At 58.5% G+C, this 122,119-nt stretch overlaps 12 protein-coding genes across 23 annotated transcripts; 3 read left to right on the forward strand and 9 right to left on the reverse strand.

Annotated features, from left to right (window-relative positions):
- Positions 1–451: 451 nt before the first annotated feature.
- On the reverse strand, positions 452–14,747 carry HM13 (histocompatibility minor 13). Of its 2 annotated transcripts, XM_054845227.1 has the most exons (13): positions 14,510–14,747; positions 12,828–12,926; positions 10,879–10,961; positions 9,820–9,908; positions 8,928–9,013; positions 8,666–8,791; positions 6,706–6,763; positions 6,077–6,160; positions 5,740–5,776; positions 4,560–4,662; positions 3,921–4,006; positions 1,516–1,705; positions 452–834 (listed from the first exon to the last, which is right to left on the reverse strand). In XM_054845227.1, the coding sequence occupies exons 1-12, from the start codon at positions 14,687–14,689 to the stop codon at positions 1,555–1,557; spliced, it is 1,182 nt and encodes a 393-aa protein (XP_054701202.1). In that variant the 5' UTR covers positions 14,690–14,747; the 3' UTR covers positions 452–834; positions 1,516–1,554. The 2 variants fall into 2 exon arrangements, with proteins under 2 accessions (XP_054701202.1, XP_054701203.1); XM_054845228.1 differs by lacking the exon at positions 1,516–1,705 and having other exon boundaries at positions 14,510–14,745.
- Positions 14,748–17,684: 2,937 nt separating this feature from the next.
- Positions 17,685–21,368, reverse strand: REM1 (RRAD and GEM like GTPase 1). The gene is made up of 4 exons (XM_054845267.1): positions 20,907–21,368; positions 20,606–20,688; positions 19,235–19,439; positions 17,685–19,056 (listed from the first exon to the last, which is right to left on the reverse strand). The coding sequence occupies exons 1-4, from the start codon at positions 21,220–21,222 to the stop codon at positions 18,779–18,781; spliced, it is 882 nt and encodes a 293-aa protein (XP_054701242.1). The 5' UTR covers positions 21,223–21,368; the 3' UTR covers positions 17,685–18,778.
- Positions 21,369–21,932: 564 nt separating this feature from the next.
- On the reverse strand, positions 21,933–30,654 carry C17H20orf96 (chromosome 17 C20orf96 homolog). Of its 4 annotated transcripts, XM_054845221.1 has the most exons (11): positions 30,411–30,654; positions 29,563–29,626; positions 29,209–29,329; positions 28,711–28,856; positions 27,965–28,123; positions 27,397–27,496; positions 26,788–26,945; positions 26,578–26,679; positions 25,599–25,682; positions 25,186–25,304; positions 21,933–22,159 (listed from the first exon to the last, which is right to left on the reverse strand). In XM_054845221.1, exons 1-11 carry the CDS (start codon positions 30,524–30,526, stop codon positions 22,099–22,101), a joined length of 1,230 nt encoding a protein of 409 aa, XP_054701196.1. In that variant the 5' UTR covers positions 30,527–30,654; the 3' UTR covers positions 21,933–22,098. The 4 variants fall into 4 exon arrangements, with proteins under 4 accessions (XP_054701196.1, XP_054701194.1, XP_054701197.1 ...); XM_054845219.1 differs by having other exon boundaries at positions 26,578–26,945; XM_054845222.1 differs by lacking the exon at positions 30,411–30,654 and adding an exon at positions 29,917–29,990 and having other exon boundaries at positions 26,578–26,945.
- A 1,777-nt stretch (positions 30,655–32,431) lies between these two features.
- On the forward strand, positions 32,432–36,522 carry SOX12 (SRY-box transcription factor 12). Its single transcript, XM_054845262.1, has one exon. The coding sequence runs from the start codon at positions 32,437–32,439 to the stop codon at positions 33,334–33,336; it is 900 nt and encodes a 299-aa protein (XP_054701237.1). The 5' UTR covers positions 32,432–32,436; the 3' UTR covers positions 33,337–36,522.
- A 2,408-nt stretch (positions 36,523–38,930) lies between these two features.
- Positions 38,931–40,362, forward strand: NRSN2 (neurensin 2). Its single transcript, XM_054845967.1, is given in 3 exon segments — positions 38,931–38,989; positions 39,211–39,409; positions 39,512–40,362. Coding segments are annotated over 3 exon segments (714 nt in total). The 3' UTR covers positions 39,968–40,362.
- Positions 40,363–42,361: 1,999 nt separating this feature from the next.
- Positions 42,362–53,479, reverse strand: TBC1D20 (TBC1 domain family member 20). Of its 3 annotated transcripts, none has more exons than XM_054845224.1 (8): positions 53,326–53,479; positions 50,507–50,692; positions 49,206–49,286; positions 47,536–47,722; positions 46,653–46,754; positions 45,628–45,769; positions 44,930–45,114; positions 42,362–44,784 (listed from the first exon to the last, which is right to left on the reverse strand). In XM_054845224.1, the coding sequence occupies exons 1-8, from the start codon at positions 53,366–53,368 to the stop codon at positions 44,529–44,531; spliced, it is 1,182 nt and encodes a 393-aa protein (XP_054701199.1). In that variant the 5' UTR covers positions 53,369–53,479; the 3' UTR covers positions 42,362–44,528. The 3 variants fall into 3 exon arrangements, with proteins under 3 accessions (XP_054701199.1, XP_054701198.1, XP_054701201.1); XM_054845223.1 differs by having other exon boundaries at positions 49,206–49,289; positions 53,326–53,478; XM_054845226.1 differs by lacking the exon at positions 53,326–53,479 and adding an exon at positions 50,782–50,921 and having other exon boundaries at positions 49,206–49,289.
- Positions 53,480–54,894: 1,415 nt separating this feature from the next.
- Positions 54,895–79,810, reverse strand: CSNK2A1 (casein kinase 2 alpha 1). Of its 3 annotated transcripts, XM_054845231.1 has the most exons (14): positions 79,680–79,769; positions 67,308–67,371; positions 66,186–66,382; positions 65,015–65,126; positions 64,011–64,112; positions 63,534–63,584; positions 62,689–62,748; positions 61,932–62,015; positions 61,414–61,524; positions 60,486–60,587; positions 59,510–59,610; positions 58,658–58,806; positions 56,718–56,804; positions 54,895–56,215 (listed from the first exon to the last, which is right to left on the reverse strand). In XM_054845231.1, the coding sequence occupies exons 3-14, from the start codon at positions 66,284–66,286 to the stop codon at positions 56,100–56,102; spliced, it is 1,176 nt and encodes a 391-aa protein (XP_054701206.1). In that variant the 5' UTR covers positions 66,287–66,382; positions 67,308–67,371; positions 79,680–79,769; the 3' UTR covers positions 54,895–56,099. The 3 variants fall into 3 exon arrangements, with proteins under 3 accessions (XP_054701206.1, XP_054701204.1, XP_054701205.1); XM_054845229.1 differs by lacking the exon at positions 67,308–67,371 and having other exon boundaries at positions 79,680–79,810; XM_054845230.1 differs by lacking the exon at positions 79,680–79,769 and having other exon boundaries at positions 67,308–76,096.
- Positions 79,811–86,495: 6,685 nt separating this feature from the next.
- Positions 86,496–89,357, reverse strand: TCF15 (transcription factor 15). Its single transcript, XM_054845283.1, has 2 exons — positions 88,741–89,357; positions 86,496–86,909 (listed from the first exon to the last, which is right to left on the reverse strand). The coding sequence occupies exons 1-2, from the start codon at positions 89,215–89,217 to the stop codon at positions 86,835–86,837; spliced, it is 552 nt and encodes a 183-aa protein (XP_054701258.1). The 5' UTR covers positions 89,218–89,357; the 3' UTR covers positions 86,496–86,834.
- Positions 89,358–95,568: 6,211 nt separating this feature from the next.
- On the reverse strand, positions 95,569–97,259 carry SRXN1 (sulfiredoxin 1). Its single transcript, XM_054845282.1, has 2 exons — positions 96,801–97,259; positions 95,569–96,631 (listed from the first exon to the last, which is right to left on the reverse strand). Exons 1-2 carry the CDS (start codon positions 97,242–97,244, stop codon positions 96,428–96,430), a joined length of 648 nt encoding a protein of 215 aa, XP_054701257.1. The 5' UTR covers positions 97,245–97,259; the 3' UTR covers positions 95,569–96,427.
- Positions 97,260–98,563: 1,304 nt separating this feature from the next.
- Positions 98,564–103,769, reverse strand: SCRT2 (scratch family transcriptional repressor 2). Its single transcript, XM_054845275.1, has 2 exons — positions 103,478–103,769; positions 98,564–101,319 (listed from the first exon to the last, which is right to left on the reverse strand). The coding sequence occupies exons 1-2, from the start codon at positions 103,599–103,601 to the stop codon at positions 100,613–100,615; spliced, it is 831 nt and encodes a 276-aa protein (XP_054701250.1). The 5' UTR covers positions 103,602–103,769; the 3' UTR covers positions 98,564–100,612.
- Positions 103,770–107,209: 3,440 nt separating this feature from the next.
- SLC52A3 (solute carrier family 52 member 3) lies at positions 107,210–110,398 on the reverse strand. 2 transcript variants are annotated; one of them, XM_054845218.1, is made up of 5 exons: positions 110,343–110,398; positions 109,839–109,984; positions 108,364–109,429; positions 107,978–108,101; positions 107,210–107,841 (listed from the first exon to the last, which is right to left on the reverse strand). In XM_054845218.1, exons 3-5 carry the CDS (start codon positions 109,389–109,391, stop codon positions 107,629–107,631), a joined length of 1,365 nt encoding a protein of 454 aa, XP_054701193.1. In that variant the 5' UTR covers positions 109,392–109,429; positions 109,839–109,984; positions 110,343–110,398; the 3' UTR covers positions 107,210–107,628. The 2 variants fall into 2 exon arrangements, with proteins under 2 accessions (XP_054701193.1, XP_054701192.1); XM_054845217.1 differs by having other exon boundaries at positions 107,211–107,841; positions 108,364–109,434.
- A 5,084-nt stretch (positions 110,399–115,482) lies between these two features.
- On the forward strand, positions 115,483–120,165 carry FAM110A (family with sequence similarity 110 member A). 3 transcript variants are annotated; one of them, XM_054845237.1, is made up of 2 exons: positions 115,483–115,612; positions 118,232–120,165. In XM_054845237.1, exon 2 carries the CDS (start codon positions 118,301–118,303, stop codon positions 119,315–119,317), a length of 1,017 nt encoding a protein of 338 aa, XP_054701212.1. In that variant the 5' UTR covers positions 115,483–115,612; positions 118,232–118,300; the 3' UTR covers positions 119,318–120,165. The 3 variants fall into 3 exon arrangements, with proteins under 3 accessions (XP_054701212.1, XP_054701211.1, XP_054701210.1); XM_054845236.1 differs by lacking the exon at positions 115,483–115,612 and adding an exon at positions 117,068–117,140; XM_054845235.1 differs by lacking the exon at positions 115,483–115,612 and adding an exon at positions 117,496–117,681.
- The last annotated feature ends 1,954 nt before the right edge of the window (positions 120,166–122,119 follow it).

A 122,119-nucleotide genomic window follows, 5' to 3' on the forward strand; every position in this document is an offset into this window, starting at 1 on the left:
TCCCATGCCTGCTCCAGGCTGTGGGGGCTCAGCCCCAGCTCGCTGAGTCCCCCCTGCACAGCTGAGGCAGAGCACGTCCCCATCCCGCTGTGTTCCAACACCCCGATCCCCACTCACCCACCCCGCTCCAGGGCCAGACCCTGGCTCGAACCCACCTGGGCACAGGCCAGGGGGTCAGTGACCGCAGCCCTAAATCTGGGTGTTGCAGAGGGGGATCTGGGCTGAGGCCGGCCAGGGGAAGGCCGAGCGCCAAAGGAACGGGAGGGGGAAGGGGATGGTCACTTGGAAACAGCCAGACAACAGCCACGGGCCCCACAGGGAGAACAAGGCTGCCGGTGAGCCAGGATGCCGATCCTGGTGCTGGCCAGGCGGCCGAGCAGGGGCTACGACTGGAGCAGCAGCCGAGGCAAGGGCTGCCAGCACGGCCCCAGCACTGCCAGACCAGCACTCCTTCCTTCGACATGGTTTAATATGAGAAAGCAAATGCACAATACAAAATTTAAAAACCGGCCTGTGGTTTGCCCCCCACCTGCCTTGCACCCCCGTAGGAGATAAACAGGCAGGGGGGTGGCGGTGCGGCCCCGGGGGGCCGGCGGGGGGGTGGCTATGCGGCATACATCGATAGCCCACCTGGGTGGCTGCTCCGACACACACAACACGATGCTCTTGCACAATTGTTTCGTCGTCTGTCACTTGCAGAGGGTCTGGAAGGGCCCCAGCCCAGCAGTGCCGGGGATGGCCCATGGGCAAGGTCACTTCTCCTTCTTGGCGGCTTCTGTCGTCTCTTCTTTGGAGGCCCCCGGCACCTCCTTGGGGGTTGAGCTCTCCTCGTAGCTGGGGACGAGAAGGACAAGAGGGAGGAGTGAGTGGGGCCAGACATTCTCTAGGGAGAGAGACCTGTGCCAGGCAGGGATAGCGGAGCCTGGGACCACAGGCTCAGGGTCTGCCCTGCCACAGCAGCCGTGCTGTGCTGAGGAGGGGCTGGGCTCCAGCCATCAGCCCCCCAAGTATAGAAAACCCAACAAGGCAGTGCCCAGGCAGGGAGATGAGCACTGCAACACCCCCCCCGGACACCTCCAGTGATGGGGTGCACAGAGCCAGGGGCTTGGGCTTCCCCCAGCCAAGCCCTCAGGCCAGCTGTGTGCCCGGGGGTCTGTCCTCACTCCCGAGAGCACCGTCAGATATCCTGGATAGCACCATGCTTCCCCCCGCTGCCATGCGAGGGGCCAAGCGCTGGTGCCTGTGGGACTGGTTGGCTGGGGGAGCCACAGCAAGACCAACAGCAGTGATCCCCCCCAGGGACTCACTCCTCTGGCTGCAAATTCCCCCAGCACCATTCCCGGGGCCCTGCAAAGGAAGCCGGGAGTGCTGCCTTCCAGCAGGAAACACGACGAGGGCAGAGATGTCAAATCCTCTCCTCCTCCACAGTCTCCCCTCAAAGACAGGGAGAGAAGCTGGCCTGCGACAGCTACTGCCTCTGTCTGAGGAAAAGGGAGAGCCAGGACCAGCCCCTACCTGGCCAGAGCGACAGAGAAGGGGCACCGCGTGCGATTGCTACATGGCACTAGGGCTTTGCTGCCGGCGTCGGCGGGGACAGGACAGTTTCTGCTGCATGGAATCAGCAAGGCTGGCCGGCGAGCCGGACACGGTGGGGAAGTGGGTAAGTCTTGGTGTGTGTGGCAAGATTTCAGCAGAGGATTCATAGCTGCAGGAGAGAGAGGAAGCAGGAGGGGACAGGGGGAAGATGAGGACAGAAAGGAAAAGGAGGGAGAGAGAGAAAAAGCAGAAGTTTTGGAGTGAGACTGCTGCAAACCCACCACGCTGCGCAAGCAGCCTGCTGTCCCCCTGCTAGCTCAGGCTGGGGTGGTCCTGGGGCCATGCTGACAGGCTCCTGCCTGCACTCCCCTTGCCTGCAGGCCCCAGGGCAGGGCTGCAGCATGGAAGAGGAAGGGCTGAGACCTGGGGAGAAGGCAGCTCCCGCTGGCACAGGTAGAGCCAGGCAGCTGGAGCCCATGGGAGAACAAGCCTGGGCACTGGGAAGGCAGCAGAGTGGCCCAGGTGGTGTGCAGGCAGCGGACCGACGCATCAGGCCCTTTCCTGCCACTCGAGGACAAGCGTGCCTGCAGCACGTGTGAGCAGCAGGATGAGCTTCCCACTGCTGACAGCTGACGGAGGTAAAGCGAAAGTATCTGTCGGCCCAGAGAGGCTCAGCAAGGCTGAGAGCCTCAAAACTGATTCTGATGTCGCCCACCTCTGCTCCATTGGCACCCCTTCCCCAGGCCCGCAGCACAGATCTGCCCACTCCCACACTCCCCGTACTCGCCGCTGCATCAGACCCTCACTGCCTTCTCCCAGGGCAGCCGATGGCCCCTGCGAGACACCATGAGCAGGCAGCTCACTGCGTGCAGGCAGCTGGCTGGCAGAGACCACAGAGGAGCTGCCAGCTCCGGGCTGCCACCAGCGCAGGGAGGAACAGGGTGCACTGGAGCCACGCAGGGGAGCTGCACCTGGTGGGATTCCTGCAGTGGGAGCCACTGCCCTCCAGGCACAAGCCCCATCTGGTCCCACTTCCTCTGCCTGCAAGTGGAGTGACTTCAGGGGAGTCCACCCCCAGGGTCCATCAAAATCGCAACCGCCCAGCCTCCTGCACGCTTGCCCTGGCAGTGCTTGGCAAACAGCAGTGGGCAGCGATTTGATGCTGGAGCAGCTTGTGCTAATGCTCTGCGGGGGCATTAGCCCCCCGTGTCCAGCTGCCAGGGTCCCTGGCCGCCTTGCTGCCAGGCGGGCCAGACTCACAGCTCATCTCTCCCCAGTTTCCTGGCGCAGGAGGTGTTGCTGCTGTCAGCTGGTGAGTCACGGCACTGGGGAGAGCGGCTGCAGGATCCCAGGTGCACAGGAAGGACGATCCCAGGACACTCAGTGCCTGCAGCAGCGATCGTCAGAAGCAAACATCAAAGGACGGGCAGGTGCGGCAGGGCTGGGGAGCCAGCCCAGCTGACAGCCCGGTGGGAACACGCATACCTGCATCTCCCAGGGGAGGGGAAGGAGGCAAGGGCAGCGGCTCCCCGCTGCACCCCAGTGGGGTGCTGTATTCTCTCTGAGCAGGCTGGGGGCTCAGGCAGGCCCCCTCGGGCAGGGGCACCCCCAGAACAGGGAGGCTGGGGGGTGCACGGCCCTGTTTTGGGACGGATGTTCCTTTCCCTCCTCTGCTTCAGCCATCCTCAAACAAGCAACTGCACTGGACCACCACTGAGCCTCAAGTACAACCGGCCAAGCACAGTGGAGAAACAGCTGCCAGGCGAGCCAGGCCATGCTCCATGAAGCTCAGAGGGGACAGTCCAGGCAGGAGACCAAAGCTACCCATTGGCAGCAAACAGGCAAATGCCTGGAGCATGGCAGGATGATGGGCCGGAGCGCAACAGCACAGCATGGACCCCTTTGCACCTAGAGTCCCCAGGGCAGGGAAGACGGCTGCAAACCAGGATGCTTTACTGAGCAAGGAGGCTGGGATGTGCTAGAACCAGCCCTGGCTGCTCTTGCAGCCAGATCCGGCTCTGTTCTCCCCCACCCACGGGCCCTGGGACACAATGACCAAGTATCTCAGCACCAGGTGTGCGGTCCCGCCCTCCCCTGCCTGCCAGCGCATGGGAAGAGTTTGTCACCAGGGTGTAAAGCAATACCAGATGCTGCCTGCATGTTGGTACCGCACCAAAGCTCCCACCCGGCTACGAGGAGGTGGCTGGAGCCAGGGCCAGCGTGTACAAACACAGACCCGCTCCACCCATGCACGTGCACTCGCACACCCAGAGCATGCCCAGATGAACCTGGCCCTCCAGCTGTGCCTAGGCATGGGAACATCTGCACGCTTCATGCGCTCCAGCGCCACGGGCAAAACAGCTCCATCCCCAGCTGACGCTCACCTGAACATTTCAGTTACTTCTCCCTTTGCCAAGGCCACAAGAAGTGGGAATCCGATGCACGCAGGGACTAGGTACAGAAGAGCAGGCTGTTGGGATGAAAAACAACTATTAAACCAAACCACACATCGCCCCTCGAGCGAAGCAGAAGGTGAGCTGGCCCTGTCCCCTCTGCACCCGTGGTGTCTGTCACAGTGCTGCGCAGAGGATTAATGCCCCAGAAAGTGGCTTCAAGAGCTAAGTTACAGCTGCAGCAGCACAAAACCCTCACCGTGAGGTCCCAGTGGGCCACGAACACACCGAGGGGCCCCGTGCAGACCAGCAACAGCACCCACGGTGTGTGGGCTCCCAGAGCCTTCAGCGGCAGCATTGTTGCAAAATGCCACAAAACAACAGGGCAGCCCGGCCAAGGTGCTGTTGTTGGAAACGCAGCTGCCTGAACCAGCCTTGCCCCAAACAGGACTCTGATCAAGCCAGGCACACAAGCTTTGGGCAGGGAAAGGTACAAGCAGGCACTGGAAAAGCAAAGCCAAGAAAAGGAATGCATCCACTTTTTGCTGGCATGATGCAGGAACCTCGTGGCCAAGCTGGCGTGTCCCGCTTGGGACATGCATCTGCGGGAGGCAGCACGGCACAGCTCACCTGGGCGTGCTTGAAGATGTGCATGATGAATATGGTCAGGCCCAGCCCGAAGATGTAGGCCACAAAGCTGGTGTAGAAATACGTATGCGTGTTCTTCTTCAAGCTGTAGGGAAAGGGAGCAGAGCCCAGTGACCTCGGGTCTGGGATGCCAGTGACCGAAACGGAGCCAGCCCAGCACTCATAGACATCTCCCACTGTGCTGGGAGCTCTGCTCTGCCTGTGCTCTTGGGCTGGCACAGAGACTGCCACCAGCACAGCCCCCAGTCCCATGGGAACAGTGCAGGACTGGGTGGGGTGACACCCAGGTGAGGGGCTGGGAAAGGGAAGGAGACACATGATTCTGCTGCTGGATGGCTACTGGGGGGGAAGAATCGGTGCTGGGACCCAGGGAGAGGGTCCCACCTTCTTGGGGGAGGCATGGCCAGTCCCTGGCACCCCACTCTCGGCACGTGCTGCTTTATCACAGGGCAGGCTGTGGGAACTGGGATTCTCAGCAGGTGCAGGAGGATGTGGGTGGAAACACCTGGAAGAGCTGGCAAAGACTGGAGGGTCTGTGCAAGAGCAGCGGGAGTGGGGCCACACCACCACCATCGCACGAAGCGTCCCATTCCCGGCAGCTCCCCAGCTGGAGACTTTCGGTATGGGGCAACAGGTGAAAGCTACACCCTGGCGGTAGGTGCACCTTCCCTGTGTAGGAAGGAGTGGCTTCCTCCAACGTTAATGGCAACCCAGAGGCAGTCAGCACAGCCAGGCACTGATTTGCATCCACACAAGCACTTCCCAGGTGCCAGCACCCCCGGCTCTTTCCCACACTGTTTCTGTTTCCCCTCACTGCCGTAGCATAGCTGCCCTCTCTTCAGTGCCAGGGAGCCAGTGAGGCTCTGTGGGGCCATTACATGCTGCCTGCCCTGCTGTGTGTACAGCAACACCCGTGAGCTCGAACAACTCAACAGCGCTCAGGATTTACCCACAAAGCCAGCCCTGCTCACATCTTCTCTTCCAAGAGCCTCCCCTTGCACCACCCCTGTCCCAGCCCCTCTCCCGGGTCCCCACACCAAGCCCCGGAGGGGAACACACAACTGCGCTCCTGATTTCCCCTTCCCCTTTTTCCTCTACAAAAGCAGCTCAAATATGTTGCAAGATCCAACCTGCCAGAGCCCCTTCCCTGCCGCCCACTCACCTGATGTCAAACCGCAGCAGCAAGGCAATGAAAATCCCTGCGGGGAGAAGGGGACAGTGAGGGGATGGAGGTTGCAGGGAAGGCTGAGGGAGGCAGGGCAGGACCTGCAGCGGCTCCGGGTGCTGTGCCTGGGCTGACAGTGCCCTCTCGCGGCACAATGCACTGGGACAGCACTTGGACTTGGTGGGGGGAGACCCCCAGTCCACGCAGCCCCTAGACCCAGCAGGAGGCTTGCAGGGCTCCAGCACGGCCAAAGGCAGAGCAAGGCACCCGCTCAGCTCCTCGCAGCCCGTCCAGACAGGCGACCCCGGTCATGTCCCCCCTCTTCTGTCCTTACCTGGAATGACAATGTCTCCCAGACCCAGCATGGCAAAGTTGTCCGCCTCCAGCCCCTTCTCCAGCAGGTCCTGAGGGAAAACCACTACGAGGAGCAGAGAGAGGAACAGTGAGGGGGGAGTGTCTGTGCCGAGCAGAACTCAGCACCACTGTGCCTGGTGAAAAGGCACTGGAGCAGGGCAAGGCCCCTGTCCCTGCCCTCGGCCCCTCCTCTCCTGCAGCTCCCCCACCCCCTTCTCCTTCCTGGGACAACTCGGGGACTGGAAACTGAGGGGCTTGGGGCCAGCCTCATGTGAAGGCTTCAGCCCCAGCTTGCAGGACCCAAATCACTGCGTGCTCCACAACAGCAGAAATTCACCCCTCCTGCTGGTTTTTTTGGAGGTTTTGATTTTTTTTTTCTTTTTTTACGAGCCGGTGAAATTACTCGCTCTGGGGGTGCAGACCAACCCAGCCAGCTCAGGGCTCTCCAAACCATTCTGCTCCAGAGACCTGGCCCAGCTCCCTGCAGGTTAATCTAAGGGGTCTCTAGCAGGAAACCTTCCTGCACACATCCCACCTTCTGAGCCATCTCTAGAAGGTGGACAGTACATAGACAGCCCCTCCTCCAGCACACGGGGAAGATCTACTCACGTTTTATTGGGGCCTCAAATGATTTGGCAACTGTCACCATCACATTGGTGCCAAAGACCTAGGGGCAAACAGAGGAGTTCAGGGTGACCACAGCTGCACAGGGACACACGCATACTCAGCTACAGCCTCACCTCAGGGCTTGGAGCAGCCTCAGTGGCAGAAAACAGCCAAAGAGCCACCAAACTGTGGGCAGAGGAGTCCTGCAAGTGAGCCCACCACTCAGGGGAGAAGGCGCAGGACAGCACTCGAGGAGGTGAGCACGTCACAGCCGTCCTGCTTTCACAGCAGTGCCAGTGAGACCGCTCACATCAGAGTCACGGTGCTGCCTACCACCTGGCCATCCCCAGCACCTACCCCTGTGGGTCAGTTCAGCTCTGATTAGTCAACTCAGTGAAAAGCCTGACCACTGTCCAGAATGTTATCTGAGGGCAGGAGCTCCCAGCAGACAGCCCCAGCCAGCGCCAGGCTGCTGCCCGTAAGCTTCCAACAGGGACCAGAGCAATTGTCAGATCAGCTGCATTTTGCTCTGAGGTCATTTATTTGTACTGCACTATCAGCTGTAAATACTGGTATCGTTTGGGGGGTGGACTGTAAACACACAGGTCAACCACTCTTTATTTCTGTTCCATCTCTGAGCCTCCAGTCTTGGCTGTACCAGCAGCAGGCACATAAACCAGGTGCTGGTTAGCACCAGGTGAGCAACATCCTCAAGCTAGCGATTAAAGAGAAACCTTAAAGCAAGCACTGGGCATCAGATTAACTCCCATGAAGTGCAGCAAGCTCTGGGCATCGCCACGGAGTAACAGGACTCCGCACTGGGACCAGGGAAAAGCATCACATGCAAATTCAACCCAAGACTACACAGGGGGCAATATCATCGATCCACTGAGCAGTTCTCCCTCCTTGGATCTCACTGTGATTAAATCCATGCTAAGATCCAAGCAACCAGTCCCTGCAGAGGGGCACAGTAAGAGGGTCTCCAATACGCCCCTTCCGTGAGGCTCCAGCAACACACTGACCTGCTGGGGAAGCTGGGGCGGGAGACAGCAGGCAAGCGGAGAGCAGCGAAGTACCAGGAATACACTCACACCCCAAGCAGGGCACAAGGCACTGGGTGCACTAAGCCAGAAGGCTGAATCCTCTACAGCTGAGAGCAGCAGAGGAAGTGGCACACAGGGTAACGAACCACAGAGCTGAGACTGTTAACGAGCCTATGAAACAGGGGTAGCACCAGCCAAGTACAAAATAACACAGTAGCCAGACTTAAATAGGGAAGGATTACTCAGGCAGCTGCAGAGCTGCTGGACAGACCTCAAGGTATACAAGGCTCTCAGACATTTGGAAACACAGTAATTCAGAAGGTGGAGGCAGCAGGAATACGGACATTACAAGGAGAAATGTGCATCCAGGCCCACTGCAGATAGATAAGGAACACCTCAAAATGAAGATGTCAGGGCACTGCACTGGCTGAGGGAAAGAGACTGGAGGCATTCCAGTGTTTGGTCCTCTGTGCAACACAACAGGACACTAACGAAGCCAGCAGATGACAGAGCCGAGGCATAGCCCATACAAGCAGGATCAGTGTACCCCAGAGCAGCCTTGTCCTCCAGTCCACCCAGCAGTTCTGTCAGGCATTGGGAAGACCTTACTGGGGAATACCAGTCACCAGAACTGGATATGCCACGCACTCAGGTACCCCACAACAGTCCTGATGAGATCTCTGCCAGCCTTGGGCTCTCTAAGCCAGAGATTAAAAGAAAATCCATATGCTGAGCCACGTTCTGCCACTGTTTGATTCTGTTGTCATCCCCACCACACCCCTTTGGGCTGAGAAAGTGGAAATCCTGACTGCAAATGTGTGTCCAGCCAGCGTGCTGCCTCCAAAGAGGCATAACGCCACGCACATGCCTTCCGCCAACGGCTGCAACTCGCGTCCGCCCCGGGGAATGCTCCCGTTTACCCAGAAGACGTCGTAGATGAAGAGGCCCCCAAGCAAGATGCAGCCAGTGCTGACGTTGTTCAAATGCAGCAGCTCCACCCCGTTGAGGGAGAATGCCAGCCCAAAGAGATTGTTGGCAATCCAGTGCTGAGAACAACAGGAAAAGGAGATTTGGGTCTCACCGCACGTGCCGAGCCACAGCCTCAGCCTGCAGAGGTTTTGCGTGGAAAGGGGCCTGGGTCTGATCCAGCCTGATCCCGCAACAGGGCTGCGGCTCACTTACCTTTCTCAGCAGGTACCAGACCCCCACAACGCTGCTCAGGGCCAGGCATACAAGATCCTTGGTGTCAAACTCGTAATTTACTATTTCTGCAATAAAACAGAGAAGTCAGATTTGTGGGCAGCCTGGGCAGCTCCCCTTCCCACGCAGGGCAGAGATGAGTGACTTTTCAGCTGGGGAGCAACACGGACTGCAGGGCTCACGTCCCAAACGAGGGGACTGTACCCACAGAAGTGTCCGTGCCCACGGTAAACACATGCAAACTGCATGCAAACGAGCAGCTGGTCCTGGCAAGCCCGGACCTTCACCTTCAGCCAGACTCTGCCACATGGACAGCATCTGCGATCCTTCTGTCAATAAGGAAATTGGATTCAGGCACTGTCTAAGGCACGGAGAGGCAGATCTCCCTCTTCCTGCACCAGTTAACTCCTGGTGGTATCACTAGAATAAGTATTCCCTTACCACTAAAGCTACTGGGCAGGATACTTACCAAAGTATCTTCTAACAGTGCAAAGATTTGAATCAGATAAGTTAAGGCAGCACAAAAAAGTCAGTACTGTGCTACCCAAGCTTAAATAAAGGCAGTGCATTTAACAACAGCGGCCACAGCTCCATTCCTATAGCGCTCCGGGATCTGTTTCTGGGGTTTCACTGCCAGCCAGAGGCAGCACAGAGGGAGAGCACCAGCCGGTGCAAGAAGATGCACGTGGCAGCCCCGGCTCTGCAGGGACACACAGGGCGCCCACTGCCTACAGAAGCGCAGTGGGGAGCAAGAGGTCAGTCTTTGAGAAGGTTGTTTCAATGGGCTGAAAGTCAAAACACCAAGTGAGCAAGAAACAAAACAGTAAAGGCAGAAAACATTCTGGCCCCCAGAGAGACCAGCAAGCCAACATACCCTCCTTGCTCTCCCCGGAGCCCTGGGTGAAGAGGAGCTGGTACTGTTTGTTGGGGAAATTTGCAGGGAAGAATCTGTTCATCATGGGGCTGAAACGAGAGGTGTAGAGAATGGCAGTTCGGCAGAAACCCCACAGGATGCGCTGCCCAGCACCTCTGTGTGACAGCGTCACAGCACGAACGTCGGCCCACACCCCCTCACGAGATGGGGAAACCCCAGGTTTCGCCACATCAAGGACTGGCAGGAGCCCCAACTTCAGTCACCAAGCCATAGACACGAGACCTCGACCTCCCCAGAGGTCTGATCTGCCCATGTGTGACAGCACCCCAAAATGCTCAAGGGCAAGAGGCACAGAGCATTGCCCGCGAGAAGGAAGGACCCACCCCAGATCCCAGCATGAGCCCTGTGCTCCCCAGCAGCACCCTGGGCACCCAGAACTGGCTGGGCCACCACCAAACGGCTCTCCTACAGAGCTGGGAGAGGAGGCAAAGCCCCTGCCCAGCGCCAGTCTAGGGAAAGCATCTGGTCCCCAATGCCCCAGAGCTCAGGAAACAGGAAACCAGTTTTACTTTTTCAGTTACTGAAACAGCCTGAGCTTTCAACACCTCACGCCAAGCATCAGCACAAAAGGATGGGGACGTTATTGTGAGCTCCAGCTGCCTGTTTCAGCTGTCCCAATAAGGGGAACATGGGTGCTGAGAAGCTCTTCCCTCCACAGGGCAGCGAGGACTGTGCCAAGCCACAGCAGCTCTTCCGGGCGAGCTGGCCTTGTCCCATGATGGTGGCCACTCACACCTCCACAAGCTCTTCCCAGTGATGCTATATGGGGTACTGGATCACCAGGACCTCCGAGACTTTGGTTCCCCCACACGGAAGGGTTCACAGCATGCTCTGGGCCCTTCACACCATCAAGGGACAACACCCTAAGAACTGGGACTTGGCTCTGCTGCAAGGCAATGGTGCTCCAGAAACCCCCAAGTAAACTCAATACCCCACTGCGTCACAGAGTGGACAGCCTCGGACACCCCTGCCCCAGTAACACCCTTCCCTCTGCCATACCTGATGGTGTGGGACAGGGCTAGGATCCCCAGCACGAAGAAATACATGGAAAGCAGAAGATTGATGTACTCTTGAGAGAATATCTGCAAGAGAAATCCAGAGAGGGGTTAGTTACCACAGTGTCCTCCCCATCTATAGCACTTCACATTTCTATTGGCAACTGCTGTGTCAGTGCTCCAGGGAGATGAGAAGAATAGCTGGAATAACCCAAATTCTTGCACCACTGATGGGAAATACGTTGGAAATAGTCGTGCACTCACAGAACAAGCACAACGGGCCTGCGAGTTGTCGTGCATCTACGAGCTGCTCGGGTCAAAAAATAACTCCTGTGCTGCAGAAAGGACAGAGCTTCCCCTGCATATCCCCTGTAGAGCAAGCTGGAGCAGGGAGCAAGGCACCGTGCCACTCCTGGGGGCTGCCCCAGCAGAGAAGAGCAGCAGCATCCCCACCTCACTACTGCAGCGCCCTGCCCTAATTAAATGGGGTATTATTAGAACTCCTGCCCTCCAATGCACAGGCTGCCTTACTGCTAAATCACACCCCTATGGGCCAGCATGTGGGGACCCTGGGGTCCTCTCTGCTCTCCTGGAAGGGGGATGCTGGAATACAAAAGCTCATGGCATGTTGCAGATATCAAAAGGAAGAGCTTGCAGCAACTTCAGCGAGGCCATGATGCACGTTCAGTACTTCTTTTCCCAACGTCTCCATCCCAGCCAGGAGCAAGAGGCAGAAAAGGCACCTGAGGAGGTGGAGGAGGACCCCAAGAAACGGGTCACAGGGAAGGGGTAGGATGCAGGGGGTCCTTTCAGCACCAGAGGGGCCCGGTGGCAGGATCTGGCAGCTAGTCTGTAGCCCACCATCAGGAGAGGCTCAGCAGATGCTCGGCTTTACTACTCCTGACCTACAAGAGGAGCTGCAGCCCCAGTGAGCACACAGGCTAAACTTCACCACTGGGACAGCAGGGCATATTGCTTAGAGAGGCCTGATCCTGCCTGCTGCTGCAGAGCTGACCTCTGTGACTGCGCAGGCTGCAGCACACATTTGCCTTCCCAGTGCACCTGCAGCACTGGCCAGCACCCAGGGCCGTGCCAGGGTAAGGACCTACACAGTGCGGCTGTCAGCCCGTGTGGCCCCTCGAGCCAGGGTAGGAGCCCGCAGCATCAGTCAGCTGCTGCACTGTAACTGCGATCAGCGGAGAAGGGACTGCAAACTGCAATATTCCCAACTTTGCACCTTAAACCTGACCTCCTGGCCAGCCAGGAGCACCTCGCAGGCAGCCCAGGCAGCGGGGCTGGAAGCTGCCGTGCCGAGAGGCCCTCTCTGTGCTGGCAGCCCCACGGCTTGTCAGGCCCTGCCAGGAGCTCAGCCGCACACCAGACGTGTGTGGGCAGCCAAAGGTGCTTTAAGCCAAGACCCCTTCTCCACACAGCCAGAACCACCTGCTGCTGGGATCTCCTATCTGTGACTCAAGAATGGTCATCTAACTCTGCTTGTTGGCTCTGCGTGTCTTAAAGACTTCACCTGAACACACAGGGGCTCACCCATGAGCTAGCGATCCCCCAGGCCTGCAGCGTGGAGCACAACGCAGAGACAGCAGCATTTGCAACTCAGCAGTCCCCGGCACCCTCTGGTTTCAGTCCATGCAACGTCAGGTCGGCCCACGGAGGCAGGCAGAGCTCAGGGGTGAACTCACCCCTTGGCAGATCTCCAGAACTAACTTGTGCACAAACAGGCTACAATTTCCTCCAAACTGTGACAATTCAGGCAAGAAGTGATGTCCTCCTGCGTGGTGACACTGAAGGGCTCAAGCTGTGCAGCCTTGCACACTTTCTGTCCCAATGCTAAGGGCCCCCAGCTACGGTAAACTAAAAATCGAGTCAGTCCCACTTTGGCAGCTCCTGACAGGCAGGGAGGATGGCAGGCACCGGCGTCTCGTGTCGCTCACTTACTTTAAAGAAGAGGTAGAGCCCCAGAAGGGTGCAACTGGCCACGATGGGAAAACGAGCAGCGTCTCGGCTGGTAATGGTCTCTGGCATCTCCGAGGAGTTCTGGGGAGGGAAAGAGAGGACAGAAGTGGATCAGGCCCTGCTCTGGCTTCGTACCTGAGCAGGAGGTGAACAGACACAATGATAAAGGGTTCACGGTGGCTTTGAGAGGGGCAGGGCACCTGCTGCCCCCACCCCCCACCCCAGTCGTTCCCAGAGGTAGGGCTGTGTCACAGGCAGAGCCTGAGATGGAAAAAGCAAACCTTGCCCTCATCTTTCCAAGGGCTGCCACAATTTACTGCTTTTTTCCTCTCAGAAAAGGGAAAAAACCCAAACCCTGTAGTGGTGTTGCTCCTTTCTCCCCGTGCCCAGAGGGGAGCTGGGCTCCCTTGCTGCTCATGCTCGGCTGTCCCCATCAGCCTCCCCATCTGTGCGCACCATATGTCGATCACCCTCTGAATGACATTTCTCTCCAATCACCTTTCTATCCCAAACCTTGCTCCTGGGATGCTCCTTATGCTCAAAAGCCCCAGATTTATAAACCCCTTTCACCTTCTGAGACATCTTTGCACCAGCTGAACCAGCCCCCTTTTCAAGCCATTTCCCATGAGAGACCTTTAGCTTTCAGAGGAGAGACAGAGGGCTGCCTGCTCCCCTGCCCAGCTGGCTGCTGCTCGGAGATCTAATCTCACGCAGGCAAACACCTGCGGCCAGCGCAAGACGAGAGTGCACGTTGGCGGAAGCCCTTATGCAAAGCAATCCTACGAAGGAACAACAGCTTATCCCGGGCACAGCTGCTGCCACACAGCACTCAGCGGCACAGAAGTAAGTGCCCAAAGAGCCACTGGCTCCCTGCGGTGTGAGCAAAAAGAAATCCCTCCCAGAACCATGGCCAGGCCCTGCTTGCCTGGGCTGCAGGAACCCCACTAAAATCAGCTGAAACCCCTGATGTAAGACTTAAGGGCAGGCGAGGGGATTTAAAAAATAGTCATAAATCAGACTGTGTAAAACAGTCCCTTCTCCTGAGCTTCAGGAGCCGAAGTGTTGGAATTTAAGTCCGAGCTCCTACTGAGGCCAAGTAGGAGATGCAGGAAGCAGCATGATGGGCTGCAGGGACAGCACAGGGTGTGCAGGCAGGGCATGCAGGCAGGGCGTGCAGGCAGGAGAGCGCGACAACACCCCGGGACCAGCCCCAGTGCTGTGGGGCAGGGGAGCAAAGCCACATAGGAGCCCCCCAACACAGCATCTCTTGTGGGGGTGCGGGGGGGGGGTCACGAGTTTTGCAGCACTTGAATTTATCGGGACAGTGAGGACGGGGCTGGAGGAGACCCCGGGGGAAGGCAGAGCTCTCCCTGGGACCCTCCGTTGCCACCGGGGCACAGGTCTCTGCCTTTCCAGGCCCGGGACAGGGCAGCGCGGTCCGGGGCGGGGGGGGCCGTGCAGCTGTGGGACGGGGCACCCGGGGGGACCCCGGGGGGGGGGGGAAGGGGGCGAGGCCTAAGAACCCACGGAGGGTCTCCCGGCAGAGGCGGGGGTAATCCCCGCTGCCGGGCACGGGAGGCCTGAACAGCCCGGCGCCCCCGGGTGCAGAGGGGGCGGCTGTCCCGGCGGGGGAAGGCCGGGCTGCCCCGGAGCCGCGGGGGTACCTTGCTCTTGGCGCAGCTGACGGAGCGCAGCGCCCCGAAGAAGATGGGCAGCAGCGCCATGAGGACGAGGCTGCCGTAGGCCAGCGCCATGCCCTCGGGGGTGGCGGGCGGCCGGGCGGCCGCGGGGGGTCCGGCCCCGGCCCCAGCGGCGCTGCCGTTGTGCGCCGCGGCCTCCTCCATGGCGGCTGCTCCCACCGCGGTCCGCTTCCGGCCCGCGCGCGCCAGGGACACGTCCTCTTACCGACCGGAAGTGCGTCACGCGTCACCGTCGCCGACGCTAACCACGCCCCCGGCAAACACGGGCCGCGTTGCTAGGAGACCGACAGCGCCTGAGCGCGGCTGGGCCCGATCCCGGCCCCGGGGCTCTCCAGGGCCCGCATCCCCCAGAACCGGCCGGGGGCTCGGGCCGGGGGCCCGCCCCACCTCCCTCCCCCCCCCGCAGGGCACGGCGGCTGTGGAAGGCCCCGGTGTGGGCAGGCCGTGCCTCGGGCGAGGATGGACCGGGAGCCCTGAGGGCAGCCCGGGGGGATCCCTGCGGGTAGGGGGGGGCCCGGCTCCCCGCAGCCCCTGGCCATGAGGGCTGCGAGTGGGAAGGTGCCGGCTTCAGCCACCGTCAGCCCGAGCAAGTCGGGTCGGGAGCTCCCGGGCGTCCCCTCCATCCAGCCCTGGGTTTTCCTGCCCTTCGCCATTTCCTGAGGACCCTTCTGTGCCGCTGGGCCTCCTCCGCCGCTCCCAGCCTACCCGTGGCCGCGCTTGGCAAACACCCCCTCCATAAAAACGCCTGATAAATGGCAGCAAACTCTCCCTGCCGCTGGACCGGGGCCAGGGCTCTGCCAGAAAATTGGCTGAAATGTGTGTTTTCCTCACAAAGATTCCCTCCCCTCCCAAGCCGCTGGCAGCCTGGCTGTGCCACCGAGCCGCTGCCTCCTGCGCGTCCCTCTTGCCCTTGCTGGAGCAAGAGTCTGCTCAGAAGCAAAGACACCAGTGAAGACTAAAGATTGAGCAAAGTTAAACTGGTTTAGATCAGAGCCATGGGCAGGGAGCACAGCAGGGATTAAAAAGCAAGTTTTAAGTTTTTTTTAAAATGTTTTTCTCTTTTTTTTTTTTTTTAAAAAGAGGAATCTATTTCAGGACCGGGGATGATTCATAGTTTTGTGTTTCAGGCAGAAGGCAGATGGAGAGGCCTCCCGGGAGCACTGATGTGCCTCTCTGCGGGGCTGGCCTCCTGCCCGGGACGCTGTCCTCTCCCTGCCACCAATTCTCCCACAAAGGAGAAGGACGGGCACCAAGGGCAGCAGCACGCAGCCACACAGGCAGCATACCGCTGCTTCCCAGCCCGCTGCCTGCCATGGCCCAGCATGTCACAGCGCTACTGACCCCCTTACTGACTCCCTCACCCAGCCCCTTACAGACCCCTTTGGGTGCCCACCCACCCCCAAACTCCACCTTGGCTCAGGAACCCTTGACAAAGGGTGATGCTTCCCCTCCCTGCCTCACCCCCGCTGCTCAGCACCCTGCACCACAGCCCTACAGCACTATAGTCCCATTTTGGGCTTTGAGATGCGACACCCCCAAAGCCCCCTTGGGTGGAGATTGCAAAGTCCCTCTCCAGGAATCCCCCAAAGCTTCTCCTTTGGTTTTGGTTTCTGCCCAAGGAACAAGACCACCAGCTCTGCTTGCTTTCCCCCATGCCCTCCAGGAAGCAGAAACCTGCAACCCCTCCGCCGAGGGCAGGCGGGAGCAGAGGGGAGAGCAGGGAGTCCAGGTGTCCAATTCAGCTCTTCTTGCACCTGGTTAATCCTGGTTAACTGGGGCAGGAGCATCATCCTGAGCCAGGGTGGGGAGCCCAAAGTGAAGGCTGGCAAGGAGTGAGCTGGTCCTTGTGTTTCGGTGGTGTGGTATGTCCTTGTGCACAGGCTGAGGAAATCAAGCAAAAAATAGTTGTGTCTCCACAGCCCGTTTGAGCCAGGCTGGTGTTCGGGGAGGGCCAGGGCAGCCCGCGGGGCTGGTGTCCCAGCACTGCCACGTGCCAGCCAGGAGCCAGCGGGGTCCCTTGTCCCAGGGAGAGGTGAGCAGAGAGGCACATGCTGGGACCGATGGCACTGGGGGGGTGGCATGGGAGAAAATGTCACCGGGGAGCAGGTGGGACTGGGGGGAGATTGCACTGGGGCCAAAAGCCATCCAGGGGTGGAGGGCACTGGGGCAGCCCTGAGAGCACTTGCCGGAGGGACTGGGGACACCAAGCCCTGGCACTCACTACCTGCTCCAGGTGTGGGCCCAGCTGGGGCCGCAGGCAGCCCCCGGCCCCCCGTCAGCGCCTCCTCCTTCCTTCCGCCCTTCATTTCCCAGCACCTCGCCGTGGCCCCCCTTGGCCTCTCCTCCCACCCTTCAGTGCAGCCGCATTTTTCTGGGTTTGAGCTCATTCTTTCCACTCCCCTCTCTGCCGGCTGCCAACTTTCCATCCCACGGCCGCCCCCCCGCCTCCTGCTGCAGGGAATGCCGGCTGCAGCTGTGGGAGGGACCGGCGGCAGCCTGGAGCCCCTGTCCCTGGTGTGCAGCCCCCAGCCCCGCTGACGGGCACCGTGTGAACCACAGCATCACATCCAGCAGCGCCAGGAACTGGGGTGCGGGGAGCTCCAGGGCAGGGCTCCGGCAGAGCAGCTGGAGCCAGAGCAGCAGCAAGGAGAGAGCAGCAACACTGTGGTCACCAACGGGTCGGGGAGGCACGGATCAACAGGGAGGAAAGTCCAAGCAGGCTTCCCTGCTCCTGGGGACAGAGCCAGCAGGGAGAGGCCCTCGCTGGGGTTTGCACCTGTGGAAACACTGTTTTCCCACAGGGAGAGGGTGCTGCCCCATCCCAGTGTCCCCCTTGTGCCAGTGACCTCTCTCTGGCTGCACTGTGCCGGCCACAGCCAACAGCTCCCCATGCTTGAGCCGCAGAGCGAGCGGAAACTCCCGACCTGACCCGAGGAGGGAGGGCACCACTGATCCTCTCTGGCGCCGGGCCCAGAGCTGCTGAGCAGGCTACCACGCGGCATCCCAGCTTCTTGCCTGCAGTGCAGCCTAAAAACAACCAGCTGAACCCACGCAGCTCCAGCATCGCCTCCATGGGTGCCCGGGGTCACTCGCTGCTTGCTGCAGCTAAGCACGTCCCTTCCTGGCTGTGCCACGCTGCAGCCAGTGCCACGCTGCTCAGCCCCTGCCTCGCTGCCCCTTCCTGGGGTGCTGGGAGGCACCGAGCGCCTGGCTCCCTGCCCAGGCTGCGGTTCCCACGGTGCTCAGGGGCTTGAAACCTGCACCGCAGCAGAGCTCAGCCCTTCCCGGAGGCTTTTCCAGAGCTGACCGGGATCTGGGAGGTGCAGGGGGGCTGGGGGCTTCTGCCATCACAGGGGACAACACTGCGACAGCTGGGTGAGGTATCAGGACTTCCACCAAGGGCGGTCAAAGAAAGCTCTGGGCAGAGGCTCTCCCTGCCCCAAGATGTTTCAGCTGGTGAAGATGGAGCCCACCAAGGCCTGGCTGGAGCAGGAGATGGGTCCTCTGCCCCAGCTGTGGGCAAGGAACTGGCCTTGAATCCAGCCACGCGGCTCCGGGACACAGCTCCCCACGGCAGGAACCCAGCAGAGACTGGCACCTCCCTGACGCGGTTTATTCTGCAGATCAAGGGGTTTCCCCATTGCACCAGTAGAGAGACAGCAGAAAAACTCAGTCCAAGAAACACTGGTGCCAGGGACATGTGGCACAAAGCCCTGGCATGGAGGGGTCGGGGGTGCCAGGTGATGCTGCCGGTGCTCTCCCTGCCCCTCTCCCTGGCCAGGCTCCTGGATGTCCTCAAGATGGACACTGCTATGGTGCCCTCACCAGTCGCTGCTGCCCTGCAAAGGACAGGCACCACAAGCGGGACCTGCCACGCTCCCGGCAGCCTCCAGCCCTGCAGGCAGCCCTGCACCGGGGCACAGCCACCCCTCACCTCCAGCTCCCCGGGAGCCTCTATAATCCAGGATCCCACCACCCCAAGTGCCGGTGCCCATCCCACCCTCTGGTCCAGGGGTGCAGCCCAGGGGACCCAGCCCCACTTGTCCCCCCTCTTGGAGGGGAAGCGTCCAGATCCAGAGCACTCCGGGCATCCTTCATCACCGGTTAAAACAGCTCCACATCCTCAGCAGCGCTCCAGCCTTGTCTGGGCTCTCCGTGTTGCTGCAGGCCACGCTGCTGGCAGAGAGGACAGTCCCAGCCTGCGTGTGCAGAGGGACGGGAAGGTGGTGGATCTCAGAGCACAGACAGGTCGTGGCAGGACTTGGAGCGGACCTTGAGGGCTACTTTACTGCTGTTCCTGGCCACCAGCCTGTCGAGGAAGCGCCGGGCTCTCTTGGTGAGGCTCTCCTTGCGCTTCTGGCTGGGCGTGGGGTGCGCACGGGCCTCCTTGCCCCCACGGCGCAGGCGGATCTGCCGCACCACCCCCTCGAAGAGCTCAGCCACGTTATGCTGCAGAGCTGCTGACGTCTCGATGAACTTGCAGTCGAACACCACGGCGCAGGCACGGCCCTCTGCAAGGGAAGGGCAGGGAGGGGGCACAGCCCCGCTGGCACCCTGGGCGCTGGGGGACAGGCGCTACCACATGTGGGGCAGCAGATACACATCCAGGGACAAGGGGACAGATGGGGAAGCAGCTGGGCAGGGAGCCCAGGTGCAGGGTCCCCCCTGAGGGTCCCCACCACCACTCACCTTCGACAGAGACCTCACGGCACCGCACCAGGTCGGTTTTGTTTCCCACCAGGATGATGGGGATGTCCTCAGCCTGCCGTGCGCGGCGCAGCTGGATGCGCAGCTCCGAGGCGCTCTCAAAGCTGCCACGGTCAGTGATGGAGTAGACGATGACATAGGCGTTTCCCACCTGCAGGCACTGGCTGCGGTGCCAGCTCTCCTCGCCCTGCCACCACGTGAGGAATGAGATGTCACTGCTGTGCAGGGGCTGCTGGGATCCCTGACTACTGCTGGGGGACAGCAGAGCAGCTCGGTACTGATGGGACCTGCCAGCACACCCCACCAGCCCCCACATCATGGGGAACAGACATGTGGTCACGTTAATAAAATGCAGATTAAAAGCTCCTGATTTGGGGGGGGTGCTTGAAAGTTTCCTCCTCTGTCAGCAACAAACTGGGGCTGTGGGCTCAGCTTGACCCCGGGACCCCAGGGGCTGAGGCTGCACCTCCCAGAGCTGCCCACGGCATCATGGGCGCAGCACCCTGTGCGAACCAAGCACTGGTCCCTGCCAGGCAGGGTGGGATTAAGCAATAGTGGAAATAAAGGACCGTTGTTGGGGCATTGTGGTGCTGGGGCATCTCTGGACAGTGCAGCCACACGTGCAAAATGCAGCCACAGCCCACGCGAGTGCTGTGCCCACGTGCACAGCCTGGGCATTTGCTCCATCCGCACTCCCAGGGACTGGTCGCTGCCTAGTGTCACCCGCAGGAACACAGGGCCCCAGTGTGGAGGGAGGCAAAGGGGTGTTTTGATGGAGGCAGTGACAGCAATGCTGGCATTTCTGCCCAGGAGATGCCTCCATGTGCTGGGCAGAAGGAATGTCCCGTGCCAGGCTCTCAGGAACACCGCTGCGTCTGTTAAAGCACGTGTCCTGGCTGGCAGCACCACGTCATGTGGATTTGCCCAGTTGGTTCCTTCAGCCCTTTTCCCAAACTATTTCTATGCATTTCAAAGTGGGCTGGCACCACACTCCTTCCCCTCAGCCCCTCCTTCCCCCTGCACCTCCTGCGAGGGACACTGTGCTCACGGTACCTCGCCACGAGAGCCCCCACTGCCGAGAACACAGTGGGCAGCCTCCCACGCCAGGGGAAGGTGGGAAAAGAGCCGGTCAGAGACGTGACCCCAGTCCCTGTCTTGCCTACCGTGTGTGTCCTGCTCTCTGTTGAGGGCAGCCGTGAGCCCTGGACACGGCTGGGAAAGCTCTAGGGAGCTTCAGGGAGCTCAGGGGCCCTGAAGCAGCGGCTGTGCCCGTACAATGTCCCCTGGGCACATCCCAGCAAACCTGGCCCCGCTGGCAGCACAGGCTCCCCGCAGCGCCCAGCCCTGCCGTACCCGCTGCTCCGGCTCCCAGGTGTCCATCACCAGCAGCGTGGTCTCCTCGCCATCCACGGACAGCGTGCGCTCGTATGCAGCCACTGCAAGATGCCAGGAGAGCCCAGTTGGCATGGCACTGCCCAGGCACCAAGACTCAGCCCCAGCACTGGCTCCTCTCCTCCTTGCACATGGGTTTTTCCCGTCACGGGGCCACGCACAGAGCCCAGACACACGCTAACTTCCCACCACCTCCTCTGGGCCCCGTGGTGGGTGACCCTGCTGCAGAGGGGCCCCGACCAGTCCCCCACCGGGCACCCACCTCCGTGCTGCTCCAGCAGGTCCCGCTCCTGGATGCCGGCGAAGAGGTTGACCAGACTGGTCTTGCCCACGCCGGGGTCGCCCAGCAGCACCACACGGTACAGGGGCTCCCAGGAGCCGGAGGAGCCCGAGGAGTCGGAGGACCAACTGCCCCGGGGTGCCGCAGCCCTGCCACCTGGCTCGGACGCGGAGTGGCCGAGCTGGGGGTGGCAGGGCTCGGCCCGCGGCGTGGCACCCGGCACCCCCGGCCGTGGCAAAGGGGTGCTGGCCCTCCTCCGCAGGGGGCTCTTGCTCCCGCGCTGCGTGTTCAGGGTCATCTGCGGCACCGAGGGCAGCGGGGCTGGCAGGGGACGCCCCGAGAGGCCGGCGGTATAGATCCCGGTGCCCGTCCGAGCCGGCGGTAACTCGGGCACAACTTTCCCCGGGACAGGCTCGCCACCGCCCGGCCCGGGCTTTAAACCCCGGGAGGTGGAGCCCCTCGCTGCGCCCGGTCCCTCCCCCGCCGGACACACCCCCGCCCGCACCGGCACCGGTCTCGGCCGCCCTGTCCGGTCCCCGAGGTCCCCGCGGGGCTCCCGGTGCCGGAGCACGGCGAGATCGCCGGGGCGCGAGCCCTCAGTCCCGGGGAGCAGCGCGGGGGACGGCGGTCGCAGCGGGACGCCCCGGCCACGCCGCTGCGGGATGCGCTGCCGCGGGCGGGGACTCCGCCACGCTCCCCTCCTGCGTGGGGCAGGGTGCTCCCGGTCCCCCGAGCCCCACAGCCGTGCTCCCCGCGGCCCCGACCCCGGCCCGGCTCCATCTCGCGGCGGCGCAGGGCAGCGCAGGGCTCTGCCGCTTCGCCAAGTAAGGAGCGAGACGAGCCCAGGCCGGTCCTGCCCGGTGCCCGGTGGGGCTGTGCTCTGCCGGGACCTCACTGCCCTGCTGGGCCCCTGCTCCTTCCAAGGGACCGTGATGACGGGGCTCGCCCCGTGGCCCTTCCAGGGGACTGCAGGCCGTGAGCGCAGCACAGCCCACGCGGGTCAGGAATGACGGCAACACCTTTACTGCACCGTATAACCACATCAGTGAGTCCCCAAGGCGGCTGAGCAGAGCTGGGCTGGAGAAGTGCCGACGGGAAAGGAGGGCTCTGCAGCTCAGCACCTCACCTGAGCCCAGCCGAGCTGCGTGCTGGGTGAGTGGAGCCTGACCGAGCATCAGATGAGCGGCATCCCCTTGGCGGGGATGCTGAGGACCACCTCCGTGTCCGGCGTGCACCTGAGAGACAGAGAGGAGAGTTAGGAGGGGCAAAGCAAAGAGCGGGAGTAAGCCGCCATGCTTCGGCTGGTTCAGTGTGAGGAGGAGAAGCTCCTGGTGCAGCCAGGGCAGGAGGTGGGTGACTGCTTGGATGATCTGTGCAGCCCACCCAGAGTTCAGAGCTATCCTATCACCTGCATGGCAGCCCCGTTATCAGAGGGCACGAGGCGGGTGGAGGGAAGCCTGCCTTGTGACTGCTGTGACACCTTCTTTCTCTGTGTCCCCAGGATCCGGGACTGGATTTTGGTCGGGAGAGCCCACACACTTGTTCTGGGACACAGGACAAAGCAAGCAGATGGGGGAGCAGGGGGAAAAACCCTTTAAACCCCGATGCGGGTTGCCGGGCACAGCCCCTGTGCAGCACGAACCAGAGCCCAGCCCGACCTCCAGCTCACCCCAGCACTATTTTGCTTTTTGGCTTGCCCTTCATGGTCTACCCTGGCCACTAACCATTCTGACTACAAAAGAAACCAGCGCCAAGCCTGAGCCCTGCTCATGGCCCTTTCTTAGACCATGCTTGTGACTGAACCCTCTGCAAGGCAGGCTCGGTTGCTCACTGGCTTTCCCAGAGGCAGAGCCAGATGTAACCCCTGGGGCTCTGAGAGGGAGAAGGAATGAAATTAGCCACCCCTTGCTGTCAATCCTGAAAGACAAACAGAAGCAGAGAAAGCCCGTCAGAGGAGCCAGGTACATCTGCTTTCTCGCAGAGACAGGACAAGCACAGCGAGCTGGGCTTGCTCAGAGCTGCACTCATCCATCTCCGTCTCAGTCCAGGACAAACTGTGCATCCAGAGTGCCCCCAGCACAGGGCTTGGAGCTGCTGGTGAAATCCACCCGGGGCCCCTTGAAGCAAGAGGATTTTTAATGAGGGGAAACTGAAATGCAGATGGGAATGGATACACAGGGGGTTACAGCTCCTCCAGGCTCCACACGCTGCCAGCAGCATGCAGGGACCCACGGAGGGCCAGCAAGAGTCCTAGGCGCCTACACACCCTTATGCTTCCAGGCTGAACGCAGCTCCTATCTGATTTCGCTCTTTCAAGAAGAAAATCCAGTGTCTGGAACCAAAGGGTTAATTAGAAAAAAATGAAGGGCTGGTGAAGTCGTGTGAAAAGTTGCAGGGAGGTCAGTGGGAAAGGGCTGAGGGATGGGGGAGATGGCGGAGAGGGCTCTGGCACAGGCTCCCGCCTGTCAGGGCGGGTAAGCACCAAATGCCTGACTTGTGATGTTACAGAAACTTTCCACTTGGGCCTTCCTGCTATTTTTAACTCTTCTCCCAGTCACCCTCAGTAACTCCAGCCCTACCAGCTGTTGAGGCTAATTAATTCCCTTTTTTATCATTTTTTTATCGCAAAAAAATTAAGTTGCACTAATCCATCATGCAGTCGCTCGCCTCCCCCTGCGGTCTCCTGACACGTTCCAGGCTTTCCTTCTGCTTCGGCTCATGCCTCCACAGTGCTGCAGCCATACCTGGCTTCCAGCTAAAACCTAGGCCCTGGAGCGGAAGATCCAGCCCCTCTTGTCACCTGCACTGCCACCGGTTTGCTTGGCAAGCATCTGCTCACCCCAAGGGATGACATTTTCATACAAAATGGGGCCTACAAGCAAGCTGGGGAGGGACTGTTTACAAAGGCATGGAGTGACAGGACAAGGGGGAATGGCTTTAAGCTGAAGGAGGGGAGATTTAGATCAGATGTTAGGAAGAAATTCCTCCCTGTGAGGGTGGTGAGGCACTGGCACAGGTTGCTCAGAGAAGCTGTGGCTGCCCCTGGATCCCTGGAAATGTTCAAGGCCAGGTTGGATGGGGCTTTGGGCAGCCTGGTCTAGTGGAGGGTGTCCCTGCCCATGGCAGGGGGTTGGAACCAGATGGGCTTTAAGGTCCCTTCCAACCCAAACCATTCTAATCTATTCTATACTTGCAAACTAACCCGTGTGTGCATGAAGTGTGGAGGAGCTGAGGGGCTGGCCTGCACCTGCAGCAGCGGGAGCTGCTGGAAAGGAATGACTCTGTTAAGACATGTCTCTGCGCCAAGAACAATTTGTATAGGCAGTTGCTGTAAATAAACGTGCATATGCACGCTGTTCTGCACACAACTTACGAGTTTCAGGCTGCATCATACTCAAGATTTAAACACATTTGACCCATTCTTTCTCAGCTTTGTACCCCTGGTCAGTGGACAGCACAGAAAGCTGAGGCACCTCAGCAGCTCTAAATCACTTGTGAGTTGTCCTGTCCTGTGCAGAACCCCGCTGCCACGGAACAAGGGGCAGCTTTATGCCTTCAGCATATCATGGGTATGGCAGAAAATAGCTTGTCACAGCTGGCTGTTGGTATGCTTCAGCCCACAGACTTGGCCCATCTGGTCTGTCCCTGGAGAGGAGAGCCCAGTATTCCTGTGATCGAGCTGCCAAGGACCTTCTCCCCATCAACGCTAAGTGAGGATTCACCTTACGGTTTGTAATTCTTATATCCAGTATCAGCACAGCGCACAGCAGTAAGTGGGAGTGGGGATTACCCACAACATCCAGTCAGGAAGTAATTAGTTACCAGAGAACTGGGGCAGGGGAAAAAGCAGTGAGAAAGATAACAAAGTTTTGCCTTTTTGCTGCCAGTCAATGCCACCAACACATTTTTTTTTTTTTTACGTATTAGGGAAATGGCTGCCCGTCTTTGCTCTCACAGACTGCTGGTGCTATTTCACACGACCAGCAAGGTGGCTCTAGATGGGCAAGACCTGCCTCACCAGGGATGCTCCTCACGAGCCTGCCCCCTTCCCTCAGTTTTGTTTCCCAACCACAAAGTGAAAACAACAATAAAGTAAGAGTCAGTGTAGGCACTGTGGGTTTATACCCCGGGCTAGGTGTAGATTTAACAGTGATGCCTGTGGAAATGATGGGGTAAGGTTTCGCTTTGGCACTCAGTGGCAAAGACTCTGCAACCCAAGGCCGCAGGGAAAGGGCTGTGCATACCCACTGACCAGCCTTACTTTGGTCTGCGGAGAAGAACATCAGCAAAGATCAGCTCTTTTGGGTCTCTTGCTCTCTGGCGGAGTGTCTGGATGCTTCTCTTCAGCTCACCAATCTCTTCCTCCAGGTCCTTAATAATCTGAATGAATGACATTTCCAAGAGTTCTTTACTTTGCGAGAAAAGCAGGAATTAAAGTATAAAGATTTTGCAAACAGCAGAGCCAGAAAACATCCCTCGTGCAAGCAAGCCCCTAACAGCCTTCCTAAAATACCTGCCGGACTTCTCGTTCTCAGGGTGTCCTAACAGCCCACTGACTCCAGTGGAAATGGAAGGCAACATGCCTCACTAAGGCAGACAAAATCCTCATGAAGGGCAAGGGCTGAGGGTGGCTGGCTCTGCTGCACTGCACTGGTTCTTCCCCAGCTCGCTCACCTCCCTTTGCCTCAGTATTTCACGTTGCAGAATGTGATTGTTTATCACCATCTGCTTCAGGCCATCCTGGTGCAGCAGCATCTCCTGTGTGGGTGAAGAGATGAAAACCAGCTGAAGAAACTCCCCAGTAACCACCAGCACAAAACCCTGCCACTGCTGGGTGCCAGTGCTAGCCATGTCCAGATGTGTCACTCTTCAAGGAAATAATTTCTGCTCGAATAAGGTTTGGGTTCCAGCTCTAGAAAGAACCTGTCATTGAGATCACATTGTGCTGATCATGGAACAAGACCGAGGAACTCAAGAGATACAGTTCAGCTTCCCAGGGAAAGCTTATTAATATTGCTTGGGTTACTTGTATCACCTGTCCTTACAAATTCACCTGTAAGAGGGCACAGCAGCTCTATGCAAAGCTGGCTGTAAATCGAGTCAGTAACTATTATTTTCTTAGTGCTCTCAAGCTGCTAACCCAGGAAAAGCGCTAAGCACGTGTGAGCAGGAACCATGCGACAGCAGTTCCTCTTATTTTGGGAAGAATGACAGCAGTCCCTGCTCTGTAGCGCTGCGTATAGTTTAATCTCCTCATGAATTTATTACAAACATATGTGCACTGCCACAGCACTGTCACAGCCAATTAGTGAAGCAGCTACCTAAATAATGTAATAAAACAGGGACCATGAAAGCAGGGTGAATGTTGGGTCACAGTGCACTCACCTCCATGCGGCAAACCCTCAGGAGCGAGCCTGAGAATATTTCAACACATCAGACTACAGCAACAACTCAGAATACTTCCCATGTACCCTCCCAGCCTGACAAACAGCTCTGGTACGGCATCAGGAGGGGAGCAGCAATGGTCTGTTACTCTTTGGGTGCTGGCTGCACTGTACTATTCCTAATGGGCTATGTGTGGCAGCCCCTGCCTTGTCTCCCAGCTCCCAGAAACTGATCCCCCTTGCTGGGATGTCACATCGACTCCACAAACCTCCACGACTTTCTGTAATAGCGCCTCTTCTTCTGCCCGTGTTTTCTCTTCCAGTTCCTCCAAGATGGCCTTCCCCGTTTCTTCTGTCTTCTTTATCTCTTCCTGAGAATGGCAGGAAGCAGTGCACAGAAACAACAGGAGTGCTAGGCAAGATAACCATTGTATTCCTTCCTCCCTGGCAATGCTGTAGGGAAGGAGAGGTCTCAGCACCTGCTGTTGCTCCTTTAGGTTCTGGATGCTGTGCTGCAGAAGGACTATCTGGACAGCTTGTTCTGGATACTGCTCATCAATGTAGGTCCGCAGGATGCCGAGCTTGTCCTGGAGAACCTGTACCTTTGATGTGACTTCATCCAGCTGCTGCTGTAGCTCTAATTGAAAGTCAAAACAGAAAATCTCAGCCCAGGGGTTCCAGAGCTTCACTTCTTCACTGTGCTAAGGAGTCTGTCTTGCATTTACCTGAGCCCTTCTCTCGACAGAGATTACACACCCTGAGGGACATGGGAATGGCCACCCCAAGTCAGACCACCTTGACCAGATCCTGCCCCAAGGGGATGGTGCAAACCACTGCCAAGGAGGTAATTCTTCTGACCCCCTTCCCCCTCCCCGCCCCCCGAGCACAGGCTGCCGGATGTCACAGGGCTCTCTCCCTCCTGGCAGGTGAACGGGAAGATCATCCCCATAGAGCAAACGGGATTCATTTTCAGAAATGGAATTGTTTGACATTTATAAGATCAACACAGTGTCTTTAACCTAATAAGATGGAAAGCAAAGGTAACACGATTGTACAGACTGCATTTCATAGTAATGTGAGCAACTCACTTCCCAGATTCTTTTCCATTGTTTTTTCCATTTCCTGGAGCTCTGCCCTTGCTGTATCCAGCTGGTTCTGATTGAAGGTCTGCACCATTGCCTTCACTCTCTGCACAGGGAGAAATCCAGTCACTGCTCATTCCACAGAGCTCTGAAACATCCCCCTGCGCCATCCCTGACCTTCCTCTCACGTGCTGTTGTTTGCATTAGCAGCACAGAGGAATCCATTGCTGTGGCTGGTGCCAGCTCATGCATGGGAGCTGCTCTGGGGAGGGGTATGGTGTTTCAGGAGCCAGCTGGAGCCAAGGACATTATGGAGGGATGTATTTGGGGTGTTACAGGGGTGACTATTGTTGCCTGGGACAGTTACAGTCAGGGTGCTCTCTTGGCTTTAAAACACAGGCACAAAACAAAAGCACGTCACAGGATCTTTGGGCATCAGGACTGGGGATGCTCCAGTCACGTTCGGTGCAGTGGAAGGGGCCGGGCAGCACCTGACCCTTCTCCAGTACTAATGAGTAATAGGAAGTTCTGCATTCTACTGAATTGGGTCTGTTGGTCAACCCTAAAGCCTCACCTGAAGTACTTCATACTGCCGCAGCAGGGCCCTGGCTTGCTTGGCAGTGATGTCATCGGTGTGCTGGATGTCCTTAATCAGCTGGCAGTTGGTCTCTGCCAGGCGGGCACTGCACTGCTTCAACTCCTCAATAGCATTTTTCTTCAGACTGGTCAGATTCTACATGAATATGTGGATTAAAGCATTGTGGATTCCACCAGTCCCACTTGCCCCAAGTTTTCTCACCATCGTCTGCCATTCCTGTGACATTCCTGTCCCATGGTAATAGCACCAACAAGGCCCTGGCCATCCTGGCATCACACAATGAACCTCAGCCTCATTGCTGAGGCGGTCTGAATTCCCCCATACAGCACACCCCTGCTCCCACATTCCTTTTCACCTTCTCTTTTATAACCATCTTTCACCTACTAAAAGCTGTAGTCATGTCCTCCACCTCAACCTTTTCTTTGCCACACTGAGAAAATCTGATACTGACCATCTTTCCTAACACGAGTTCCTAAATCTCATCCCTCCTACTGCTACAGTCTGGATTCTTGGTTTCTCTTCATTTTTCTTGATAAACAATATCAAGGTTAGATATCACCAGCATTAAGCGGACCAGCATAATTACCTCCAACGTATTAATAAATAAACGTGCCATTGTGCAAGAGTGAGTCAGACCGCTAGAATTTCCTCCATAAAGGCAGCCAGGGTAACTGTATAGATTTGCTACTTACATCCCAGCACTGGATATTTGTTGCACGTACCGTGGCAATTTTGATCTCTTCCAAGGTATTAGCTAATTCAGCCTTCCTGAGTGCTAATTTCCTCTGAGCAAAACTTCTGTATTTCTCCTGGGATGATGATGTCTCCGAAGGCAAGGGTGTTTTTTTACTCAGCATAAATGCAACTACTGAAACAAAAAAAAAGGCCCGTGCTTATTTCACAGCCCAGTTTCAATGCCTTATATCTACTCTCTCCTGTCATTTGTGGCTGAGGGAAATATAAAGAATAACTGAGAGACTGAATTTAAACCTTCTGCATCCCCAGCAAAAGTTGCTTGCAATTACAGCCCAGGAGCTGAGCCTGCAAAGCACTCCCTGGTCTTTTCTAGTTCTCCCTCTTTATTCTCAGCATTTCCCCTTGGGTGATTTTCTTTTTGTGGCTTTTGCTGAACGTTTCCCAGCAGAAAGCACTAGGTTAATGCAAAAGTGGCACCAGCAGGCAGGGATAGCAGGATAGTGTGTAAAGGAATCTCTCCCAACCTGGTTTGTTCTTCTCCCCTTTCTTCTTCTTCTTGTCCTCATCAGTGAGTGGTGGCAAAGTCAACCTGTGGGCTGGAGATTTTCTCTCCTCTGCTGCTGTCTTCTGCCATTTGCTGTAATCCTAAACTCAGCATAACAGCAGCACAGAAAAGATGAGGAGTCAGAGGAGGTTTGTGAGCAGAAACCTCTCTGACTTGACCCACAGTTCTGACTCCCCTCCGCAACTCCTCTGGGGCTTCCAGGTGTCCCTTTGAGCCCATTACCAGCAGCAAATCTCAGGTCCATTTGAGAGATGCTGCATTTACAACCACAGTGCTGTAAGTGCCATAAACCCCATGGGAACAAGAGGCTTACTATTCTCTTGAACTCTTCCATGATGCTCAGGACCAGGCCCTGTGTATCCATCTCTGCGCAGGTTCTGGAAGGAAAAAGCGTAACCCCAACAAGGGGGCTGAGCCCCACAGCTCTGCCTGTCCCCACGGATAAGCCTCTGTGGGTCCAAAGTCAGAGCAGAGAGTCAGCAACAACCACCGGGCTATGGTACCCTTAGTGAACCCCATCTTCACCTACCTCTCCTGCCCCACGGGGAGCCCCCTCCCCATCCTCCTTGCCCCACGGGGAGTCCTATCCCCAACGGGGAGACACCCCCCCCGCACCTGCTCCTTTGTCCCATTGGGACCCCCCCTGCACCCCGGGGATCTCCTATACCCCATGGCCCCCCGCCGTCCTCCTGCTCCCCGGGGATCCCCCGTACTCCGCGTCCCCGTCTCCCGGCCCCGGGCCGGTCTCCATGGAGACAGCAGGCGGGTACGGAGGCTGGGCGGGGCCCGCCATCACGGGAAGGGCGGGAGGGGCGCCCCCTGCTGGCTCCGCCCCGGCGCCGCACGGCAGGAGCCCGGGGACTGAGGGGCGGGATCCACCGGGGGCAGGATCCACCGGGCTGGGGTCTGGGCCGGACCGGACAGCCCTGCGGGACGGGTCCCGTTGGAAGGGGAATCGGCTGCTTGTGGGGCCGTCGGGGCTGGGAGGGAGCAGAGCCCGCGGCGGCCCGGGGCGGAGAGCTCGGAGCAAGGCGGCCCCGGCACACGGCGCCAGCGGGCACGGGGCAGCCTCAGGGCTCCACAGAGCTGTTATGCGCTACGGGCATTGCCGTGCCAATGCCGTGCCAATGCCGTGCCGATGCCGTGCCAATGCGCACTCACCCGGGCCCGCCCGCGGGGCCGGGCGCGAAGCCTTGTGGGTCGGGGGAAATGGTCGGGCAGGTGCACGGTACCGGGGTCAAACGGGCGCCGCGTGGCGGGTGCCCTGGGCCGGGCATGGCCTCCGGCCACACCGGGCAGGAAGAGCTCGGGCAGGCGCCACCCGCAGGCCCCGGGCTGCCAGGCCCCGTGCAAGACTCAAGGCGATAGGGAAGCCGCGGTGGAGGGTTGTGTGGTGTTCCGCGGGCAGCGGGGCTCCGGGAGGGCGTGGGCAGGGCCCAGGGACGCAGACCGGGCTCGCCGGGCCCGTGGGAGGGCAGGCCCCGGGGCAGGCCGTAGTGCCCGGGGTAGGCCGCGGGCGGCGGCACGGCCCTAGGCCCCGCACGGCCCCCTGTTACCACAGCAACTGGCGGCGGCGGCGCAGCCAATGGGCGCGCACCCTGCGGCGGGCCGGCGCGCCGCGGCGGCAACCAATGGGCGCGGCCCCTGGCGGGCAGCCCGCGGTGTCCGGGGCAACAGGGCCGCCGCCGCCGCGCCATTGGTGCCGCCCGCAGCCCCGCGGAGGGGGCGGGGCCTGGCGGGGCCGGGCCGCGCCGCGGAGGAACAAGGCCCCACTCGTGGTACCGGGGGAGCCGCGTGGTCGCCCCCTGGGCAGCGCGTTCTCCGCCCGGCAACCCCCGTTCCCGCTCCCTGCCCTGACCCGAGCCCCGGGGAGACGCCGCTGGGGCGGTCGGGGGGGACGCGTTCACGAAGGCACCGGCCTTCCCACGCCGCGGGGGGGGAGGAGGGGGAGGCCGAGCGCGGCACGTGCCAGAGGGACGGCGCGTGGGCTGTCCCGGGCCAGGGCTCTGCCGGGAGGAGCGGGGAGAGTGGGCGCCCCGGGAGCCCGGTGGACCGACAGGGGCGGGGTCCGGGAGCATCGTCGCGGCCGTGCAGAGCCGTGCCCGGGCCGCGGTGCCGCTGCCAGGGGGCCGTGCGGGGTGTGGGGGCTCCTGGGGGTGCCCACGTGCGGGTGTAGGGGGTGCCGGGGACACCGGGGTGCCCAGACCGGGGGGAGCAGTGGGTACTGGCAGTCGTTGGAGCATGCCCGGTTGGGTACCGGAGTGCCCAGGCCGGGGTATCGGGACGCTCGTGTGAAGGTACCGGGGGTCACTGGGGATGCTCTGTCGCTCAGGTGGGGGCACCGGGAGCTACCGGGGTACCGTGGCGGCGGTACAGGGGCGTGCCGCCCTGCCATTCTCTCCAGCAACCCCTCTCGGGATGGCGCCCATTGGCGGAGCTGGATATTCACCCCCGCCCCGCGGCCAATGGGCCGGGGGGGGCGGCGTCTCCCATTGACAGAACCGGCGCGGCGGTGTTTACCGGGGGCGGCACGGGGGCGGGGCGGCGGCGGCTATAAGAGCGGCACCGGGGGGGCGTGCGGCTCTTGGGCTGCCCGCACCGCCCCCGCGCACCCCCGACCCGCCGCAGCCTCCCCGCACCCGACCGGAGCATCCGCCGACTCAAGGGGAAGCATCCCCGGGTCGGTGCGGAGCCCCCCGCGGCGCGCAGCATCCCCGGGTCGGTGCGGAGCATCCTCGGACCGGTGCAGAGAATCCCCCGGCCGGCGCGGAGCGTCCCCGGGCCGGTACAGAGCATCCCGAAGCATTCCCCGGACCGGCGCGGAGCGTCCCTGGGCCGCTGCAGGGCATCCCCGGGCCGGTGCAGAGCATCCCCGAGCATCCCCGGGCCCGTGCGGAGCATTCCCCGGCCGGACCGCTGGGCAGCATCCCCGAGCCAGAGACCGCCGGGCCGGCCCGGGGCCCCTCCCGAGCATCGTAGCGGCCGCCGCCCCGGCGGAGCCACCCCCGCCGTGCGCCCCCGGGCCCCGGCGCGGCCCCCTGCGCCCCGCCCCGCTGCCGCCGCCCGCTCCGCACAATGGGGGCGGCGCGGCGCGGCGCGTAGCGGCGGGCGGGGAGGCGGCGGCGGGCGGGGAGGAGGAGGAGGAGGCGGCGGCGGCGGCGGCGGGGGTGGGGTCCCGGGCCCCGGCATGGTGCAGCGCGGCACACGGGGCCGGGGCGCGGAGGCTCGGCGGGAGCCCTGCGCCCCGTTGCCCACCCGCGATGCCGAACCCGCCTGGTGCAAGACGCCGAGCGGGCACATCAAGCGGCCGATGAACGCCTTCATGGTGTGGTCGCAGCACGAGCGCCGCAAGATCATGGACCAGTGGCCCGACATGCACAACGCCGAGATCTCCAAGCGCCTGGGCCGGCGCTGGCAGCTCCTCCACGACTCCGAGAAGATCCCCTTTGTCAAGGAGGCTGAGCGCCTGCGCCTCAAGCACATGGCTGACTACCCCGACTACAAGTACCGGCCTCGGAAAAAGGGCAAGGTGGGCACCGGCACGTCCCGCCCGCGGCTCCCGGTGAAGATCAAGCCTTCCGTGCTTGGCCGTGTCTCCGCTGGCCGCAGGCAGCCCGCCAAGCCGCCCGCCAGCCCTGACACCCCTCAGGAGCCCACGCCGGAGGTGCCCGCTGAGGACTGCCCCACGGCGCCCGGCATGGCTGCCTGGCACACGGCACCCGACGGGGAATGTGGCCCCCAGGAGCCCCCCAGGCCCCCGAGCCCTGCTGCTGCCTGCCCCGAACCAGGGAGGTCCCCAGAGAGCGGGTCCCCCTCTCCCATGTCAGCCGGGTCCCCTCCCTCCTCCTTCAGCTCCTCTGATGAGGAGCTGGAGGAAGAGCTGCTGGGGGTCCTGCCCGGGCGGGCCCCCACCGGTGCCCCCTGCGGTGCCCTGGACTGGTCTGTCTTCGACAAGGACCACGACCTCTTCCCGCGGGGAGGCTCCTCACACTTCGAATTCCCGGACTATTGCACGCCCGAGGTGACGGAGATGATAGCAGGGGACTGGCTCATGTCCAGCATCTCAGACTTGGTCTTTACCTACTGAGTCCCGCGCTCTGCAGGTAACGCTCCTTTTTTTTTCCACAATCAGGTCGTATCAAAAAAAAAAAAAATCTCTGAAAAAAAAAAGAAAAGAACCGAAACCAGCTGTTTACATGCAGGAATCAGGTATTTTGCCTTGAAGCCGCTGGAAGGCAGAGCTCCCTGCTCACCCCATCCCCCTAGCACACACCCACTCCTCATCCGTCCGTCTGTCCTGCTCCGCCTCGCAACCGCGGGATGCGTGGCTGGCCGCCGCGGTTATTTGCCCGTGAAATGTGAGCGTCTAATCGGGTTTTTATTGTCAGCAGCACCCGGCCCCTTCCCCTGCGGCTCCAGCTACCGCAGCGCTGCTGGCCGTGGCTGCTCCCAGCCACTCCTATCCCCACTGGCCGCTGCCCCATGTTCCCTCCCGCTCTCTGGGCAGTGGAAGCACCCACACCAGCCCCAGCTCTCAGTGCCCATTCTGCCCTCCCTGTTCCTTGGGGAATGGCTGATTCCTTTTGCTTTTTGACTGCATTTAAAGCACGTCTTCAATTTTCTCCTCTTCCTTGTTGCAGCCCTTGGGGAGGGGTCCCCAGCCAGCTGCACCACATCTGGGGGCGGCAGAGCAATGCAGAGCCCTTCCTGCCCGATGCCCCATTTCATGGTGGTCCCCAGCTTTGGGGATTCAGTGTCCCATAGGGCCGGCTCTTTCCTTCCACTTTCCCCGTGGCGCGCACGCTCCCCGCCACTGACTTTGGGAAGAGCGAAGTTGTGCGCACGTGATTCGCACGTGGATGCGGGAGGCTGTGTTGTTCCTCTCGCCAGGCAGTTGTGCAGAGGAGGCTGTGCCATGGGGGGAGCCTGTGCCCGGAGCCACCCCGAACCCCAGCGGGGAAAGAGCCCTTTCTGGAGCAGCCAGCCCCCATTTTATCCTTGGATCTGGTGCCCGTGCAGGACCCGCTCTGGGCTGGCTCGCCTTGGCTGGCGGAGCCACATCCCATGGTGCCTGGCAGCAGTGGGTGATGCCGCCGGGGTGGCAGGGAGCAGGCAGGGCAGGGTGACTGGGAAGGGATGCTGTGGGAAATCTGCCTTAAGCAACAACTCAAACGGCGTTGAGAGCAGCGGCCACAGCTGACAGCGGTGGGTGCGTGGGGTGTGGGTGACGCTCCAGCGCAGTGCTCCTCCATGCAGCACCACGCCGTGCCCCGCTGCTGGCTCTGCCAAGAGCAGGGGCATCCTGGCAGAGCGCTGCAAAGGAGCTTCCCAGCAGGGAAGGTCCTGCCGCAGTGGCTCCTCCAGCCGGGTTTTTCTTTGCTTTTCCTAATGGCTCCTTCCTGCAACGAGCTGCCTCCTCCTGCTGCCAGGGAGCACGTGGTTGCAGCGCCAGCTCGGCACCCGCCACAGGCTGTGTTTGTGGGGCAGGGGCTGCGCTCAGGTACGGCTGTGCTGTGTGGGGTGCTGGGAGGGTCCCCAGCCACCCTGAGCTGCCAGCCCTGGGGCCGTGGCAGGGGCTGGCAGCGCCTGGAGGAGCCGTACTGGGCTTGGCAGGGACCGCTGCTTGAAGCAGCCTCTGAGGTTTCCCTATGCCCCCAATTCCCCAGGGGCTCTGGGTGTGTGGGAGCCCCTCTGACCCTTCCCGGGCAGTGGGGTGCTGGGGGCAGTGGGGCACCGGCTCCCTGGGGCTCTGCCTCCCTGTTTTGGGGCTGCCGGTTCCTCCGGTCGCAGGCTGCCCGTTGCTGTGGGGCTGGACAGAGCTGTGACCAGGGGAAGGGCATGCCCCCACCAGGTCCTGGCATCCCCCCAGGGCGACTCGGGTGGAGGGGACATGCCTGGCCCTGCTGCCAGAAGTGCCAGTGGCCCCAGCTCAGCTGTGGGGACAGGCACTGTGGCGCAGGGAGAGGTGTGTCCCCAGGCCCTTTGCAGGGATGCTTGGTGTCCCCCAGCTCTGTTCTGGGTGGCCTCGAGGTGCCTCCCTGAAGGCCAGCCATCAGCATTGTAGATGTGTCGGTGTGTAGCGGTAGCTGTGCGTGTGTGTGTCGGCATTGCGTTAGCCGCGGTGTTTCGGTAGCCCCGGTGCGGGTGCCAGCCTGCGGAGGCAGGCGGGTGTCACGCATCAGACACGTGTTCCCCGTATAGAGCGCGTCCCCGTCCCTGCCCCCCCCCAGGCCATTCCCCACCAGACCCAGCCCCAAGCTGGAAAAGCCAAATAAGCGCCGGGCCAGTTGCGACGCCAGCAGCCTGCTCCCACCTCGCCGCCACCTGGGGGGCTCTGCCTTCCCACCCCTGGGCAGCCCCATGCCAGGAGCACCCCAAGCCCCCTCCCATGCGTGAGCCGGGCTCGGGGTTCCCGTGCGGTCCTGCAGCCCCGGGGGTGCCTGACGCGCACAGATCTCGCCCAGCACCTTGGTGCCTTCTCAGGGCATGTGGCTGCCACGTGCCGTGCATCACCCATGGGCCAGGGTGCTCCCTCCATGGACTGTCAGGCGAAATATTTCCTCAGGAGCAGGTTCTGGGTCAGCACCAGAACCGGAGCCAGAGCCGGGGCCCCCCCCAACCCTGGCCGCAAGCACAACACCATCCGCTTCGTCCTCGTTCCCCACCCCATCCCTGTCCCCCTCTTGCCCCCTCCTTGAGACTCGCTGGGTGTGTTTGTCGGGGGAGAACCGTTGTGGACAGTGGTGAATTTTCTGTGCTGTGTGGTTGTAGTGCTTAGAGACCCCCCCCAGCGTGTGGTCCCCTCCCGCTGCGCCCCCCGCCTCCCCGCTGCCCGGTGCTGGCTGGCATGCGTGTGCGAGCGTGTGTGCGTGCGCGTGCGACATCCCGTCATCACTAGAGACAAAGTGAATAATAATAATAATAAATGAATAATAAAAATAAACCAAACCTCTCTCAGGAAGAAGCCGCCCCGGCGGTGGCCGAGTGGGCCAGGGGCCCCCGGAGCCGGCGGGGCCCCGGCGCAGCCTGCGGACGGGCGCCAGCGCTCGGGGTCACCTTTGTAGTGTTGTGTTAGTGAAGGGTTCCTGTATCTGTCGTCTTGGAGAAATAGGCTTTTAGCCGAGGGGCAGCCCCCGCCCCCAGCCCATCCCAGGGGGTGCCACGGATGTGGCCGGCTCCGGCTCTGCAGAAGCTCGGCTAATGGTTATCCTGACTGTTGTGACTATGGAATAAAGTGTGTTGGTCTGCTGCCCACGGCTCCAGCTCCTCCTGTGCCACCTCGCTCCTCCCTGCGGGATGTGGGGCTCCTAAGAGGATGTGGGGTCCCCAAGGAACACAGGGTTCCCAAGGGTATGTGGGGTTCCCAGTGGCCAGCACCCAGCTCCCAGGCAGGTCAGCTCCCACCCTGATCCACAGACTCCCACTGTGGCCTGTGGGCTCCCACCCAGACCCTCCACTCCCACAGCAGCCCACAGGCACCCACCCTGAGCCCTGGTTTCCGTGGGCTCCCATACCGACCGTCCCCTGGAGAGGGTTCACCCTCGTCAGCCAGAGCGGGCTGGACGTCCCCTGGGAGCAGTACCACGCTGCTGGGGGGTGTGAGTGTGTGCGTGCGTGTGTGTGCATGATGTGTGAGTGTGTGCGTGCATCTCCCTCCATGTGTGTCAGCACCTGCTTGGTGTGCAGTGCGTGTGCGTGCACCCCGTGCGTGTAGACTGTACATGTGTGCACGGTCTGTGTGTGTGGTGTGTGGATGCACAGTGTGTGTGGGTGGGTGTGCGCACATGCATGTTCTGTGTGTGTGCTGGTGTGTGCCGTGTGCTGTGCATGCGTGTGCTGTGCCTGCTCTGTGCACACGCAGCCCCGCGGCACCCTCAGCTCCACCCGTGGGGGGGGGCAGCCCCGGCAGCGCCTCCGGCTCGGCTCGCAAGGAAGGGACCCGGGAGGGGGGCAGGGGCGCTAATCCGGGTCCGGGGGGGGGCACAGGGGCACGCGCCGCCTGCGTCACTGCCCCCCCCCCCCCCCGTGGCTGTTGCCACAGCAACAAGGGGAGCCTGGAGCATCCCCGGGTACCGTCGGCCCCTCCCGCCGCGCCAGCCCCCGCCCTGCGCCCCAGGCGATGCTGGGCACCGGGCTGTCCCGGGGAGGTGGAGGGGTCCGGGGGTGGCCGTGCTGCAGTGACACCCTCTTACCACCCCCCACCCCCCCAGCCCCTTGGGAGCGCAGGGCTGCACCCACTCTGGGATAGCGCCCAGCACTGCCCCGGGCCCTGGAGTGCCCCGGCCACAATCCCGAAGCCGTGGGGACAGCGATGCTCCGGCATGGTGGCACCGCAACCCCAGCCATGCAGGGCTGCCCGAGGACGCCGCCTGGCTCGGCCAGGAGTCGGGGGGGGGGGGCTACCGGTCTGGCCTCGCCACGGTCCTGGCTCACTAGCCATCGCCGCTGCCCTCCTGACCTGAGTGCCTGGTGCCCAGGGTCTAGCGCTGCCCGCACGGGCACGTGCACATGCTGCCGGCCTGGCTCTGAGTCGTGCACAGCGGCTGCACACAGCATCTCGCCAGCTCTGCAGGCAGTGGCAGCTCCCAGGCTTGCAGCAGGGACCCCCTCTGCCCACTGCCCCCCACCCCGGCATGGCCCCCCTGCCATCCCCACCCCAAGTCCCTGGAAAGGGGACGGTGCTGGGGCTGTGTTGAAACTGAGGGCTGGCTGCCCATCTGTGGATGGTGCCGTGGGATCCCTCCCAGAGATGAGGACAGCAGAGAGACCGCTGCTGGTGATGGCACTGGGACAGGGAAGGATGTGCTAAGGCCTCTGCCCCCCCCCAGAGGTAAGCAGGGAGCAGGCAGGGCTGGGGGGCAGGGGTGTGGGCAGGGGTGAGCCTGTGCGGAAACATGGGGGGGATGCATGATGAGGACAGCTTGAGGGGGGGGGAGGCAAAGTGATGAGCACCAAGGTGAGCCCCCCCAAACTGTGGCAGCACCAAGCTGGCCGCCCCCCCCCCCCCCCAGACCCCTGCATGTGAGAAGGGATGGAGGGACAAGTGTGTCCCCAATTCTGGGGACATCCAGGCTGGGGCAGAGGGGCTGGGGCCGTGCTGGGGGACAGACAATCCCGTGAGCAGCGTGTTTCCCTGTGAGGCCTCTCCGGCACAGGGCTTTGTTTAGTGCCGTGGCTGGCACCGAAAGGGTCCTGGTCGCCCCCCCCTCACCCGGCCCTCCTCTGGGCTGACATTTCCGCACACCCCTCTCACCCGCACCCGCCGGGCTGCTGGGCTGCCCTGGCAAGTGCCGAGCAGGCAGTTCCCATGGCAATGCCCCATCCCTGGGCAGGCAGCCGGATCAGGGCAGCAGGGGGGATGCAGTGACCCCGTCCCCTCAATGTGATGGTCATGTCCCAATGTCACTGCAAGGCAGCAGCCCCTCAGCCACCCCAAAGGTGGACACATCCCTCCCCGCCACCGCCCCTCCTTCCCCATCGCCGGCGATTGGGTGGCTGCAGATGGCCTGATGTAGGGCCTGATCCTGCCAACAGGGCGGCAGGAGCCGTGCTGGGGCTGTGCCAGGTCTGGATCTGGCCCAGGACAGGCAGGTCCACCTGGTGCAGGGGGATTCCCTTCCTTCATCCCATGTGGAAGCCCCACCGGTATTAAGGGCAGCGATGCTCTCAGTCACCCCAAGGATGTGGCCTCAGCCTTCCTGCCCCAGCCGGGTCCTGGTGGGCAACACAGAGCTCTGCGGGTGGGGGAATGGTGGTGGTGAAGCTCTTGGGGTCCCTCTTGGTGGTCCCCAAAACAGGCAATGGTCCCTGCATGAGGGGTGCATCCAGCACCAGTGTCCTGTCCCCTGCTCTGCACCCCAGGGCGAGGGCAGGAGCCAACTCAGCCCCACAGGTGCTGTGGCTGCTGCAGGAGGGGAGTGGTTGTGGGTCCCAGGGTCCTGTCACCCTCTCCATGGCCCAGCCTGCCCCCCCTGTGCCCCCCAGGCCCAATGCCTGCCCATCGGCTGGATTGCAGCTGTGTCCATGGACCCAGAGTGGTGCAGGGGAAGTGGTAGGGGGTCCGCTCCTACCTCCACCTCTTCTACGAGGATTGCACTGGGGCCAGCCCTGATCGGGACAGGTCCTTGCCCCATGGAGCCTGGGCACCCCTCATCTGGAAGGTAAGAGACCCCGAAAACCCTTCCGCCAGCCTCTCCTTGGAGAGGCACCCCTCCTGCCCACATCCTGTGGGGGGGGGTGTGCATCCTGCCACGGCATTTGAGTGGCCCTGTCCCACGGGGACCCTGTTCCTGCTTGTGGGGGCCACCATGCTGGCTGCTGGCTCCCTGGTGCCCCCGAAGCTGGAGGGGATTAGGGAGGAGGCATTTGTGGTGCTGGATGTCCAGGCACTGAGGTACAGCCACACACTGGGGACATGCCGGCTGGTGGGCATGGTGCTGTGCATGGTGGCCAGGGCGCTGGGTGCTGTCAGGCTGCTCTCCTGTATGCTGACCCTGTGCCACCCCCAGGAAGAGGAGCAGCAGCCCTCACCCATCCTGAGTGGCAGCCCCCCGCCGCAGCCCCCCGCTGCCTTCGCTTTGGCAGGGACGGCAAAGACACCCCTGCACCCTGGGGTGCTGCTGCGTCTCAGCGGGAGGGTCCTCACTGCACCACCAGGCTGTGCTCAGGGACCAGCATCACTCTGGGAGCAGAGACCACCTGGGCATCACTGCCGCTAGCCTGGGGGCTGCCCGCTCCCCGGTGCCATGAGGCTCCTGTCTCATGTCTGCTTGAGGCTGGGACCCACCAGGGCCTCGCATCACCCCACAGCAACCCGTGTGTTGCAATACACGGGCGTTATGCAGCGCACCCAGCATTCCTGGCCCGCACAGCCCTGGGGGCACCCACCCACTGCTGGCACGGGGTGGCTGCAGCAGGCACCATGGGGGTGCCAGGCCCCAAACTCTGCCTCCCATTGCCCCAGCTTGGCCCTCTGTCCCTGAGAAAGCTGAGCTGCTCCTGCGGACCAGCACGGCTGGTGGCCTGGCATGCTGGCACGTCCCCACGCTGCCTCCTGCCGCGTCAAGGTGAGAGCGTGACCACGCCATGGCAGTGCCAGGGTGGAGAGACCTGGCTGGTGGCACCCGGCAGCTCCTCCAGTAACCCTGGGCCAGACCTGGTCACGCAGCGGGGCAGGGGCAGCCATCCCCTCAGCCAGGGACCAGGGCAGGAGGGAGGGGGGGTGTGGGAGAAGGGCCCATCGCCATGCCCTTAGGGGGTGCTGATACTGGTCGTGCACGGGGAGGGTGGTGGGGCAGGGATGCAGGCAGGGCAGGTGGGAAGGGAGGCAGGGCAGGCAGGGCAGGCAGTACAGGCAGGGGAGCTGGGATGTTGCAATTGGGCTCACAGCAACATCAGCTGCAGCAGGATGGGATGGGAGCAGGCAGCCATCAAGCCCAGGGGGAGAAGCTGTAGGAGCCCCAGGACAGCCCCGAGCCGGCGAGGCCAAAGCCCCTGTGCCCCTGGCCCCATGTGCCGTCCCCACGTGTGGTGCCCCCCGACTGCTGGCCCTGGCGGATCAGGCTGTACATCCACAGCCTGGAGCCGTGGGATGGGGGCTGCTCCTGCTGCATGGTGCACAGCTCCGCCAAGGCCAAGTACAGCTGCCAGGTACAGGCACCCATGTGGCAACCGCTCCTCGAAGAGGATGGGGAGGAAGAGCTGCACAGTTAGGTGCCCAGAGGTGCCAGCAAGCAGGAGAGGAAGAGGAGAGTTCCAGGGCCTGAGAGTGGAGGTGCCCAGGAGTGCAGCTGGTGGCTGTGGCAGGATGTGGCTGCCTGGACCTGGATGCTGCTGGGAGGGCTCCGTGTGTGCCGTCAGCTCCGGGTGCCTGACCCCATGCCGTGGTGGGACTGGGGGCTGCGCCGCCAGCAAAGCTGCCATGGCCAGGAGCAGGCACGGGGGGGTCAAACACAGCCATGGCCCCCACCCTCAGCAGGGTGCAGAGCCATGTCAAGCTGTGCCCAGCCTGCACGTGCACAGTGTGCCAGGCTGCATCCACGCAACAGCACCTAGGAGGGACCCAGGTATTTGCACAGGCCAACCTTTCCGTGTTTGTGCTCTTTTTGGGTAAATAAAAGGTGTGTGACATTTCCTTGTGGGGTGTTCTCTCTGCTGAGTCCCAAACAGGCTGCAGCTGCCTGGGGCGAGGGCTGGCAGTGCCTGGGAAGAGCATGCAGCAGCTCTGCGCTGGCAGGTGAGGGACTCCGGCTGGTGCTGGGCTCGCTGTCCGGGCTCCAGGCAGGGCACCAGCCCAGGCGGTGTGTCAGAGCTGGGCATCGCATTAACACAATAACAAAGGCACATGGTGCAAAGAACGGTGCTTTGCTGGCTCTCTAGGCTTCCCTCCGCTGTAAAAGCTCAGCCCTGCCCGCCCTCTGCCCCCAAAACCCCACTGAACCCCCAGCAGCCCCTCACACCCTGTGGGCCTCTGCATGCGTGCTCCTCCCAAAGGGCTTTGAGCACTATTGAGAAAATCGCTCCCAGAGAGGAAGCCACAGGGAACTAAAAATAGCCCCGGGCCAATCCAGTAAACACAGCCGCAGCCTCCTGCTGCTGAGCAAAGCCTGTTCCCAGTTCCCAGCCTGGGGAAGGTGGCTGCGTCACCCCGGCTCAGCAGAGCGTGCCCGGCTGCTGGAGGATGCACAGGGGAAGCAGTGATGGCCAGGCCTCTGACAGGCACTGTGCCCGGGATCTCCTCCCGCAGCCGGGCACCTAGCCCAGGGTGCAAAAGGGGCCGGAAGGTCAGGTTATTTACAGCCCCGCTCTGCCGCCGTGCCGCTGATGGGGGGGACGCCCCGGAGAGCCAACGGCACGTGCAAGTCCTGGCATTTAACCAAAGGTAGGCAGATGGAAGGAGAACAGCAACTGGGGCACGCAACAGCCACTTGGCTCCACTCCTGCACCTCCTCCCACAGGGCTGCTGAGCGTGAGGCCACGCGGGTCAGTGACCACAGAGATGGCCTGGCCATTGCGGGGATGTGCCAGCACCAGGCCACAGGGTGCCATGAGAGCAGATCTGGTACCCACGGCCCCACACCATGGCCCCCGCTGGCACAGGGCGAGGAAAAGAAGTGTGTTAACTGTTTATTTTACAGTTATAGGGTTTGTACAAATCTGCATTTACACAGGTATGTGTAAGTCTGTACAGAGTAACTGAAGCACCCAAAGCGACCGTCTCCTCCCAGGCCCTTCCTCCCCCAGGGGCAACACAAGAACTAAAGTGCATCATGGCCAGAGAGCTGGGAGGCTGCAGGGGCTTCCCCCCAGGGCGGGGTCCAGCCATCCCCTCCTTCAGGGCAGTGGGGGAGTGTACAGAGGGGTCCTGGGACCTCTGACAGCAGCCCGAGGTCACCGCAGCCACCACAGGCTCTCCTGCACCATGAGTTTCTAAAGTGCTAAATCACCCAGCCCTCCACCCTGCGCCACCACTGCCCTGGGGAGGTGCCGAGGGCCAGAAACCGGCTCTGCCTTCACCCACGCTGGGAGGGGAGACCCAAGAGCAGCTCCCAGCTCTCACCAACAGCACAGACAGCCCTGGCATGAGCCAGCTGCTGGCACCAGCGAGCAGCAGAGGCAACAGGTCTCTGCCCTGCCTCTGCAGATTCACACACTTCAGCTTTCAGCCTGCAGAGGCAAAGGAAACTTCTCTGCTCAGAGCTTCATGGAAACACAGGTCAGATGTAACAACTGCCCGCATGCCCTCTGCCCAGCCCGACCATCAGAAAGGCACAGGTCCTCCAAGACTGAGGGCCCAGGGGACAACCCAGAACTAACACAGAGGTGGTTACAAACCACCAGGCAGGGGGTTGGGACAGGAGGGTGCTGAGCTTTGCAGGGCATGAGTTTTCTTCTCCATCCAGAAATCTGTAACTCTTCAACCAACACCTGATTTTCAGGTACGCAGCCCCTGGGTACGGCACAGATGGCTTTGGGCACAACACAGCAACGGCGGGGGAGCTGGGTGGGAGCTGTAAGGGACAGGTAAGGGCACTTGCGGGAGGTTTAGCAGCTCAGGGGAGAGGTAGAGGCATATAGTGTCTATTGGCTTTGTCTCAGTGGGACACCAAGTTGTCTAGAAGGATTTGCTGCTTAGCTTGGAGGGCAGGGAGCGCTAGGACTGTTAATGGGACTGGGTGGGGAAACGGGAGCTATGCAGGGGTTGGAGGTGGCCTTTCTGGGAAAATCCCTCACTTGTGTTATTCCGAAGAGTGACGCTGAAGTCTGATCAGCTCGTGGGAGAGATTTAAGACAGACTTCCTATCGCAGTAACTTCTGTCCTGTGCAAGTGTTTCGCAAGGTGGAAAAAACCTTTCTCCGCGTTAGAGCCTGCTTCCAGAGCTGTAGAAGTCTGCAACGGGTGTTTATGGTGCCGCTAATTCTCGTGGTGACGTGATCTGGCACATGACAGCACATGCCTCAGGCAGGGTGAGCGACACTCGTCTCTCACCTCACTGACCTGAGATACGACCACGCTACTGCCAGCAAAGGAGCCCCAGCGACTGAGAGCTAAGCTCCCTCTGGCAGTCCTGCAGGTCCGCTCCTGTCCCCTGCCCTTCTCTCCTGTAAACAGATCAGGCTACAAAGATGAGGAAGCAAAAGAAGCCAGGGAGTGTTACACACTGGAGACAACCTCATGGCAGGGCACTGGCAGGGGTTTGTGAAAGGTTTGGCTCTACTCAGAGGTTGCCTATAGGAAAGGGAAGCTGAACGCAGACGGTGAGGAGTGCTGGCAGCCTGCACAAGAGAATGATGCAGAGCCAGAGGGTTCCCCTGTTCTTCAGGAGCATAACAGCGCCTCGCCCCCACACATGCACGCACCCAGGCCAAACCCTGCCACGATGCTCTCCTCCAGGCGAGGATCTGTCCTCGCTCCCACTAATTATCCCCAACAGAGAACACGGGATCTTTTCGGCATAGCCCACACAGGGCTCTCCACTCGTACAGTCACCTGTGCACAGCCTGAAGAGCCTGACTCGTCCGTACCTCCAGTTCCTCATGAGACGGTGGCAGTGCCCATCTGCTCACCCCTGTACGGGGAGGAGAGATCATCAGTGTGGGGAACAATCCCGCTGGGCTGGTTCCCATCAGTCTCTGTTGCAAAGGCCAAAAGCGTCACTGGACGCAGCAAGAATAAAAAATAATCTTCAGATAGGTCATTTCCAGACATGTCCTTTCATCAAACATCACCCCTTCCTGCCAGGGAAGGATGTGGTGATAGGGAAGGCTCTTCTGCTGGCTTCAAGGGAAAATCTGCAGTTCAAACTTGGGTGCCCACTCCAGCGCGCTCTTCACCACGGCCAAGGCAGCTGCTCCCAGCGCGACTGTCAGCCCCATCACCGCCAGCTTGACAAAGCGGTTGGTCCTTGGCTTTGTCAAGATGGATTTTGTCCGCTCCTCCCCTCGGAGCCGCTCCCTGAAGCGCTGCCTCAACACAGTGTCTGGTCTCTGCTGCACTGACGCCAACTCAAAGTCCTTAAAAGTGGAAGCTGCAGTTCTGCAAGAGAAGGAACTGGTCAAGGAGTGTCCCTGGCTTGCCTTTGGGACCAGCCTCCTGTCATGGAGGAAGATCTTCACAAGGAAGCAAGACCTGGCATGGGAATGTACAGAACACATGGGCACATGTGCTGCCCTGCACTCACCGTTCAGCCTGCTGCTGAGCTGCCTCCCTGGCAAGTTCGGATGGTGGGAACTGGACAAAAAGGTCCCCGGCTCTGCTGATCAGAGTCTCATAAGGAAGGTCCTGTGGGATCTGGGACAGGAGGTGGTGGACAGAGGCCATGTCACACTCGCAGTCCAGAACTTCCTGCTCCCGGTGCAGCACGATCTGCAGAGAGGAGTGAGAGCACTGAGGACAGCCAGGAAAGCAGGGATAACTCCTTGTCACTCACTGGCACTCACTTTACAGCCAGAAGAGAAAAACATGTTGCTTCCAGCTGAAAGACTTGCCCTTCCTCGAGGCGACACACTGCAGTGAAGCATTCCCTCTCTGGGAAGAAAAAATGCGAAACCCTTCCCGAGACTGAGGACATAGAAAGCCCCTTTCTGTGTAGTTATGTCTGTCTTCTGAGCAGAGCCTGCTACTGGCAGGTCAGAGATGCAAGCAGAACCTCAGCAGGGCTTGACTCCATGACTTGCCCTCAGATATGGACACCCCCAGGCTGTGTCAAGCAATCCTGGATCCCACCTGCCCTCCACCACCACCAAGGACATTGCTGGCCTTGGGGGCCACTGCAGAACTGGGTGCAGCCAGGGACAGCAGCAGCACTGGGTTTGCCAGCCCCCCTCTGCAGCCTTGCAGTGGTTCAGTTAATCCCCTATCGCTCTGGCCAATACCTACCACAGCAGCAAAATAAATGGGCATCAGCGGATGGCAAGCCAGAAAGAAGTCATACAATCGCACGACGTGCCTGAAGTCAGACAAAACGTGCCCAAACCAGGTGATCAGCCAGCTGAGAGCAAAGATGGTTCCCACCTCCGCACTGCACAGAGAGAAAGTGCTGTTAGGTCAGCCACTGCCGGCAGCTTGGGAACAGCGCTGAAATGCTCCTGGGGGATCCCTGTGCCACACTTCCATGGGAGGGGAGATAGACCTGGCTATTGGCAGAGCATTCAGAGCTTAGTCCACATCCACGAACTGCACCTCTGATACAACCCCAAGGCAAGGTACCACTTGTCTCACATCCAGTGGAGTCCACAGTAGAGGTCCATATGGTCTGCTTTCAGGAGAACCTGAATGTGTGACGTACCATGTCACTGTATGGCACGCTGACTTGAGGACACCTGAAGTCCTGTGGCACAGTCAACTTTTCAGATTCCTTTCCACCCTAAAGGCTTACTAACTTCTGGGAGTTTCTAATCAAGCTTGGTACCCAAAGACATCCTGGCCATGAAAAGTAACAGAGACACTTGCCCAGAAAAGGACTCTGGACTGAACCTTCCCACTTACCTTCCTCCTTCTGCTTTATTCTGCCCAGACTACACCTGTGTGTCCCTGTTGCACAACCTGGGAATTATCCCCAGAACTAGCAACAAACCACAGCAAGGTGACAGCAGCCACAAAACTGGGCATGTGAAGCAGTTGTGGCAGCTTTGTATGACGCTGTCCACAAACCCCCAGCCTTTCCAATACACACTGCAGACCACTGGGGTAAAGATGGCACCATGTAAAACCACTCAAAACAGGCAGCACAGGTTTGGGTCTGCTTGGGAGCAGAGTGCCAAATGGCTTTGGACTGTCACCATTAGCTGTGGGTCAGCTGTCAACTCACTCTGAGGAAGCCACCGTGGTGCAAACACCCCCATGAACAGTAACGCGAGACTGGCAGGGGAGAGCTAAGAGGCTCCGAGGGAACAACTACGTACCTCTGCATGAAGTCATGCACCTCAGGGTTCACCTGGTCTATGATGGGCATCAGGTAATTTAAAATGTGCTTGGTATTATCCATCGTTGGGTCCATAAAATCCCTAAGGAAAGAATTAAAAGAAGCTCTGTCAAGCAACCATGTCAGTGAGCTCTTCCTCCAGGGAGGCAGCCAGAAGGTAAATAAATGTACTTGCAATAAACAGCTTTGCTGGCAGAATGGCCCCCAGCCCCAAGGAAATCTATTTGGGACAGCCTCCTTCCTGCTTGTCTTGGACACACAGGGCCGATCTGCACAGAAAACCTGGACCCAATCACGCTGGTGTCAGCTGACACTTCTTATTTTGCTGCAGTGTATGCATGAGCTGTAAAGCCTTTCCAGCACCCAAAACCTGGGAGAATCCCTCCCAACCACTCTCCAGCTGAAGGCTTGCTCTCATGTCAGTGCGCAAACAGGAGAGTCACCTGACGCGGGGGCTCAGGACGCTGGCTCTACAGACCACCCTTTCAGTGCAAAACTGCCCAGGGCTGTATAAGGCAAGTGGGAGGCACCGTGCTGAGCCAGGAGCCAGAGAGGCCCCGACAGCAGAGATAGCCAGAGAACTATGAATAATGCACGTGTGTTGGCTTTTTCACCTTCAAGAGACGCTACAAATTAACCGTCAGCCTTCAATTATCCCTTCCCCAGAGCACAACTCCCTGCAGGCCCACGTGCTATCGTGTGGTCACGCTGCTCTCTCACAACACTCCTCTGGGTACAGACATGACAGGCAGCTGGCTTTAACCCAAGGCTCTGCCTTCCAGGCCAGCCCCATCTGCACAGGCAACCCCACAGCTTGAGGACACGCAGGTGGCTCCTCCCCTCCAGCCGAGCCCGGTGAGTACCTGAGGTGATGCGTTGAGAGCTTTTCCACCAGAGCTGTGGCCAGTCTGTCCCCCACCACCAGGAGGAAGGTGACCACGATGTCATGGTAGCCCTGGTAGTAGTGCAGCTGGGGGTTGCGCTTGAGGACGTGGAGGATAATATCAATGAGCTCCTCCTGCAAGCCTTCCCTCTGGTCATCTGGCATCCCTGTGGGGACACAACCAGGTGGCAGTGGGACGGGCTCTGTCACCTACCAGTGCTTGCTGTGGGAGTGAAGGTGGCTGTGGTAGGCAAGGAAAGGACCTGTGCATTTACCAACCCGCCTGATCCCAAGGGATGTGGTGCAAAGGGGGGGGGGGTAAAACTAACAGAAAAAATATCCCAAGCCCTAATCCTGCCCCCCAAAACTCTGATGGCCCAGGGGAAGCCGGCTAGTTGTTAGGTTGTTTAATCTTTGGAGCTGCAGTGCCCCTACCTGCGAGGAAGTCACGGTGGAGGATGGGAGCAGGGTTTACTGATGTTTGTATGGTGCTGTGAGGAGCGAATTGTGCTGCACATCCAGCACTACTGAGGACATTTTAATAATTTTTAATTTCCCAGGAGTTCTACAAAAAATTGAACAGGACCCATTTTCACAGAAACTGTGCCAACTGCATCAGATTGCAAGGCCTCCATCGCTACAACTTGATATCGGTCCCCTGCTAACAACATGTGTTTAGGGACAGGATGTCAGAGGAAAAACATTGTTCCTGCCATGCACAGCTGCAGCTGGTTTCTGGCAGTCCTTGTCAACAGATAAAATGCCCAAAGGCCAAGCAGAAAGTCCCAGTGGAGATCCTGCAATGACAAAGTTCTCCTTTTCCCCTGCTCCGCTAATGCATCTAAAAATAGGCAGGAGGCTGCCATTCAAGGGCAAAAAAATCTGTACTAGCAGACCCTTCAGGAATCAGGCTTGCACATAGTATCCGCACTCGAAAGAGAATCAGAGTGAATCAACTGTTTACACAAAATAAAAGCAGCAGAAGGGGGAAGCAGATTCTGGCCAGAAATAATGACTGCTCCGCAGAGTTAGATAGCTGCTGGATTAAATGTTTTATAAATAGTACAAGAAGGCACCAGCCACCCATCAGAGCTAAACAACTGCAAAAACATTTTGCTTCTACAAGGTTCAGAGTTCTCTTAAATTTGGTGCATGAACCCGATTTTGAGACTGTTTTACACAAGAAATAGTTCTAAGCACTGACAAACCCTCCTTCCACGCCCCTGAGCTAGACCACTGTCTAAAATAAACTGAAACAAATGGTACATTTCTCAAGCACTCCATCTATCCTAATCTAACTGCGGTCACAACAGCAAGGGGCACGCAGGATCCAGGCTTCCCTGCACTGCAATGGTTCGAAGGTGTCAGCCTGCTGGCATAGGGGCTCAATGGGGCTGCGGGAAACGTAAGGTTGGAAGAGACACATCAAAACCAAGCTGTAGCACAGGCAGTTAGTTGAAGGAAGCAGATAGCTGCAGGACAGCTCCTCTGCATGAAGAAGCTGTTGTGAGCTTACAAGGAAAAGGTTTTCTAGAAGTCAGGCTCTTGGAGCAACGGAGTGCCCGTCCTACCACAACCTTTGAGTAAGGTGTGACGCAGGAGGAGCCCCAGACCTTCCCCCTGCAGAGGAGGAAGAGAATCCCCTCTCACCTGGTGGGAAACGGCGCAGGGATCGCCGCACATCCAGTAACACTTGCTGGTAATCTTTATTGTCCTCTCGCAGCTCCTTTCCTGCTGAGAAAAAGAGGAATATGATTAACATCAGGTAGTGCAAAGGTACTGGGAAGAGAGCTGGGTGAGGGAGTCACAAGAAACCCTGCTGAAGGCAGGAGGATGAGGTTGCACACACAGATACACCGCCCCATTGTACGTCCCCTTTCTTGTACATCACACACCAGCCCTGTCCCCTCGCTTTCACTGCTCCACATTCTGACATTAATGGCCCTTCAGTGCGAGGAAACAAGACTATTATTTCTTTAAACAACATGTGTTAAAATGCTTAAACTGACACCACTCCCAGCGTTCCTGGAAGATCTTTGCTCCACAATTTTGCTGTGGAATTCAAAGCATACGCAGCAGCAGCAAGGCATGATATGCTGTAGAGACCACAAAGAATAGTTTATTAAATAGAAATAATTCAGAAGAAAACCCCACCCATGGGTAACTTAGATACATAAAAAAGAAGAGAAAAAAAATTTGCTGGCACACAGAACTATCTACATGATCATGTGAAATTAAATGTTGTCTTCCAGCAGCTCTGATCACCTAACGACATCCAGCTCTTGCCTGGCGTGGGGGGACACACACTTTTGAATGGCCACAGGTTCAGGAACAACAACAAAATCTGTCCTGGGGACATTCACTGTAAAAGCTACAGGACTTGGAGCTCCTGCACCGCTAAGGTTTAAAAACCATGCAGGTACCTCATCAGGAAGGTCATTTTCCTTGCTTCTGCCCTGACCATACACCACACGCACCTCATGCCACAAACTGCTTCATCCACGCCTGGAAGTATTTCGGCCAAGCCAGGGTTCAGCATCGCCACCTCTCGATGGGAGCAACAAAAATTAAGTTTGATGCTTTCTGCTGCAGATAAACATACAGACGCCAGCTAACTGCTCAGGGCCACACCAACTGCATCCAAAGTGAACCAATTTCCATCACTGTCACTAAAGATAACAACACCCTCACAGCACAATGGAAATGTTGTTTTTATGAAGTCGTGTACTTCCAAATCTGTCATTTATGTACAACACAGTATGTGAAGCTACGGCGTTCATGCTGCAGTGCGAGTCCCCTTTGCACACAAGCTTGGTGGGAAACGCATCAGCGTACACAGGGAAAAGGCAGGTCAGAACGTGCACACTTCAACCTCTGCAATCCTTTCTCTAGCACACACAGGGATCACCGAGCCATTCTTCCAAAGCACCCAAGTCCAGGCTGTTCCATACCTGGAAGAGGGGGCAGGTCATCCGTATTAACGCTGAGCAGCTTCGGCCACACTTTACAACGAATCTCATCCGTCAAGAGCCCCCCCTCGCTGATTGCCATCCGCCTGAGCGCAGCCACATCAATGGGGTCACTGTTCAGAGCCTGATAAATTTCCGCCACTTTTCTTTTCTTCTTAGAATCAAAGTCTGTAAGAAGATCATAAAGAGGTAAGCTGATAGGCAACGCCAGCACATGGCGGGCAGCAACTCAGACCAGGGGGGCAAAATACACTCACAGTGATTACACTCACAGCGATGTCACACACAAAACAAGGGAGATGACATGGGACAGTCGGCACGCGCCCTGCCAGGACAGGCTAGGGATGACCCCGGTGGGTGACCCACCATCTGACTGTGCCCATCTCCACAGGCTCAGTGTCGGGGGCACCTCACAGCACACAGAGCACCCCCAACGCTGGTCCCACCCTGGGAGGCAACTGCTGCTTCTCCTGACATGGGAGCCACCACCGCTGCCCAAGTGGATCCCTTGCCCTCAGTTCCCACCCTCCCCAGCAGATCACAGCTCCAGTCAGGACCGCGACAGCCGTACAAAGCCATCCTGCAACTGTTTGCTCTGACGCAGCTGCCAGCTCAGGTGTCAAGTGTTTCCTAAGACCAGGACTTTGCGTTCCTACCAACTCCCAGCTAGACAGCAGCTCTGGAATGCAGCCGTCCTAGGGAAAAGTATGAGCATTTCCACTGACAGCAACAGTCACGAGAAAGGGAATAATTATACTAGAGTCAGCGAATCACAAGCATATCGACTTTTCTCCCAACAAACACAAACTTGCCAGCTATCAGTATACACACAGGTTAGCCAGTATTAAACAAATACCACTGCTTTGTGGCACACACGAACTTGGGGGCAGGTAAGGAAGGGAACAACACACAAAGCACACGGTGCTCTGGTTTCAAATGGGTTAAATGCACTTACAAGACACGAGAGTGCTTCTTGGGGAGCTGAGAAAGGACACTATTTCACACTGCATCGTGGTATTTGTCACCACTGCCTCATGTTAGGAAGAAGAGAGGCAGCCGAGAGCCACCTGATATACCACACTGGAGGAGTTTCCACTAAGGAGGCTTTGCTGAGCAGACGCAGGGCTGGAGCACAGGATGAGGCTGCAAGTGCTGCCTTTACCTAAAAGCTTTTCCAACAGATCCAACTACTCTTGGGATCCAAATGGGATTAATTTGATAAGGGATGTGTCCAAATAGGATTTGGGTAGGAGGAATTAAAAGGATCCTGATGGAGAAACAGTTGTTTCTCAACACCCCACCCTCCCAGCAGCGACTCGGGAAGCGCATTCCTCCGCATACGTGGCATCTCCAGCGTCTCGGCGCTGCCCCGGCCCTCTCCCTGCTCCCGGGAAGCTGTGTGCAAGTGCCTGGCTGGAAGTGTGGCTTTCTGTGGTGTCTGCACAGGAGATGGTGGGACAGCAGGCTGCTCAGACATGCAGACGCTAAAGTAGGTCAAGCAGTGGATGCTGTCCCTCCTCAAAGTACCCTTTTCAAACACTTTTTGGATGAAAACAAGCTGTAACAGCCTAGGACAGATCTCCAACTCCCCATCAAACACCAAGGTCCTGGTAACATTAAAGCTTCTAACACTCACCCAGTGACTAGAATTTCCTTTTATTTCCTTTCCCGCCCCTTGTGCAAGCAAAGGTGTTTGCACACAAACAGAAACCAGCTCTGCTCAGCTGGCTGTTCCTTATCTGCTGCAACACACAGATGCTGAGCTGTCACATACTGAAGCCTTGGGAAGGAGGAGACAAAGTCTATGGAAGAAGAAACTCCCGTTCACACACAAAGTACTTAAGGAGAAGCATGAAGGAAGGAGCACGTATTGCAGGCTCCTCTTCTAAGATTTACGTGCAAATACCCCAATACTTATGCTATTCAAATGTATAGCGGACAACAGTTCCAAGTATTAAAAAAAAAGTTTCAAAACCTTTTTTGTGCACCCACAAAACCTTAACTTGCAGTATCAGTTACACTTTGAAGGAGAGACAGAAACATGAGCGCAGGGGCTTGTCGCACTGCAACTCAAACTGCACCAGCATGGAAGGTCCACCCGACTGGCTGAGAGTGGATTTTTATTTACTTCTGCGGCTAAAAACCGCACCTGGAACAATTCTCACTGACGAGCACCCAAGCACAGCACCCGTCTGCACGCGTAGAACGCAGACAATCTCCGAGGGCTGAAAAGGGATGACTGCCCTGAAAAGGGATGACTGCCCGCACCGGAGCGCGGTTCCAAAGAGGGAAGCAGCCCTATGTTCCTAACGGCTGAAACAACATGCAGGCACCGGGCACCAGCACTCACACAGCGCCTTGCAAGGCCGGGCCAGCCCCGGCGCTGCTGCAGAACCCTCCGGTTACTGCCGTGACAGGCGGCCTGGAAAAGCGAAGCCGAGAGAGCTCACGGGCCCGGCCTCGAGTCAGGCAGCGTCCAAACCGCAGCCCTGGCTGCTCCCCGCCTGCGGAGCTTCCTCCGGCTGCTCCCCGCCTGCCCGAGCCCGCGGCCTGGCGAAAGAGCCGGCTCCCGCGCCGAGGGACGGCTCCGCAGCCGCGGGGGGTGGGCCCGAGCGGAGCGTTCGGGACCCCGGGCAGACCCCGGGCCGCTTCCCACCGGGCGGCTCTGAGGGCAGCGTCGAGCCCCGCCCCGCCGCTAGGGGGCGCCGCCGCACCTGCAGGGGGCGCTCCAGCCCCCGCCCACCTGAGAGGAACCGGCGCCCCCCGCCCAGCCCGCCCGCCAGGCCCGGCTCAGCCCGTACCGTGGCCGCCGACACCGTTGCGCGGCGGGCTCCGCCGGGCCATGTTCCCGGGCGCTGCGGCGCATGCCGGGCCGGAAACCGGACCGGGCCGGGCTGGGGCTCCGCGCTCCCCGCGCCGTCCGGTCCCGTCCCGCCCCCTCCCTCCGCCCCTCCGCCGTCGGCGCACGGGCGGCACGTCACGGCGCTCCAATGCGCAGGCGCAACTCCTTGAGGGAAATCACGTGAGCAGAAGGGGCGCGGCGCGGTTGCGCTTGCGCACAGAGGAGCGCGCAGCACGTGCATCGCCCCCGATCCCGCGCGCTCCTCAGTGGGACCATCGTTTCAAGTGTTTTATTAAATAAAACCCCCAACACCTCCACGGCACGGCTTCTTCCCCGCGCAGTCAGGGTGGATAACACGTCCGCCAGTGCCGCTGCCACCCCCATAAAAATATACCCTTAAAAGCCCCTGTGAATTGCGTCAGCAGGGGCAGCAAGGTGCGGGCAGTGCCAAGAACAGCCCTGTGCAAGGGCTCGTCACATCCAGAACCGTCCCTCCGTGCGCGGGCTCTCGTGCCTCCTTGTGCAAGGGCTGAGGGGCATCCGGACCATCGGCCAGTTGCAGTCACCTCTTCTGTATGGCTCGTCCATGTCTGCAAGCTCGGAGGGAGCAGCAAGCACTGGGGTTTGCAAACCTCCCTCACGTGAAATAACAGAAAAGAAGGGGGTTAAAGGTCCTGTGCCGCCCACAACCTAGTGCAAACAACCACAAGCCGTATTTTTGTCATATTGGGTGCTTTTACGTTACAGCACATCAAGGTAACAGTCAACATGGTCCAACTTTCACATCATTCTAGGATATAAAAGATTAAGTACCATATATTTCCACTGGATGAAGTCACAGAGGAGAAAGCTACCCTGGGGCACGTGAAAAAATCTCATCTCCCCTGCCAGTGCCCCTCACAGAAATGGGCTGTTTCATGTTCTCCTGCCTCATTTCTCTTCAGTTGGTTTAACCTGGCCTACACGCTCCACTCTACCTTGTAAAATTAACGGAAGTACCATGGAAGTCTGTGGCCATCACCTCCCCAAAGAACAACAAACGAGGGATGGATGCTCCGAGGACAAGGAGCCAAAGGCCAAGGCTTCAGCACTCACTGAGGAACAGGAAGGGCATGCGATGCCCAGGACAAGCAACTGCTGCGATGGCTTTAGGGTAGGTCACCAAGAGGGGCAAGTGCCATCGTGCTCACAGCTGCTGCAGCCGAGTCCCACAAGCGTTACATGACTGAAACCAAGTCACTGCATCCAATGAATGGCAACACACACAAAAAACTAAGTGGTTCAGCATCTCAACTCCCCATCCATCAGGGTTGAGACAGAAGAGGAGGGTTTTTTGGTTTTATGGCAAAAGATCCTTCTCCCAAGAAACACTTTGGCTTTGTGTAAGGCTTCTCTACACTGCTCACCGTTCAAGGTGCGTGTGAACAGGGACACGGCCCTCCCGGTACACGCAGGGCTGTGGGCTGCTCCTGTGTCAAAGCGTACCACCGCCCCAGGGAGGCCTCTACACAGGGAACTTAAATCTAACCTCGATAAATAAAACCAAATGTTTATTTACACCAAAGAATTCCAACACTGGATCTTTCACACATGAAGGACAAAGTATATATACACAGCAAGGGGTAGCAGGGCTGTAACAAGGGTGCTTTTCTGTTGTCAATGATAATATTTGTCCACAATTACTGATCTACCATTTCAGTTTAAGTTAACGTCTGCTTGCTCCTTCCTCTCAGTGCATATTTACAAGACTGTGAGGTAACTGGTATTCTCACCACATGGCACGTGAGGGAGGGGATGGTGGGTGAAGATGTGATATTGGACTTGGCGCAGTCTGAGTTTTCCAGCTTTAAGTAGCCACCAGCTTGAAACCTATATAAACAATTTAAAAACAATATACCCAATAACAAACTAATTCCAGAGATCCAAGCCAAGCAACGGCAGGAAGAACCCTCCATGAGAAAGAGGCTGATTAGAGGATGGCTTACTCTACAGGAGCACCTTTCTCAGGAGGTGGCAAGGACTCCAATTGAATCGGTAACTTCATCTTTTAAGACTAAAATTACATGCAAGGGGGTGAGTTGGCATTCTGGTTGGCTCCTAAGGAGACATGATTCAATCCAATTAGGGTTTCAGACATTATCTGCACTTACTTCTTTTAAGCTTATACCACCTCTCCATACTGGAATTGTCTCCTCAGTGTACCCCAGCTGAGTCATATGCAGGACACGGGGATAAAGTGAGTGGTACTTTAAGAATCCCCTCCCCTGCCTCACGAAGACTTGGTTTGGTAGTCTCTGGAGAACAGCACGATCCCCCAAGGTGTAGGCTCATGGAGGAGTAATGGTGGGAACATGAAGAGAAGAGATTTCCAGCAGGATGCAAGAGCTTGGAAATGCTGTTGATTCATCTTTGTTCTTAAATGAAGAGTACTTTTTTTTTGGGGGGGGAAACAAAAAACAAGCTGTCCGAGAAATATTCCATCTGTAGGTATTTTCAGGGAATCCCCTGAGTTACGAAAAGTTCAAGTAAAAAAAGAAAAATCAGCCTATAATAATTTTGTATATAATGACTGAACTACTATAAATCCACAAGCAACAGTTCAGACACGGTGCCTCCAAAGCGTTCATCCCCTCCCTTCCCCTGCCAGGCACAAGCTGCGTCCTGAGGAGAGGTGGAGGGGGAAACCTCTTCCCCACCTGACTCAGCTCAGGCAGCAGGAGACAGAGCCCATCACTACTGCTGAGCGCCTGCAGCAGCTGGAACGGGCATCCCCAGAGTGGTGGTGGCAGAAATGACAGGTGAGCCTGCTAGAGGTCCAAGGGGTGAAGGTGTTGGCACTGAAGAAATCCCTGGAAGAGAGACAGGTAAGCAGGAATTAGAGTGGAACCAGTGCAGTGTTATCCAGGACAGCTCAGCTTCTTAAATTAAGTGGTGTCTTTGCAGGTCAGTTTGCTGCCGCTTTGTTACATTTTCAGAGCTGCCAAAATAAGCTGAGATTAAAGGTTACTGTTCTCTGCAGCCTCTGAAAAGAGCTGGGATTTGTACACATACAATTGTCACTGATGGACAGATGTATGGCAGGATCACTGTCCTTCAAACTGCTGCCAAAAAATCCAACTGCGAAGCACTTTTCGAAATGGGACCAGAAAAGCAGGTCAGGCTGCAGTGAAGCCTTATTTATCACACTCTCCCACCCACTTCTTCATATCCCTCCTTGCCCTTGTCATCAGTCCCAGGAGATGACCTAATGCCCCACCTGCAGAACTCATCCTCCTGGATCCTCACATCCACACAGCATATATAAATGCTTTAAAATGCCACACACGAAGAAGAGTCAAGAGCAGAACTGACCTGACATCATACTTGCACTGCTGACAGGAGTGCTGCCACCCGGCATGTTGGATGAGCCCATCCGAGCTTGGTCTTTCACGATGGGATCTAGGAAGAACAAACTACCCTTAGATGCTGTGTTGCCAGAGAGCAGCTGAAGCACGCTGAGTGCCTGCGACCTGTGTGCTCAGCCAGTCCTTCCAAGCTGCCTACGTCAAATAATATCAACCATCATCTACCAAAACACAAAAGAGTTTCTACCAAACTCCAGTGGGAAGCACGCAAGAAGGTACCAAGGTAACATGATCAGTGAAGTCACCTAAATGATGTGCTTTGGAGTTCAGCAGGACCACCTGACAGGAAAAGCTGAAGGAAATAAAGGTGAAGTTGACCTCCTTTCTGTGCTAAGCAACTGCACAATTCCATAAAGCCAAACCCAGAAAACGGGGGTAGCAAGCAGAAAGATTATCATGAATTAGAATCATACGTCATGTCTCTATACACAACCCACAGCAACCTGTGAGTTGTAATGAATGTCACTGGAGCTTGTTGTCTTCTGTAAGATGTCCCTAATTTACTCACTAACTCTTTATAGAATATAACTGAGCAAATATTCCTACTTTGCATTGTTACAGCTGTCTCCAGAAAAAGTAAGTATCAAGTTTTCTGAAAACCAGCAAGCATTTAAACACATTTCCAATAAGATTTAGGTTGGAAGGGACCTTAAAGTCCATCTAGTTCCAACCCCCTGCCATGGACAGGGACACCCTCCACTAGACCAGGTTGCCCAAAGCCCCATCCAACCTGGCCTTGAACACTTCCAGGGATCCAGGGGCAGCCACAGCTTCTCTGGGCAACCTGTGCCAGTGCCTCACCACCCTCACAGGGAAGAATTTCTTCCTTATATCTAATCTAAATCTCCCCTCCTTCAGTTTAAAGCCATTCCCCCTTGTCCTGTCACTCCCTGCCCTTGTAAACAGTCCCTCTCCAGCTTTCCTGTAGCCCCTTTAGGTACTGGAAGGTGCTATAAGGTCTCCCCGGAGCCTTCTCTTCTCCAGGCTGAACAACCCCAACTCTCTCTGTCTTCACAGAAGAAATGCTCCAGCCCTCTAAGCATCTTTGTGGCCTCCTCTGGACTTGCTCCAACAGCTCCATGTCCTTCTTATGTTGGGGACTCCAGAGCTGGACATGGTACTGCAGGGGGGTCTCACAAGAGCAGAGTAGAGGGGCAGAATCCACTCCCTCAACTTGCTGGTCACGCTGCTTTTGACGCAGTGCAGGAGATGGTTGGCTTTCTGGGCTGTAAGCGCACATTGCCGGCTCATGTTGAGCTTCTCGCACCCCAACACCCCCAAGTTCTTCTCCTCAGGGCTGCTCTCAATCCATTCCCCTCCCAGCCTGTAGTTGTGCTTGGGATTGCCCTGACTCACATGCAGGACCTTGCACTTTGGCCTTGTTGAACTTCATGACGTTCGCATGGGCCTACCTCTCAAGCCTGTCAAGGTCCCTCTGGATGGCTGCTCTCTTACTTTTACTAGTGAAAGTTACATTTTTGCTTGCAAAACCAAGACCTGAATATACCATTCGCTAACGTATCGACAAAAGGAGTCAAAAGGACCTGTTTCTCAACAAATCAGTTATCCAGTTTTATCAAAGGAATCCGTGTACCCAAACACCTGCTGAAATTAGCATGGGTTCAGCACCAAAGCTTCTTAAACACAGTGCTGCTGATTCACTGGCCTGATGCAGGCATGTAACACTTTGTTTCCTCAGCCGGTGTAGGTGGCAGTGGCCTGTTTTATCCACCACAGAGACAAGCAGCCTCAGCTCCAGCACAATTATTTGCTAAGACCAGGCTTATTATGTTGCTATTCTCAGCTCCTATCTACTGGAATGGAGATTTCCCAGAGGCAGAACTCCTCCTCTTTGGACAGCAGACGATGAGAGCAGCTGATACTTACAGAAGTAGGGGTGTTCCATGGCTTCTCTCGCTGTGAGTCGTGACTGGTGATCATATCGCAGCAGCTTGTCTAAGAAATCCAGTGCTTCTGGACTCACCAGATGTTGGTTCTCGCTGTGAACAAAGCGCTCCCATCGCTTACGAGAATGTCTGTAGAAAAAAAAAAAGGTACCCAAATCAGACTAGGCAGAGGTCATCAACACCAAATTTCACTTTTTTATAGAGCAAGAACTGCAACAGATGTCTGTCTCTGAGAGGGGCTGCTGCCAGGTGTGGCAGCAATGGGGCTGAGCCGTACCAGAGCACAAAGCAGCAGTACACCCCATCTCCACGTGGTGGCACAACCACCACAGCCCTGGTCAGCACAAGGAATCAAGTTCAGAATGGATTCTGGATGGCCTAAAACCCCAGCTTCTGCTCATTCCTTATGCCTCCAACATTAGTTCCCTGTAGTTTTGGTGTGTGTCACACAAAATAACTCTATGAGGGAGAAAAATTTGTAAATGCCACCTTAAGCAGCAACTGATTTTCTGCACTGTAATTCTGAAAAACTCAGCTTTTTGCTTTTTCCCCCAGAATACTGGAGAAAGCATTTGCCTTTCATGCTTTATGCATGGCAGTTCATTTACTGCCTAGATGACATTTAAAAACCTTTCCTAAAGTCCATTTGCAGATAAAAGACCATGGGAAGCACTGGCACAAGGGATCAAAGGCACAAAGTGACAGTTATCAAGAATCCTGGCTCTGTTTTCTCCCATAAGTTTGGGGGTTTTCTTACTTCAAGGTCTGCTGACAAAGCAGTAGCTGTCTGGATCTACCAAGACCTTATGAGCTCCTCTGGACTTTGGCTCACCTGCCCAAGATGTCATTGAAACGTGGATCCAGTTCAATGTTGTATTTGTCAATGTAGTCATACAGATCTTCTGTTCCCAGCACCTTGGCTATCCTCACCAGCTGGGAACAAACAGAAAAATAAGTCGGTACTGTGAGGGTATGATAATGCCAGAGCCAGTGTGAAGACAGAGCAGTACATTCCCTTGAGAGCTTGAACCTGGTCTCAGTGGTCTGAACCAGCAGCCACAGGGTCACCTTGTGGCTCTGACTTCCCTGGCCACATACAATCACAGGCATCACGAACAGTTAGTAACCCCAGGCAGTCAGGAGGGAGCTGCATACCCTAATGTCCCTAAAACTTGAGATCTTGCAACACTAACTCCCTTTGTAGCAAGAAAATACTCAAAACTATCAGAGTGGGAAGGCAAGAATAACTGGTCAAAAAAGCAGAAACTCTGTAACTCGAACCTAAAGGGTGAAGTGCCACCCCAGAGGGCTCCAGAATGAAGGTTTGAGAACAGAAGGTCCCTGTTCTTGAATGTCTGCACATCAGTTCAGATGCAGAGCACATGTTGAAGGTCTAAGTATAAAAATTTCGGCCTAAAGGCAACACATCACAAATTTCAGAATCCATATAAATTCACAGTTTCTATACATAGGGGAGGAGGGTGGATAACGGCAGGGGCTTTCCACATAACATAACCTCAGAAATAGTCAAGCTACACACCAGAACACACCAGCCTTAAGACAACTATTTTTATAACTTTTTCCAGATACCTACTGAGGAGCTCATAAATACAAAGCACTATAAATATGTTTCTATGTAACTGGTTAGATAATTCTGCACACTTTGAGAAGAAGAACGTGGCTTCAAACTGAGCAAAGAAGCCATTACAGAAATGCTTAAATTCTTCTTCAGATCCTTCAAGAGAAGTGCAAACAATGCAAACTTCATAGCGCTAAGAGAACAGAGATCGTACATGACCAGCTCTCACCTGATCATAGTTGTCATGGCCATGGAAAAATGGCTCCTTTCGGAATATCATACTAGCCAACATGCAACCCAAGCTCCACATATCCAGACTGTAATCATACATCTGTACAAAACCAGAAGGACAATTCAGTTTCTAATAAATTAAGCAGAACTGACTCCCAATACTAACAGGGTCCCCCCTCCCTCCAGTGAAACAAATGCGACCACATTACACTGGGAACAGACTGAAATATCTTCATGAATCTTCATCACCAGATGATGTTCAGCTCAGTGTTCCAGTTACTCAAACTGGGATACAGCAATTAGCAGAACAGCAGGTACCCTATTTCCATCCTTGTCCATAAGGATAGTAAAGACCAATGCCTCTTTCTATTTTCACTGCAGACTTCAATGTTACAAATCATTGACAAACACAGGTTGAGAAGCATCACGACAAGCAACAAAAGGAGTGGACTCCACAAGGTACATGGGCAGTTGAGGAAGTGCCTTCATTCAGAACCAGCACGATCTGAAAGTCACCAGTAAAACACTGCTATTTCCAGCCCACAGCATTTCCATAATGCAAACTGCTATCAGATATGGGGATGTTTTTATAGCTTAATTTAGAAGTTCATGCAGTACTAGCTATTCCCACAAGGGCTTTGTTTCATTCCTGTACCTTACTGCAAAAGCAGCCTTGCTAAAAAAAAAATATTCAACATTTGTATTCCAAGATCCATGATGATAGTTATGCAGCTCTTTCTCAGGTCCTGAGACTACTCATTAGTTTCTTTAACTCAGTAGCTTTATAGCCACTGCTTTCTGTGATACATTTTAAAATGGACTGTCTTTAGCTTCAGGTCTCTAGATATCTGAATTTCTTGTTTGCTACCTTGAAATGGCACAGCCTTTGCATATAAAAGTCAGTGATAAATGCTGGTAATTCTTACCTGATAATCTACAAGGAGTTCAGGTCCTTTGAAATATCTGGAAGCCACTCTGACATTGTACTCTTGGCCGGGGTGATAGAATTCAGCCAAACCCCAGTCTATTAGTCTAAGCTAGAAATGGTAGAAAACAAAGAAAAAAGGCTCAAGGGATGCTCCAGCTCTCCACTGGCTGAACCACACTATGGGTGAGTTTAGTTTGAAGCTTCATTTACAAGTCTTCTGTTTTCAATTAATTTGAAGTTGATCAGAGTATCTGTTTAGATATCCTCCCCACATTCATATCACTAACCAGTCTAAACAAAATACCTCTCCTTACCAACCCTGTTTATAGGTTGCATGCAACCCATAAAGACTGAAGAGAAGCAGCATATAGAATTTCATTTTACATTTCTCCACATGATGGAAGTGCAGCCCCCCTTGAAGATGTCTGCTAGTACCACTACGTAAGAGAACCCAAAATGGATCGTTGTTTGCCCATACTATTACCTCTCCCTGCCCTCCAGCCTGCACCACTTTACCTTTCTGTGCTCATGATCAATCATGACATTGTGAGGTTTGACATCTCTGTGCATGATTCCCATGCTATGGCAGTAATCTAGAGCCTGTAAGTGACATACAAAGAAACAGATGCCGGAGTCACAAGAACCTTTCAAGTTCAATCATATTCAGAAGTATTTCCACATATACCAAATCTAACTAGACAGCAAGACTTTACTGCCCAGTCTTATAACCTGGACTAGACTGGTGGACCACAGAAAACACCTCTGGAGTCCCCTCTCAAAGGGAGGTCCCAGTAACAGAAGTGTTTTGACTTCACCTCATGTGCTTCCTCATAAAAATGGGATTTCAGAGTCCCTAAGAGCAGAGTTACTAAGCACTACTGATCAAACAAAGCCTCCTCCACACTCCTGAGGAAAAAATACTTGTTTCAGAAGAATGGACAAATACGTTTGACTCGCATTACATCAGAGCACAAACTCAGCCAGTAACAGCTTACGATTTTCTGTTTTCAGAGGCTACATGTAGTTTTCATTTAGGATCTTAAGTTATGTCAGTGCACCCAAAGGCTCCGCTATCCTCAAAAAAAGGACTAGATTTTGTTGCAGATACAAGGCTGAACAATTGATACTGACTTGATATATATTTTTCTGTCCAATTCTTCCATAGGCTTTCTCTTCCCTTCCCCCCCATTAGCGACATGATAACCATCTCTATAGGATTAGCTGAGTGTAAATCCTAGAAATAAACCGATAAAACAGCAAAACACCAACTTACCTTCAAAATCTCATACATATAGAATCGAATATCATAATCTGTTAATGTCTGGTATAATTGCTGTGGGACACAAAGACATCATATCAGTGTTCAAGACCCGAGAAAAATATCACATCCCTGCCAATCCAGAACAACCCAGCCCTGTTCTCTGCTGCTGTGGTTCTCCAAACCCATTTGAAGGAACAGGAAAAGTTTCCCAAGTTACTCTGCATGTTCCTCTCCCCTTACAAATCATATACATAGTTTACTTCCAGCTCTGCTCACACAGTACATTCTGGTTTCTGTCACTAACTCCCTCAGGTTGCACTCATCCACCACCAGCACGATGCATTATGCCTGCAGACTGGGTCTCAAAAAGAGATGTTGCTCTGCAACGTTGTGCAGCTATTCCAGATGACATTACACAGCCATTCTTCTGAGGCAGGCCAGTACGGAAGGGGACAAAAAAACCCATTTAAATCCCTTTTCCCAGAAGTATGGAAAGCCGTGGAAACAGCTGTCCACATTTAAAGTGGTTCTAATAAATAGCTATATGCTGAACATAAAAGCATAGCGTTTCAAAAAGACAGGCACTGATGGTCCACAAGACAACAGATTAATTTGCTCCAAAGGTTAGAATACCGCTTGGAATCTGGATTGTCATCTTGTAACTTCTGTGACAAAATGGTACTAAAGGACTAATTACAAACTTCTGTCCCAAGCATATTTACCTTTACAGACAGTTACTGTGTTAGAAGGAAATGATTAAATAACCTGCCTGCCCCTATGTACTTGCCTTTCCCCAGAAAAACATTATGAGTGGCTTTCAAATGGAAAACATCAGAAGTTCAGATCCCACACTGTACCTTAAAGTCTGTGTTGTTTACATGTTCAAAAACCAAAGCGGGTGTCCGAGACTAAAACAGAGAGAAAAGTGTTCAGCCATGTTAAGTTGCAATAATATGTTTCCATTTAGGATAATGGGTTAAATCATATTTACTCCTAGAACTGCTAGAAGCCCCTCTGCCTCAGACATACTTGTGATTCCCCTCAGATAGAGGAAGCAGAGCCAAAGCCTGCAGCCCCTGACAGCACTGTTTGTAGAATGAATTAACTTGTCTCAGTTCACTGGTATCTCATCCTTACAGAGCAAGGGGCTGAAGGGACCTGTGGGGGAAGGGCCCTCTAAAAGAAGTTAATCAGATTAAGAGCTGATCTGATTAAGCAATTCAAAAGTAGGATTTAAGAGCAGGGGAAAACAAAAAGCCAGATCAGAGCTGAAGTCAAACACAGCAACTTCATCTATAATCCCAATGTACCCTTTAAGTTCCTTCCATACTCACCACAGGATCTTTTACTATATCTGCAAGAGTGATTATATTGGGACCGCCTCGCAAGTTCTCTAAGATCTTGATTTCACGCTTGATTTTCTTCTTTTTAACAGGCTGAAGAATAAAAACCCAAAGTGTAAGACAAAGCACTCCAGTAAAGTGAGGCTAACAGACAGCTTAACATCCAGATGACCACGGTAGATGACTGCAGGTCAGCATAATACATTGGAGGCTTTGCAAGTTAAGTTTAAAAAAAGCTATATTTTGTTGTTATCTGACTATGCATCATTCCAGTAAGGGCTCAAATATCTGCAGTCTCCTTTCTAACCATAACAACCCTGACAGCTACAAACATTAGTTTCATGTGAACGAGGCTTAGGAAGATGGCATATTATTTTTAAAGCTGTCTGAACATGATCTGACAGTCCAAAACTTCTTAACTGTCATGTGGTAAATGTCTATGAGAAGTTGATGAGCTACCTGAGGGTCACTAAATGAAGGTATTTCACCAATCGAGGCTGTGCAATAACCAGCATCCAGGAGATCCTTACTCAATCTGGAAGGATATTACATATGCAATGGAACATGCAGAGCAGAAATGACAATTTTAAGGTTAGCAGTCCCTAAGTCTAATCAGTGGCTTTAAAGGACAATGATCTCATTATCTCATAGGCCTCTATGCACACGACAGTATGTCAGGGCACTGGTAGGTAGAGGAGGTGAGAATTTTCTAGTCAGCTGTTGAAGCATTGCTTAGCTCCAAGTAAAAATGTGTTGCACATCAGGACTTCTTTAAGAGAGGCTAATTCCTTAGATGCAGAGTTTTGACTTAACCAAGTGTAAGGGCTTCTATTATGAGGCTCAAAATGACGGCCTATTTCACCGAATAACACTCCAAAGCCAGGCTTTAAGGATTTCAGTTTTAGAACATAAGACTTTTTAGACTAAATGCTGCACTTTCTGACCTTCTGATCACCTCAAGACAGATATCATCTTCTGCCCAATCCCCAGCTCACCTTGAGAATTTTAACAACTACTTTTTCATTATTTGTAATGTTGATGGCTTCAAATACTTCACTGTATTTGCCTCGGCCTAATTTTCGAACTAGCTGGTAGTCATCTTGATTTCTGTGGAGATAAAAAGTTAAGAGTTCCAAAGAGCTCAGTCACTTCCATCACAATTTACAAGCTGCTCCTTAACACTAAACCACTGCCTCACCTTCCAGACAAGGTGGATTAACTAGTGTGTTACATCTCCTGAACGTGATTATGAATTAGGAAAGAAACAGGGAGCTTCTATTCACCCAAATTAGATTAAATCCAGAACTTATTTCTTCTGTAGTAGGTAACATAAGCCCAACTATGCATTTCACCATCAGCAAACTCAAGCTATCCCTTCCACTGGTCTCTATTTGGAAGCTACATTTTTCCTTGTATAATGCTGTCAAAAAAAAATCAGCAAATTCAGTAAGATAAAAAAATTTAAGTGCTAGCCTGTTTAAAAACAGACTAGGCACAAAACACCACTTACGCTCAGAAGAGTGTACATTTCAGAAACCAGGAACTCCAACAAAATTGAGGGCAGAACTTAGTCTGGGCCCTGCTATACAAAAGCAGGAACACAGAGCTTTGAAGCTGGCATCACTGCTGTCTGATTCTTGGATGGTTTAGTCATGAGCTCAATTTAGACACCTCCTTCCTTCATAAAGAAGCAGACATGTCTTTTCCAGTCACTCAGAGAGAGCTGAGCAACAAGTCACAAAATAGCATGTACCTATTCAAGTCTGCTGAGTCTCTTCACTCATGCAAGTCAGAAGCAACGTCAGATGTCTTCTCACTTCTTTTCAGCCCCACACCCAGGGCTGGTTCAACTGTTTTCAGATAAAGATTTTCTGTCCTATGAAAGGACAAGTTTCCTGACTACCTGGCAAAAATTCTTCAAAACAAACTCTTAAGGGAGCTGCTAAAAATGTTCTTGTGCTGCTGGGGATTTAAAGTTTTGACAAGAAACACTTCTCCAAAGAAAAGTTGTGATCCTAACACTTGCCACGCACACTAGACATCTGCCAAGGAACATGAAAAAGCCTAACGCAGCACAGGTGCCTGAACTCCCCATGAACCACTATGCCAGATCCTACAGGGATCAATCCTGGTCCAGGAACAGCCATAAGCAGCCCAGAGACTTACCCCCACTCAACAACATGCGACTCATAGTCCCAGTACTCCCGGGGTCTGTGTGTGTTCACATCCGTGTAAACTCTGGCCCTGCTCGGCACGGGTCCCGACATATCAGACAGGTTGGCAGGCGGAAATGAGGTGTCTGAAATCAGAGGCTACTTGAACTGCAAAGCCGGACAGAGGATAAAGGCCTCAGATTCTTCCACCTGCAGAGAGAAAATAAACCTGAGGTTAAATATTTTTATAATATCTTGAGATTTTTAAGTTAATCATTAAAAGCTGCTGAAAATGAGAGGCTGGAGCCCAGCCACAGGCCTGGGATCATTTGTCAGAGCTTGAAAACAATGTCTGCTCTCCCTCACATAAGACAGGACCACTTGGCCCCACAAGCAAAAGTAACACCCCCCCACACCTTGCAACTTTCAGCATGTAGTTTCCAACTTATGGTTACAAAGATAACTTTCCAAAAGGGAAGAAATGCAGCATGATCTGTGTCTGCAGACAGAGTGAAAGCAACAGCCATTGGCTGCAATCTCTCCGCCATCCAGGAAGAAGTCTTGCGCCATCCCATGTAACCAAAACACTTCTTTCACTGAAGGTTGCACAACTATCGTGCCTCTTGCAATGCACTAATAAATGATGCTGCAAACAGAGTTGAGATCAACAAGAACACCTGTGCAACTTAAATAAAGCACTTTCTGAAGTTTCAGCTTCTATAAACACCAATTTTCATTTAAATCAGAACTTTGGGATTTACTCGCAATTCTTAAAAGGATCAAAGTCTTTCATGTGCGCACACACAAAGGCTTGTGTGGCTATATTGATTTGTTCCGTGGAAAAAAAACCCCAAACCCTGAACTGATCCACCACTACTCTGCCCTTTCCATCCACTGGAAAATGCAGGTACTAACCAAAGCATTTATGTACAAAGCAAGGCTGGTCAGCTCAGGAGCAGGTGTCTGGAGGAGAGCACAGAAATCCAGACACTGTATCAGAGCATGGATCTTCTCAGTTTTAAGCACCCTCCCACTCGTGTATTACTGTACAGGCTTGTATAAAACAGCTAAATAGCATTTCAACACAATCACTCATGTTGCTTTCCCCACAAAGTAAAAATTTAAATGTATTCACCTGAAAGCAGCATCAGGACCAAAACGTTATCCAAAAATACGATTGCTGAAGTCTGAACATCACTCTGGGGATTTTCATAGTACAACATTTTTCCCATTTCCACATATTCTGAAGAAGACTTTTGCTACTCTGTTCTTGCCCTCCTGCACAGACATCTCATCCCACCATCTCACAACAGATACCTTCTACATATAACCCAGCGCCCACTTGAAAGTGAGCAAGACTTCCAGAGCAGGCAGCCGCTGGGTCTCACCTGCACTTTCTTAAGGAAAAACGCAGCACCATGTTGTACAATGCAATTAAGTTCCTAACACAGAAAACAGCATTCTCCAGAAGATGTAGGACATTTATAGTGATAAGCTACATCCACACTAATCTGACTGTCATGAGGAAAATTACATCCCCAACTAGCAGTGAGACAAGAAAGGACATTGGGAAGATCTCACGGAGGCCAGTCATTACGAACCGTTCGGGGATTAAATGGCTTGAGGATGCTCTGAAGACTTCACAACAAACTGAGGCAGCCACAAGAGTTCTGCTGGGATGGGGCACCAGTTTTGGTCACAACTTTCTATAGTCAAGACATTAAATCCAACTGTCCAAAAGACAGCGGCATCTGTGTTGGATTACGATGCTTTACCCAAACACGAAAGAAAAATTCTGCTGCAAGGATTTAAAGATGTTTCTTTGCATTGCTTGTCCAAACTTCTGTTAAGTTTTATCTGTACTGAGACTAGTCTAACTCAAAAGGAAGTTACTGTATGCGAGAGACAAATACTCTAACTTCAGAATATTTAAGACAACAGTAACTTACTATGGTTTTATATCAATATTGTCCTACCTAAAGTAAAAGTAGTGCCTTTGCACCTCTCAAATCTTTCACAAGTGAAAGCCAACATATTTTTAAATGTTCAAGTACCAGAACCTCTTTGTCGACTTTCAAAATAACTCACAAGGAAGGAAGCTGTATCAGAGCATGAAAGAGTATTGTTTGGTGCACAGCATATGGCAGAGACTATACAGCCCTGTCTATCCAAAGGCACTCAATCAGTAAGCAATGCTATAATCTAAACAAATATAATGCATATAATTGCTATGCCAATCTTATCCCTTCTTAGAAAACAGGCAAGTGCCAGACTGCAGGAGGAAGTAATAGCCCCATTAATCAGAAAGACCTAGAAATCTTCTCAGACCAGTTAGCTTAGGCTATCAGGATACGTCACAGCAGAAGAAAATTCTAGAAGCAACATCCTGCTCTATTGGCAGTGTCCTGTCATTTATTCGAGATCTGCAGTACATCATTCTGCTGCAAGGACCACAGCAACGATCACTGGCAATGAAGATGATGGAGAATCTGGGGGGGCATAGGTCTGATGTCCTTCACCACGTCACACAACTTGACCAGCAGCTGGTTCTGCTTTCAGAGGCAGAAATGCATGCAAGGTCTCTTTCTGGCATGGACTAAACCACCTCAGGTGGTACGGACCTTTGCAGCGTGGGTTATTTTTTGACCTACTGACACACAAATGGTGCTGAAGGCAGCTCCAGGTAGACAGGGTTGCAATAATCCAACCCCAGGGTTGAAAAGGGACACAGCACTGTTCCAAAGTCCACAACAGAGGTGTGAGTGAGGCCTCAGACCAATAAAGGAAGGACAGAGGACTTCAGCCACGTGTTCAGCTCATGGAAGAATATGAAATATTACTAAAAAAAGGAAGTCTATCCTGGACAAAATGTTAGTCCTCTAACAAAATACACTTTCCAAAGATTAGGCAGCAATCATCTAAGACCACAAACCATTTATGTGGCATGACTCAGACACTCAGAAGTTAGATGTATATTCCAAAAGCATATTCAGGCATTAACAGAGCATGCAAGTTTACGAGAACACTTTTAGCACAGTGAAATTTATTAGATTTCAAAGTTTAATCACTGTGCTTTTGTTTCTCCTCATTCCATGTACTTCTGGCAGGAGATGCACTGGCTAATTTCCTCTGCCCAATACTTGTGTAGGAATTAACTGAACCTATATATGTCTAGATGACTTAGCAATTTTAATTTTTTTTAAGCACAACTCTCTATCAATACAGAACACATGACTGCTCCACCTCATCCAGCTTAGTAAGATCAGTTTCAGCATGGAAAAAAATAATAAGAAAAAAATCAATTGCATTATCTAAAGACACATCAAATTTCACAGCAGATATTTTTTGTCACGTAGTTCCAGCATAGCACAAGCTGTATGTTGTAACAGACTGCTCAGAGAAGGGCTTTTTCAGGAAATCATCAACTGTAGCTTCTAAGAATGGCACACAATGCCTATTTACAAAGGTAGGTATTATTGTCTACTGTTCTTTATATATGAAGAGGAAAGAGTCTGCACAGATAATTTGGTTTTAAAGCAAACAAAGTTGTATATACAAATTTACCTCGCCTGAAAGCTTCTCACACTCTCTGCTCAAAACTGCTTGAGGAATTTGTATATATTTTGCTTTCACTGACCCTAGAGAGGGATAATTCTGCAGTGGATGCAAGCTCTTGAACAGGAGGGACCAACACAAATAGGGACAAATACTGGGGACAGGTGTGGTCATGCAAATGTCAGTTTAGCTTGCAAGTTTAAGGCAGAAAATCTACAGTATGAGCAGCGATTACACCTAGATGAGTGTCCTGAGCTTGTTATAAAGAATAAGTTCTATTTCTGCAGTCAGAATCCAAACAGAACATGTAATTTATTAATCAATCCCTGTGTTAATGACAGCATCATAGAATAATTTATATTAGGAAGGACTGCTAAAAGTAATCTAGTCAAAGTAGACCTATTAGAACAGGCTCTCATGTCCAGTGTAGTCTTGAGTATCTCCAAAAAACACAATGCATCTCTGATAATTTTAATTTCTCTGGTAGAGAAGTGCTTAACTAGGAAACATAACCATGAGCTTTCAGGCAATACATCAGAGATCACAGAGAGAGAAAGACAAAGCTTCCAGTTACAGTCTGACACACACTGTTCAATGTTAAGGCTTGCCTGTGTGAGGACAGAAAACAGCTCTTCTGTTTTAGCACTTGTGGTGACACCCCTTGGGAAGACATTACCGAACAGCACTCACATGGTAGCTATACCAAATCAGCACCATGCAAAAATTTCAGTGCTTGGTTTTCCCTCAGAGGCCTGCCCTTAAAAAAGCCATTTAAGTATTAGCAAACTGCCAATTAGCTCATCTCTTACACAGCATTGTTACCGGGAACACCCCACAGGACCCTGTTCATCCTGCATACAAAAATAATAATAAAAAATAAAAAAAATCACAAAACCATAGCCAAATACAACAATGTAGGTATTACTGATAATTACTCCACAGGAGTGCCTGAGAGCCTGTCAAGATACAGAAGCAATTGTGCTGCCATCATATAGGAATTTTTCATTGGAAGGTCTATTAATTGAAAGAGACCAGTTCTTAAGTTTGAATTATTCTAACAGTAGCCTATTGTCTGAGCAGATTGGTAAGCTAAACTTTTTGTGCCTAAAGTTCAATAAAATGGTAAAAAGCCTCACAACATTTACTTTGAATCTTATTTTTAAAATATTTTAATTTAAGCCACTGTTAGAAGCCTCCTCCTTTTTAAAAAGGGATTTTATCATCCTTACAATGCATTCTAATCCCAATGGCAACCCCCGCCCCCATGGAGGACTTGATTTCTTATGAAGCGTTTGTACTTACAGCACCTATACTCAATTAGTATAGGAATTTCCTATGCCCTCTGTCCTTCCAGATGTAGCCACTGACAGCAAGTAGCAACAAAACGTAGCTAAGAAATCTATGCAAATCAGTTTTAAGAAACACACCTACTTTGCCTCTAGTAAAATTCACCTCTCTCTTCAGTCAAGAATAACTGAGATACTGGAATATTTTTTTTCTCCTTTTAAGTGGAACAGAGCTTCTCTCAAACAGATAGTTACTCAGAACCTTAAACCTAAGTAGTTGCACCAGTATGACACAGCACACATACAGACTCCCAGTGAGCTGCAAGCCAAGAGCTTCCCAGAAGACTGGTGTCCTGAGGAACATGCAAGTGCTATCCAAGCGATGACCTTTGTGGATAAGGCTTGGAGTATAAATAATAAACCCAAGAACATGAACACCGCTTGACACTGGTCTCCCTGTGGATTGCTGCTAACAGCACAACTTGCCCTTAACGTGAGCAGTATACTGGGTAGACCCAAGTTCATGCAGACAGAGCAGAGCGAACTCAGTGAACTATGTTCAACACCACATAAACATGATCATTACTGATGGCCCTCCTGAACTCAGATTCAGTTAACGGAGAGCAAGATAAGCCCCAAATTGCATCAATCGAAACTCAAAGAGCCAAGAAAATATTGCCGTCAGTTTATCAATTCCAGATAGACCATCCCAGACAAACTCAAGGAGAAAGCAAGATGCAGAGATTGGTCAAACAGGTCTAGAGACTTTCCTCTCACTTCTACTTTCCCCATGTAAGCTCATTACCAGCTCTGATTGTGACAGACTAAGACTGTAAACAGGCTAAGACAGACAGCAGCCAGTTCATTTTGAAAAAAAGAAAAGCCCTCTGTCAGCTGAAAAGAGCAGAATTACAGTAAGTAGCCTGGAATCAATGGTTATTCCTTTCTTTTATCCACAGCTGCAAGTGAGACATTACCTTTCATAGTAAATCGCTCAAACCCAACCTCTGAAATCATGAGTGTATAACGTGCTTTATTAGTGAGAGGAAGTATTACGATTATCAGATAAAATTGATTACGATTTCCTTCACATAGCCCATTTATCCCTTGCTTGTAAGCCTCCCAGGAAGGAGCACTCACTTCTTCAGTGTTTGGAGAACATCTAGTACTGGATAGACACCACTGATATTAAAAGATCAAGACATGCTTAAACACTACAGTACGGCCTATTGTCAGCCAACATTAATCAAAACCCAGCTTACCTTTAAAAGAAGAAATAACAGTAACCAACTTTATAAAAAATATGTTCTACCTCACAAAAGAAATCTGATTTGTGTATTTTCATGAGGCTGGAACTGCAGCAAGAAAAGTATGGAATGGATGACCTCCAGAAGTCCCTTCCAACCTATATTTTTCTATGATTTTATAGCTGAAATAGAAACAAGGCTCAATTATCAAACCTGACATTTTACATCCTTTCCTGAAGACCATTTACCTACTAAAGGGACAAACATCAATAGAAAAGCAGATTTTAAACCCTAATTGAGTTTAAAAAAAAAAAAAAGCTCAGGTTTGAAATCAAACTTTTCTCTTGGTATTTTTTTGGAACAGTACACTCTGTTCTAACTACATTTTTCCAGCAAAATTATTTTCCAGATTTCTTTCAAATAGCTGGTTGTGTCCAGCTACAGAGAACTAACAAATCATAATACACAACAACCTCAAACATTCTTTTATAAAAGAAACAGGAACGGTTGTGATTTAATTCAAAGTAAGATGTGACCAGTCACTAGGGAAAACAGTTGACAGGTTTAGTTAAAGTGGAAGAAACATCTTGGAGTAATTCTGTATTAGCAACGTCCTAAAACTGAGACTGGTTCTTCCTTCATCAGCTTCACCAATTCCTCCCCTGAAATCCTCATAGTTCCTGCCAATGAAGAGGTCATCCCTTGTAATGAGGATCACGGTCTATATGGAAGTCACAGGACCGACCATGAAACGGTTTTACTGTAACTCTGTATTTTATGATAACCTCCACAGTCTTGGGGAAAATTTAACTCTCCCACTCCACAAATGTAGAAAGCAGCATCTATCACATCTGACACTCTTCGGGTTGCTCTGGCAGCATCACTAGTGCCCACATGCTCTCCTAGCAGACGTTGTATCGCACTTAGTCTTCATTTTTGTTCAAACCTGTAACAGCTAAATTTTAGTGGAGCTTACACAGATCCTCCATAGGTCCCCAGCATCTCAGCCTAGTCGGACAACTGTCCTTTGCAAAACCTGTGTTTGCTCACTGCTGGAGAAAATCCCAACTGTCCGGCCCCAGGTACAGCACATGTATCTGGGGCTGGACAGTTGGGATTTTCTCCAGCAGCAGAAAGCTGCCAGCGATTGGAACACTCCTCGCTCCATCTCCTCAGGGCTTTGAAAGCCTTCTCTTTCCGCTTCTCACCAAAAATCATGGAGTCTCCCTCACATTTTCCGAGCTAAGGTAGTCTACAGCACACAGAGCAAAGGGAAATCTTTTCCTAATGCAAAAACGCCAAGACTGATCTTAGATGAGGCCATGTAGCCGCAGTGGGCAGTGACACCAGCAAGACACCTAAGCACCGACAGCCAAGTGCAGGCTCTGCTGCTTTTCCACACCTGCAGCTTCTCCTGCCACAGTTCCCAGATTCCTACAAATCACAGCGGATATCCTTACTGCCAGCACTGAAAACTCCTGACACAATCAAATAAAACCAGCTACAAATGTAACCAGGAATTGCCAAACTAACCTGTCAGCACACACATATCAAACAGAAAGGGATGACAATACTCTTCTACCAGCACCTCCTCTGCACCCTGGCAGTTCAGGCTGAGCAGGGAGCGCAGAAGAGCTGGTGGGGTTTTTTTGGAGGCACATCTCTTTAGGTCTGACCTAAAGCCAAAGCAAGATCACTTGCAAGGACCAAAGCTCCTACTGCTGGAGCTTTGGACAGTATTTTCCAACAAGTCAATTACCAAAACTACCATTTCTAAGATCCTGACACCACCAGGTAACTCCTCCTGAAGGCTCACGAAGGGGAATGTTTCAGCACCACTACAGGCTCTTCGCAGCTGACAGCAGGTCAACTGACAGCATCCTCTGGAAAGTTCTACCTTCCTAATTACTACTAAGTGATACAGTTGTTTTCCTCATTAATTAGTACGCACAGAGTACTGACAGGCCAATCGTTCAGCTAATTTGACTCCTATCGTTCACATACAGACTGTGATTTAGCTAGAACTCTGACACCTAAACAGTACCCACCATCTGTAAAAGTTATACGTTTTTAATTGATCTGATCATGCAATTCCTAGAGGCAGGAACAGTTACCGGAGCCAAAGGATAAACCAGCATACATTGCAAGTAACTATTTCTTCAGGAAATCCCCGTGATCAGCTGTTCCCATCGAGCAGGCAATGCACTGCAAACCGTCTTCACGGTTCAGCTGGCATCCAGAAGGCTCAGCAAGAGACACCCAATGCAAACCCCTGCCAGAAAGCAGTTCTAACACAATTCTCTAAAAATTTGTCATTATTAACACGAGACGAACCTAGCTTCCAACCAAATGGAAAGAAACAGGTATTAAACTCCAGAAATCAGTATCTATTATGCACTGGGTACCCTAACATGCCACACTGAGTGCTGGGTTTATACAGTTCAGTAGACAGGCAACTCTCCTAAACACTGCAGGTGATGCAAATGTCTTGACTGAGATTTTAATACTTCACATCAGTGTTTTGGAGATTAACTGAAGCCTGGTGACCGCAGCATTCCTCACTCAGTGTAACCCAGCAGGGACACAAATGCTGAACCTGCCCTCACCATGCCAAAAACCCCACACCACTGTTGGCCACATACAAGGACAAGTTTGTCCATCTCCACAGCATCTTTCTTCACACCTTGCAATCACCCAGTAAAGCCACAGTGCAGCATTAAGTCACAGCTTAGGACAAGTATACATTTATATGGCTGGTAAGACGCATATATTGGACATATGCCTAGATGCCATATGTTTTAAAATACTGAAACTTGTAACTTTTCATTTGTAAGCTGAGTTGACATGAATCTGGATGCTGCACAATTTCCTCAGTGAGCAAAAAGCCCTCTTTTTCCTTCTGGAATACAATCAAAGTGCTGCTTAATCTGCAGAAGGCAAGGCTGGAATTTAACAGTGCTCTGGTAACAGACAGAGAAATCTGTGACAAAACTTCTAAGAGAAGTAACACTGCAGGAGCTCTTGCTTTTCTATACTGAAAATTAATTTGTTGTGCATATCCATGGTCACCCATTGTCAGAACACTAAAAATAAAGATTTACTGACAACTCACACACATGTGTGCAAAGATGTGCTGATAAACTGCCTCCTCCGAGGGCTTTGGCTGGAACACGGGAGAAGCACCAGTTCACCTCCCTGGACATGCAGGAGGGCTTTGAGGACATTTCTTCACAACGTAACGAGACCTCTCCCACCCAGCAAAAGCAAGTTCTGGCACATAATTCTGTGTTAACACTGCAGAACATGCTGGACTCTCCCTACACTTAGCTTAATTAAGAAAAAAAAAAAAAAAAAAAGAAGACTACTTTATCCTTTGGTTGTTCCAGAAGATGCAAGGCCACAGGCCTACTTCTCTGCAGAAACAGACTAACTTCATTTTTCTAGGAATGCTGCCATAATATAATCCAGCCATTAGATTAAGCAGCTGGATAGCCTGCTTTAGAAAGCACCTCCCTGCAAAAGGTAATATTCCTTAAAAATTAGAAATCAGCCACAAGAAGGGCATATCCTCTCAGAAATAAACTCTATGGAAAATTAAAATTATTGAAATTGTGACCTTCCAAATATGAGTCTGTGGTGGTATTGTCTTGAGTCCGCAAGGAACTCCAAGGTCTCCCTTCTGCTCTTCAGCTTTCCAAAGCAGCAGTATGAAAAGGATAATAAAATCATTTGTTTCAATAAAACTGTCCAGAACAGTCTGAACAAAGGAACAGGTAAGACTCATGTCAGGCTCGCTTTGCTGCTCCTCTATTGCTGACACTTGAGCAACAGAAGATATCCACGAACCATTGATGCTATGACCATATCAGCAATCCCACTTCTTATCAATCTTTCATACCGATAGATAGGGTTGGCACCTCGATGGCAAATAGGGTCCAAAAAACAGCTTGTAAAACCACTTTCCTTTCAGCAACAGTGCTAACACCAGTTCAGAAAGCTGCAGTCTCCCCTTCAAAGCAGTTTTTCTAGGTCCAAAGGAGAACTCCTTTTCTCCAGTTACGTTCTGTAAATTCCAGGAAAGTCAGCTCTTGGAAGCCCCTGGAAGGAGATATCCAAGCTCAGAAAAATTATCCAAGAGTTGTCTTCAAGTCAAAACCAGATAATGTTTGTAGCCAGACTGAGTCACAGCAGTCCTTCCTGATCTTAAAGTCTGTGGGGTTTATTCTCTCAAGACCCTTACAGGACAATAAAATCTAAGATGGCATCAATCTTGCCCGGATAGTTTATAAACCAGATACGTTAATGTAAAGTGATTCAATAATAGAGGAACAGTGGAGGTGACAAGTCTGGTAACCCAGAAATAAATCCCTGCCTCTTCAGACATGTGACATGAAATTAATCACACCACCACAATGTCACCCATTTGCTTCTCCTGTCTTCCTTTCCCTTATTCCTCAGAGGACATGAAGAAAGACAAAAAGAGAAAATTAGTTCTGTAAGGAGAAAATGCAGACAAAGAATTCAATTGGAAGGTATAAGGACACCTGCCATTTAAAAAAATTGGGAAAAGTTACGTCCCCGTCCCTTTTATCACAGTAGAAACAGTTTTTTTCTCTACAACTCCACAAATCTATAACCACCTTTTGACATCCTGTCTTCCCAAGTTTCCTACCACAAACCCATTTCATGTCTATTTACCTAACCTGCAGTACTTGAAAATGCCCCAAATCTCAAATACTAAAGTCTTTCCATGCCTTACCTTCAGGAAACAGTATTTTACCAAGTCTTTCCCCAGTAATCCCCACTCGCAGGTTTGCATCTTCATTCTCATATTTCATCAGCTTTTTTTCAAGTAAACAAGTACTATTAACTGCCCCTGCACAAAATTAAACTCCACTTAATTCCATGAAACATTCCACGATCCAATTTCCTCCATATTTGCTAGAACCACTGCCAATCTTATTATTCCTCTTCAATCCATGAACCCATGTGCCCTGCCAAACCCCAAGAACCTGTTCTGAATCTCCCACTTGGAAGCACCTGCTTTCTCCTCCAGCATCCGATTCTCTCACCACATTTTTCCATACTCTGTGGCTTATCCCCACCACAGCACGTTACCCGGCTACTCAGCTACATCAGCTTTCCCTCCTTTGCCACAGCCAAGGCTGAGATGATGTTACCTTCCTCAACCCCATTTCAACTCCTCATGGTCAGGAGCCAACTCAGCAAGCTCACTGGTCTGAGCTGCAAAACGTGTATGCTGAACTCTCTGCTACTGCCCACACTGGGAAGTAGAAGACAGTGAGGTTTCACCAACAACGCATAACTAATAGAAATTATAGTACCAGGTGACAGAGAAAGATGAAAAAAAAAAAAAAGGAAATCTCTCACCATTGCAAAGATGAAAGGGAAGGATCACACTGCCTGCCACCAAAGATGTACATACTTCATACTCAGGCAAAGGTCCGGACCTTTACAATAAACCCTTCTCTGTCAGGAGGCACCTGAAGAGCTGGACTTCCAGCCCCAAGACATGGGCAGATCTTCTCCTGAGGGTGGAAAGCAGACTGCCCTGTACATGGGAGCAGATGCTCTTCTGCTGGTGGGAGCCACATTCTATTCCATTTTTCTTTTGCCAGTCACAGACACCATGTGTGTCTCTACATAGAGGACGTACCACTGTTGGTATGTTTTACCCAGGCATGGCATTGTGCTGTAAGAACTGGAATGTTACCCTAGTCCTAGTTTTAGGACTAATTAAGGAACTGATCAAGCTTCACACTTTCCCCAAATTCTGCATAAAGCTCAGTCTCCCCTCTCCTAGCACAACTTTGCCCTTTTCTACATCATGCTGACATGAACAACACACAGGACGAGCGATTTCTGTGCACCTACCTATGATACACCCAGAATCTGCACTGGCAGAGTCGCATTCAACACCCAGGTCGATTTGCAATATGGCATGAACACCAACTCTGAGCAACTATTATGTTTTTGAAAAAAAAGTGTTCAAAGAGCAAACTAAATTGCTACCTGTTCCCAAGCAGAAACTCTGCTGTCTCCACGTGCTGCTATCTAAAAAGATGATGTTGCCCCTGGTCACCTCCAACGGGTGCTGACCCTTACACACAGAATGAGCTGCTCTTCCCAAGCCATTTATGGAGCACACTGAGGACAGAGCTCGCTCGAGCCAGGTGAGCACACGTTGAGCACGCAATGCAGTCACCTCCAAAGATACACACGCAGTACCCACTTTTGCCTGGCATCAATGGTCAGCACAAGAACAGCTCTCCAAGACCGCAGTCCAGTGGCAGGTTTGAACAGCACAAACCCCACACCATTGCAGACCTCTCTCACAGGTACCAGGGCTCTGCACAGGTGTGAAGGACCGAAACACTGAACAACATGGGCTCTGGATCCATAAAGTTAGCTTGCAGAAGTGAGGCACATGCCCTCATGAGTCTCTGCATAGATCAACCACTGCTGTCAGCAGAAAATATACCGATGACTGAGTGTTCATAATCCAAACTTTATTGGTTGTACCCAAAGCCCTTAGCAAGAAAGAATAAAGTAATCTGACAAGCAACACGTATGAGGTTTCATAATCTTATATCTGCCCTTTCGTTTACAAAGCATATTTTACCAACAGCCACACAGCCCGTTGCCCCAAGGCACAATTAACTAAATTAAAGCTGGGGCGAGACTGACCACCATTGCTTTCAGAAAAGGAGAGCGACTGGTGGGGAAATCTGTGAAAATCACCTTCCTCTCCACCCAGAAAGGCCCAGAACAGAGTCCCTGCACGGCTGGGGGTGGAAGCAAGAAGAAACAGGCTTCTCCTTGTCCCTCCACACACCTCGCAGCCCCCCGCTTTTTTAGGGAGGGCAGGGAAAAGAAAAGAGAGCGCTTTTTCGGTAAATAACACCTACACCGCCTGAACGTGCGAACTCGGAGAGCTGGGGGGAGGGGAAGGCTACCCTTCTGTGGGGCCCTGCCCTTCCTGCGTGGCCGGGGGCAGCGGGCGGCCCCAGAGCTGGTCCCAGGCCAGGCTGAGGGCAGCCGAGGCGCCCCCCCCCCCCAGAGCCCTGCCCTGCTACCTCCTCCAGGAACACAGAAGCTCCGTCCGCGAGCAGGAGGCGGCGAGCCCTGCCCTCCCGCCGCGGTGGGCCCGCCCGTTGCCCTCCCGCCGCCGCCCGTTCCTTTTCAGCGGCGCCGGGCCGTGTTCCCGCCGCGGCCCAGCTCTCCTGAGGGGCGGCCTCGGCCCCTCAGCCCACACCGTGCCCGCAGCGGGGCGGGGGGGGGGGGGGGGGGGGGAGGAACGCAGGAGACACAGTGGCGCCTCCCCCCCGCCGCTCCCTCCGCCCGCCCCCGCCGCTTGGCCCCAGGAGGGTCACCAGAGCCGCCGCGGCCCACCGGTACCTGCCGCGGCCGCCCGCTCGCCGCCCGCCCGCCGGCCGCACACAGACAATATGGCGGAGGCACAAGGCTCGGCCGCCAGCCGCAGGGACCAGAGCGAGGCGCGCCGGAAGCGGAAACCCCGCCGCCCGCTGGCGCGCGACATGCCGCGGGGGCGGGGCGCGCATGCGCAGGGGAGGGGGAAAGCGCGCCGCAGGGAGTTGTGGGGGCTGTAGTCCGCGGTGGGGCGGGCGGCGGTGGTGGATTTGGCGGCGGCGACGGCGGGCGGCGCGGGGAGGTCTGGGGGGACGTCGGGCCTTGTCCCCGCTCCGTGTCCCGGGGCCGTGCTCCGGCGTCGGAAGCTCGGGCCGCCCCGCGAGGCGAGGAGAGGCATCGGGGCCAGTAGCAGAGCGCAGCCCGACTGCGTCGGCTGCCCTCGCCCCGCGGCCTCGGCGGGTGGCGGGAGGTCTGGCCGTGCGTGGCGGTCTCCCGGGGCCGGGGCCCCTCCGTGGGGTTCCCGAGTGGCCGCCGGCGGCCGCCCCTCAGCGGGGCTGTGCGCGGGGCCCGCCGCCAGGTGGCAACTGCGGCCTGCCGAGGGGAGCCGGGCCCGCAGCGCCCGCGGCCTGGCCGTGCTCCGCGGCGGGGGGCGGCCCTTGCCCCGGCCCGCAAGGCGGCCTGCCCGCCCTCCAGGCCGCGCGGCCGAAGCCCTGGGGTCGCTGCAGAGCTGCAGGGCCCCGGGGTGCCCCGCACCGGGGGATCCCCGAACCGTGCGGATGCAGGGGCTGTGGCGGGGTGGATGGAAGGGGCTCTTCCCCTGCAGTATTAGCAGGGCCCACGGCAGTGCTGGGCCCGAAGCTGGGCTGAGCCCTGACCTCTTCTAGGGCCCGGTGACCTTCGCTCACTGCCTTTCACGTTTTTAACCCCAATTTCCTTTTGTCCAGCCCTGGAGATTAGCTTTAACCCCCAAAGGCTGGCCAAACCAGATCATCCACAGACGCCTCTAGCGCAGGCTGAGCCAGGAGAGACCCCCAGGGAGGAGAAAATGCTTCAGGGCACGGCCTGACCCCTCTCTGCTTCCTCTGAAACTGCACCGAGCCCCCAGGCAGGGCAGGAGTACACCCCGGCTCATGGCACCTTCAGAGCAGGGCTGGCTGGGGACATGGAGCCCTGGGCTAGTCACAGCCAGGCCACCACAGCCGGGCTCTGGCCAAGCACTGTGGGCTGCCCAGAGGGGAGAGGGGTTTGTGCTGAGCCATGTCCGCACCCCCCTGCACACCAGAGCCCCCCGTGCCCAGAGCCCTGTGCCCTTTATCACGTGGGTGTATGGCACAAGCAGATAGGAGCCAGCCCATCCCACCCTGAGGCTCCCCCCAGCCATGGCCTCATGGAAAGCTGAGCACGGCCATGCTTCACCCCGCTTCCCTCCCCGCGTGGGAGTCTCCCCCACGGGAGGCTGCTGGCCCGAATCTCGCAGCCCCTCACCCCGGGTCACTCCCATTAGGTAAAGGAGCAGCTCGTCTTGGCGGGGGTATCTCCCTCTTGTGCTTTCCTTGTATTGTACGGGCCTGGGTCATCGAGGAAATCTTACAGGTCCTTCTGCTGCCGAGTGGTCACGGGGGAAGCCCGGCCCCCTTCCCCCCATTGTCAGCGGCCGGGCCGTATCCTCGCTCCAAGCCCCGGCCCCTAAAAATAGCTCTTTGTCAGGCGATTGTTCCGACACCTTCGCGGCGGCATTGACGTGGGCCGGAGCGGGAGAGCGGTGGGGTAGGTGGAGGGGAAGGGCTGGAGGTCCCCCCTGGGACCACTCTGAGTATTCGCCGCTGATAACAGCCCCTGTTGTGGGGAAATGGGCTCCCGGCACACGGTTGTGTGCTGAAGGCCTTCTCGTGCCGCTGCCTGCTGCTGCCCTATGGTCACCTCTCCCCCACCTGTCCCAGTCCTTCTGCACTGGACCCCCACCCTGGGGTCCCCAAGGGGGGGGAAGCCTCTGCCCAGGGCACATGGGGGTTGTGGATCCCTCCCGAGCCCCTGGCTCAGACCCCACAGCGTAGAGTCCAGCCCCGCACCCCCCCCAACTGGCACCCCAGGGCTCCCCACATGTCCCCTGCCCTGCTCACCCCAGTGAGGCCAGTGTAGACAGGGTTCTGCCCCAGGGGGAAGCAGGGTTGTTGACAGGTTGAGAAGGCAGTCTGGACCCCCGCCACGTTTTGGAGGGGTTAAGTCCAGCCCTGCAGAGCTGTCCCTGCTCCAGGCACCCACAGGGGTGACCTGCTGCACAGCCCTTCCCCAAGCCCCAGCAAGACCCCCAACACATCCCCATCTCTGCCGAGTTGAGGAGCCCCTGCAGGGCTGCGGAAGGGGCTGTGCTGTGGCAGGATGCGGCTCAGCCCTCCCCCAGACACCCCTTCCCCAGTGCTGATCCAGAACGGTTCCTGGGAGCTGTGGTGCCCATGGCCCCCCCATACCTGCTCAGAGGGGCCCCTTGCACCGTGCAGCCCCAGCAAGGCCCCACGCAGGGGAGGTACCCGAGGAGAGCCCCCTCCGCTTGTCACCCCCTGCCACCCTGACCGCTGTCAGCTGGAGGTGACCGTGTCCCCTGAGGCCTTCTCCTGCCTGGCCACCCCAGCTGCAGAAACAGGATTTTATTTCCCATGAGCATGAGCAGGTCTGGATTAAAATAAACTCCTGGCCCAGATCCCTTTTCTGGTGTCGCAGGAGATGCTGTGTTTGCTCTGAGCGCTGCCCACAGCCCTGCTGAGTGCCCAAGCCTCGATGCTCCAGACTTTGCATCCCCTTAGCGGGGACATACCTGTTCCCTGCCCGGCCCTCAGGGATGTCTCCCTCTCTCAGCCGTGCTCGGCTGTGCTGGCTCTCACGGACGCTGGCTCCACTCAGCAGCCACCCCCAGGCTGGGCTGAGCCCCCCAGGGCCACTGGCTGTGGGGCAGGGCACTGGGCCAACCCTGCTCTGATTACCCCCAGCGCTTTTTCCTTTTTATTCCTTAATTTACTGAGTGCTAAATCCAAATATTACAACTTCCCCTCCGCACCGCTGGTTACGCAGGCGGCCCCCGGCCGGGCATTGTCTTATTGTTTGCAGAGGGAAGCTCCAGCGGGAGATTAACCTGGCGTTCACCCCGCACTGTGGCTTCACACCCTGTCCCTGCCGGCGCGGCCCGTGTCCCCAGGGACCACGGCCAGCACAGGGTCCTGGTGTGGTGGGCAGCTCTGAGGGGTCCGGTGCACGGGGGGATGTGGCACAGCGGTGGCACCGGGGCTGCCTGGCAGCGCAGATGCCTGTGCAAAGGTTGGTGCGGGGCTCAGTGGCTGCAGGGCCACTGCTGGCCCCGATGGAGTGGTGAGGAGCTGGCAGGTGTCTTGGGGGTCTCAAGCAGACCCTTTGCCCTGTTCCTTCCCCAGGGACCCCAGCAGGGTGCTGGCAGGGTCAGTACGATCTGTCTGCTGGCACAGGGAGGCAGGGACTGGCTGGCACCCCAGCCCAGGGACCATCACACTGACCCCTGGTCTGCCCATCCCATCCCGTCCCGTCCCATCCCATCCCATCCCATCCCAGTGTGCCCATCACACCATGGTTCATGGTGTGTCCATCCTATTCCCATCCCTGGCTGCCTATCCCTCCCCGGTCCTTCCCCCCACCCTGTCCTGGGCAGCAGAGCCCTTCCCCCCTGCCCCCTGCTCCCCTGTCCCCCTGTCCCTCTGCCCTCCTGTCCCCCCTGCTGCCGTCTAGACCTTGGGGGTTGCTTCCTTTGCCCCCAGGTCTGACAGGGCTGGGGGGACCTGCAACACTCGGTTGATAACTGTGGTCACAGCAACAGGGAGGATTCCCCGAGCAGCGAGTGGCTGAGCTTTGCTCTGGTGCCAGTGCACGACATGTGGGGGGCTTTGTCCTGAGCCTCTGCTCCAGGAGGAGCCCGGGGAGGGCCAGGCAGCACCCAAAGGTGTTGCCAAAGGACAAGGCATGAGGAGGGCTGGATCTGGGGGCTGAAATCTGCCTTCATGTCCCACATTCCTGGCTGGTTCTGCTTGCTCGGCTGGCGCAGGCTCAGGCACAAGCTCAGACACAACTTGACCCCACTGCCCCATCCCAGGGGCCGTGGGTTGGGAGAGCAGGGCTGCCCACCCACTGCAGGTTCTGCAGACCCCTCCGCTGTGGTGGCCTCATCCTCCCACGCCCCCGTGCGTGGCCAGACACCCCTGGGTCCCCATGAGGCCATGAGTCCCTTTCCACTGGCCCTGGTGCACAGCAGTGCCGGGGGCTGTGGGGTCCTGGCCCCCCCCATCACCAGAGACCCCCTGCCTGAGCCCCCTGCCCACCTGCCCAGGGCTCCAGCAGTTCCTGCCCGGCTGAACCTGGCCTTGGCCATCCCACCAGCGCAGTGACTGTCGGTACTGCCGGGCTCCAGCCGCGGGTGCAGCCCTGCTGCATTCCAGCCTCGCTGGCCCGGCAAGGTTAAACTGCGGAGAGGCTGAAATATTTGGGAGGGGAATGAAGAAGGGAAAGGGGAAAAAAAATTCTATAAAAAGAAAGTTTAAAAACACAAGTTAAAGAAAAAAATACCAGGCGCAGAGTGCAGCTGCGGTTCTGGTTCCAGTTCCCAGGTGATGTCAGGCCTGGAGCCTCTCCAGCCCTGGCCCCTCAGAGACGGTCTTTGTGGGTTCAGCACTGAGTGTTTTTCCTTCCTGAGACTTGGGGACACCTTCCTGTCTCAGAGAAAGCGGCCAAGAGCCTTTCCAAGGGTGTCCGCGCGCAGGAAGGGGAGAGGATGGGAGGGGAGCGCGAGAGAGGCGGCGCGGCTGGGTTCGGCGTGGGGCTGCGGCAGCCGGGGAGCCGGGAGCATCCGCGGGTGATCGGCTGCGGTGGCTGCGGCGCTTGCCTCGCACAGGGCAAAGGGGCGCCTGGCTCCCACCAGCCCAGCAGCCTCCGGCGCCTCTGAGTCACCGTTTCCCTCTCGCGGTGCTGGGAGGGGCTGGAATGTACTGGGACCCACGGGCTTGGCACCGGTACGTGGTGGGACCCGTGGGCTTGGCACTGGGATGTGCTGGGACCCATGGCCCCAGTGCTGGGGCATGCTGGGATTCACAGCCCCAGCACTGGAACATGCTGGGTTCCACAGCCCCAGCACTGGGATGTACTGCGTGCACAGCTCCTGCACTGGGACTTACTGGGATCCATGGCCTTTACTTGGGGCTTGCTGGGATGCACAACTCCTGTACTGGGACATGCTGGGATGCACAGCTCCTGCACTGGGACATGCTGAGACCCATGGCCTTTACTTGGGGCTTACGAAAGTCCTAGTCGCTGGCACAAGGACATACTGGGACACTTGTGCTCAACCCTGCGACATGTTGGGACCCATGACCCGGCAGTTGAGACACAGTGGGACCCGTGCACTCAGTGCTGGGATGTGCTGGGACCCACACCATTGACACTGGGACATGCTCGGATGCACTGGGACCCCTGCCCTGGTGCTGGGACCTGCTGTGCCCCCAGCACTGGGACCACCAACCCTCGCTGTCCCCCCAGGGGCTCCGAAGCCGCCGTTTCAAGTGGCTGGTCCCGTTTCATGTGCAGGTCGGGCTGTTTGCAGAGTGCAGCCTCCTCCCCGCTGCCCCTGCCTGCCGATAAACCCCAGGGCAGGGATTCTGTGTCCTGGGCTGTTTGGAGAATCTCACGGCTGTTTATTGGGGTCTGGGACACATTAGCCACGCTGAGAACAAACCTCTCCCACCCACCCCGGTCCCTGCCTGGGACCAGCTCTCACAGCTGCGCCGCGCTGTCAGCTCCATAAATCAAAACCCGGGGGGAGGGAGCCCAGGGCAGGCTCGCTTCGGCCAAGCGGGCGGCCGAAAGGTGCCGGTGGGCTCCCGCCTTCACCCCCTCTCCAGAGCAGTCTGGGGGAGGCTTCTGTGGGACCCCCAGGGTGTTACCCTCACTCCCTGCTGGCTCCAGCATCCTGGGGAGATGGGGCAGGTCCGGCCCCGCAGCCCTCAGGGGGCTGCCCCAGGAGCCCCCAGCCGCCCCATCCACAGCTGCGTCTGCTCCGCAGGACGCACCAGCCCCTGGGAGCCTCGGGCCCCGGCACGGCACCTTTCCCAGGCCTGGCGCTCCCCGCCGCCCAGCACAGCCTGGCCTCCCCGAGCAGGGTCTCAGGGGGGGCCCAGCCTGGGAAACCCCTGTGTCCCCACCTGACCCCACACAGGTGCTGCTGCCTGCAGCCCCGCCGTGCACGGCCCTGGGCGGCTGTGGTGGTGGTGGTGGCAGTCATGGCGGTGATGGCAGTCACAGCAGTGATGGCAGTCATGGTGGTGGGGACAGTCATGGTGCTGGTGGCAGTCATGGTATTCGCAGCCATTGTGGTGATGGTGGCAGTCGTGGTGGCGGTGACAGTCATGGCAGTCATGATGTACCAGGCAGAAGGGAAGGCACAAAAGCAGCAACACAAACCCCAACCCATGGCCCAGGCGCTTGTGTCTGTGGCACGGGGCTGGCAGTGCCGTCCCCATCCTGCGGCATGGCGCAGCACAGACCGTGCTGGGGCTCCCATAGCCCTTGCAGGGCCAGAGCTGTCAGCAGGGCCTGGGGACATGGGGACAGTGTGTGCCTGGGGGTCTCACCCCACATGGATTCCTCTGGGACCCTCGAGCGCACCCGTGGGGAGAGCTGGGATGGTCACACTGGCTCCAGCGACACAGAGCGGCAGCAGGCTCAGGGCTGGGGCCTGGGGCCATCTCAGGGCCCCTGTCCTCTTCCCTGCCTCACACCGGGGCAGCAGGCAGGCACCAGTCCATCAGAAAAATAAGGTTTATTTTTCAAGCGGCTGCATATGCACAACCAGCGTCCATGGGGCCGCAACACCATCTCCCCCAGAGTGCCTCGACGCCAGCCGCACACGGGCCCCTTCCAGTCCAGCCCCGGGGCGCGGGGACCCCCCTCCCCGGCCCTGCCCCGCGTGGGCAGCCTCGGCCACGGGAGCGTCCTCCCACCCCGCTGCCGGCTCTGGGGTCGGTGTCGGTGCGGTCCCAGCCTGCGGCCCTGGGCTCGGTTGCCATCGCCTCAGGCGGGCAGCTCCCTCCCTCCCCGCTCCGGTCTCTGGGGCTGGCGTGCACGGGCTCCGGCCGGCTCTGCCGCTGTCTCAGGCGGGTGCTGCCGGACCCCGGCTCATCTCCGCGACACTCGCAGTGGGGTCACCCCCCGCACCTTCAGGCAGTTGCCCCCGAGGTCCCTCCGGCTGCCCTGTGGAGAGAGGAGGGGAGAGCTGCAGGCACCGGGGGGGTGCCCTGCTCCTGCCCACTGCTGCTCTGCGCCAGCTCTGCACGGACAAACTGCTCCAAAATGGCCGGTGCTCCGGTCCTGGGGCAGCTCAGTGCTGCCCAGGATGGACGGACAGACTGGGCCGTGCCTGGTGAGCGGCTGGGTAGGTGACTGGGGGGTGGCTGTTGTGGGGGGGCCATCCACGGCCCTGTCACCCTACAGGGACACGGTCCCAATGGCTGCTCAGTGCCATCATGCTTAGACCCGTGGGCAGGGCTGGTGCCGCCCCAGGGCAGACCCACAGCCCCAGACAGACCCACAGCCCTGCAGGGGATGAGGAAGCTGAGCCCCACTGCCCAGCACAATTTCAGCCCAGTACTGCCCAGGACAACCCATCATGGCTCAGCAGGGTCCAGTACTGCCCCAAAACTCAGCCCAGCACCACCCAGCATGGCCCAGCACAGCCTATTTCCAGCCCAGCCTATTTCCAGCCCAACCCATTTCCAGCCTATGGCCCAGTACAGCCCATTTCCAGCCCAGTACAGCCCATTTCCAGCCCAGCCCAGTACAGCCCATTTCCAGCCCAGCCCATTTCCACCCCAGTGCAGCCCCTTTCCAGCTCAGCCCCAGAGCCGGGAGGCACAGAGCTGGGTCCCAGCCCAGTTCCTGCCGTTGTCCCCAGGGTCCAGGGTGCCGCAGAAACTCCCTGGCCCCAGTGCCTCTGTGGGATCCCCTGAGGTGTCCAGCACCGTGCCAGCCCCCTCAGCTCTGGCTCTGGGGAGCAGCCCAGGGACACAGCTCAGCCTTGGCTGAGGGCCCCCAACCTGAGGACCCCCGTGGAGGGGGCTGGGGGTCCCCCAGTGAGGGCTGGCGAGGCTGCAGAGTCCAGCCAGCGAGGGGGGGGACGGGAGCAGGAGGAGCAATTAAAAATGGAGCATCAGAAACTGAAAGAGTCCCCAGGACTGGAGTGTGACCCACAGCTGCGCTGCTCGGGGTTGCATGTGTGACAGCTTGGGGGTCTTGGGACTGTGGCAGGTCCAGCAGCCCCTGCCCACGGCCCTGCCCAGGGGTGCCCATGGAGCTGGGAAGCTGCCAGCCCTGCAGCCCGCACCTTGCACCCTGCCAGGCCCATCCTGGGGCAGGGGCACCCAGGACCCCGGCATAGGCAGCAGGAGGGGCTCACCACGGGAAAGGTGCCCCCTGAGCTGCAGGGTGCTGGTGGGGGTCAGCTGGGCAGGGGCAGGGGTGCCATGCCACAGCCCAGCTCAGCCCCCTGCCCAAGTGGGACCCGTGCCGGTGCTGCCAGCAGACCCTGTGTGGGGCCACAGGACAGGGAGCCCGGCCCAGCCCCCCCTACGTGGGGTGTCTCCATAACATCAGGGAGCCCTGATGGGACAGCCCTGCCCCAGCGCCTGGGGGGGTTTGCAGTGTTGGGGATGGAGACAGGGATGGGGACGGGGATGGGGTCAGGCTGTGAGCTCTGAATTTCCGCCCTGGGGCAGTCAAGTGCCTCCGGCACTGGGGTGACTGTTTAACCCCCCGAGACCTCCTGGCCCGGACGGACGTGGGGGAGCAGCCCGGCCCTCTGACGCGAGCAGGAGCTGTGGGCGTGCGGCTACGAGCAGGATTTGGCCGGGAGCAGCCAAAACCTCCAGTGGGAGCTGGAGCCAGAGCCTGCAGTTCTCGCCGAGACATGCCGAGCCTCCTGCCCCACTCAGCCCAGGCAGGGGCTGCCGCCCCCCCACCCCTTGGGGACATGCTGAGCCTACTGCCCTGCTCAGCCCAGGGACCCCCATCCCACCGCCCCGCTCACCCCTTTCCGCTGATTGCTGAGGCAGAAGGTGCAGATACTGCGGGGCTGCTTGCTGTCCAGGTCGCCCTTGGCCCCGTAGATGGCACTGAAGCAGGGCTGCCCGTCCTCACAGCCCTCGCCCAGCAGCAGCACGTTGGCCAGGTGGGAGATGTAGCTGGAGGCCAGGCGGAGGGTCTCAATCTTGGACAGCTTCCGATCCACCGGCTCGGTGGGGATGAGGGTCCGCAGGGCGGTGAAGGCCGTGTTGACACTCTGGGTCCGGTCCCTCTCCCGCGCGTTGGCCGCCTGCCTCTGCTTCACCATCACCATCGGCCCCGGTTTCCGTGGCAGCTTGCGGCGAGCCTCAGCACCCTCGCAGCAGCCGAACGACTGGTCCGACGTGTCACTCTCGCTCCGGTTCTCCTCATCCTCGGAGAGGATGCTGAGGTCGGGGTAGAGCATGCGGGCGGCTACGGGGCGCAGCATGGTGAAGGCCATGGTGTGGCGCCCGCCCGCGCCCCCGGCCCTGCTGGGGGGACCCCCCGGGCTGCGGGGAGCCTTTCCCCCGCCGGCACGGCTGCGACGGCTGTCTCCAGACGCCTTCCCGCTGCTGCTCCACTCCGGCGGCCGAGCGGGGCTGGGACGTCTGTCTGCTGGGGGAATCAGGATTTATACGGCCGGGGAGGGGCTGGCGCCGGAGCCCACCCCCAGCCGGCCCCCCTAGCCGCCGGCCAGCGTCCAGCGTCCTCGCCCCAGCCTGCGGGAGCCAGCACTGGCTCCGGCCACGGGCCTGGCCCTGCTCTGGCACGCCAGCTTGGCCACAGGCACGTTGCACCCAGGGCTGTGCTCCAGATTGTGCCCATGGTGGTACTGGATCCCAGCGGTGCCACAGACAGTGCCAGGGCCACTGCACGGCCCCTTCCCTGTGCCACAGCCCTTGGCCTCCGGCACCTACAGAGTGATGCCACACGTAGTGCCAGCCCATGGGCAGCGTGTCCCCAGCTCCTGCCCGGCGGTCCCTTGCCAGCCCTGGGTTCCCTGCAGGGTGTCAAGCGATGAACGCAGAGCGTGGAAGCCAGGATGGGGCAAGTACCCAGGAACGAGTGGCACTGGTGTGACCCCCGGGGTGTTTATCAGAGGGGATGCCAGTGGGGGACACGCTGCTCCTGACACCCTATCGTGCCCCACTGGGATGGGGTCTGTGCCTGGGAGGATGGCTGGGGCAGGCAGGGAGCAGCGAGGGCAGGCAGCCCTGCAGGGATGCTCTGCACCCCTCACTCTTCTGTCCCCAGGGCCTGGCACCCTCTCTGCCCACCCGGGGGGGACAGGATGACATGGTCAGGGGCATGGGCAGTGTTGCAGGCAGCACTGCCAGGTAGCCAGGGGTGTTTCCTCCTGCCCTGGAGGAAGGTGTGCGCCGGCAGTGGAAACACAGAGTCTTTTCCTGCGAGGGAAGAACTGAGCTGGCAGCAGCAGGAACCACCGGCATCCCGGGGAGGGCTGGGGATGCCCCCCCAGCCCGTGGTTGGCTCCCAGTCCTTCCTGGGCACCTGATACCACTCACGATGGCCAGCCCCTGTTCCTCCTCACCAGGGAGGTCTCTGTGGGTCCCGCTCTGCCTTCGCCCCTCCCGCCCCAAGCCCAGCACCCCTGAGAGCAGGCAGGGGGGCGGCTAGCTGGGCTGAGCAGCCAGGAGGCTTCCTGCCTGCCTTCCTTCCCGGCCTGCGGCTGAGCAGAGGTCAGCGGCTTGGTGTTGCTCCAGGCACAGCAGGTCAAGCAGCAAAGGCGAATGGAGGGCAGGACCTGGCTCCCAGCGGATGGTCCTGGGGCTGGGGGGGGACATGGCCCTGTGGGTGCTGGGGACGTGGCCCCAGGACCTGGCGGTGGCTGCAGCGCTGGCCCATGCCAGCAGCAGTCCCTGTCTGGCCGCTGGCCCCACAGCCAGAGGGAGATGCCAGAGGAAATCTCAAACTAACGAGGCAAAAAGGGCCAGCTCGAAGGCTTGCCGGGGGCTGGGATGGCAGTCATGGGATGCAATGGGCACATTGCAAACCCCAAAGTGAGGTGGGGGGGTGTGGGGGCCACGGGATGGGGTTACATCATGTCCCACTATGCCCCACAGCCAAAGCCCCACAGTTGCTGGACTGAGCTCATGGTGTGGCTCCTGTGGTTCCCCCAGGGCTCTCCTGGAGTGTGCCAGGGCTTGTCGCTGCTGGGACTGTGGCAGGGGTGGCTGTGCTGCCCATCACTGGCACTGCCACCGGCACTGGCTTGCTGCCTGCCCATCCTGCTGGCTGTGAGCAAACGGCCACTCTCCCCCCCACAGGGTGCAGGCAGCCCCCTTGCCGGCGGGACCCCCCGTCCTGTTTTTCTTCACCATTTGTCTGCCTGCACAGAGCCCGTAAATCACGCAGCGGGGGGGGAGAGGGCCGCGCCAGGGGCCAGAGGTCCCGCTGGGGCTGGGGGCACGCAGGGCTGTGCCGGGTGTCCACATTGCCACAGGGACATGTCCCTTGCCAGCTCCATTCCCCACCACCTTTTGCTGTGCATCGGTCCTCAGCAAGGGACCCTAACCCTCTCCTGGCCCTGCAATAGCCCCTGCCCGGGCGCAGACCAGGGGCTGTTTCTACCCCTGCAGAGGTGCTCAGGGCAGAGCTGGGGATGGGCAAGTCCTTGGTGCAGCAGGCAGGGAGCAGGCAGGTGCCTACACAGAGAGGGAAGCCCCCCGCTCTCGCCCTGCTCTTGCCCTGGTGTCCCGCTGGGCTGTGGCTGGGGGGCCGCAGCAGCCCCCGGCCCTGACAGGCAGCAAGATGGATGGCAGGGGCTGTGTACTCAGCTGCAGCCGCCCCACACATGGCCACCAGCTGACGGGGACGGGCTGGGGGGATAACCCGGTCCGGGGGCCCAGCCGAGCTGCCCTGGGGTGTTTCTGGGGGCACAGCCATGCATGGGGTGCTGGTGGCCTGCGCTGCTGTGGTGGAGGACAGGGCACTGGGGGACGTGGGCAGGGAAGGAGCAGCAGGCTTTGGAGATGGCTCGGTGTGGGGCAGGGGGCAGTGCATGCGTGTGCATGCGTGTGCACTCATGTGCATGAAAGTGTGTGCATGCGTGTGCAGCTGTACGCACTGATGTGCATCCATGCACATGTGGGCATGTGCGCTTGGCTGTGTATATCCATGCATGTTTGTGCATGGATATATGTGAGCGTGGGAGCGTGTGTGCATGTGTGTACGCAATTGTACACGTATATGAGCATGTGCATGTGTATGCTGGTGCATGCAAGCACATCTGTGTGTGCAGGGTGCCGTGTACACCCTGACTGGCACCACCTTCTGCTGCAGAGAGCTCCCCAGGTTGGCACATGAGAGAGAGAGAGTGTGTGTGTGTGTTTGTGTGTGTGTGACCACCACCCTGCAAGGTCCTGCACATGGGAAGACAGACAGAAGGAGCCATCAGTCCTGGCCAGGAGAGCAATGGGAGCAATGGGAAGCAGCGAACGCTGCCACCTCCCTGCCTGTCCAGCTGCCAGCTGCCTGCGGATGCTGCTGCCACTGGGCTGGGAGGACGCACGGCAGCAGCCGGGTTTTCCTGTACTGCCTGGCGGGTGCACGGGACAGGGTGTGCATTCCCATGCTTGGACCCCCCAGCCCCCCCGACACCGAGCACCTCAGGCCTGACTCAGCCAGGCAGCACGAGGGGCAGCCGGGGGCCGCGGCATCGCAAACCTCCTGCCAGTTGTTGTGCCTCATGGCCGACTTGAGCGAGTGCCAGGACATGGTTGTGTTTGGCATCATGGCTCTCCCAGCTGATCCAGCCAAACAAACCGGCCGCCGGGCCAAGGGCTGCTGTCCTGGCAGAGCAGTGCCGCGCTGCACAGCCGGGGCACGGAGCAGGCAGCATCGGGTGGTGGGTCGGGCATACGTGGTGGGCAGGGGGTGAGCGGGACCCTGCATGGGACATGTGGCATGGAGGGGACATGGCCTGAGCATAGGGTCGCAGCCATGGCCCCAGCCTAACCTGCCAGGCACCCCCCAGGTGCAGACTGGCCAGTGTGCGAGCATCCCTGGGGTCAGGGTGCTGGGGACCCCGAGAGCTGGGTACTGCTCTGCTGGCAGGGAAATGCCCCCTGCCCCCCACTCTGGGGAGTGTTTATCTGTGAGGTGATACTTAAGTGTAAGAAAATAAACAGGGAGCAGATGGGCCTGGGGGGCTGGGGCTGCCCCCAGCCCTGTGGGGCCACTCCGGCCCTGCTGGGAAAACACCGCTGCCAGCGAGGCAAATGGATTCCAGACCCGCAGCAATACCGGCACATGTGGCCGCCAGGACGCCAGGCCTGACCCTGCTGAGCCCCAGCAAAGCAGTGCCAGACTGACCCGACCCACCCCACTCCACCCCATCATATCCCATCCCATCCCTTCATATCCCACTCCACCCCATCATATCCCATCCCATCCCTTCATATCCCATCCCATCCCATCCCATGAAGAGCCCTGAGGGCACTGCCTGGCCCCACTTGCCTGCAGGTCCCCCCCAGCCCCCAGCGCAGGGGGATGTCTGTGTCTGGCCCCTCTGCCCACAGCTCCCCGATTTCGGGGCAGTTCAGGCCAGCTACGCCGCAGCCCTGCGGAGGTGCCCCATTGCAGGCAAGCTCAGGGAGCTCTGCCCTGGCCAGCTGGGTGCATGCAGCATCCGAGCCCAGCTGCTTCCCTCTGGGACAGGGTCTCATCCAAGGGGTGGCTGTCCCTGCTTGCCAACACAGGGAGACCAGGGCCGGCAAATCTGGTAGCCCCTGTAGCCCCCCTGAGCGGGGAGGAATAGTGAGATGGGGTCAAGGGGACCAAGCGTTGTGAAACCTTTTGACGAGCAGAAGCGTTTCCCCACAAGAGCAGCCCCTGCCCTGGGAGAGGTCCCTGCCTGATCCTCCCCCCCCAGGGTCGGGGCTGTGGCAGGGTGTCCTGGTGGGTCCCTGGGACAGTGTGGGGAACCCCAGGCCCCCTCCGCCCACCGGGCTGTACCTGTGGGACAGGCCTGCTGGTCTGGAAGGCATTACACGCCTGTCGCACGGGGAAGTCTGTCCCAGTTCCGGAGCCAGGACCCCCACACCCAGCCCAGGCCAGAGGGAGCCCACAAAGCCCCTTTGTTCCTGCCCTGGAACGAATGGATTGGAGGCAGCCGGGATCGGCTGTCAGCCAACGACACTGGAGACCCCTTGGGTCAGGCAGAGGGAAGGGGGACAGGTGGAGGGACGGATGAACGAAGCCGATGCAGAGATCGCTGGCTCTGGTGAGACCCGCTCTTGTGCCAGCCGGGGGTTGTGGCACCGGCAGCACCAGCTGGGGACCAGCTCACGCTGCCTGCACCATGCCAGCCCCAGGGATGTGCCAGTCAGCCCTGGAGATGCTCATACAGTGCCTTGGACACAGTGGCCGGTCCTGGCTCCCAGCCAGTGTCACCAAGCCCTAGGAGCAGCGTCACAAGGCACCCGCAGAGCCGGCACGGCCGTCCTGGCACTGTTTGCAGGGGATGGGAAGCTGGAAGAGTGGATCCTGCAGTGGGTCTCCCAGCTTGAGGAAGCCCCCGCAGGGTGCAGGGAAAGGGGGCTGCAGCATCTGGGCAGCCTTGGTTCATCCCCACTCGTGGGGCCCCAGCTCTGCTGAGCTGCCTCACACCCAGGTCCCTTTGTAAGGGGCACAAACCCAGAGAGAGGGGGATGAGCAGAGCCCAGGAGAGATGCCCAGCACTGGGGCACAGCCTGGGTAAAAATCAGTCCCTGCCATGGGGCACCCATTTGAGGGCACCCTGGCAATGTCCTGTGCTGCCACAGGAGCTGCCACCTCCTTCCTTTCCCCCCTGCTCTCTAACAAGAGGAAACTTTTTAGCACGCCACAATTCTTCTGAGAAATTTATGGCCCATCAGGGAGCTGTGGGCCAGGGCTGCTCTCTCCGTGAACGCTTGCAGGGCTTCCTCCCGGTGGAGAGAGGCTTTGATGCGGCACATGTAGCTCTGCCGTGCTGGAGTGTCCCTCCAGCCCCTTCTCTCGCGGAGGCAAGGGAAGGGGCTGGAGGGAGGCTCTAGCGCAGCAGCCCCCAGCCCACCCTGTCCTTCCTCCCCAGTGGCTCCTGCGGAAATGCTGCACTGACAGACAACGGCAAAGCGTGCCCCGTCCAGTGGGCAGTGCTGCCAGCTCATGTCGTGCACGCTGCCCTGCAGAGCTGCTGCCCAGGGCGTCTGTGTCCTCCTCCCAAACCATCTCCCCAGCCCATTTCTGCTCTTGGAGGACAGGATCCATCCGGGGAGGAGCGTGGCTGAGGGGGCAGAGCAAGGGCAGAAGTGTCCGGTTGTGGTTCCTGTCCCAGTTCTGCTGCTGACTCACAATGCGGTGGGGTGAGTCAGTGGCCTTTTCCCTCCCTGGACCGAGGTTCCCGGCTCCGAGGGATGCCGAGACACCCAGGGGATGCTCAGGGCAGTTTTTCCAGCCTGCACATGGGGTGAAGACGTGGCGTTTGCAGAAGTGACAGCATCCCGGCATGGAAGGGCTGCATGTGCTCCCACAGCTGGGCCAGAGCTAACCCTGACTTCGGCTGCAGGCCAGAGTGGTCTGGCAGAGCATCCATCCCCCAGCACAGCATCCATATCAAATACAGCATCCATCCCCCAGCACAGCATCTATCCCCCAGCACAGCATCCATCCCCTTGCAAAGCCTCTGACCCGTGACACAGCATCCGTCCCTGTCCCGTGTGCCCTCAGCCACTGCTCTCACAGGTGCCAGGCCTCCACACTGCCATGCCGTGCCACTGCATGCCTGCTCCTGACCCCAGCCTCTCCCAGCACCAGGCCCCAGAGCCGCGGGGGTTTGATCACCTTTATTCCAGGTGCAGCAGTGGGTGTCCCCACCACCCCATTTTGGAAATGTCCCTCCACAGAGTAGGGGACCGTGGGATGTGTCCAGGGAGGGGACAGGTGGTTTTGGGGTAGGCACAGCCCAGGGTCAGGGCACAGGGTGAACCCAGAGTCGCTGAGGGCGGGACGTGGGGACTGGCCGTGCTCGGTTTCGCTGTGCCCCGGTTTGGCTGTGCTCTGATATAGCTGTGTCCCGATTCAGCTGTGTCCCGGTTTGCCTGTATCCCTTCCCGGTTCAATTGTGCCCTGGATGGGCTGTGACCTGGCCCAGTTCCAGTGTGCCCTGCTTCAGCCTGTCCCGGTTCAGCCAGTCCCGGTTGAGCCGTGCCCCGGTTCAGCCCGTCCCATCCCAGTTCATCCCGTACCGGTTGAGCCGTGCCCCGGTTCATCCAGTCCCGGTTGGCCCCGTCCCGGTTCGTCCAGTCCCGGTTCGTCCCGTTCCGGTTCGTCCAGTCCCGGTTCATCCAGTCCCGGTTCGTCCCGTCCCGGTCCCCGCGGCCGCTCGGGGCGGCGCAGCGCGGCAAAACAGCGCCACCTGCCGGCCCCGCCGCGCCGCACCATCCCGGGCTCTTCCCGGGGCCAGCGAGACCCTGACCCCGTCCCGGCTGGAGGGGCGCCGCAAGCCCCGCAGGAACCCCGGGACACCACCCCCCCTCAGGACCGGGGGGCCCTGAACCCATCCCTACCGGAGGGTCACGGGACCCCCGGGACAGGACCAGCTCAGCTTACGGGGACCCTGGGGGGACCCACCAGGATCAGGGGCTGAGGGGGGCTGCGGGGGTCTGTGCATCCTCTGGGGCACTAGGCTAGCGCAGGTGGGGCGTGGAGGAGCCCAGGTAGGTGCGGAGGTCGCTGAGGGTGGACGGGATGATCTTGGCGGGGATTGTCTCCCGGTTGAGTGCCCTGTGGGCGGCAAAGCGGTGGCAGCCCCCGAAGGAGTAGAAGTAATCCCCCCCCTGGCTGCCCTTGATCCAGAGCACGTCGATGGGGGGCACCCGCTCGGGATCCTCCTGGGAAGAGAGAGACCCACGAGAGCAACGCATGCCTCGGCACCCCTCCACCCGCCTGTACCGGGGCCTCAGTGCTGCGAGCTTCCCCGGCAGTGCCCCCCAGGGTGGCACGGGTCAGTGCAGGGTTGGCTGCCCCAAACACCCCGGGGAGGAGCGGGGCTGTGCTCACCTGCAGGGTTTCCATCAGGCTCTGCACCTTGCCTGGCTCCAGCTCCGTGGGGATGGGCCGGATGAGGACGTGCATGGGCACGTTGTGCACGGTTGAGATGTGTTGCGTGTGGATGCTCCGGTCCCCAGCCTCGGCCATGGCTGCTGTCGAGAGCCGGCCTCGTCCTTCTTCCTGCCTGCCCGGCCGAGCCCACCGCTCCGCCCCAAGCAGCACAGCGCCCAGCCGGGCCCCTCTGCTTCCTCCAGGCCCGGCCATCGCCAGCGTCACCGCCACCGCCCTGCCGTTTTGCAGAGTCACAGTGAAGGGGCAGGACAGGCTGCCAGGACCAGTGCCAGTGCTGGCTGGCCTGCTGCCCGCTCCTCTGTGCCCCGATGACGCTACAGTTGGGGCTGCCCTCAGCTCACCATCCAAGTGGGGGCTGCTCAGCGTGCTGGGTGGCCCCATCCTGACCCCCACCCTGGGGCTGCCCAGGGGTCTCTGCTCCTACCTGGCCATGCCAGGGCACTAAGGATCTGCCTGTGGCATCTCAGCTGGGAGCTGGGATGTTCCCCCCACCTGCTTGGCTGTGCCAGGACCTTGTCCCCACCCACAGTCCCTGCTGTGCTGATGCCTGCCAGGTCCTTGGTGGCACCATGACACAGCCCTGGAGCTGAACAGTGAAGCAGGGATACTCCGCAGCTGGGCAGACACCATGGTGCTCCAGCCCTGAATCTTTCTAGGTCATTTCTCCAGACCAGTGTCCCAAATGGCAGAGAGGGTCCCAGCAAGAACTGGGTCTCCTGCCCCACCAGCTGCTGGAACCGGGCCAGCCTGGATCCGTAGCAGGGCCAGCAGACAGCTGCTCCTGGTCCCCTCACTCTGACTCCCAAGGGACGTAGAGGGTCCCCAGCCCCGGTGCTGACTCAGAAACATGCCAGTGGGATGGGGTGTGTTGGGTGACTCACTGTCCCATGTGAGGGCTGGTGATGGTCTGGGATGGGCTTGCAAGGTTCCAGGATGATCTTTTCATAGAATGAATCCCGTGATGACTTTGCAGGTGAATTATTGCGCTCTTGCCTATAGGGCAGGACTGATGTCATCGGGAGCACGGGGCTCAGTGAGGGCTTTACCAATGAGCTGGAGGCCCAAAATAATTTGCCTTCCCCTTTTGGCACCAATCTGTGCAGAAGGAAAGCAGTGAGAGGGGCAAGGGGCAGTAGTGTCTGGCTGCCCCTGGAAGCGGGGGCTTTGCCGGGCTGTTCCCACTGCCCCCAACCTGTGCCTGCATGGGTGGGAGTGGATGTGAAGGTGATGGCAGATGAAATAAATTTGGCTCACCAAACCCTTCCTGTCTGGCATGGCTGAGCCCCAGGGGTGAGGCTGGGGGTGTGTGAGCATTGCTGGGCACCCCCTGGGCTGCCTGCTGGGCTCTGTCCCGTTGCTGGGATTTCACACGGTGCTTTACTTCCAGGTCAATGCTCTGCCACTGCTCGCAGCCCCCACAGTGCTTTAGCAAGCAGAGTGGCATTACAAGCCCACTGCTCACCAAGCAGGCAGCGCCGGATGCTCCAGATGCTCTGGGTGCGTCTGCCACCCCACTCCCAGCCGGCTGCCAGGGCATCTCCACTCCTTGGTTTGGGGCAGATGTTTTCTCCGTGATGCTCCTGCCCACAGCTGCCCTTGCGTGCAGGCACAGGGCACCGTGAGATGGGCAAGCTGGCAGCTCGCGTGCCACCACCCGCCACCGCCTGTACAAATCTCCCAAAACACACAGTTAGTGGCAGAAATCCCTTTTATATCCCTGAATTGCGTTATAAGTAATACTGCGGGCGGCCGGTTCTCAGTAGACTTGTCTTACTGGGGGCTGTCGAGTACAAAACCTGGCAGAAAAAAATCTATCATCATGCACGGAAAATTATTGCTGTAGTATCTGCTATTTACAGTATAGACAGGGGCAGAGGCGCGACGCTCCGTGCCTGCCCAGCTGAGGGACGCGGTGCTGCCGCGGGGAAAGCCCAAACCGCTGCGTCCTCAGCTGACGGGGTGCCTGTGTGGTGTGATGCTCTTCCCCTGCGTGGAGTGCGGGTGTGTGGCCACCATGCCACAGCAGCGAGGACTGCGACAGGGACATCCCTGGGAGGCATTGAGCCCGCAAGCTGCGGCCATGGCAGCGTGCAGGGAGCATGCGGGCACCGAGGCGGCAGGAGGAAGACGATGCAGGGAGGAAGACGGCGCAGGAAGACAGAGTGGGGGTACGCAAGTGCGGCCCCGCGGGGTGCCGGGCTGAACCCCGAAAGTGTCGGGGACCGGCACACGGTGATGGGGCCATGGCAGCTCGTGGCCCGAGGTAGGAAGCGGAGGCACGGGTCAGGCCCCGCTCCGGGATGCCGCGCGCACAGCGCTCGCTCCGGGGCCGGTGCAGGAATGCTCCGCCGGGAGGTTGCATAGAATGGCTGGTTTGTCCCCGCCGGGCTGGCGCGGGGCAGGGAGCAGAGCAGGAGCCTGTGGCAATGAGGAAGACGAAGAAGAAAGGCTTTGCCTTTGTGGGAGGCTTGCAGGGCACGGAGCCTGGGCTACTGGGCCAGCTCGTGCCCTCCTGCCTCCGTGCCCGCCACACGGTCCACTCTCGGGGTCCTGTTCTTTTCCGTGTCACCGCAGCTGTGTCCTGGGCACGGTGGCTCTGCTGCAGCTCTGCCACCTCCTGCAAGCCAGCGCTGGCATGGCCCTGCCAGTCTTGGCAAATAAATAGTGAAAAGCATAAGTTATAAATAATATAAATAAGAACATTTAAATAGACTCACCCAAACTTTACGGCTACACTGACCCCCTCCTCCTGAATGTAGGCAGGGGGTGATGGTGAAGGGGCTGGAAGATGGCTGGGGAGGGGTCCGGGCAGAGGCTGGGGGTACGTGGGGGGCAGTTAGAGGTTCGGGTGCTGCCCCCAGGGCTGGGTCTCCAGCCCAGCTGCCAGCCTGGCTGTTTGCATGGTGAGGGGGACTGCACCTGCCCAGGGGGACTGCTCCCCAGCCCAGCACCATGGTGGGGGCCAGTCACGCCTGGCCAAGCCAGGAGCTGGGGTGTGTCCCATGGGACTCTGCTGGGAGCCCTTCGCTCTTCCCCTGACACCAGGGCTGTGGAGCTGCAGTGAGCACCATGCCACAGGGCCATGTCCCATGGGACCGTGCCGGGCAGGGGCGCATCAGGGTGCCCCAGGGCCCGGCTGGTGGGCTGTAGGGACCCCAGCCTCCAAGGGTGACTGACAGCTCTGCCCTCCTGTCAGCCACACCGTCCGTCAGTCCTGCCAAGCCATCAGTAGCACCAGCCCATGGTCCCATCAGTGTTAGGGTCAAGGTGAGGTTTTGCTCCTGGGGGGAGCAGAAAAGTGTCTTTTCTCCCCCGGATCCGCCGGGAGGAGAAGCAGCAGCTCTAAATAAATAATAGTAATAAATTAAATAAATAGAGGTGAAAGTCACAAGCTGGGGAAGGAAAGTCTCTCCTGGGTCTGGAAGAGGTCCCCAGGCGAGTCCCCCGCAGAGAGACCTGCCTGGCTGCGGGGGGGCTCGGGGACCTGTGGGCTCGGAGCTGGGTCCCACTGTGGGCCCAGCCAGATCTGGCCCTTCCTGGGGAGTGCTGGGGCACCCTCCTCCCAGGTGGGGAGTGAGTCTGCGGGGATGTCCCCTCCAGCCACAGCACAGCTGCAAACCAGCCGGCTGCAGCTGCAGGAGTGCTGGCTCAGGGACTGAGACTGGGATGGGGATGGGGATGGGGATGGTGACAGGGATGGCAATAGGGATGCGGATGAGGATGGGGATGCGCCACAGCGGGCTGGGGGGCTAGTTCCCTATTGCACAGCTGTGTTCAGAGCCCTTGAAGCAGGCGGACTCATAGTGCTTGTTGAGGTACGACTTGAGGGCGAAGGTCTTCTCGCACTGCTTGCACTTGTAGTGCTTGAAGGCGGAGTGGGTCTGCATGTGGGCGCGCAGGTTGGAGCGGTCGGCGAAGGCTTTTCCGCAGTGGGAGCAGCCGAAGGGCTTCTCCCCGGTGTGCGAGCGCATGTGGCCCTGCAGCAGCCAGGGCCGGCTGAAGGCTTTGCCGCACACGTCGCACTTGTGCTTGAGGTTGTGGGTGAGGACGTGCATGGCCAGGGCGGGCATGGAGACGTAAGCCTTGCCGCAGGTGGGGCATTTCCTCGCCATCTTGCTGTCCAGGCTGCGGTGGGTCTGCTTGTGCCGGCTGAGGTTGGAAGAGGTGGCGTAGGTCTTGCCGCACTCGGGGCAGGAGTGACGGTGGCTGCCACGGCGCTGGCTCTCGCTGCGCCGGCGCGACCGCCCATCCGTGATGAAGAAGGCGTCCATGGAGTAGCTGTCCGTCACTGCGGCCTCCCCATTGAAGTAGCGGGCAGAAAAGCTGGACTGGGGGCTCTCGGGGTCACTGTACTCCTCGTGGCCAGGGGCGTAGGCTGGGTCCGGTGGCGGCGGCGGCAGACCCTGTTTCTTGTCGGTGTCATAGCCAGCGGGTGCCAGGCAGTGCTGGAGGTACCCTGCAGGGATGACACAGCAGGGTCACCGTCCCTCCGGGCCAGCCCCACCAGGACAGGGGAAAGCCACAAGCCAAAAATGCCCTTTGGAGTGCATAACCAGGCCTGTCACCCTGCACCAGTCCCTGTCCCTGCTCAGCCTCGGGGGCTGCCCCTGAGCACTGGAGCCGCCTCGTCTGCACAGGGGCTGAATCTGCCCCCACTCCTGTCTGCGTCTGCCAGCAGGATTGGTCCCATCCCCACGGGGTTGCCCTGGGTGGAGACGGGAATGGGGCAGTGGGACGTCCAGCTGCGCCTGCCCGGGTGCCGCCCTGCTGCCCTGGCTGCAAGCAGCCCCCGGGGGCCATTAGCTGCCAGACAGCTGTCAGTGCCGAGAGTCTCATTGTTCACCGGGGCAGGCGCTGGTAATGAGCTCTGCTCCGTCCACCACCTCGCCTCCAGAAACCCGGGGCAGCCGGGGCATGGGGAAAGAGGCAGTGCAAAGGGGCTGGGAATGGCCCCCCAACTCCCCCCGTCCCCTGCAGGGGCTGTTCCCCGGGGATGGGGCAGCACCTGGACGCCAGCAGCACTGGGGCCCTGGGCTCCCATTGAGGAGGGGGACCCACAGCCCCCCAGGCACTGAGCAGGGCTCAGGTGCCACTCCAGTAATGTCACTCCCCATGTGACATTGGTGCAGGTCTGCTCATGGGTCAGCTCTGGGTAAGAGCAAGTGCTGCATGGGCATCCTTGTCCCTTTTTGCTGGCACATGAAGATCACTGTGGGAGGAGCAGTGTAGCCCTTTCCCTGCTGGACCAGCAACCCTGTGGGACATGCTGCCATCCTGGGTGTCATCAACAGTGGGGGCTGTTGGGGGCCCGGGGTTGGTGCACAGCCAGGCTTACCCCTGCATGCCAGCAGGGCAGCGTGGACACCCCACCTCAGCTGTGGCTGAGTGTCCCCTAAATCCAGGCCCCCCCTGCCCATGGGACCCCCTGCCCACAGTGAGAGGCTGCTGCCGTATGTCCTGTGGAGGCTGGGGGTGCCCATGGTGGGGAGGGGGCTGCATGGTGGGGGCAGAGCTTGGCCCCCCCGGCCCCTGTGCCATGCTGACAGCGCGGTCGCGCGGGCTGTACAGAAAGCGCTCTGCTCAGCAATTTCTCACGCTGCCTCCGAGCATGCAGCAAGGTTATTTCCAGGAGAGCAGCGTCGGCAGCTTCTGCCCAGCTGCAGCGCATCCCTCCCCCACTGCCTCTTGGATCCTGATGGGGGGTGGTGGTGAAGAAGAGGACCCCACGAGCCTCGCACCCCTACCCCCGGCAGAGAAAGCCCACCAAAGGCTGGGGAGGAGTGAGCTGTAAGAAAGGGGGGACAAGCAACACAGCGGTCAGGCAATCTTGGCTTGTGCGTGGCTGGATCAGGCCCATCCCCGCACCCAGCTCAGCCTCCCGGTTCCCGAGCAGCCAGGACCCGCCAGCCCACGACTCGGGATGGACGCCCCCCCCCCCCCCGGGCCCCTCTTCCAGGGCAGGTTCCTGGGATGCCCCGTCGGGGGTCTCTGCCGAGCCCGGGTGTCTCCCAGTCTGCCCCAGTGTCCCCTGGCAGGACGGGGCTCCAGGGACCCTGGGCACCCCCCAGCCCAGCTCTTCGCACCTCTCCCAGCGTTGCGGGGAGGGGGCTGCCCCTCGCCTGCTCCCCGTGCCCCGGAGAGGCGACAGCCCCCACCGCACTCCCGGGGGGGGCTCGGGGCACCGCTGCGAACAATGAAACCCGCAGGCACGGCGAAGCTCCCACTCCCCCCGCCGGCTCCCCCGCCTGCCCCCGCAGCCCGGCTGCTTCATGACCCCCCAAGAACTTGGCGTGGAAAGGAGCCGGCCCCGCTGCACCCCAGACATGGGGGGAGCCGCGCCGGCCGGGACAGCGTGGGCTGCCCACGGGGGCTGCCGCTGTCACGCAGGGGATGTTTCCCCAAGGACCAACTTCGGCAGGGACAACACCCCCAACCCCGCCGCCCCGCTGCACCCCTCGCACGACGCCCGGCCCGGGACACAACGCCGGGGACCCCCGCTCCGTCCTGCCCCGCGTCCCCCGCGTCCCCCCCCCCGGAGTCTCCCGGTGCCCCGCCGGGCACACACACAATAGCGGCGGGGGGGCCCCCCCCGGAGCCCCCGGCCCCGCACTCACCATCGCCGGCGGCGGGGCCGGGCAGCGTGTAGGGGGGTTCCAGGGGGGCGTAGGGGGGCGCGGGGGCCCCGGCGGCCGGGAACGCCTCCGCCTTCAGCTTCTTCACCAGGAAGGAGCGGGGCATGGCGGGGCCGGGCCGGCGCCCTCAGCACTGGACAGCTCCGGTACCGGCACCGCCACCGGCCCCGGCACCGGCCCCCGCCCCTCCCCGCCCCGGCCCCGCGCTGCGCCCGGCGCTCCGGCCCCGGCTGTGCGGGCGGCGAGGAGCGGGGAGCCGAGTGCGAGGGGCGGGGAGGCAGGCAGGCAGGCAGGCAGCAGGGCGGCGAGGAGGAGGAGGAGGAGGTGGAGGAGGAGGAGGGGAGGAGGAGGAGGAGGGGGAGGAAGGCAGGCGGCCGGGGGGGGAGGGGGCCGCTCCGCCCGGCCGCGCCCGGAGCCCCCCCGGAGCTCCCCGAGCCGCTGGCAGCGCCGGGCGCCCCGAGCATCACGGCAGTGTAGGCTACCCGGTCCCTCCCCCCGTTCCCCCCCAGCCACGGACAATGGGGACAAGCCGGGACGGCGGGGGGGTGACACACACACCACTGCCTCCCACCGCCTTTGTCTCCCTGTCGCCAGCCCCCAGGGCCTGTGAAGGACGGGGCTGCGGGGCGGGGGGCCCCATCCCTGTCCCTATTCCTGGCCGCATCCCTGTTCCCTGTCCCTTGTCTCCATCCCTGTCCCCTGTCCCTGTCCCTGTTTCTTGCCCCTTTCTCCTGTCCCTATCCTTGCTCCCTGTTCCTGTCTCTGTTCCCTGTCCCCATTCCTGTCCATCTTCCTTGTCCTCATCTCTGTCCCCCGTCCCTTCCCAGTGACCCTTTTCCCTTTCCCTTGTCCCTTCATCTGTCCCTTGTTCTCTGTTCCCATCCCTGTGCGCTCTTCCCCGTCCTCATCCCTGTCCCACCTCTGTCCTGTCCCCATCCCTGCCCACTGTCCCTTTTCCCCTCCCCATTCCTTTCCCCTGTCCCTTCTCCCACCTTCTCCCCTTTTCCGATGTCCCTGTCCCCATCCCTGTCCCTGGGGAAGCGCTATGACCTTCGCAGCCCACAACAATAGCCGGGCTTGTGGCGGTGCATTGTTCCCTCCCGGAGCCCCCACTCCCCCGCCTCCCCTTGTCGGCGCTCTGCTGCTGCCCTCCCCGGAGCAGGATGAGGCCCCGGTCCTGCAGAGAGGCGGTGGCCCTAGGGCTGGCTCTCCCTGGGGCTGCGCCAGCCGGGGGTTGGCAGGTGACACCGGGACCTGGCAGGCAGCGGGCTGCTCTCCCCAAGAGCGTTGCAGCACTTAACTAAGAACAGTCCCTCATCTGTCACTGCAGGCAGAGCGCTGACACAGTCAGCACAGGGCAGCCCTGGCCTCAGGAGGCACCAGCCCCTTTAGCCGAGCGTGTGGCATTGGGCCTGGGGGCCAAAAGCAGCACCCCTGAGGCCAGAACCCTTGGCCTGCCTGCTCATGGCCATGTCTGCCACCTTCAGACGTGCTCAGAGCCAGGGCTGGGGCCATCCTTTATCATATCAGGCCAGTGTGCCCCTGCTCACTGCTTTGTGTGGCATCCCACAGCCCAGGACATCCCACAGCCCAGGGCATCCCATAGCTCATGGCTTCCCACAGCCCTGGGTACACCATAGCCCACAGCATCCCACAACCCACAGCATCCCACATCCCACAGCATCCCAGAGCCTACAGCATCCCACATCCCACAGCTTCCCAGAGCCTACAGCATCCCACATCCCACAGGATCCCACATCCCACAGCATCCTAGACCCTAGGACATCCCACAGCATCCCACAGCCCAGGGCACCCTGCAGTCCACTCCGCCAGGCCTCCTCCCTCTTGGGGCTGCTGCCCACGTGGACTGGGGTCTCGCCTCCCCCTTCCCGCAGCACTCAGCCAGGGCTCACAGGCAGCGACACGAGTCCCATCTGGCCCCGCAGCACGGCCCTGACGTCAGGGCTCTGCCAAGTTCAAGGTCACCTCTCTCAGAGGGCCGCGGCCCTGGGGGGACGTCGCCTGCCGGGCTGCTCCTGGCATCCCCCCCATGCACCGGGCTCCCGGCCTCCGCTCCCTGATTTATTTATCCGCGCGTGTGCCGTTTCTCTCCTTGAAGGCACGTTTGCAGAATGGGCGATTACTTACGCCCTAGTTGGGCCAGGCCTGCCTGCCTGCCTGCCTGCCTGCCCGCTGCCCTGGGATTTTGTCTCTCTCCAGGCTGTGGTGTAATAAGGGAGGTAATTAAGTGTAAAAGACAGGGGGAGGGAGGGCTGGGAGAGGGGGAATAGGAACCGGGCTCCTTTCAGAGGCAGGGGACTGAGATAATGTATGTTAATAACCTGCAATCAGTCCTGCCGAGCTGTGCTAATATTGCTGACTGCAGCGGCTGGGCCCCCCCCCCAACCTGCCCCCGTCGCGGTGGGGAGGGAGGGGAGCACAAGAAGAAAGGCTCAGCCTTTCTCCTCCACTGCCGGGCGAGGGCTGAATTTGTGCCTTCCTGAGCAGCTGTATGGAAATAATTCCCATTGGAGGCAATTGTTTCCCCGGCAAGAGGGAGGGGGTGGCGGGTGTCCGGTGGGTGAGGGTCTTTGGGGGCTCCCGAGGGCAAGAGCATCCTCTCAGGGTGCAAGGGGGAGAGGGGCTGGGTCCCCACTTTAGCTCCTGGTCTCCCCATGAGGGCCATAGGACGCATCGTGGTCCCGGGATGAGACAAGCTGCCCCGCGGTGTCCCCACACCTCCCACTGGTCCTCAGCACCCTCCTCCTGCCCCTCATTCCCCACGAGGCCAGATCCTGGACAAGCGCTGCTTTGGGGTCAGCCAGGAGCTGCCGGGGGGATGCCCGGTGGTGCCGGGGGGCAGAGCCCGCTATCCCCGCTCCTGACCCCTCTGCTGCCTTGGCTGCGGGACCCCCGCCAGCGCTGACGGCTCGGGGGGCTGCTGGCCATTAGGTATTCCAGCCGCGTCCTTCCCGGAGGCGGCCGGGCCGCAGCCGGAGCCCCGAAGTGGCTCCAATCCGTGGCTTTGAGGCACGACAGGCGCGGGTCTGGCTCGGGGAGCAGATTGCCAGACAAAGGGCCAGGGACAAAGGCCCGGCTGCCTCGTGCCCCGGGGAAGGGGCGCAGGCACATGCGGGGTGCGGGTGCCGGCCCAGCCTGGGGGCTGCTGCTGCCCCCTGACCCCCCGTGCCTGCCATGCCCTGGTGCCCACCCAGCCCCCACCCTGACTGGCACGGCTGAGGTGCAGTTGGGTACCAGGTGGCACAGCGCTGGCACTGGTCCCATGCCACCCCCCTGTCTGGTGCTGTGCCTGGCACCGCTCTGGGTGTGGGGCTGTGCTGTGGACCCTCTCCGGCTCTCCCCACCCCAGCGCTGCCTGTCTCGGGGTGCAGTGGGGCTGAGCTGGGGTGCAGTGGGGCACAGGGCTACAGGGAGGGAGCAGAAAGTGTGGACAGGGCCACAGCAGAGGATGGCAAATGCCAGGCAGGTCCCCCCAGTCCTACCGTGCCTCAGTTTCCCCAGCTGCTATTGGGGCCCTTGTAAAAGCCCCCTGCCACATGTCCCCCCCGTGCTCCCTCTCCCCATGGCCAGGGCAGGGCAGGCTCCGGCACAGCCCTGCCCACGCTGTCTTTGTCCCCACTTCCCGCAGCTGGCTGCAAACCCACCATCCTGGGCGCAGCTGCCGCCTCTGCCACCGCACGGGGCTGGGAATGCCGCCGGTGCCACCGGGCGCAGCTGGGGCTGTGCCCACCCGTGGGGTCCCAGGGGGCCTATGGGGCATGATGCCAAACGGCGCCAGACCCCCCAGGGGAAGGGACGGGATGTGGCCCCAGCCAAGTGGTAGCCAGGTGGGGGGCACTGGCACAGGCAGCCCCTCCCTGCCCGCCAGCATAGGGGGGCGCGGGCAGCAGGGAGTCCAAGGGCTGAGCAAACACCTTCTATTACTTTGAACAGGGTGGGGATGCTCTGTGCCCAGGCTGGAGACAAAGTCACAGAGCTCCTCCCACCTGAGGACCCATGGGGAGACATGCCCGCAGCTGCCCCCATCCCAGCACCGCTTTCCAGCCCCTGGCCCTCACTGTTTTTGGGGATGAATTCTGGCAAGAGGGGTTGTCGAGAGGTCACCATCCCACTCATGCCGGGCACTGCAGGCTGCAGTAGTCAGCGGATTTGAAGAAGCCGTAGATGTTGACGAGGGGGAACATGAGCAGGGCCCCGAGGAAGGAGCCCAGCTGCTCCACCGCCCCGTACCACACCAGCGCGCTGTGGCTGCGGCTCCGCAGGATCACCCCGGCCATCACCTTCACGTAGGAGAACGTCCCGGTGAACAGCACCCAGGAGAGGACCTGGTGGTGCAGGGGGGGAGAGTGGTCAGCGGGGCCAGAGATGTCCCCCACCATGGCGACAGGGGACATCGCGGTGAGGCTGGAGCTGGGGGTGGCCCCAGAGACCTCCCCAGGTGAGAGGGAGTCCATGACTTACAATGATGGCATCGCCCCACTGGGACTGCTGGAGGAGCGGGCACGGGCTCATCACTGCAATGGCCATGTTGTAGGCGCCAAAGCCTGTCCCCACCATGGTGAGGGTGCCCAGCAGGGCCAGGGACCTGCAAGGGACACGCGGGTGACACCAGGGAGTGCTGCCAGCCCAGCCCCGTGAGCAGCATAGACCCATGGCATGGGCTGATCGGCTCCATCCTGACCCCATCCTCCTTTCTTGGGGTGTCTCTGCTGCCTGGGCACAGGCACCCTGGGGACCCTCTCCCCACTGTTGCCTTCTTCCCCTCCCCATTGCAAAGCAGGGGCCACTCCTGGGGCGGAAACCCCCAGGGCGCACCTCACCGTGGCCCCTGGCTCCCCACTACCTACCTGTTGGGCAGGACCATGGCCACGACGCAGGCGAGGGGGTTGGCCATGGAACTGAGTGTGGCTGTGAGGTGGTAGGCGGTGTTGCCATAGGGCAGGCAGGAGTAGGACTGCACAGATGGCAGGACGCCGTTCATCAGAGCGCTCACCCAAGTGATGAGGAGGTAGATGAAAGTGAGCTTGGCCAGAGAGTAGGAGATCTTCTCTGGTGGGATGTCCCCAGGCCCCTTGGCATCCTTCGGGCACGAGCAGCCTCTGCTCAGTCGTAAGCCAGCTCCATCCTCAGGGATCTGGTCAAAGGAGCTCAGCATGATGCTGCTGGGAAACAACTGCTGCTGCGAGAGCTCCCACACCTTGGGCTGCCTGGTGAGGAAGACGAAGGACAGCAAGCAGGCTAGCATCATTATAGTCATGAGGAGGAAGAAGAAGAAGGTGGAGAAGTTGGCTGGAAGGTAGCGAGTCTCCAAGTGGAAGATGGTGTTCTCCACGGTCTCGTTGCCAGTGGTGATGTTGACCACATGGGTGATGTTGGCGCAGCTGGAGATGCCAGAGCCCTGGCCCAGGGCGATGAGAGCAGGGATCAGCCCGCTGAGCCCTTCACCTATGAAGAAGGTGGTCAGATACTGAGGTTGCAGCTGCATCATGAAGGGTAGGAAGGTGACAGAGGAGGTGCAGTCCACCAGGGCCAGGAAGAAGGTGAGGGTCAGAAAGGCGGTGCTGTGGGGCCTCCCGGCAATGGGGGACGTGTAGTTCCAGAGGAAGGCCAGGAGCAAGCAGGCCACAATGCCCACAAACACCACCGCATAGATCATGGGTACCTCCTTCAGCAAGCCAGGCCAAAAGCGGTGCATGAGGGTGACGAAGAGCGGCCCCACGTTGGCCATCTGGATGATGATGGTGATGTAGGAGGGTAGGTCCCACTGCTCTGGCAGCACCGTCACCAGTAGTGGCAGCTCGACCCACAGCCCGTTGATGGCCATCCAGGAGCCCGTGCCAAAGGCACAGGCGAGGAAGTGGGTGAGCAGCGTCATGGCTCAGGGCCAGGTGTCCCTGCCCGGGGGTGACACTGCTGCGCTGCGGGGAGAGGCTTCGATCAGTGACAGGGTGAGACCTGACCCGCCCCGGACCCCAACCCCGGCCTCCTGTGACTGCTGCCAGCTTTTCCCCTCCTGCATACAGGCAGCCAGGCAGGCAGAGCAGCTCCTGTCCCACACGCCATGGGGGTGCACGGTCCAGCCCAGCTCCCCTCTGCCCCTTACAAGCCCTGGGGACCCCCAGCTCCCCGCAGATGATGCCGCTGCGCCTTCCTGCACTGGGTGCTCCGCGTGGGCCCCATTCCAGAGAGCTGGGGCTCGGCAGCACAAGGGGCAGAGCTGGCACAGGACCCAGCATGGCATCAAGTTACAGCATGGCACGGCACAGCTTGGCACCCCGGCACAACATGGCACAGCACGGCACCGGGTGGAGATGGCTCTCACCTGAGGACCAGGAAGCCTGGGCAGCCACTCTGCTGGGAACTCTGCAGGGGCTGGGCAAAGCAGCGCCTGTCTCCTCCCAGCCAGGTCCGGTGCGTGATCCCGGCACGCTCTGGCAGCCGCAGGGAGAATGGCCCCGGCAGCCCCACCTGCAAAAGAGCCTTGGCTCATACCAGCGAGCTGAGTCAGCCAGGACCCAGCCGCATCCCCTGCCCTCCCCGAGCACCTGCTGCCGTCCTGCCCCTGGGAAGGGGGACCCCCACGGCCCATGTCCCCATGCCCTTGTAGCCCGACAGAGCTCGCTCGAGCCCTCTGCGGCAGCGCTGAGCCTGGCGGAAGAAATCCATGTCTGCCGGGGCTGAGCCTGGCCGGTGCAACAACACAGCCATGGCTCCAGCCCCGCGAGGAGGCGTTGGGGACTCCGGTACGGAGCAGGAGCCAGGAAGGAAGCAGGCTCCCGGTCTGACCCTTGGCAATCCCCAGGGCATCTCCCAAGGGGGAACTCACTGCGCTTTGGGGAACCGGCAGCAGCACGCGGGCGGGAGTGAGTCCTGGCTGCCGAGGCAGTGACGTGGGGCAGGCACGTCACCACCTCCGGATGCAGATGGGTGACGGCCTGGCTCCGCTCTGCTCCTCGTCCTGGTCCCAGACTGGCACAGTCCCCGGGTCAGGGGGTGGCTGGGGGGACCCTGCACCCTCCTGCCACGTGTTCAGCAGGGGAGTCCAAAGCTGCGTTTCAGGGCACCTGTCCCGGGGGGGGGGGTGGGGGGTAGGTCCCAGCAGGTCCCAGAGGACACATGAGCTGTGAGGATGATCTGCTGGCACAGGGTGTGATGAGCTAAAAGTGATAAGAAAATTGAAGGATAAGGTCTGAAGTCCTTGGAGGGATGAGCCGGGGGGTGGGGGAGGGCGTCCGCTCCCAAGAGAGGCACGAGTGCCCGGAGACCAGAGGGAGCAGCTCTGATCCCAGCTGCTCCCCGCCCCACAGAGCAGGGCAGGGGCTGGCGTCAGCCTAGGCACGGGGCCATGGCCAGAGCGGGGAGGGCAGGGGCTCAGGGCCCCCTTGCTTGTGCCTCCCCTCCTGGTGGGTCCCTGGTTTTCACCAGCACAGCCCCTGTCATGGGGTGGGCATTCCAAACTGTCTCAGTGGCCAAAGTCCAACCATGCCACCTCCAGCTCCCGGCCACCTCCTGCCCCTCTCCCTGCGAGCCCCAGGGACAGCCTGGCCCCTGCCTTGCCCTGGGGGCCACCGCTGCTTTCCGTCCCCGTGTACCACCGGTGCCAGGGACAGCCCTGTGCCAGCTCCCCATGGCCGCGGCGCAGGGTGCTCACCGCAGTGTCACCGCTGTCCTGATGCACCCCGGCTTGGCTGGGTGCCAGTGATTATTCTTGGTGGTGTCCGGGACTTTGCACTTGTCCCCAGCTGAACTGTGTCCCACCTATTTCAGGCTTCTTCCCACAGGTGGGAATGTCACTCGGAGATGGTGTGTGTCCCCACTGGGGATCTCTGCAGGGTCTCAGGCTGGGACGGGGCCCTCAGGGTCCCCCAAACGTCACCCCAGGGCAGCTGTCCCACCTTGGGTGCACTGCAGGGCTGGGCACCTCTGACCCCATGTCCAGTGAGACGGGACCAGGCAACCAGCCAAGCCGTGAGACACTTGCACTGCCCGGGAGGTGACACAGATGAGGAGACAGAGGTAAAGTCACCCCCAGCAGCACAACCCCCCCCCCCCCATCCCATCCCAGCACCCACCACCCCGGGACGCCTTGTGGCGGCTCTTCCCCCAGCACCCACCGGGTGTCGCTGGGAGAGCGGGCTGCAGCCCTGCAAAACCTGGGGCTGCCTTCTCCAGTGGCCTGCCTGCCCTGCCTGCCTGCCTGCCCTGCCTGCACCTGACCCTCCAGGGTCTGCAGCCGGTCCCTGCACCCTGCCCTGCTCCTGGCTCTGTCCCTGCCCCAAGTGCAGGGCAGCCGGGGTTGTGGGGTGCAGCAGGGGCAAGGGTGTTCCCGTGCCCCTGGCACAGCTGGGTGCCCGCAGTGGGGCACGGTTTGAGGTGCTGCCGTGGTTTAACCCCAGCAGGCAGCTCAGCACCACCCACCACTCGGTGTGTCCCTCCAACGTGGGATGGGGGAGAGAATGGGAAGGATAAAAGGGAGAAAACTGGTGAGTTGAGATAAAGACAGTTTAATAGATAAAGCAAAAGCTGCATCTGCAAGCAAAGCAAACTCAGGCATTCCTTCACTGCTGCCCATGGCAGGCAGGTGCTCTGCCATCCCCAGGACAGCAGGGCTCCAGCAGGCATAATGGTGACACGGGAAGGCAAACGCCATCCCTCCTTCCTTCTTCTTTCCCAGCTTTTATTGCTGAGCAGGACGTCCTGTGGTCTGGGATATCCCTTGGTCAGTGGGGTCAGCTGTCCCACCCGTGTCCCCTCCCAACCCCTTGTGCACCCCCAGCCCGCTTGCTGGTGGGGCCGCATGAGGAGCAGAAAAGGCCTTGATGCTGTGCAAGCAGTGCTCAGTGATAACTAAAACATCCCTGGGTTATCAACACTGTTTTCAGCACAAATCCAAACCAGTCCCATACCAGCTTCTATGGAGAAAATTAACTCTATCCCAGCCAAAACCAGTACAGGTGCCCAGGGGGACCTGGGAGGGGGGAGCAGGTCCAAGATGGTGGGAGAAACCAGGTGCTGGAGGCTTGGGCTGGCCCCGAGGTCCCCGTGCACCTACGGGGATGAGGACTGAGAAGGGGACAGGGATGGGGAGGGGACAGCGATTGTCCTGTGTTTAATTTGGCAGCACAAAGGAATGGCGCGGCTGGCAGCGAGACCCTTCCCAAGGGCAACTGGCTGTGGTGCAGGGAGAGGGGAGCCCGAGGGAGTGCTGGGTGCAGGACCCCTGCGCTGCCGCTTCACACTCCTCACCCAAATCTGCCCGACACGTGCTGCCTGCCCTGCCTGCGTGGTGTGAGACGGCTGTGCCTCCTCCGCCCCCTCCCCGCGCTGCAGCTGAGCCCCTGACCCCCCCGGTCCCCCTGGCCCCTGGCCCCTCCGCACCCCTGGCAGATGCGAGTGAAGGCCCCAGAGGCAGATGGCAACATTTGGCAGCCGAGTGGTCCCCGGCCGCAGGACTTTGCCGGGCTCCGGTGACCGGCCAGCCAGGAAGCCCCCTCCCCGCCAGGCCAGGGCTGGGGACCCATCCCCAGCCGCACCAGTGCAGGGCAGGGTGGGCAGTGGGGGGCCCTGGGTGGGCATGCTGCCCGTGCCATGGGGGTGCCCGGATGGTGGGAGGGCATGGGGAGATTGGCAGCCTGGGGGAGCCGGGGTCCGTCCTCCAGCTCAGCCCCAGCAAGAGCCATCCCCTAATACCTGCTTTCAGCTGAGAGCAGTGGGGACGGTCTTCCTGGACTGAGGAAGGCTGCTGCTCCATTGCTGGGGGGCAAGGGGGACCCCTTCATCCCAGGGACCACCAGCTGCCCCAGGCGAGTGGGTATGACCCCCCAGACTTGGCTGCCAGGACCCGCTGACAGGTCGCAGCCGCTGGCCCCTGGTAGCCCCCTGGCCCCATTTGCATCCCATTTCCATGTGAAAGGAGCAGGTCAAGTTGAAAGTTGAAAGGCTGGTGGGGGGCAGCCGGGAAGGGGCCGCTGTCGGAGGTGAGACCCCGACAAAAGGGGTCTGGATCCCCAGGGTCTGGAGCTCGCCTGGCCACGGGCTGCAGTCCCGGCCCTGCCGGCAGCCGCCATCTGTGGGTCCGTGCCGTTGTGCACCACCGCCGCTGTGCAGACAAAGGCCTCGCGCCCTGCACGTCCCCATCTGTCACCTCCCCATCTCCCGGCCCTGAGCTGCTGCCTGCAGAGACGTGTGGGGAGAGCCCGGTGCAGGCAGCATCCTTCCCTCTGCCCGCGGGCAGTGGGGAGCAAGGCGATGCTGAGCCCAGGGAGAGCTTCCCCATCGAGTCCCCACGTCCCTTGGAAAGCTGCCCCCGCCCAGCACAGCTGCTCTGCAGAGCCCACAGCCAGGGAAACTGAGGCAGAAGCAGGCAGGGGCTTGCCCCGGGTCAGGGCACGTGGTGCAGGGGCAATTTCCCCGCTGCAAAGCTGGGGGCAGCCTTGGCGTGGCAAGGGGCTGTAATTAGATGCTAGGAATTAGCACCTGCCCAGATGAGAGGGTTGGGGGGGGTCCTGGCTCCGGGGGTGCCTCTGCCTGGGGCCGCCTGAGACATGCTGAGCCCCAGCCTTGCAGCTCCAGGGGTGCTGCTGGGCACCCGCAGCTGCCTCCACCCAGCACTTCCAAGGAGGATTTGGCCTCTGAGCATGTTTTTTGCTTGTTGGCGGCTGCATTTAGCTCCCGGGAGGTCCTTGAAGCATCACGGGGGGGGAGGGGGGGGGCCTAGCACCCAGCCTCTGTGGGAGGTGAGAGCAGAACCAGTGCCAGCACCTACCTGCCTGTCCCTCTTTTTCCAAACACCATTCCGCTGTCCCTGCCCTGTCCCCATGTCCCTGGGACAGCAGCAGAGGTGCTGAGCTGAGTGCTGGGGTAGTGCTCCCACAGCAGGCTGCCCTCCCAAAACCTGTCCCAGGATGCTTCCAGGGAGGGTGAGGCTCTGGGGCGCTGCCTGGCTCCAACACCCCAATCCAAAAACACCCGGCTGCCTAGACATGCCCGGGCAGCTGCCTGCAGCCGGCTGCCTGCACCCCACGCAGGCTTGGCAGCCATGGGGCGATGCAGCCTGGCCGGGCAGGCGCCTGCAGGCTCTGCCCTCACCCGTTGCACGGGGCAGTGTTCTTCCAGCCAAGCTCGTTGTGTGGATCCACCTTTGCCGTTGCCCAAGTGCGGGGCAGCCCTCTGGCAGTTTCCTGTGTGCTTTGCTCAGCTTTTCTCCCTCCGCCAGCTCCTTGTCTTGCTTCCAAGTGCAGTTTGAAAAATGCACAGTTCCGTGTTGCATGGGCCAAATGCTTGGCCTCTCCACGTGGAGCAGGACCTCACTGCGGGACCTGCCCATACCATGGGGCAGGAGCTGCCCATCCCGCGGGGCAGGCAGCCCCCAGAGCTGCCCCGGGGCTGGGTTCAGGCCAGCAGGTCCATGTGGCTGCAGGCTTGGTGGCCCTGCTCCTGTCTGTCGCCTACCTTTGTGCCATCCAGGTTATTTTGCTTCACGTTGGACTTCATTGCAGAAGGTTTGCTGCCAGGTGCATGGGGAAACAAGGCGAGTTTTCCAAATCAGAGCAGGCCCTGCCGGCTGGCTGTGCCGGTGGCACGTGGGGAGCCGGGCAGCATCTCCCTGCCTGTGGGAGATCTGAGAATTTTCCCCTCTCCCCAAAGCCCCAGCGGGACATCAGGCCCATCTGCCTGCAGCACGCAGGGGACATCAAGGGGCATTTTGGCTTTGGCGGTGTGAGCATCTCAGGCAGCGTATCCATGCTGCCCAGCCGGCACCACGTGCGGAACCGGCATCCGTGCCAGGATGTCACTGGCTACTGTCACACTGCATGACGCAGCCTGGCGTGGAGGAATGCCCCATGGTTTTAATCCCATGTGAGCGCTGAGCCGCCTTGGAGGGCGTCCTCGCCTGGCGCTGACTCAGCGGGAGCAGCCACAGCACGGAGCTTCTCCAGCGCCCCGCCAGCTGCCGTCCTGCAGGGAGAAGGGGAGGACGTGGCTGGGGAGGAGGAGGCGTGGGGACACCAGGACACCACTGGGACGAGTGTGGGGATAAGCAGCGTGGCAGCTGAGCTGTGCCGAAGAGGCTCCCACGTCACAGGGCCAATCCAGGTAGGTGGCGGAGGTGTTGCCGGTCCTACGCCGGTCCAGTGCCATCAGCATGGGGATGGGTCACCCAATGAGGGGGAGGCACAACTGCACACCTCCCAGCACGACTCCCTGGAGCAGTTGCTTCCAGACAGGAGATGATCCGGTGTGCCGAAGTGAGCCCAGCTGAGCTGCCCACACTGGGAGGGAGAACAAGCCAGGGCTGTGGCTGGGCATTGCCCATCACGAGTGGGGCTGTCAGCCCCAGCGCCTGGCTCTTTGTGCTCTGGCTGGGCTTGGGGCACGCGATAATGTCGCTGTGTTTTTGGGGCTGTTTGGAGGGCGGCTCGGCTCGGCTCGGCTGGATGCAGCCTGGCTCAGCACGGCTGTGCCAGGGCAGGCGGCTACAGCACCACAGGAATGCAGAGTAGCAGGTTGTGCCTGGATGGGCTGTCCTTGCCAGCCAGGCAGGGGAGGGGAGCCCACACCAGCTACAGGTGGCTGTGCTGGGGAGCCCTGCATCCTCGTCCCTGTGCCCCAACAGCTATCCCCTCTGTGGCTTGGCCCCAGGGCTGAGTCTCTGGCACCAAACTGAGCTCCAGTGCCTGACATGGGGATGTTTCCCCACTTCACCTTGCCTGGAGGGGCACGTTTGCACCCCTGTGCTGAGCTGGGGAGCTCTCCCTGTGCCTGGCACGGGGTGCAAGGGCAGCGGGGCCAGTCATCGGCTGGGTGCTGCCGTGGGGTCTGGACAGTGCTGGAACCGAGGGGTGCTGCTGCATGGGCACCAAACTAGCAGTTGGCACCCCCTACCACCCCAGCAAGCGTCCTGGTGCTGGGTGAGCAAAGGTCTTGACCAGCTGCCCCCAGTCTCTGGCACCATCTGGGCTGCAGCACCAAGCGCAGCCCAGCCCTGCTTCCCATGGGGGTTGTAAGCACGGCTCTGGCTGGGGGGTCCTGCCTGCCCTGCCTGTCCTTGTCCTTGCCCAGCAAGGATATTGGCACCCTGCCATTGCACTCTGTCCCCAGGTCTCCCCTGTGCTGGGCTCCCTGCAGAGCGGTACAGAAAGCCACCCCCAGGGAGCAGGGCAGGAGGGTCTGTACTGGCACTGGGACTGTCCCCAGCTGTCCCCGTGCCTGGCCAGCCCCCCGTGGACACTTTCCAGGTCAGAAGGCAGCGTGTGTCCCCGGGCAGGGGATGGGGATGGGGACAGGGACAGCCAGCCTCCCCAAGGCCTCTCGCCTGTCACAGCACATCAGACGGATGCACCGTGGGACCCCGCTGGGGTACAGATTCTGGGGAGCTGGGGCTGACACGCTGACACGCATGGGCTTGCAGACGATGCGGACGTGGCTCAGCGTGGCCGTGGCGCAGTGCTGTGGGTGCCGGGGCTGGCTCGTGCCGCCCGTGGCCGAGGCTAGGACGGGCCCTGGGTCGCACCCAGGAAGTTGTGCACGCAGGTGAGCTGCTGACGGCGATGGCAGCCTGCTCGGGGCCGTGGTAGGAGGGAGCCGGGCTGCAGCACCTTGGCCCCCAATACTGCTGCACCCGGTGAGTGCCAGGGCTTGCTGTTACCTCCCCGGGGATCGCCTGTGCCCCGAGATGGGGACCCCCAGGAAGGTCCTCAGAGCAGCTCGGGAGGGGGGATGGGGAGGGAGGGGGAGGCGGGGGCAGGTCCTGCACGTCCCCCCTGCGCCCCGCCGCTGCCTGAGTCCCTCTCTGTGTGTTGTGACTGCTCCAGCTGTGCCCACCCCCGGGCAGGGGCATTGGCGACAGCCAGGCAGGGGGGCTGCAGCGGGGTGCAGGGCGGGTTGGGGCCCCTCCCGCTGTGGGCGGGCCGGTGCTTCTGCGCGACCGTTGGGGCGTGCGGCTGTGCCTGTCGGGGTTGGCAGGGGCCCAAGGACACGGCTCCGGGCGCACCTCGGCCGGGGAGGCACGGCTGGAAACCCCCGCCGGTGCTTTCCAAGGGGCTCAAGGGAGGGCCCGGGAAGCCCGAGGGCAGTCCCGGAACCTGTAAGGGGGCTGAGAGCCGAGGGAGTGGCAGGGGCGGAGCATCAAATCCCCCAGGCTGGTGGGGTGCTGGATGAGTGAGGTGGGTGATGCACCCAAGGCATGGGCAATGCACCCCTTGGTGTGTGCAGTGCTCCCCTGGGAGTAGGTGATGCACCCTTGGATGCGGGCGAGGCACCCCTGGATGCGAGCGATGCTCCCCTGGGCATAGGCGATGCGGGCAGAGCATCGGCGAGGGGCGCCGGGCCACAGCCGCCTCTCCGCCCCGCTCTCGCTCCCCGGGGTGCCGCTCGCCGGGGCCGGGGACGTCCTCCCCGCCAGCCCCATTGTCCCGAGCGGGGTTTGAAGGAGGCCTGCTCCGCGGATTGGCCGGGGGGACGTTTCGGGGAGGCTCGGCGGCGGGCGGAGGCGTGGTCCCTGCCTTCAAATAGGAAGCCCAGCGCGGCCGGGGCAGACAGCGCGGCCCCGTACAGCCCCGCGCAGCCTTTGTCTGGCTGCAGGGCCGGGGTGCAGGCAGGGGACCGGCAGGCAAGTATCGCCAGCCAGCTCGCTAGCAAGCTAACCAGCTCGCCAGCCCGTCTGCCAGCTTGCCTGCCCCCACCACCACCCCTCACTCCAGCCCCTCTTTGCAGCCGACGCCGCGGGAGCCCCTTGCTGCCCGTGGAGGCTGCCTGCCCGGTGCACCGGTGCCGGCGCAGAGGATGCCCGTCGAGGCGCTGCAAGCCGGTGATGCCATGAAGGGGGTGACAGTGACAGCGCCCTTCACCTCGGCCATGCCTGTCCGTATCCTCCGCAAGGGTCCAGCGTATTTCCGCCGGCGTGCTGAACCGGGGGCTGGGAAGCCCAGCGCTGTGGAAAGGCTGGAGGCTGACAAGGCCAAGTATGTGAAGAGCCAGCGTGTTGCCAGCACCAAGCAGGAGCCGGTGAAGCCACTGCTGCTCAAGCAGCCCCTCTTCACCCCAGGGGTGCGCCGGGCTGTGCTCACCCCCAGCCGCAGGGCACCCCCGGGGCCGTGCCACGCTGAGGCCAGCAGCCCGAAGACCTCCCTCGACCTGGAGATCCTCAACAACCTCATCAACCTCTGCGACAGCCCCTTCCCCAAGATGGAGAGCCCGTTGGGCCGGGAGTGTAAGTGGAGGGCGGAGGCGCCAGCGGCGCTGGGTGGTGGGGCGGAGTGTGCCGGCAAGCCGTCAGAGAGCCCCACCACCACCAAGCCCCCCGGCAGCGTGGCTGTACGGAGGGTGGATGTCCGTCCCTGCGGAGCTCTGCGGGGCCAGGTGACACCAGTGCCTGCATCCCCCATCCCAGGCAGGCTGTCGGCAGCCCCAGCATGGAGCTCGCCCACCCGCCCCGAGAGCGCCCGCCGGCAGCCCCTGCTCCACCGCTCCAAGTCAGACCTGAGTGACCGGCTCTCACGGGCCACCGCCGACCTGGAGCGCTTCTTCAACTACTGCGGCCTTGACCCTGAGGAGGTGCAGGACATGGGCGCCGAGCGCTTTGCCCGCGCCAGCTCTGACATCGTGTCCCTCAAGTTTCACAGCGTAAGCACAGCCAGCTCGGAGGGTGGCCGCTCACCGCCCAGCGCTGCCACACCAGAGGGGCGGCCAGCTGAGCGCGTCCCCTATGGCATCTCCGTCATCGAGCGCAATGCTCGTGTCATCAAGTGGCTGTATGGGCTGCGCCAGGCCAGGGAGCCCCAGCAGGTCTCTGACGTGTAGCAGCGCTGTGGTGGTGGCAGGTGCTGGGGACAGGTTGCTCATGAGCAGGCAATGCTGGATGGGGAGGGAGTGCTGGCCGAGCCCACGGAGGTGCTGGTTGTGGCCCAGGAGGAGCAGGGACCTCTCGGCAGTGACAGGACCCTTGAACTCAGTTCCCCCCAACCTTGCTTCCCTGCCTCCTGTGCCACAGTGGCGCTGGCGGAGCCCCGGTATTGTGGCTGGGCAGCCTTCCCGCTGGCTCTGGCTCCATCAGACCTCTGCACAGCACTAGAGAGCCAGGTCCCCGCAAGCCCACGGGAGGGCAGAGGACACATCCTCGGGTGTGTGGCTGGTCCCCAACACCTCCCATTCCTGTGGGAGCCCGTGTGTGCTCGGTCTGCCTGCACTGCTGGAAGCTCCTGCCTGCCCTGCTCCTCGCCAGCACCCATGGGTGGGGGGTAAGGGGCTGGTTCCTCCCTGCATGGAGCAGGGACACAGCTCCAGGGAAGGAGCTGACCCCTGCAGCCTCCACCGAGGGGACCACACTGCCTGGGGTGGGGGCTGTATCCTGGCAGCACTTGTCTTAATGCTGGAGGTCTGGGAGAAGCGGGGTGCTTTGCAGGGCGGGGGGCAAACCCACCTCCCCCTTCAAGCAGCCCAGAGAGCTGCATGTGTGTCTGAGTGTCTGTGAGTGCTTGTGTCCCCTCCTGGGTGCCAGTGGGCACACAGTTCTGGGCATGCTGGGACCTGTTATTTATGAAGATGACAGTTATGGTGGTCTCTTCCTCATTTCTACTGTTTTTCCTGATGTTTGATCTGTACAAAAATTAATTTTTGCAGCCAGTTTTATTAAATCTCTGTGCTTTGGAGGCCGTGTGCATTGCTGTCTCTTGAGGCGGTGGAGGTCAGGACGGGGCAGGGACACAGGGGCTCAGCACGGGCTGGTGGTGCCGGGTAGCCGGGTGCTGGCGGGAGTGATGAGTGCTGTGCCGTGGCGTGCCAGCACGGGGCCCAGCAGGCACAGTGGGGGCGGTGGTCGGGTCCAGCAGGTCCCAGCAGAGCCCCAGCCGGCGGGATTCCCCTCTGTGCCGCAGCCAGCACCGTGCCAACCATGCAGCCCTCCCCTGCCTCCTCGCTCTGCTCCGGCAAAGTGCCACTGAGCTTGGCCGAGTCCCGGCTCCTCCAGGGCTGCAAGATGGGGCGGCGATAGCGGAGACCTCCCAGGTGGGCTGGGGAAGCGCGAGGATGAAAGTCTGCACAGGGAGTGCTTTGAAGATGAAAAATGCCGGTGTGTTATCCCTAGGCAGCCTCGCGCAGCGCTGCGGCTGCTGCCTGCACTGGTGAGGTCCCTCTCCTTGCGATGCTGGTGCATCCTGTGTGGGCAGGTGGCCTGCACCCAGGGGATCCCCCCTGGACAGCAGCCCTGCCGCTGCCCCCCTCTAGCTCCAGCTACAGTATTGGGGCCGTGGCTGCAAATAGCTCCACATGTGCAGGGAGCCAGCCTGCCTGGCACGGGTGCTGCCTGTTAAACACCACGTGCGTGGTGGCAGTGACAAGGTCCAGCCACCCACCCTCGGGCTGCAGTTTTCATTTCGAAGGGGCCAGAGCTGCTACTGCCCTGTCCCGCCTCAGTCATTGTGTCCCCTCGCCTCAGCCTGGACCATGCAGCCACTGGCCAGGGCAGCATTGAGGGTCCCCTTGACTGGGGCTTCCATCCAGCACTTGGGATCCCCAAAAACACCCTCATGGGGATCAAGCATTTCCCACCCCAGCCCTGCTCCTGCACCATGCAGGTATGGCTGCCTGGGATGCGGTGGGCAGGACACAGCAGGCAGGATGTGGCAGGCAGGACACGGGGAAGGCATCTGGCCCATGAGTCAGGCTGACAAAGTGGCTTGGGGAGGAAGCGCATACTCAAGGGATCCTTAATGATGGCACGTGGGGTGCTGGGTGCCTCCCCAAGGAGCCGGAAACCAGGGGGTGACAGGGACCCCTGGCATGCACTCGGGGACAGGCTTCGCCCTTGGGGAAAGCTCTGCAGGAACTGGCTCCCCGCTGCCGGCTGGGACCGGCTGTGCTGCCAGATTCCTCAGCCCGGCGTGTCCAGGGCTTGGTCTAAATTTACTGCTATTGCCAAGGAGAGGGGGGGCCCCGCTGGGCAGGGGGCTGAGCAGCCAGCATGCCCCTCCAGGCGCTGCCGGCGCTCGGCTTGGTCCTGGCATCTTGTGACCTGCGTGGCTGTCCAAAGCCTTGTGTGCTCATGTGTGCATGCATGATTGTGTGCATGCATGTTCAAATGTGCACACGTTTGTGCATACGTATGTTCAAGTTTGTGTACGTGTTTGTGTACATGCATGTCCATGTGTGCATGCATGTTCCTGTGCATGCATGCTTGTGTGCACGTGTTTGCATGTGTGTGCACGTGTTTGGGTGCGTGTGTGTGTATGCAGATGCATGGACAGGAGGAGCCGTGTTCCCAAGGCAGAAGTCTGCATCTGACCCTGCACCCGCAGGACCGTCTGCATGAAACCCTGGCACAGCCACAGCGATGCGATGCGATGCGTGCCCCCCTGGGAATGCCCCTCCTTTGCGTGTCCCTGCTGGGGACCGCAGGACGGCCCCAGTGCTCCCTATCACTTTCCCTGGCAGCTGCCTCTTGGCGGCTCCAGTTTCGGCGGAGAGCCACAGCTGAGCCCGTCTGTTATTTCTAGGGAGGAGGAATGGCCGGGAAGGGTGTCCATCGCCCGCGCTCCTCTGTGCCGGCGTCTTCCCTGTGCAGGCAGGAGCTGCAAGCAGGCAGCTGGGGGAGAGAGAAAATCAGCA

Source organism: Grus americana, chromosome 17 (genome assembly GCF_028858705.1).
Source record: "Grus americana isolate bGruAme1 chromosome 17, bGruAme1.mat, whole genome shotgun sequence".
NCBI lineage: Eukaryota > Metazoa > Chordata > Aves > Gruiformes > Gruidae > Grus > Grus americana.

What these genes read in the sequence shown, in the direction of transcription:
- HM13 (XM_054845227.1), bottom strand. Translation starts at nt 14,689, where the DNA reads ATGGAGGAGGCCGCGGCGCACAACGGCAGCGCCGCTGGGGCCGGGGCC. An exon ending in ATTTGAGGCCCCAATAAAAC is followed by an intron (nt 6,161 to 6,705) that starts GTGAGTAGATCT and finishes TGCTCCTCGTAG; the next exon opens with TGGTTTTCCCTCAGGACCTG. An exon ending in GGGAGACATTGTCATTCCAG is followed by an intron (nt 5,777 to 6,076) that starts GTAAGGACAGAA and finishes TTCTCCCCGCAG; the next exon opens with GGATTTTCATTGCCTTGCTG.
- REM1 (XM_054845267.1), bottom strand. Translation starts at nt 21,222, where the DNA reads ATGACCCTGAACACGCAGCGCGGGAGCAAGAGCCCCCTGCGGAGGAGG. An exon ending in CCTGGGAGCCGGAGCAGCGG is followed by an intron (nt 19,440 to 20,605) that starts GTACGGCAGGGC and finishes ACGTGGTGGCAG; the next exon opens with GGCGAGGAGAGCTGGCACCG. An exon ending in CCGTGAGGTCTCTGTCGAAG is followed by an intron (nt 19,057 to 19,234) that starts GTGAGTGGTGGT and finishes CTTCCCTTGCAG; the next exon opens with AGGGCCGTGCCTGCGCCGTG.
- C17H20orf96 (XM_054845219.1), bottom strand. Translation starts at nt 30,526, where the DNA reads ATGCCCGGCCCAGGGCACCCGCCACGCGGCGCCCGTTTGACCCCGGTA. An exon ending in AGGGGAGAAGAACAAACCAG is followed by an intron (nt 28,857 to 29,208) that starts GTTGGGAGAGAT and finishes TTTTTGTTTCAG; the next exon opens with TAGTTGCATTTATGCTGAGT. An exon ending in AAGAGATCAAAATTGCCACG is followed by an intron (nt 28,124 to 28,710) that starts GTACGTGCAACA and finishes ATATTCATGTAG; the next exon opens with AATCTGACCAGTCTGAAGAA.
- SOX12 (XM_054845262.1), top strand. Translation starts at nt 32,437, where the DNA reads ATGGTGCAGCGCGGCACACGGGGCCGGGGCGCGGAGGCTCGGCGGGAG.
- TBC1D20 (XM_054845223.1), bottom strand. Translation starts at nt 53,368, where the DNA reads ATGGCCCGGCGGAGCCCGCCGCGCAACGGTGTCGGCGGCCACG. An exon ending in TGACCTGCCCCCTCTTCCAG is followed by an intron (nt 49,290 to 50,506) that starts GTATGGAACAGC and finishes TCTTTTTCTCAG; the next exon opens with CAGGAAAGGAGCTGCGAGAG. An exon ending in CCTGCGCCGTTTCCCACCAG is followed by an intron (nt 47,723 to 49,205) that starts GTGAGAGGGGAT and finishes GTGTCCCCACAG; the next exon opens with GGATGCCAGATGACCAGAGG.
- CSNK2A1 (XM_054845229.1), bottom strand. Translation starts at nt 66,286, where the DNA reads ATGTCGGGACCCGTGCCGAGCAGGGCCAGAGTTTACACGGATGTGAAC. An exon ending in TAGTTGTTAAAATTCTCAAG is followed by an intron (nt 64,113 to 65,014) that starts GTGAGCTGGGGA and finishes TTTATTCTTCAG; the next exon opens with CCTGTTAAAAAGAAGAAAAT. An exon ending in GCCATGACAACTATGATCAG is followed by an intron (nt 59,611 to 60,485) that starts GTGAGAGCTGGT and finishes GTTTGTTCCCAG; the next exon opens with CTGGTGAGGATAGCCAAGGT.
- TCF15 (XM_054845283.1), bottom strand. Translation starts at nt 89,217, where the DNA reads ATGGCCTTCACCATGCTGCGCCCCGTAGCCGCCCGCATGCTCTACCCC. An exon ending in TCAGCAATCAGCGGAAAGGG is followed by an intron (nt 86,910 to 88,740) that starts GTGAGCGGGGCG and finishes CTCTCTCCACAG; the next exon opens with GGCAGCCGGAGGGACCTCGG.
- SRXN1 (XM_054845282.1), bottom strand. Translation starts at nt 97,244, where the DNA reads ATGGGGCCACCCAGCACGCTGAGCAGCCCCCACTTGGATGGTGAGCTG. An exon ending in GCCTGATGGAAACCCTGCAG is followed by an intron (nt 96,632 to 96,800) that starts GTGAGCACAGCC and finishes CTCTCTTCCCAG; the next exon opens with GAGGATCCCGAGCGGGTGCC.
- SCRT2 (XM_054845275.1), bottom strand. Translation starts at nt 103,601, where the DNA reads ATGCCCCGCTCCTTCCTGGTGAAGAAGCTGAAGGCGGAGGCGTTCCCG. An exon ending in CGGCCCCGCCGCCGGCGATG is followed by an intron (nt 101,320 to 103,477) that starts GTGAGTGCGGGG and finishes TCATCCCTGCAG; the next exon opens with GGTACCTCCAGCACTGCCTG.
- SLC52A3 (XM_054845218.1), bottom strand. Translation starts at nt 109,391, where the DNA reads ATGACGCTGCTCACCCACTTCCTCGCCTGTGCCTTTGGCACGGGCTCC. An exon ending in GCCATGGTCCTGCCCAACAG is followed by an intron (nt 108,102 to 108,363) that starts GTAGGTAGTGGG and finishes TGTCCCTTGCAG; the next exon opens with GTCCCTGGCCCTGCTGGGCA. An exon ending in AGTGGGGCGATGCCATCATT is followed by an intron (nt 107,842 to 107,977) that starts GTAAGTCATGGA and finishes CTGCACCACCAG; the next exon opens with GTCCTCTCCTGGGTGCTGTT.